Raw genomic sequence first — 144,179 nt, 5'->3', positions numbered from 1 at the left:
TTCATGCTTTAGGGGGAATCTGTTACACAACATTTTTCCACTATCCCTGTAATCCCCATCCACAATCCTGGAGGACCTCTACAGTGAACCCTGCATTCTTTCCCATCATGAATAAACTCCCAGTATGTCCCTCTTCATGAGCATAATAATTCCCCTTTGCATCATTTCCCAAGAATCTTCCTTTTATCCCAGTTTATAAGACCGACACTATTGACCAGTTTCCTACTTGTGCCGATTTGCAAAGATTAAAACTAGCCCTAGTGCCATAAGGAATGTCTAAGCCCTTTTCCAGTCGTGCTGATCCTTTTTTGGAAAGTTTTTTAAATATGGAGTCGAAGCTTCCAGCTCTAGAAGCTTTGTAATGGAAGTCTAGTAGATGATTGGGCTGGATGGAGCCGAGGAAGTCAATTTGGGCTCCTTTCCCCTATTAGGATGGAACAAACTCAAGAGATAATACCTTCTCCCATGATTAGAGGAACCATCTTCCATTTATCCAAGCTATATAAACCTCTCTTTTCCCAAGCTAAACTAGTTTTTGGAGTGATTTGAATGATCAACAAGACATCTATAGCTTGTAGCTTTCTAGTGTATGTTTGAGGGAGAATAGTGTGTTTTGGTTTGGTTTGAGACTAGAAAGAAGAGGCCTTAAAACGTCCATTTTTGAGGCTATCCATGAATTGCTCGCATAAGTGTGGGAACTCGGATATGTCGGAGGAGACAAGCAACGTCAAGGCACCAATTGTAATCTCTTTCTGATTTATATGAATATAACTATTGATTGATTTCCTACATGAAGTGTTATTTTACATCTTTATGGCTTAATGTTACTTGACCTGTTAAGTAGGCTGAATACAATATTGTATGCTTTCACGTTTGTTGTTGTTGTTTGTTTTCTTGTTTCAGGTATTCGAAGGAAGGAAACGGAAGATAGCTAGACTGAGGAAGCAGGATCATCACCAAGCGGAATAGTGTTCTAAGAGGTAGGCCCTCTTAATTGATTCTAGCTTAAGGAGATTTTCCATATATTGTTTGTTTGTAGCTATATCCACTCTCTCAAGCTAGAGGAATTGTTTGTGTTCGCACTGAGAATTTACTTGCATGAAAAGTACCTCCAAGGGCCCTCCTCATGCCAGTGAAATGTCCCATGGATCCATGGATAGTACACCTTCGTGTAGTGGTTCTTGCAAATACTATGGGGACCATACAGATTAAAGTCTTTGGTGACGAACTCAAACTTCAATATCTCCTTAGCTTCAGCATCTTCATATTTCAAGCTCTTAATCTCGTATAATCCGATCCATAAAGGAAGAACAGGCCATGGCACTTTCTTCTTCCTATGCAGTCCTATTGATAACCCTGTGGATAGGTGATATGAGACCTATTACATGACCAAATTATTTGTGGCATACCTTGGTAGAACATGCAGAGGCTTCTCTCTGCCAAACACTCTGATGAAAACGCCACTGGGTGAGGCATACCAATTTGTAATGTTAAGTATCTCCTCCATTTCTTCTCGGGACATGCAAAGTGGATCCTACTCAAAGATAAGATTATAGAACAGGATGAGGAAATAGTTAGTCAGCCTTGCCATTACTCCTTGGCAGCTGTAGATGGAAAGAAACTTACAATAAATGTTGATGATAGTCTCTTTCAGTGTTCATGTACAACTCATGTTAGGAAACTTTTGTTGGGCACAAATTGCATCCAATAAGTATGCAGACATTTAGAATCTCCCTTGCTCATCCTTGAGAATATTTCAGGCATTAGTCACATGGATTTTCAACTGGTGAGCCAACAAGTCCGATCAGTTAAATGGCCTTCCATCACTCACCAAATGGTCCAATAAAACTACCCAACCTTCAGGAAAGGTCCCTGTGCTCTCTTGACCATATATTCGGCATGAAAGGATGATCAAGAACTTGTAGGCCTTTCTGAGAGACTTTGTATTGTAAACATGATTGGGTGTATGTCTGAACTTTGATGACTCTTTCACCTAGCACTTGACTATATCTCTCGTGTTCACCTAGATATGGGTGGCATAGAAAATTGTTTCCATGCACCACGCCGACTAAGGTAAATGATACATCTGATGAAAGTTCTCCACCCTGAAGGTGGCAAGCTCTATCTTACTAGCACTTCTCAATGTCATAGTCTATATATTTGTGTGTGAGACAATCCAACTAATAATGTCTGCACATGGGAAGGTGGGGTACCTGCATGCAACCTTGTATAAGCCTGACCGCTAGATACTGATATATACCTACCGGTCCTCTAAGTCTTCCTTGAAGTCCTTTACAAAAGTATCCTTGATTTTCTTCCATGTCAACTTTGTGCACTTCTTAATGAACAACTAAGTGTCTGCATAAACTGGTATATTAAATGACGTCTACTCAATTGCTTTCCCAGTACTTCTCTTGATGGTTTCCTTTGATTCAACTCTCTTAGAGGCCATGTTAACTATGACTACTAGAGAGATGCTAAAAAACTATTGTACCTGGAGACAGAGAGGATACTCATGGCAGACCAATGTTAGCTTAACACCAAAAGAAACTCTAAGACAAGACCAAGCAACAAACCAGACTTATAATGGGAAAGACTGCATAATTTGTAGAAATTTTGAATAATATGACACTTATTCACAGAGATTATCCTGATTATACACTATTGCGGAATACATGCATAATACATAACCTGCTCTATGTTGATCATCAATTTAGCAGCATTAAGAACAATGAAACATCAATCGCATGCACACATTAACACAGTATGTAACCTGGGGAAAGCATACAGCTGAAAACCCCACACTATCTGTATATTATAATGATTGAGAACATGTAACAATACATAGTACAATACTCCTCACAAGTACTCAGTACTATCTCCCCCTGTTACACACAAACTAGCTCAGATCTGATGCCTCAAATCTCCTCCACTATTTGCCAGCCTCCACTGCGCAAACCTGCATGAGAATAATGATGAATGGCTGAAGCAAACTCGTCTTTTTCTTGGCTGAACCACGCAATCCTCATTGGCAATACTCAATCCATGCATGTGCAAAATCTCATGCACAACTATAGTCACAACTGATAGCAATCTCAACCTCTAACACCTGTCTCCACTTAACTGTCCATGCACTGAGTTAACTGATGTATTCTTTAGTTGCTTTATGAGTTAATAATTAGTGAATTAATTAACAATTAATTCACATCACTCATCACTAGTGTATTTGCAGTTAAACTAAATACAACTAGTTCAACCAAATCAAACTGAACACAACTCCATCAACTCCACAAAACCAACCACATGAGTTCTAACTGAAGTCCTGCATGCAATAGCTCAACTGACTCATAAGAAAAGCTTATTTCCTTCTGACAGCTACATGTGCCACATCTGTAGCTCAAACTGAAGTGCTCCAAGAGGATAAGATAATATTTATAGTCCAAATATTATTAAGAGCTAATAATATTCAACTATTCTATTTTTAGCCTGGCAGTCTAAAAATAGACTCCGCCCATATGTCTAAAAATAGAAGTCCATCTATTTTTAACATGACCAATCATCCACAAATAGCATCGTGTAACTCATAGACCATGATCCATGTCTAAAAATAAACATAGTCTAAAAATAGACTTTGCGCCAAAAATAGCCTGCAGACCCACTTAGTGAAGGCGACTCCTTTCCACTAAGCTCCATCATCTTGTTGCATTTTCAACACTCCCTCTCAACAAGATATGGATTATCAGCAACCCCTATCCTGCCTCGTTGGTATGTTCTGCATGCAACACATTTGCCCAGTCCACTTGCTCCAACAACACTTGGAACAAAAACACTCCCAACTGACCACTCTGTTGGGCTAGGAACATACTCTGATGATGAAGCTCTACCTGCTGCTGACAAGTGCTCCCTCTCTGATATCTATGCTACTGCAACATCTCCATGCATCTTGCACCATTGCACACCTTTTTGTGCCACCTAGCACTGTGCAAAACACTTGTGCCTCTCGCATTGCTGTAGCCTGCTAGCTATGCGCTGTCCTGGGATTCCCTACAATGTCGCTCTCTCTGCTGCTCCATCCGCATATGTCTGTACCCAATCAATTAGTTCCTGCTACTCCACATCGGGGCTCTCGTAGCAAGACCTCATCCAAGAGGTTGGGTACCTTAAGGATCCTGCCCCTCGTCCTTGGGATGATCACTCTATATCACCCCACCTCCTACCTGGAGGTATGGCTGCATGTGATCCCTCAGCCCACCTTGCTCGAAGTTTCCCCCTGCTGGAGGTCTCTGCATGAGTAGATGTCTCTACTTGATCTCCTCTTAGCTTCCCTTGTTGTGGCTTCTCCATAACCTCCTGAAGCTGCTGCACCAATCGTGGCTCCTCCACAATCATCTAATACTTCTTCTGGCTCTACAGGTTGAGAGGTAATATACTCTCCCTCTCAACCACCATGTCTCCATCAGTTACCTCGCTGCTCAAGGCTTTGCATGCATCTTGAACCTCAAGAGCATACAGGTTCTTGACCCATCAACCAATCTGCTTCACCTGTTTAGTGATGATGTGTCCAAGGAAAACCTTTCCCTTACTGAAGACTACATCATAGCCTCTGTCTTCCAGCATTGCAATTGACACCAAGTTTCTCTTCAGTCCTGGTACATACTTGACATCGGTCAAGGTAAGGTGAGCTCCATGCTCCCTCTGAAAAATAACCGTGCCTACACCTGAGACATTATACTTCTCATCATTACCCATCGCTATGAGTATCTGGAGATCTTTCTCCTCCAAAGTACTGAACAAACTCTTGTCACCAGTCATGTGGAAAGAATCTCCACTGTTAAGAAACCAACCACTTCCCACCATGGATGAAACCATGCATGCGAAGAGTGTGAAATCCAACTCAAACTGTGAAGCAAGTGCCTCACCTTCATATCCTTCCCCAAATCCCTTCTTGGATTTCTTCTTTGGGCAATTAGTAGCATAATGGCCCAACTCATGACAACGAAAGCATCTCACCTTCGACTTGTCAACCTTCTTCCCATCATTGGAAGAACTGGATTCAGAAAGAGAAACCTTCTCCTTCCCCTTCTTCGCCTTACTCGCTAAGGCACAATTCTCCTCATCATGCATGGATGAAGAACTGTCTTTGGTGCTCCGTCAAACAGTCACCCCCACACTTCTCAGCTCATCCCGACATTGGGTGAACCTCGTGAGATACTTGGGCATACTGTCTCCATTCTCACACTTAAAGTTTCTGAGTTTATCCTTGAGCGCCAACTTCCTCTAGTCGCTCTTGCTTTGGAATAGATCTATCAACGCTTTCCACATCAAGTATGGAGAAGCCTTTCCATGCAGGCTGGACACAATGTGATCCTTCACGCCCTCCAACAGAATCCTTCGACACTTTGCTGTCTTCTTTTGCCAAACCACAGCTTCAACAACATCAGTAGGCTTTGGGACCTCAGCCTCTATGAACTCCTTCAGCCCATTATCATCTAACACCGCCTCCATCCTGTCTTTCCATGCAATATAATTCGAGCTGCCCTCAAGAGCATACTCCAATCGCAATCCGTTGGAAGACATTGCAACTTTGACACCAAGAAAACATTGCTGCAAATTCGAATTCCACTAGCTCAAAACTCAACCGCTTTTGATCTAAAATTCATGAGAACAAAGTATTTCTCGTACAGAGATTGACTGTATGGGCTTTTACCGGATATCTCACCTTCCAAAGGAAGGATCAATCCAGAGGCTACCTGGCCCGATTACAGACTCTACCTGAAGAAATAAGATGTAAACACTTTCTGAATAATAGATCTGATGATCAACTCTGCTCTGATACCATGTAGAAATTTTGAATAATATGAAACTTATTCACAGAGATTATCCTGATTATACACTATTACGGAATACATGCATAATACATAACCTCCTCTACGTTGATCATCAAGTTTGCAGCATTAAAAACAATGAAACATCAATCGCATGCACACATTAACACAATATGTAACCCGAGGAAAGCATATAGCTGAAAAACCCACACTATCTGTATATAATAATGATTGAGAACATGTAACAATACATAGTATAATACTCCTCACAAGTACTCAGTACTATCTCCACTTGTTACACACAAACTAGCTCAGATCTGATGTCTCAAATCTCCTCCACTGTTTGCCAGCCTCCACTGCGCAATCCTACATGAGAATAATGATGAATGGCTGAAGCAAACTCGTCATTTTCTTGGCTGAACCACACAATCCTTATTGGCAATACTCAATCCATGCATGTGCAAAATCTCATGCACAACTATAGTCACAACTGATAGTAATCTCAACCTCTAACACCTGTCTCCACTGAACTGTCCATGCACTGAGTTAACTAATGTATTCTTTAGTTGCTTTATGAGTTAATAATTAGTGAATTAATTAACAATTAATTCACATCACTCATCACTAGTGTATTTGCAGTTAAACTAAATACAACTAGTTCAACCATGTCAAACTGAACACAACTCCATCAATTCCAGAATCAACTCCACCAAACTCAACCACATGAGTTCTAACTGAAGTCCTGCATGTAATAGCTCAATTGACTCATAAGAAAAGCGTATTTCCTTCTGACAGCTACATGTGCCACATCTGTAGCTCAAACTGAAGTGCTCCAAGAGGATAAGATAATGTTTATAGTCCAAATATTATTAAGAGCTAATAATATTCGACTGTTCTATTTTTAGCCTGGCAGTATAAAAATAGACTCCGCCCATATGTCTAAAAATAGAAGTTCATCTATTTTTACCAACATGACCAATCATACACAAATACCATCCTGCAACTCATAGACCATGATCCATATGTCTAAAAATAGTCTTTGCGCCAAAAATAGCCTGCGGGCCCACTTAGTGAAGGTGACTCCTTTCCACTAAGCTCCATCATCTTGTTGCATTTTCAACATAATTATGGCTCATAGAGGTCACTGGATGCCTGCTAGAACTACGCATTGCATAGTCCAAGCAATTAGTGGGGGAGGCTTGCTGATTGGAACTGTGAAATGCATAGTTCAATCTGGGCATAGGCCAGGAGAGACTATGCATTGTGCAGTCTCAGTTGCCAAGACTAGGAGGTTGGCTCCTAGAACTACGTAGTGCGCAGTTGGAACTAGGCCAGAGCAGCCTCTGCACAATTCCAGAAGCCAAGGAATAGGCCTTGAGCTCCCAAAATGCACAGTGCATGCAAGGGAAAGTGAGATCTGGGCAAGGGGAGCCCAGATCTGCCCAAGGGGAGTGTGAAATCGAGTAGATCTAAAGGATGGTGTGATGTTGAGTGCATATCTGACTAAGTGATGATGCATGAAACTGAAACAAGTGCAGGAATCAATCAAACTGAAGGAAAACAAAGCATGTGAGGAGAGTTGCTACAACAATGACCGTTAGGGAAAAAACGAGGTAATGCATGTGACGCTTGGGAAAGGCAATGGAAAACTTGAAACAACACTTCTACAAGCTAAAACAAGTTAAAACTCCAACATTCTTTCACAAAATAAGTGAAACAACACTCTCATAAGCTAAACAAGAAAACGCGACAAAAAAATTGGTAAAACACTAGAAAAGAAAAACTTACTTAGAAAAGTGATGACGAACGTACTGAATGTTCCTTGATCTCCTTGAGAATTCCAAAGCTCCAAGATCTAATGTGAAAATGAACTATGGTAGCGTCGATTAAAGATATTTGGTCGATTTAGGGTTTATGATGCGAAGGCCAAAAATCAAAGAAAAGGTGACACTTGGTGGCAGTTTCCAAAATAACTCAAGTGCGTCATTTGGACTGCTAAAAATATATCCCTATTTTTTAGGGATGCATTTTCTCTTTTCTCTTTTTTCTTTTTTGGGAAAATCTGCCATGCATTGTCAGAGAGATTGCACAGTTCTGGGAAGGATTGCGAAACTCACTAACTCATGCACTGAGCAATTTCTAGCAAAAGGTTTATGCGCAATTTCTAGGTTAAGTGGCTCTTAGGTGCCTCTCATGCTCTACGAAATTTCCCAACTGAAGACTGACTATCAAATAGCAATATGCAATTCTTAAGCTCAAGGCTCACTGTCAGCTTGGACTACGCAATTCTTGAGAGAAAGGTTGGTTTCCCTCAAGGATTGCACAAATCTCCAAGGAAAGCCCAGAATTGGATGAAAGCCAAGTCAAGAGGTCACCTTGTGGGTTAGGGAGTAAACCAAGTAAGAAAAAAAACCAAGATGCAAAATAGGAGGCTCAATCAAAGCACAAGTACCTGGATCAGTGCAAGATGGGATGCTGTGAATTAGAAGGGAGGCTCTGAAACGAAGCATGGGAAAAATTTTGGAGGGAGGTTGTAGCCTCTACAACATTGGCGACACACTGGTAGAACTCCAACTCTGTATATGGACATTGTCTCATGGAAAGAGAGTATAACTCCTCTGGAAGTATTATTTGATTCTTCAATTATCATAACTTCTTCATTATCTTGGGTTAAACATGTAGTCCCTACTATTATCTTTATTGACAACACACATACCAAGCCAAGTCAAACTAATTTGTTTCGATTGGGGATGAGGGTATATAAATGAACAAGTAATATGGACTGTCAGAGTTTTAGTTTCATCATTGGTGTTGCTCCGCTGCTAGTAGGCTTAAATAGTACCCCAAAGGAGTCACTTTAGAAACACAAGCATTTCTCTACTACCAGTGAGCCTGGAAAATAACCTGGCTAAGTTACTTGCCTCACCTTTCTGCGCAGGAAGCCTTTCTCTTCTTTCACCTTTTATTCAATTTTTCTTTTTTTTCATTTTTGAAAGAACTGTGCATAGGCACTTATTTATTTCATGAGGCGGAAGAGGGATCTCGACTTATTGAGAGTAGAAGAGGTTTTCCCTTCAGAGAAGGATATTTATATGTACCTATGACATAATTGTTAAGGTTTTTCCCCTCTCCTTACTCTACTTAATTGAGTTGACAAGGGTTAACCGAATATAGAAAACCAATTAGAGTAGGTGGTACTAGTTAAGAGTGAAAGCATCGTGATTCCACCATGACTCTCTCTGAAAGGAACATATTTTCCATCAATGTATCATCAAATATAAGAAATGCAAGATTCTCTTAAGGAGAGGGAATAAATAGATAACCAAATGTTGACAACTTTACAAGTTCCTATTGGATTTGACCCTACTTGTCTAAGAAACCAAACATGGTTTCATGTGGAAACTAACCTACGGGTGTGAAAGAAAATGAGCAAAGGAAAGAAGCAAGACAAAAGAAAAATAAAAAGCAAGCAAATCAAGAAATAAGCAAGAAAAGAAAACACTACTCCAATTCCTAAAACAAGAAGAGCATAGGCTAGCACACGTGAAGTGATATTTCCAAAGCAACCATTGATGCATTGGTTGGACCATGTAGGCGACAGCATGATTGACAAGAAAGATATACAGGAAAACCAGTAGACAAGAAAGATAAGACAATGTAAACCAATACATTCGAAGCTTTAATGCATCCATAGAAAAGACAAAACTGAAAGCACGTGCAGGGCATTCTGTGGATGTATCATGATGTCCTGTCACATTGCACGTGGAAAACAAGAATGTACACACCTTTGAACTTGAAAAACAAGAAAACAAAAGGAAAGAAGGAAAATTATGTTTCGCAACAGTTCTTGCTATGTATGCCTCCTCCAATGCATGAGCAATATGATTGTGTGATTCTGATGGAGGATGTGAAAACTGTGAAATAGATTGATTTTTAGTGTAAACAATAGAGTGATGAGGAGTCTAGTGAGATTCAACAGATTTTTGATCAAAAGTGGAACTAACCTCAAGGCTATGAGAACCTGACATAACCATCATCTCGAGCTTAAGTTCCTCCACAACTTGAGGAGTTTCCACTTCATCAGAAGATGGATCATCAAGACTGGTGGTTTAGAAAGATAGAAAGATCAACAACAGACAAATCAGAATCTTGATCGAATGGATGAATGAAGAGATCACGATAACCACAATCAGAAAACTCAAGATGATGGACAATGACATCCTCATGATCTGACGAATCATAAAGAGGGTATGATGAAAAATGAGAAGTTTCACCCTCTATGTTTTCGGAAATGTAAGATGAGAGATTTGGAGGATCCGGGAAGAGAGATTTTTCCTCTCTGCAATCGAATGAAGAATTGGCGTCCCACATGTTATACGAATGACAAAAAATAGAAAAATATGGAAATGAATTTTCACATGATGGAACAATAATAGAAGAATTGTGGAAGATGTTAGGATAAAGCAAAGGAGGTGTGGACAGAAGGAGGTCATCCTTCACCACAGGTTCTTGTTCAGTCTCCCACACATACTCATGGAAAATGAGAGTGTAGGTTGGTTGTTCAGCACCAACTCCATCCAGTACTTGATCCTCGTGAACACCACATGTGAAATCTAGAACAGATGAACACAACACACCAAAATCAGGAGGATCAAAGGAACCAAAGGACAGAGACCGATAAGATGAGACCACATGACAACCATCAGGCTTGCAGTCCAAATCTGCGCAGAAATCCTGAGTAGGTGGGGTAGGAGGAGATGGTGATAGATCGATAGGTGGATTCACAACTTCTCCCACCTCAACCTGCGGAGCTAGACCTGTTTGATGAGACAGGGATGGAGGGTCACTTGGGACAACAACCTTGTCTATCTCAAATTTAGAAGCTCTAACATCAAGGTATGTTTGGAGAGGCTCAAAAGAGTCTAACTTATGTGGATTCTCAAAAATATGAACAAGATACTGAAATATTTCCTCCAAAAATTTCCAGTCAACTTCATCTTCAGGAAATTAATAACAACAATGAAGAAAATGATTGTGAAAATGCTCAAGAGATTCGTTAGGTGATTTCCGCAATTTTAATTTTTTTTATTGAGTTCTTTATGTTCATAAAGAATGAAAGAAGGGCATAATTCTCTGAACATGTGATTGAAATAGTGTATAGAGGTTGCGAGAAATGTGTGACACCATTTATTTGCACTCCCTTCGAATGTGAAAGCGAACAATCCATAGGAAATGTCATCCGAGGGGACATCATGCATGTCACTGAAGCCAGCAAAGGCAACTGTGTGCCTAAACAGGGGTGTTTCATTATCGCCTTATATTTGGACAAGTCATCTATATTTCTCGTCGATGCTTCAAACTAAATAACGTGAGAGAAACATGTTAGGGTTATGATTTCAATATAAGTCATGAAATATGTGCAGAAATTAAAAATATGCTTCAAGATATCAACTTATCATATGGCCCTCCTTCTAGTGCCCGAAATGTTGACAGTGCTGGACCCACCAACATTCAGGGGATATCCTAGATAACAAGTCCCAACTAGACCTCGAATCGTTTTTAGTAGGAGTCCCAACAATGGGTGGTAATGTAATGCCTTGACTGTAGTAGCGCATAGAGATAAGTATGATAACTTTGGGTGAGAGAAAGTGTGTGACCTTGCGGAGAGTAAAGTGCGATGCATGGGGGTTCTAACACATGGAGGGGAAAAGGAAGTGTGCCTCTTAGAAGCCTATAATAGTACGCAGCTTGAAAGGAACACATGAGAAAAATGACATCGCAAGATAAAATGCGAAATAGTCCACAAATTAAAGTAATAGGTTAATCCAACAACACGCATTCAACAAGATTCATACAATTGCATACAAAGTATTTTATAAGAAAATGTGTAAGTTAAACAACATACATTGCTAAAGCAACTAGAATAGTCCAACTACAATAACAATATATGCATGAAAGCATGTTGGCTATGATATTATTATTAAAAGTGAAAGTTCCATCCATACATATACCATTGATGACCACTAGCCCCAATAATGGAATATTATAGTCAATAAAACCTCTTCTTCCAAAGAAGAATACTCGCTCTACATTGTGGAGAAGCCAAGTGTTTGGGCCTTCGTTTTGATTTTGCAAAGGTTTTGATTATTTTTGGCTGGCTAAAGAACGAGGAGGAAACAGGTGGCAACAACAGTTAGCTTGTGTAGGTTTTAACCCTGTACAGAAATTACCTACATACAAATTCTAAAAAACAAAAAATAAACAATGCGAGAGCATAACACATAAAACACATATACACAGAGATTTTCCCCTGGATCCCAAAATAGGGACTACCACCTTGATTTTTCATTATATTTCTTTCAATGTTACAATACATATTTATACATGCCGAAGCATCCAATACCATGGACCAAAAACCATCGCGTCCAAAACCATGGACCGAAAACCATAGGTAGGTTTGCCCAACTTAATATAGGGTCCAAAAAAAATTTTCCTGAGGCGCTGCCCTAGATCCTATAGAAGGGGGCTACCCGCCCCCCTCAAACCCCCCTATGACCCCCCGGTTCACTATGTAGGTTAGCCATGGAAAGAATATAACACAACCCAACATTCTCCCACTTGTTGTTTTCTTTCCACAGGGGGCCACAGGAGAGCTTAGTCATTTTTCTAGCCCTGAAATGCCCATTGTTTCTCTACACCAGGAGAACTTCTCCGAGCTCACAGATTTTGTCAATGCATCTGCAGTATTCTTCAAAGTGTCCACCTTTACCAGCAACACCTTTTGTCTTCTATCATAACCCTGACAAAGTGATACTGAACATCAATGTGCTTTGTCTTTGAATGATAAGTAGGGTTCTTTGCCAAGAAAATTGCACTTTGGCTGTCACAGTCTATCCTTATAGTTCCCTGTACTAACCTCATACTTGAACACAATCTTTGCAACCAAAATGCTTCCTTGCTTGCATGAGTGGTTGCCATGTATTCTGCCTCTGTAGTTGATAGTGCCACTATAGATTGTTTCTTACTCATCCAACTGACTGCACCTCCAAATAGGTTAAACACATACCCACTTGTAGATCTTCTCTGATCCAAATCTCCAGCCCAGTCTTCATCAACAAAGCCATGAATATCCAAAACTCTGTCCAATCCTGGTCTTCCTTGGTAGCACAAACCATAATCACTAGTGCCACGCAAATACCTGGAAACCCGCTTCACTGTTGTCCAATGCTCCTTCCTTAGTTTTGACATAAACTTGCTCAATACTCCCACTGCATGTGCAATGTATGGTCTAGTACATACCATTGCATACATCAGGTTACCAACTACACTTGCATATGGAACACGGGACATATCCTCTTCCTCTTCTTGTGTCTTGGGACATTGTTCAGCAAATAACTTTACACCTACAGGAATAGGAACCTTCAATGATTTACTATCCTGCATATTAAACCTCTGCAGTATTGTCTCAACATAATTCCTCTTGTTTAACCATAGGTTCCTCTTTGCCCGATCTCTTTTAATTTCCATGCCCAAAATATAGTTCGCAACACCAAGAACTTTCATGTCGAATTTGGAGGACAAGTGGGTCTTCAAATCCTGGATAATTTCTTTGTCATTTCCAACCAGCAACATATCATCCACATACAAGACCAGATAAATAACATGGTCACCAATTAATTTAAAATACACACAGCGATCTGCTTTGCTTTTGGTGAAGCCAAGTCCCCGTATAAATGTATCAAATTTCTGATACCACATCCTTGGTGATTGTTTTAACCCATACAGAGACTTCTTTAACTTGCATACTAGTTCTTTCTTACCCTTTACCGAAAAGCCTTTAGGTTGCTTCATGTAGATCTCCTCTTCTAGATCCCCGTGAAGAAATGTTGTCTTCACATCCATCTGTTCTATCTCAAAATCAAAAGAAGTAGCAACAGATAAAAGTAATATAATAGAAGTTACCTTGGCAATAGGAGAAAAAATATCACCAAAATCAATTCCTGGCACCTGGGAATAACCTTTTGCTACCAACCGAGCTTTGTATTTCTCCACCTTTCCTTCTGCATTTGTCTTCTTCTTGAACACCCATTTGCTGCCAATGGGTTTCCTTCCACCCGGCAACTCCACCAGATCCCAAGCCTCATTTTTGTGCAAAGATGCCATTTCATCAATCATGGCCTCTTTCCAGAGTTTTCCATCCTCTGAATCTACTGCTTCCTTCATAGTTCTAGGATCATCATCAGTAATAGATAAAGCAAAATTTGAACAGAAAGAAGATGGACTATACCTTTCTGGCTGCCTTCTTTCTCGAACTGATCTTCTTACACTCGGAGTTTGTGGCTCTTCATCTTTTGATTCCTCCTCTGTTGTAGAGTCTGATTCTTCCTCCTTTAGCTCAAACTCTATCTTCTTAGGTTCCTTTGGTTTGACTTCATATTTAATAACATCTTTCACCTCTCTGAACACCACATCTCAACTGTACACAACCTTCCTTATTGTTGGGTTCCAAAGCTTATAACCCTTTAAACCATCCTTATACCCAATAAATATGCACTTTTCAGATTTACTATCCAACTTGGTTCGTTTCTCCTTTGGAACATGTACATATGCATCACATCCAAATACCCTCAGATGTGAAAGAGAGGTTTCTTACCAGTCCATACCTCTTGTGGAGTTTTATCCTCTAACACTGATGAAGGTGATCTGTTGACCAGGTAACATGTTGTCTCCACTGCCTCTGCCCAGAATTCCTGTCCTAACTCAGCACCACTGAGCATGCTTCTTGCCCTTTCCATCAACGTCTTGTTCATTCTTTCTGCAACTCCATTTTGCTGAGGTGCATATGGAGTAGTCTTCTGCAGTGCTATGCCACACTTCTTACAGAATTCTTCAAATTCCTTATTGCAAAACTCTCCTCCGTTATCTGTCCTCAACACCTTTATCTTCTTCTCTGTCTGGTTTTCCACTAGAGCCTTAAATTCTTTAAACCTGTCAAAGACTTCATATTTCTTCTTAAGTAAATATATCCATGTATTCCTTGAGAAGTCATCTATAAATGATACATAGTACACAAACTTACCCAGTGATGGAACCTTCACAGGTCCAAACACATCACTGTGCACAAGCTCTAATATATGTTTCACCCTCTTACCACCAGAGGGGAAACTCACCCGATTCTGCTTCCCATATACACAATTTTCACAGAAATCAAAATCCAGAGAGCTATTACTCATACCTTCTACCATACCTTTACCATGAAGTATTCGAAGGCCCTTATCTCTAATATGTCCAAGCCTTTGATGCGACATCATGGTCTTCTCTCTAGAGACCACTAGATTTTCCGCTCCACTTTCAGGAACCACAGAACTGTTGCACCCATCAACAAAAGTTCTACCTTGCAGCTTGTATAGAGGTCCAGTCCGAACTCCCCGCATCAATACCAGTGCTCCCTGAACCATATTGTAGGTATCCTTCTCGAAAACTGTTTTTACACATGCATCATCCAGCTTGCTTACAGAAATAAGATTTCTGGCCAATGCAGGAATATGCAGAACACCCGGAAGTGTTCTAACCCTTCCACCTTGCAACTTCAACTTTACTTTTCCACGAAAAACGATTCTAGCCTTCCTATCATCCCCTAAGAAGACATCACCACCATCGTATTTATCATATTCGCAGAACCACTCTCTATGGGGAGTGAAGTGAAAGGATGCACCTGAGTTAATCAACCACGCCTCATGATCTACATGTGTACTTGAAGAAGCCAAGTACACATCCCCATCTTCATTTGAGGTGGTTTTCGTCTCTGTAGAAGAAGCATCATCATATCCCTTTCCTTTGTCAGGAGCTTTAGATTTACAGTCCCTTTTGTAGTGCCCTTCCTTTCCACATTTCTAGCATACCACCTTTATAGGTTTTCATGGAGATTTAGATCTCCCTCTAGATTTAGATCTCCCACTCGATGACTTTTTTACTTTTTTTTTTTTTTGGGACCCTTCTCATACAGAAAAGGCATCACCATTCTGGCTCTCCATATTTTTTCGTCTCATCTCCTCTGCCAGCAAGGATGAGACTATTTCATCAAACTGTAAGGCAGTTGCATTGCTACCTATTGCAATAACCAGACTATCCCATGAATCAGGTAGAGAACACAACAAACTGATGCACTTATCTTCATCTGAAGTTTTGATATCAACAGACGATAACTGACTTACCACAGTATTAAACGCATTCAAATGCTCTGTCACCGAGTCTCCATATTTCATCCTCAAGTTATACATCTTTTTCCGCAGGAACAATTTATTCACCAGAGACTTAGATTGGTACAAAGTCCCTAACTTGTCCCACAAATCCTTCGCCATAGCTTCCCTTGATACATTCAACAATATTGAATCTGAGACATACAATCATATTGTGCTCTTTGCCTTCCGATCCAACTTCTTCCATTCTTCATCTTTCACTCCTGTTGGTTTAGTACCCGGATCGACCGCGATCCACTGATCTTTATCCACCAACAGATCCTCCATCTTGAGTTTCCACAACTCAAAACTCTGACCATTAAATTTCTCGATCTCTATCTTTCCACTGCTCACCATCTTCTTTTACCACTAGAATCGATCTCGCAGATCTCCCACTGAACAGGGTCTACCAAAGGCCCAAGCGAAACCCCTCAGCAACAAAGGCATCCCCTTGAAGCCAAAACAGCTCTGATACCAAATGTAGGTTTTAACCCCATATAGAAATTACCTGCATACAAATTCTAAAACACAGAAAATAAACAATGCGAGAGCATAACACATAAAACACATATACATAGAGATTTTTCCCTGGATCCCAAAACCAGGACTACCAGCTTGATTTTTCATTATATTCCTTTTCAATGTTACAATACATATTTACACATGTCGAAGCATCTAATACCATGGACCGAAAACCATCGTGTCCAAAACTATGGACCGAAAACCATAGGTAGGTCCGGCCAACCTAATATAGGGTCCAAATTTTTTTTTCTCGAGGCGCTGCCCGCCCCCCTCAAACCCCCCTGTGACCCCCCCACTGCGCAATTGGTGCAATGAAGGGGGGGCTCCGCCCCCCCCTCTAACCCCCGGTTCGCTACGTAGGTTAGTCATGGAAAGAATATAACACAACCCAACAGCTTGCGGGGGGAGTCAGCTGGACAAAAAGGCAGGAATAGGCAGTTGCGGAAGGGTTGCCGCAAGGTGGCAGCGGAAGACAAAGGTAGTTGAGCGTACATGAAGGAGGAGGAGCAGCCGAGAGAAAGAACAACCGAGTAGGAACTGGAAGTCCAGGCAACAGGGACAAATATAAAAGGAGAAGGCCAGTAAGGAAGAGGGGTTGGTTTGTGAGGATATTAAGGTTGGTGTTGCGGAGAGGATAGCTGGATGCATCAGGCTAGTACCAGAATGTAGAAGATTAGCTGAGCAGGACCTTTGAGCTAGAGAATGAGCTTGTGAGTCTGTAAACAGGTATTCCTTATAATTACTTGCGGCGAATGCCAAGATGTCTTGTAATGTTTTACTGTTGAATTAATATAAAGGAAAGTCCAGACTAGTTGTGGAGCATAATGTGTATGAGTGTATATGATGTGGTGACCCACTTAAAATTTTGAAATGTCCTGTAAGATTCATGCATGTAGTAGTTTCTGTGTATTAGATGGTATGCTATTATCTTGACTATGTGTGTAATGTTATATATCTTTTACCTGTTGGTGCTTCCTTGACTCCATGACGAACCCTTCTTATTTCTGGTCGCGACATGCCTCGGGAGACTCCTTACCCCTTGGGTAAGGTGAAAATTTCGACGTTGTCCTAGACTACAACGAACCATTGTTGGCTCTCCGCGCTTGAACCCAGGGTATTTCCCCCTAATGACTCTTTCGTTCCAACAAATGGTTCCATTGCCAAGACCTGAAGTTACAAGAACTGGTTCAGAACATGGTTTCGGGGATATTCAAGAAAGGGATCATGGATTGGTGGAATCATAAAATAGATCAGTTTGTAGCAGAGCAAGCTATCCACAAGAATCAACTGATCGGCAAGGTGAGTGAAGGGATTTTATATGCTGATGGTACCAATGACCAATATGAGATATTCTGGTGCAAGTTTCTAGAAGACTTGTACAATTGGTTAAGAAGGCTGAAAGGGAAGAATCGGTCAGGGGGGTCAATGACAGTTCACCACAGTTGGACTCCCTTAGATCTCGTACTGCTTCAGCAGTTAGACAATGATCTGACTAGAGCAGTCGAATTTTGGGTAAAGACTACGGTGGAAGGATATATAGTCGAATTTTCCGCTGAGAGTTATCAATCCTTCTCAAAGGAAGATGTGATATTTGGATCTGGATTAAGAGGAAGATTGATGAGGGAAGTACCTTTGTGGATTAAGATGTTTATGGTAGAAGAAGGACTACTACCTTCACACACCGCAAAAACGATAGCGTAAAATCCTAGTACTAGGGGAAGGACCTGAGGGGGGAATGCTACCAGTTGGGGAATAGAGATGTTGTTGAAGGAATGGATGTGGAAGGGTTGAAGAAAGCTAGAGATGTTAGAACATAGAGGAGAGCACTGTTAGCTGATAAGTGGCAGGCAAGAGTGGTTCAGACTCTGAAGAAAAGAAATATGGGACCCCACCAAGTAGGAGTGGTGTCGGGAAAACCCCAAGACGAAGGGGGAGAGAAAGAAGATGAAGAACAGAGCAATATCGACAACATGAGGTATAGGAGCCAGGAGGATGAAAAGTGTCCTTCCTTATAGGTTGTGGGAGGGATAGTGCAGGAGAAAATGCTGAGTGGGTATGAAGAGGAGAGAGAAGAGGACATGGGCGACGTTATGAGAATATTATTTGCCAAAGGAGAAGCATCCATTAGGAGTCAACAACAATACCCCTGAGACATAGATTGCATCCCTCTCGACCTTCCCCTGGTACCTTACTACAATCCAGAGAAATTTGTTATTAAATTAGCCAAGGAAATACGGGTACATAGCGCACGTGAGAAATATAAGGCTAGTTTTAATATTGGAAGCAAGAAGGGAACCAGTAGTATTAGTAACTTGGGACTACAAGGATCCCAGCAGCCAGGGAAAAAATGGTTTGTGTTACTAGCTCATACCCAAGTAACCATGGTGAGATCTTTTACCAGATATCTAGAGTTTACGGGGAGGGGAAACGAAGACGTGGAACAACACTGGTATCTTTGTGATATGAAATGGGGCACTAAAGGCTTCTTGTCAAGCTTATAAGAACATCTCCCACTCCAAAGCTTATATATATTTCCAGGACCTTATGATTAACCAATTGTGGAATTAAAAAGTGCTTGAAATAGGTGTATGCTTTTGTTTGTTTTTAAACTGTTTATGTGCTTTAAGTTGATTTTCTTAAACTGATATAAAAACATATAACAGTGAAATAGTGCAGCAAATAAGAATCACACATAACAACAATATAATATGGAGTTTACCCAAACATTTTGGGCTACATCTCCTTGAGCTCTAGTCAACTCAACTAGGCTCTCTGGGATTATGGCATAAATTCTTTTACAAGCTCCACACTCAACTCCATTGGTTTACACAGAACCTATGGGTTTAGAATACCATCTTATCCCACTGGCTGTCCTTACTCTGCAGACAGATCTAGGCTTCTCTGGACTAGACTCCTTCAATCAGTGCTCTGAGCTATCTTGCTCTAGCTTGCACCAACTCCCTCAGAATTCTTTCAACCGTATCTGGAATGCCTTCTTCTATCTTTAGCACACTTTTGACACCAACAACAGCTTGATCATTTTGACCCTTTACTGTTCTGCAACTTCACTAAAGCATCATGGCTGTTTGAAGTCTACTTTGAGCTATTTGGCTCTGAGGCTCTGCCTCCAGCCTCTGGTGGCTATGCCTCTATCAAGCACTCTCGCTCTGTGGCTTTAGTGCTCTCAGCTTTTGCAACTCTGCTGTGCTCAAGCTCTCTGGCCCTCACTCTGGCTCTGGCTCTGGCTCTTGGCTATGGCTCTCGGCTTTGGCTCTAGCTCTAGCTCTGGCTCTTAGCTTTGGCTCTTGGCTCTTACGAGCTTCGCTCAGCCTTCGCGTGCCTCTGTAGTTCACTCGACCTCCAAGCAACTCTCAACAACCTTCCAGCGACCTCCAAAACTCTCTGCCCTGCCTCTCAATCATGTTCTCTGGCTTTTGTGAGGCATCCTTTGACTCTGCGGCTTCCACAGCTATTCCTCTCTATGCAATCATTCCTCTACCTCTGTGTTTCCTCTGCTCCCTGTGGCTCTGCATCTGACCCACTGGCTCTGTGGCTCTGTGGCTTTGTGCTTGGCCCTCTAGCACTCTAGCTCTGTGGCTCTGCGCGTTACAAACACATCATTATTACAAAACGCCTGCTTGCACAATGATCAGGGGCAGTTACAAAGGAATCGGGGCCTTCCTTCAGGCAAAAACCCAAAAATGAAACAAAGTTCCAATACACAGAGATATACCGGAATTACACTATTGGGCGCAAAAACCCGGATTTCAAAATCTATGAAATCACACTCATAATCCCTATCAGGTCCGTCTTTAATCGGCATATCGCATCGCATAGGCGGGAGGTCAAAAAAACCTCAATACAAGAGAATACATTGAAAATCCCGAATTCTTGGATTTCAAAACTTATGAAATCGGGTCTAAAATTCCACCGGGTCCGCACTTTATCACAAGTCGCAATCGCAATATGCATTGACCCTGGTATCGGGGGTTCCCTTTGACTATGCCGATCGTCGATCCGCCGATCTACCGATCACCGATATCACACATCGCATATCGCATCGGCGGAGTCTATGCCTCTGCTCTTCTGATCGCCCGATCACTAATATCGCAATCGCTAATCGCATATGTAAACGACCTGGGGTTTCGATATCGCTTGAAGCCTTTCTCCGATTGCGATATGTCGGAGATCGCTAATCGGGGATCCTTAAGGACTGCTACTCCACCCTTTAACATTACGATGTGATTTCCTTAAGGAACGCATATAAAGCCTTAAGTCCCCTTAAGTCCCATTTAATAAGAAAATGCCTCCTTTTCAAAGGACAATGGGCAATTTTCTTTTTACAATATCTCCTTCATCCGAAGTCCGTTTTAGCCCATTCAAATTGCATTAGATTTAGATTGAAAATATCTATGTAATGGTACCATTTCCAAGAGCATCCTTTGACTTTCATCCAACCTAGATTTACAAAGGGTTTGTGCCATTTAGCACCTTTTACCTCTTATATGAAGTCTTTTAGACTTAGAGGTTTATCCAAGATCCATTTTGGATCACGCCTTCCCACTAAAAAAACTTTTGGTCTCCAAAATATTGACATACTGATCTAACCAGTAAATGAGAGTAACAACACCTTCTTCTTTCAACCTCCATACACTTGCTTTGCATAGTGCCTCTGAACCAAAGCCTTTGACCACTTTCCTTCCTGGATGTGTTGGTCCTCCTGGGAAGAACTGTCTTCCTCCTTGACTTCCTGCAGAACTCCTGCTGAGAAGGTCACAGAAGGTAGTTTGAACTTCTCTTCCTTGATCATTGATCCAAGGTGGCCCAAACCAATGTGAAGTTACATTTGCTTCACAAGAACTTTCATTTGTACCTATTTGACATGCTGTCAAAAACAACTGTTAACAACAACAGAATTATAGACAACAACTGGTTGGCTTAAACTCCTGCTTCAAAAAAAGAAACAAATTTCACATCTTGTGAATTGCCTCAATGTCTTTACATCTGCATACAAATGATTGACTAGATAACAAGCCGATAAAACATGCCTTTAAAACAAATTACCCTTCAAGTCAAGCATGTCTTTACATCTTTTCTTTACATCAAAGCATGTAGAAGAAGAAACAATTGACCCTAAATTTCTTTTTCAAAGATGAAACACTTCATAATTATCTCCATCTTGGAGACCAAATCAACTTTTTCCAAGTCAATATTGCATTACATGCATGCCAAAGCAACCAACCCTTTAAGTTAATTACACATACATGTTTAAATACAAGGAAATCATTAACATCCCTGTGTTCATGCATATCATGCTTATGCATGCATGTCATCCTTCAACTTTCGCTTAAGCACACTGTACTTTCGAAGCTGAAATGAATATAGTGTTGCAGCAATAAAGTGAGTCTCCTACTCAACCTTTCCATTCACCTTCTTGGTAAAATCCTGCAAATTGCATCTCATTAACAAAAAAATGCAAATAGATGCATTATATCAATAGACATGCAATCTTAATTGGATAAGCACTCTAACCATTTCTTACCAATCCATTTCAAAGGTGCTTCCTTTGTCTGCACATTAGCATCAACATGTGAATTATTCGGAAACACATCATTCATGGAATCTTCCTTTCCATTCCTGCGATTTTCTCTTTCCACCTTCTTCAAGTTTCATGGAAACATTGTTGGATTCAAAGTCCAACATTTTGCAGCAAGATGTCCTTGCTTATGGCAGTAAGTGCAACACATGTGCATCCTCTCGACAACATGATTTGCCTTGTCCAATGGACCTTTGGCTTCTTGCTTCCTTTCCTTCAAAAGTTTCCTGTATGTGGCCATTCTCTTCCAACATCTAGAAACATTATGGTTAACCAAATCACAAAAGGAACACGCAATTATTTTCCCATACTTGTATGGAAATTTATCATGCTGAACATAATCAAAAGGAATATGGTTAGAACCAGATTTATACCTTTATTTTTCACCTTTATTGCCTTCATGAGGAGGCGAAATAAATGAAGAAGTAGCTCCCTTTGGAACATCATCAACTTCTTCAATGGTTTCAGAGTTTCCACAACACTCTGGTTCAAGTGTATGCTTATGAACACCTGCATCTTGCAAATGATGTTTCAAGCTATTGCATTCCCCATGAATACAATCTTTAGACTCTTGAGGTAGAAGACCTGAAATGAAACTCCTTCCTGGAACTGTTTCCATTGTCTTCATGTCAACTTTGGAACTTTCTATTGAAAATGGCAACAAGAAATGCTAAAAATAATAGTTTGGGTACTAGTGCTGGATTGAGCAATAGGGAATGAAAAATGGAAGTGCTAAAAATAACATTTTATTTTTAGCATTTCAAGATGGATTCCTATTTTAGTCAGTCCCTGGACTAAATATAGGAAGTAAAATTCGAATTTGATATTAACAACAGTTTGTAAATTAATTAATTAATTCATCTTGAGTTAATTAGTTAAGGAAAAACAAACTTGAAGTCTATGTGAGGACATGCAATAGTTTATCTATTAATTGAGGAATTTATCCATCAGTTAAAGAGATAAGGATGAGTTGTAATTAGTTGGCTTAGTTAACTGAGTCAAGTCCAGTTAGATTAATTTAACAGTTTGTTAAATTAATGAGAGTTCAATTAGTTAATGATTGCATGCATGTAACTACTGTATTTCAGATAATTGAGTATTCACTCATGGATAACTCATGCATGTCAGTTCAGACAGAGACCTAGTTGAGATCAGAGAAGGGACAATGTACTATCAGTTGGATGAATATTTTTCCTATAAAGGAAGCTCATCCATGATAAGGATTTATCTCCTTTAGGATTGCACAGTTAGATCAGAGGTTAGTGAGTGTGTGAAGAGGCCAATTCACACAAGTGGTTGCACTGGACCCCAATCAAAATTGCACAAAGAAATAGGAGGCTTGGAGGGCAGACCAGAGGTTAGAGAGAGGCCTTTGATTGTCTATGAGCAACAAAGGTATTGCAGAGAGAGCAGGATATCTTTTGAGCTCATTCGTTTTGTAATACTAGCTATATTTCCACTTGTATGATAATAGAGAGTTGGGGTTTTAGGCTGAGGCTTTCCTCGGGTTATATATTTTGTGTTATGTGTGATTGGTTCCTTCTTATCAGTTATATGTGTTCTTATTGATGTTGCTCATGTTCGATTAAGCTTCCGCTAAATTGTTTGTAGAAGTAGATCAAGTGTTTTGCTTTAGTATATTGCATTACCAGGTGATCTACAGGTGGGAATTTCTACATGGTATTGGAGCACAGGTGATCAAGGAAGAACAGTATAAAATAAGGGAGAAGTTGAAGTTTATGGTTTCTGAATATTGAATTGAGTTCTTATCACATCTATTTCACCGTTGGCGTTCAATGGTTTGAGACATGAATATGCCCTTGATGGCAGTTCGAATTATATAGACTAGAAGGATCCCATGGAGGTAGTATTAGAAGATAACGGTCTAAAGGACTTCATTGATCAAGAAGTCCAGAAGCCGATTGATGCTACTCAACTGGTGGAATGGAAAAAGTGTGTGGCTAGAGCAAGGAGAATCCTCCTAGAGTGAGTTCGAGATCAAATTATCTCGAGCCTCCATGGGAAGGAGACTCCATTTTTGATGTGGAAAACATTGAAAGATCTTTATGAGAATAGCAGTGATCAGAGGAAGCTGGCACTGAAGGACAAACTTCGAAAGATCAAGTGTGAAAATGGCGACATGATCTCTATGTATCTGAAAAAGCTCACCACATGTAGGGATGAGCTTGGAAGTGTAGGGATCGTGACAACTAATGATGACATGGTGAGCCTTGCACTCCTCGTTCTTCCTAAGAGCTGGCATAGCTACTAGGACTCAGTTAATGGAAGAGAGAAATTGCCAGATTGGGAGCGACTTTGGCCAGATTTGATGTAGGAGGAGATAAGAAGAAGCATCAGAGATGGTTCTTCATCCATGGAGGATGAAGAAAATTGTGCCTTAGTGAGTAAGGCAAAGAAGGGGAAGGAGAAGGTTTCTCTTTCCGAATCTAGTTCTTCCCATGGTGGGAAGAAGTTTGACAAATCGAAAGTGCGATGCTTTCGTTGTCATGAGGTGGGCTATTTTGCTACAAATTGTCCATAGAGGAAATGCAAGAAGGGATCCGGGGAAGGATTAGAAGGTGAGGCACTTGCTTCACAGTTTGAGTAGGATTTCACACTCTTTGCATGCATGGTTTCATCCATGGTGGGAAGTGGTTGGTTTCTTGACAATGGAGCTTCTTTCCACATGACCGACGACAAGAGTTTGTTCAGTACATTGGAGGAGAAAGATCTCTAGATACTCATAGCGATGGGTAATGATGAAAAGAATAGTGTCTCAAGTGTAGGCATGGTTATTTTTCAGAGGGAGCATGGAACTCGCCTTACCTTGACCGATGTCAAGTATGTACCAGGACTGAAAAGAAACTTGGTGCCAATCACGATGCTAGAAGACAGAGGCTATGATGTAGTCTTCAGTAAGGGAAAGGTTTTCCTTAGACACATCATCACTAGATAGGTGAAGCAGATCGGTTCATGGGTCAAGAACCAGTATGCTCTTGAGGTTCAAGATGCATGCAAAGCCTTGAGAAGCAAGGCCACTGATGGAGACTTGGTGCTTGAGAGGGAGAGTACATTACCTCTCAACATGTAGCGCAGAAGAAGGCTCAGACGATTATGGAGGAGCCACGATTGGTCCATCAGCTTCAGGAGGTTGTGGAGTAGCCACAACAGGGGAAGTTGAGTGGAGATTGAGTAGAGACATCTACTCATGCAGAGACCTCCAGTAGGGGGAAACTTCGAGCTAGGTGGGTTGAGGGATCACATGCAACTATACCTTCAGGTAGGAGGTGGGGTGATGTTGAGTGATCGTCCCAAGGAGGAGGGGTAGGATCCTTGAGGTACCCAACCTCATTGATTCGACTTTGCTACAGGAGCCTTGTTGAGGAGTAGCAGGACTGAGTGATTGGGTAGAGATAGATGCGGATGGAGTGGCAGAGAGAGCTATAGTGCAGGAGTCCCAAGACAGCGCAGAGCTAGCAGGCTGCAACAATGCGAGAGGCACAAGAGTGTTGCACCAGTGCAGGTTGGCATAGAGAGGTGTGCGGTGCGAGATGCATGGAGATGTTGCAGTAGCGCAGAGGTCAGAGAGGGAGCACTTGTCAGCAGTAGGTAAAGCTTCAGCGTTAGAGTATGTTTCTAGCCCAACAGAGAGGTCAGTTGGCAGTTTTTTTTGTTCCCAGAGTTGCTGGAGCAAACACACTTGGTAGAAGTGTTGCATGTAGAACATTCCGAAGGTACATGATTAGGTTCGAGAGGAAGCCTTTCTTGTTGATATGGATTGTTGAAAATGGAAACAAGAAATGCTAAAAATAGCAGTTTGGGTACCAGTCGTATTGTGCAACGAGGAATGAAAAATGGAAGTGATAAAAATAGCATTCTGTATTTAGCAGTTTAGGATGGATTCCTATTTTAGTTAGTCCCTGGACTAAAAATAGGAAGTAAAATTCGAATTTGATATTAACAGTAGTTTTTAAATTAATTAATTAATTCATCTTGAGTTACTTAGTTAAGGGAAAACAAACTTGAAGTCTATGTGAGGACATGCAACAATTTATCTATTAATTGAGGAATTTATCCATCAGTTAAAGAGATAAGGCTGAGTTGTAATATTGAGTTGTAATTAGTTGGCTCAGTTAACTGAGTCAAGTCTAGTTAGATTAATTTAACAGTTTGTTAAATTAATGAGAGTTCAGTTAGTTAATGCTTCCATGCATGTAACTATTGTATTTCAGATAACTGAGTATTCACTCATAGATAACTCATGCATGCCAGTTCAGACAGAGACCCAGTTGAGATCAGAGAAGGGAAAATGTACTATCAGTTGGATGAATATTTTTCCTATAAAGGAAGCTCATCCATGATAAGTATTTATCTCCTTCAGGATTGCGCAGTTAGATCAAAGGTTAGTGAGTGTGTGAAGAGGCCAATTCACACAAGTGGCTGCACTGGACCCCAATCGAAATTGTGCAAAGAAATAGGAGGTTTGGAGGGCAGACCAGAGGTTAGAGAGAGGCCTTTGACTGTCTATGAGAAACAAAGGTATTGCAGAGAGAGCATGATAGATTTTGAGCTGATTCTTTTTGTAATACTGGCTATATTTCCACTTGTATGATAATACAGAGTTGGGGTTGTAGGCTAAGGCTTTCCCCGGGTTATATATTCTGTGTTATGTGTGATTAATTCCTTTTTATCAGTTATATGTGTTCTTATTAATGTTTCTCATGTTCGATTAAGCTTCCAATAAATTGTTTGTAGAAGTAGATCAAGTGTTTTGCTTTACTATATTGCATTACTAGGTGATCTACAGGTAGGAATTTCTACACTTTCTCCATAATACTGTCCATAGCCAAGACCCAAATACTTAGGCCTTTCCTCAACCATTATTGGCTCAACAATACCCTGTGCATGTTTACCCAAGCCTTTTCCTTCATAGCCCATCCTGGACATTAACTTGGAACCTATGCCTTTGGTATGTTTTTCAAAAGAACCAATGTAAACATCCTTAGAGGAATTCAAAGACAAACAATAATTTTTTACCTCTTCTTCAAGTTGATACTTGACCAAGGCTTCTTTGGAAACAAGGAGCTACATCTCCAACTCATGCATCCTTTCCAAGTTCATATTTGCAATATGAAGTTGCCTCTCCATTTCCTGCAATTTGTCAGAAAGCAACTGCTTTTCTTCCTCCACGGAATTCAACTACTCTCTAAGTATGTTGCTCTTCCTTCCATCGTCATACATTTCTCTCACCATATCCATCATGGTGGACTAGTATTGCTTCATGTCTTCATCAAAGACTCTTGTGAAGAAAGAATAATTTGAGGACTCACTTGTAGAAGTAGTCATTATCAAAATGATCAAAAGAACTTCAACAAGATTAACAAAGAGCTTATTCAAGTAACCTTTTGCAACAAACCTCTTGTGCTTCAAGGATTGCTTTGAGGTCCTTTGGGATAAGAAGAATGTCTTCAGCCCTTCTTCCTTCTTGTCCTCTCCTGGACTTAGCTATCCGTAGCCTTCCCTTCACCTCCGCAAACTCATACAATAGTCAGTGTACAAACAAGCATACAATTAATTAGACAATCAATCCTTGACTTCCCAAACACCTTTCAGACAAGCATATAGATTGCTCTGTAATCAAGCATCTTGATCTGATATCACCTGTATCATGATGTAATCTGCTCTGGTATAACCAGTTTTGATATAACCTTCTTTGAAGGTGGGGTTAATCAATCTTAGGTTCTGATACCACCTAATTTGAAATGGGGCACTAAGGGCTTCTTGTCAAGATTACAAGAACCTCTCCCATTCCAAAGCTTATATATATTTCCAAGACCTTATGATTAACCAAGTGTGGAATTAAAAAGTGCTTGAAATAGGTGTATGCTTATGCTTGTTTTTAAACTGTTTATGTGCTTTAAGTTGATTTTCTTAAACTGATATAAAAACATATAACAGTGAAACAGTGCAGCAAATAAGCATCACACATAACAACAATATAATATGAAGTTCACCCATACCTCTTGGGCTACGTCTCCTTAAGCTCTAGTTAACTCAACTAGGCTTTCTGGGATTATGGCATAAATTCTTTTACAAGCTCCATGCTCAACTCCATTGGTTTACATAGAACCTATGGGTTTAGAATACCATATTATCCCACTGGCTGTCCTTACTCTGCAGACAGATCTAGGCTTCTCTGGACTAGACTCCTTCAATTAGCACTCTGATCTATATTGCTCTAGCTTGCACCAACTCCCTCAGAATTCTTTCAACTGTCTTTGGAATGCCTTCTTCTATCTTCAACATAATTTGGACACTAGCAACAACTTGATCATTTCGACCCTTTGCTGTTCTACAGCTTCACTACAGCATCATGGCTCTTTGAAGTCTGCTTTGAGCTCTTTGGCTCTGAGGCTCTACCTCTAGCCTCTGGTGGCTATGCCTCTGTCAAGCACTCTGGCTCTGCGGCTCTGGTGCTCTCAGCTTTTGCAACTCTATTGTGCTCAAGCTCTCCGGCCCTCACTCTGGCTCTCTCTCTGGCTCTTAGCTCTGGCTCTTGGCTCTGGCTCTGGCTCTGGCTCTGGCTCTTGCTCATAGCTTTGGCTCTTGGCTCTTACGAGCTTCTCTCGGCCTCTGCATGCCTCTGTAGTTCGCTCGACCTCCAAGCAACTCTCAGCAACCTTCCAGCGACCTCCAAAACTATCTGCCCTGCCTCTCAATCATGCTCTCTATATTTTGTGAGGCATCCTTTGACTCTATGGCTTTCACAACCATTCCTCTCTATGAAATCATTCCTCTACCTCTGCATTTCCTCTGCTCCCTGTGGCTCTACATCTGGCCCTCTGGCTCTTTGGCTCTGTGGCTGTGCGCTTGGCCCTCTGGCGCTCTGGCTCTATGGCTCTGTGCATTACAAACACATCATTATTACAAAACGCTCGCTTGCAGCGTGGCACAATGATCAGGGGTAGTTACAAAGGAATCGGGGCCTTCCTTCAAGTGAAAACCTGAAAATGGAACAAAGTTCCAATACACAGAGATATACGGGAATTACACTATCAGGCACAAAACCCTGGATTTCAAAATCTATGAAATCACGCTCATAATCCCTATTGGGTCTGCCTTTAATCGGCATATTGCATCGCATAGGCGGGAGGTCAAAAAACCTCAATACACAGGAATACATTGAAAATCCTGAATTCCCGGATTTCAAAACTTATGAAATCAGGTCTAAAATTCCATCGGGTTTGCGCTTTATCGCAAGTCGCAATTGCAATATGCATTGGACCTGGTATTGGGGGTTCCCTTTGACTATGCCAATTTCCAATCCGCCGATCTGCCGATCATTGATATCACACATCGCATATCGCATCGGTGGGGTCTATGCCTCTGCTCCTATGATTGCCTGATCGCCGATATCATAATCGCTAATCGCATATGTAAATGGCCTGGGATTCCGATATTGCTTGAAGCCTTTCTCCAATTGCGATATGTCGGATATTGCTAATCGGGGATCCTTAAGGATTGATACTCCGCCCTTTAACATTACGATGTGATTTCCTTAAGGAACCCATATAAAGCCTTAAGTCCCCTTAAGTCCCATTTAATAAGAAAATGTCTCCTTTTCAAAGGACAATGGGCAATTTTCTTTTTACAATATTTCCTTCATCCAAAGTTCATTTTAACCCATTCAAATTGCATTAGATTCAGACTGAAAAGATCTATGCAATGGGACTATTTCCAAAAGCATCCTTTGACTTTCATCTGACCCGAATTTACAAAGGGTTTGTGCCATTTAGCACCTTTTACCTCTTATATGAAGTCTTTTAGACTTAGAGGTTTATCCAAGATCCATTTTGGATCACTTTGTGAAGCTATTTGGAGAGCACACTAGACTCTAGACAACATTAGGATAGTGGAGTTCCAAACTACGCTAAGGGAGAGAGCTCTGTGTTGGTTATAAAATGGGCAAAGAAAAACCAAAATCCCATGATAGATGATATCAAGAGAGGATTCGTGCAGGAATTCAAAGTACCCCAGATAGATCAACAAGGGCTATTGGAACTGTGGGAGATCAAGCAGAAGGAGGGTGAAACAACTTGGGAACTCATGCAAAGGTTTAAGGATGTCATTGCTAAGCTGAGTTACACTCTAGACCTGAATCACCAATAGGACTGGTTTATCAAGGCACTCTTGCCCCTCACCAGAATGCCATTGACACAACAAAAAATCGGAACTCTCCAAGATGATTTGGAGAAAGCATCATGCATAGAGGCCATGGCTGGATATCCTCATGAATATCAGGGAGGGACGAGTTTGTAGGATCCGTCAATCATGGGCCTTCAGAATCAGATCACAACTTTAATGGAGAAACTGAAGGATCTTCAACCAGTGCGACCAGCCAGACCCAACGTATGGTGCACACACTGCATGGTGGAAGGACATGTCACGACAAAATGCCCAAGGTTGTGAGGAATTAATCATTTTTTTTTGGGGGGGGGGGGGGGGGGGGTTGTGGGGTTGTCAGGGACCCCACCAACCGCAGGAGTTGCGGCAGTAGGAGTGCAAGGAATTTTTCCGGGAAGGAATAGCTAGGACTATTGCAAAATCTGTAGAATGTATGGACATCTGCCATGGATGTGCCCGATACTGCAGAAGTACTCCAATGTCCCTAATAACAACTACTGTGAGTTCTGTGCATCTACAACACATCACACTGACTAGTGTCGAGCACTAGATGCTCTAGCATAATGACTAGATAGATTGACATTCAAGATTAATGATTCAAACCGGGGTGGATGAGGAGGAAATGGGAGAGGAGGAAGAATAGGAGGAAGAGGCCCCATAAGGTGTTACAACTACGACCAGGAAGGACACGTCGCCAGGGAATGCCCGCTCCTTAGGAGACCATGGTGCTCACAATGTAGGATTAATACTCATGCCATGGAGGATTGCCCGGAACTCATTGCAAAGTGGGAGGAAAGGACCAGACAGAGGGGGTATAACCTAGTTAATGCCGAACCTCATACTAATGATGGTCTTCCCACAACCAATATTAATATAGTCACAAGAGGAGGAAAGAAGACGGGGGAGGATCGTAGTACGGCGGACCCCCCTTGATTGTTAGAGTGGCATCTCCAAAAAAAGCATATCAGCCTGAGTGCCAAAAGCAGTGTTATCATGAAGAGACTAAGTTGTTCGAGGGGGTGATCGATATGAGGGAAGACCTGAGATAGAATGGCCATGTGTTTAATCATAACCAACATATAGAAGAATGGTTTAAATTATTCCTGAAGATTGTCGAAGATGAATACATGTTGAAGGAGTTGCGGAAAAGTTTAAAGGCTGCATTATCAATAGAGGAAGGGGAAGCAGAATGATGTTGTACTATGAAAACAACCCCCCCATTTATAAATAACAATAGCTAAGGTTAGAGTTATAAATGGGGACCCTTTTAAATTTTTAGGCTTAGGATAATAATACCTAACTCTAAGAAAATACCTAGCAAAACCTTTCAAAATGAATTAAGGATGAAATCCACATCGTAAATCGCAAATCGCACTTTTTCATGTGATTATCTTAAAACACCTTTTAAAAATTGTGATCTGTGATTAAATCTCCCACTGCGATAACCCAATAAACAGCACCTTGCCATTTCGCAATCACATTTCGCACTTCGTAAACTTCATAAGAAACTTAGATATGCCATTAGAATGACCATTAGTGATTTGCAAAATGCGATATTCACAATTGCATTTCGCTTTAAGCATCTGGTAGCACTATACTGTATCCATTTAAATATTGCGATGCATGATTAGGAGCAGTAAAACATGTGAAATAATTACGTTTTAAATATCAAAACAAATGAATTGACAGGTTAATAAATATTTAGCGGCTCGAGGAAGGATAATAATTTTCCAAGTTATGGGTAGTTAACATCGAGTATCTAATTAAACCTTTTTGATGATCCAAAGTGATTTCAGAGAAGCTTTCAGTCTTAATTACCTGATACTGTCCATGCTGATATATCTTGTCTATTTTAGGCAAGCTACAAAAGACATGTCACTAAGAAAGGTGATGCAGAAACAAAGCAAGCAGACCATTGTTGAATTTGAGTTTACAGAGATGGCTCCTATTTTCGTTGATACAGTTTGTGACGCTGCCGGAGGCACAACATCTTGGGAGGTCATATACAATAGGATTGAGGACGAACGTCCTAAAATCACTATCATGAGAGAAATAACTGACTCAACAAGGCCTTTAGGACTTCAATGCAGAGATGCTTCATGTTCTTTCCTTCATAGGATAGGAGCAAGAGCTAAAATCCTCCCATACACAGATATGATCAGGTGGGTGATCAAAAACCTTATCATTGAAGATAGGCAATTCAAGAATGGAGCTCATAGGGTCGTTCAGAGCAAAGGACTTGAAGAAAATGTACCACATACATGACCTGCAGGATATCTATGACAACAAATTTGTGTTTAACTTCGCAAAGAAGAACCTAGAACCCTTCAAGCTAATTCAGGGTTCGAGAGTGTTGGACAACAAATTCAAATATGAAAAATCGAGTATGTATGCTATAGCCTCTTTGGAAAACCCCTACAACTATGCAACAACTATGTTATGTAGATTATATGGGCTACCCAATAATACTAAGTTTTCCATAGAATGGATTCCTCTGATTGATGCCTATGTTAATTCCCACATCATGAATTGGCCCTCCATCCTATCTGATAACCTAGCCACCACCATTACCGAATATCAACAAAAGAAATCCTCCTCTTTAGATAACCTCCCTCTATTCTATTTTAGTGCCTACATTATGGATGCTATCTGTTTTTGCATGACATTTCCAACCATGGGTTGGAAATGGACCTTACAGGACCCCTACCCAATCCATCTCAGTCATAAAAAAATATGGGAATTGCATTACATACCTCACTTCTATAAGATATTTCATGTTGTTGTGTTGCCCCTACATCAAATAATTTTCAATAAGAAAGCCCCCAGGTTTTCCCAAGAAGCTGCAACAGACCTGTTTACTGTCGACAAATATTTCATTGAAGAATGGTTCACCTACCTCAGGGTTTTTGGTAACGCAACCAGCCCACATGTACTTCCTTTATATGTTTCTGATGAATTATCAGCAAGAGAGATCTCCTACGAGACCGTGGGAAAGGGCCTGACTAAAGTTCTCAAAGACGACAAGAAATCATTATGGCCCGCTTTCCCTGTCAAGTGCGGTTCTTTTGCTTTAGCAAATTTTGTTCATGATACTAAAGAGTCAACACATATGGAAGCCCTCAGGCTTCATACATTGCTTAAGAGGTAACTTGATCCAAACAAAGTAGCATATAATGTCACTACTGGAGTAAAGCTCAAGCCATACAACCATGAGGATAATTATTTTGAAGACTTCTTATAGTCAATTGTATCCTTCAAACAAGCATTCGAATGGGAAAAGGTGAATCTGAAACCTGAATATTTTCAAAGATTTTAGGAATTCAGAAATGAGAGGGTCCAAGTGATCCCAATGCATTTGTTAAAGCCTGAGGATAAGCCTACACCAAGTGTCACTGTTGATAGTGAAGGTCCTAGTTCTCGAGTAGACTCTCAGGTAAACACTGAGAAGACACCAGACACAGGGAAACCCCAAGACGTAGATAACATATCTAAGTCCAGCATGAAGTTAGCTGAGAAACAAGTAATGAGAACCCCAACTACAGAGATCAGTTTAGAGGTCAAAGGTAGTAGTTTGGAGCAGGAGTGGGATCAATTTAATCAGAAATTGCAAGGCACTCCCAAAGTGACAAATACCCAAGAAATAGTGGAATGTAAAACTCCTCTTCATAGTCATAAGGATACAAAACCCAAGTCTATCGACGAACAGTCCAAGATTATGGAGGAACAAGTGACAACATCCCAGCATACTGAAATTATCCCTTCTTTGCCCACATCAGAAATTGTTTTGAAAGTAATTGAAATACCTCCACTTAATGTGTTCTATAGCCCTATCCATAAGGCTGTAGTAAGAAGGCAGAGAAAAAGGAAAATGGTAGACACACCCAAATTCCCACCTGGAAACGAGCTGATGGACGTTGTTTGGAAGGACATTCCTTTCAATCCAGCCAAGAATTTGACTAGACTATCATAGTTCATAGGAGCATATGTATCGGCCACTATGGACAAGGCCACTGAAGTCTATACTTTGTTAAGGGAAAAAGAGGAGAGGATTTGAAAAGCTTGAACAATAGCTCGAAGTAGAGAAATAAAGCGTAATCAAGCAAGCAACTGAGCAGATCACACAATTACAACAAGACATGGAGGTCCTGAAAACAAGCCATGAAGTTGATATATCGGCCAAAAACATGCAACTCCAAGAAATGCAGCAAACCATGGAAAGATACAAGGATGTTCCCACTACTGAGGAGTTTATTAAAGAGGCACTATAATTAAATTCCCTTCTGGTGAAACAATGGGAGTATTTCTGCCAAAAGATGTCACACATTACTCCCTATTTGACTACTATCAACCCACAGACATATAAGGCAATTAACCAGAGAACTCAGTTTAACAATTTAAACACTAGAATATCTGAGTTCATCGAATGGTAGGAAACAGAAGATGGAAGGAAAGCCAATCTACCCGAGATTGAGGAAACTCATAAAGACATTCTCTTCATGGATTGGGATGCGAGAATCAAACAGTCCAAGCTAGCAGTCGCAAGGGCAGCCAGGGTATCAAAGAATATTATTAAGGCAGTGAATCATGTCCTGTTTGCCACCAATCTCATTAAAGAAGGCAATCTGAAAGAAATGCCTGATTTAAATGCTCTGTATAAAAGCTGGTAAGAAAAGGCGGGGAATCAAAGAGATACAATTAAAAAATTGACCAGGACTGACTGGGAGTCGTATTGGTAGTATCTTGTTAGGCCACACAGCTAGATTATGACTCTCAACTATTCCCTTCATACGACTCAATGGATGTTGCCACCTCTCACCAATGCGATTTTCTTAGGACAACACAGGACACATTTCAGGGCACCTCCTCAAATTCAACTCATGACAAATATATGCAATTTGAAGGACAAGATGGAAGACAAAAAGTCATCCTCTTAGTTCTATTCATTTAGCCTCTGTTTATTTTTGGAGTTAGTTACTAGTTAGGAGGAAGGTTGTTTGAAACCTCCTCAAATTTTGTATAATATATTTTTGTACATTAGTTAGAATAGTATTTATATCGTTCTCATGCATTTAGAGAAGGGTCTATAATTTTATCAAAAACATTTGCAAAGAATGCACTATTGTAATTTTGTGAATGCTTTGGTGAAATTATGGAACATGATCATTTCTTTTAGATATCAGACTACTTTCCTTTGCTGGTGCACTATTGTATTCTTGGGAGACAATTCGTTTTGAATAAAGAAGTTGGTCTATGTCATTTGTCAAATGAGCAGGACTTCATACATATGGTACTATTATCTTGTATGATTGATTATGATTACATTTAATTAGTGGAAAAAATTTACTTTCATGAATTGTATGTGAGATTTATTGTTTCTGTTAAGCGTTAATTGCACTTTTGTATGATGCCTAGTTGAAATTGTGATTTTCATATATAACTCATCATATATGTGATATATTTTATAAATTTCTTTGACTAACTATTTAGTCAAAGGAATTATCTTTATACGTTATCATCTCTGTTTAGTTGTGTTCAATCTTTATTATCACATGTTAAGAAAATATCTTTGTAGATCACATACCACACAAGAGTACCCGAGTTTATATTAGAATATGTTAGTTAGAGAATTGCATCATAGAATAGGTCATTTAGATCATCACTATTCTATTTCAAACACTCATGAGCCACCCACTCTCATCTTAAAACCCACACTGGGAAACTGGTCCCATTATGCCCAGTCGGAGCCATCACTTTAAACGGAAAAGGAGCTGTCTTAAGGTTTGAACCGAGTGGTTATCCCCCATGTTTCAGCAGCAGAATTCTAAGGCCACAACATTTTGGCGCTATAAGGAGGGAATTCGACTGCTGATGGCATATAAACCTAAATATTATTTGAAAAGCATTCATAAGAGTCAAAACCCCTCCACCATTTCTGCACCTTCCAGATCTTATTTAGAATCTCCTGATCAGAAGTTTGAAGTTGTAGAAACATCTCCCTCATCTCCTGAAGTAGTAAGGAAACCACCCTCTCTAGATTACACTCCCGAGTCTCCCGAAGTTCATTCTTTGATATAGAAATTGGAACAGATATCCATTTCTGCCGAGAAACCAGAGAAACCTGAAGTTTATGAAGAAAGTGTTACATCCTTATTACAACAAACTGGTGTATTAACTAGAATGCAAAGTGAAAGACTTGGGGTCACCCCTTTCGACTTCCCCATCCCTCCACGACATAGGAAAGTTACTTCATCAATATATGAATAAGAGACCAACAAGATCACATCACCTTTCCATCCATTCACTTCCCCATCCACTTCTACTCAATCCACAACTTCTCAACTATCCACTTCTCCAAATAGTACTACCATTAGTATTATTAACCCAGTAGTAAGTTTTTTGCCATCTATACCTACTTCTGGACTGACCTTCCCATCTTCTCAGTTTCCAACTCAAGTTATGGCCAATCAACCTTGGACAAATCCTGGTGTTGTCCTAGTTGCAAATCCAAATGCACTCCCAGCAAACCCAGAAAAATGGTTGCCTAAGTACAATCCTGACAATGCTCTCCCGGCCGAAGAACATCTAAATAATTTTATGTTATCCATGAATCTTAATGGGGTTTCACATGAAGATGTTGTAATCAGATTGTTTCCTTATACTTTCCAAGGATTTGCTGGGTCTTGGTATTTTTCCCTTCCATTGGGTTCAATTAGAGACTGGGATACTTTTCAAGAAGTATTTCTTGAAAAATTTGGTGATGATAGGACCATAACATCCTTGATCAATGATCTTTCTAATTTGAAAGCCAATCCAGATGAAAATATCAAATATTTCAACTCCAGATTTAACAAATTGCTAAATAAAATCCCAGTTGCCTCTAAACCTATTGTAGATGTACAAATAGAATGGTATATATCATCTCTTCCTTCTAATATTGCAATTTTTGTAGATAGATCCAATAAGGCTACCCTTGTAGAAAACATGAAAGAAGCCCTGTCTGTAGAAAGAAGAATCATAGCTTTGGAAAAGAGATCACAAACAGACAAAAGGAAGTCAAAGAAAGTAACATTTAAGGATGACTCTAAGAAGAAAGCTTCAAAGGACCCTTTCGATCTTGAAGGCCTTCAGAAAGTGTTAAAAACAATGTCTAATGAAATGGTCAAAATAAAAAAACAGGTCGCAGAATCCTCTGCTCCCAAGAAACCTTTTCGATCATTCAAAAGGAACCCTTCTTCTGCATCGCAACCCCCAAACACCATTTCAAATGCTGAGTCTGATCAAGAAGCAGAAGAAGATTCACCAAACAAAGAGGAAGCTGAAACAGAAGAAGAAATTGAATTAAATGGAATGTGGGATTTCATCCTCCCAATTGAAGAAGAGGCACAAGCAATGCCAGTGACTACAAGAAGTAAAAACTCTCCTGACATGTCTATCACAAATTAGAAACAAAAACTACTACTCCTGCAAAGGAGAAAACAATAGATAAGAAATCAAAGACTAGCCAAACCAATCCTATTCCTCCAGATTCACCAAATGCCTCAAAAACATTGGTAATCTCAGATATAGTGGAATACAATATAGTGGAAGACATGAAAAAGACTAGAGCTAACATCTCATTACATGAGCTCACTAAACTCAATCAGCAACAGAAAATTCTATTAAGAGAGTTGAAAGTAGTTCCAATATCTCCTCTACCATTTGTTGTAGTTATTCAAGCTACCTACGATATGGGAAAACCTCCCTCATCCTCAAACAAAGTAGATCCTTTAGATCTAGTTCTAATTGGCGATAGGTCTATTTCTCATGTTCCTCCATTTCTGCTCACTTATGAAATTTTCAACAGGAATGTTCATAACTTCCTTGTTGATTCAAGAGCCTCCTCAAATATAATGCCAAGAGTTGTGTGTACCAAATTGAACATTACACCTCAAAAATCTGCAGTACACATAGTTCAGTTAGATAGGACAAAAGTAGAGGTGCTTGGAGAGATAACATCAGTTTCAATTAGGCTTTCCTCTAATCCAAAAGTTTCACAAATAATTGATATTTTGGTGGCTGATATCCCTGAATTTTATGGTTTGATTCTCAGTAGGGATTGGTATGAAAAGTTGCACGGTTATTTCGCAACTGATTGGTCTCACATGTGGTTGCCACACAACGGTAAACCAAACCAAATCAGGGTAGACCGAGAGAAATTCATGAAATATACAGTCACTGACCTCGAGGGAAGCAACAAACCTATTTCCTTCACCAATAATATCATTGGAAATTACTCAGCCGAGTCATTTTTGGGATCCTTTAATGCTTAGAGGTCTCCCTTTTAAGATAACATTGTAGTTTATCAGATCAATTTTTTTTCACAAACAGATGCTTCCAAATGTCTAAATTTAGTAGATAAAGTTTCAAATAACTCTTTGTTTTGGACTTTCTATTTTGACTGTTCTAAATCTGAAGACGGTGGAGGCGCAGGATGCATTTTGATCAATTCGCAAGGAGAGAAAACCATGCTATCATGTAGACTTGAATTCCAGTTGAATTCCAGTTCACTAATAATATCGTTGAATATGAAGCACTGATCCAAGGATGTATAAAACCATCGATCTTAATGTAAAATACCTGCAAGTCTATGGTGATTATGAAATAATTGTGAAATAGGTGAGAATAAGAATTCATTGTGTCTCTGGGCACCTTAAACATTATCAATCGTTAGCCCAGAATTTGACCTCTCATTTTTTTGCTTTTAACATATCTTCAGTCCCTAGACTGCAAAATGCAAGTGCTGACTTACTTGCTAATGTGGCATCCAGGCTTATACCCTCAGAAGAATTTAGTCCAGATAGATTTTCAATAGAGTTAATATTTAGGCCATCTATTCTCGACAATGTAACAAACTAGAGAGTATTCAACAACGATGTGGATATAGCTAATTTCCTTACATTAGAAGGGTCGTATGAAGAACAGATCATAGATGAACATGAGCATGATCTATAAATCAAACATAATAATGATCAAAACCCAATCCCAAAGTATGTAGTTAATATGGAAGATCTCTATGATCTAAAGGATAGGTTCAATAAAATTACCAACTCCAAAACTCAAAGTTCTACTCTTAGATTTGAAGTAGTAAACCTAGGGTCAACTGAAAAACCTCAAAATGTCAACCTAGGTCTTGACCTATCATCTGAAGAAAGTATCATTCATTAGGTTGTTGAAAACATACAAAGGTTTCTTTGCCTGGGATTACCTAGATCTCAAGACCTACGATACCTCTATAATTCAACATACCATACCTATGACTTCGAATGAAAAGCGAGTTCAACAGAAGCTTCACAAAATTCACCCAAACCTTGAGAGTCAAATCAAATCTAAATTGAACAAGCTTCTGAAGGTTAAAATAATATTCCTTGTTAGACATTCTAAGTGGGTATCGAATATGGCACCCGTAAGGAAAAAGAATGGAAATATTAGGATTTGTATTGATTTTAGAAACTTGAATAAAGCTTGTCAAAAAGATATTTTTCCCTTGCCTACTATGGAACATATATTGCAATCAGTTGCAGGTTTTGAATTGATGTCTTTTCTAGATGGATTCTCAGGATATAATCAAATTCTTTTGCATCCATATGACAAATTAATGACAACATTCAGGACCAAGTGCGGAACATATGCCTATCAGAAGATGCCTTTCAGACTCACTAATGTTGGTGCCACATTTGAATGTGCTATGGAAATTGCCTTTAGAGGTCTAATTAATAAATTAGTTGTTATTTACTTGGATGACATCATAGTCTATTCTAAGGATAGGAATAATCATTTAAGCGACCTGAAGCACATTTTCGAAAGATGCAAGAAATATGGCATTTCCTTAAATCCAAAAAAACCTTATTTTGTTTTACTAGAAGGAAAACTCGGGTTTATAGTGTCCAAGCAAGGAATTTACATTGATCATGATAGGGTCCAAGAGATCGAAAAGATTTCCCTCCCACACAATAAAAAAAACATGCAATCATTCCTAGCCCAAATAAATTTTGTAGAAATATTTGTTCCAGATTTTTCACAAATTGTCCTACCCCTTCAAGAAATGATAAGAAAAACGCAGTTTTCAGATGGAACAAGGATGAAAGAGAGTCATTTGAGTTGATTAAGAAAGCCATTATTAATGCTCCTTCATTGACAATCCATGACTTTCTCAAACCTTTTGTATTATATACTTTTTCATCCGATAGATCATATGCAGTAGTTTTAGCACAACTGAATGATGAAAATATCGAGGTACCCATCTCTTTTTTCATTTCTAACTTGTAAGGAGCTGAATTAAATTATTCAATTGTCGAGAAACAAGCATTTTCTATTTTTAAAACTTTGAAACATTTCAGACCTTTTCTTCTTGAAGCCCATACAAAGATAGTTGTACCCTACTCTGCAGTAAGACAATTATTGATCCAAAGAGAAGTAGGGGAGAAAAGAGCTAATTGGGTGACTGCGCTTCACGAATATGATGTAGAAATCTGGCCAGCTGAAATTGTCAGGGGCCAAGGTTTTTGCAGGATGTTAACAGGAGCTTCCCAGGCACCACCAGAAGAAGATCAAGGTAATGAAGTGCAAATGTCAGAGGTAAGCCTTAGTGATACACAATCACAATATGCTGATTTGAAATTTTATCTAAGAAATGGATATGCTCTTATGCATATTAATTAAAAAACAAAGTGAGCTTTAAGATTGAAATCAAATCAGTATGAACTAGTCAATGATGTATTGTTTAGGAAAAATTATGATTCAATATTGCTAAGATGCTTGGAGAAACATGAAGCTGAAAAGGTCATGCAGGAATTACATGATGAACTAGCTGGAGGACATTTCGGGGGAAATACCAAATCTCACAAATCCTGCATGTAGGATATTATTGGCCAACAGTATTTAAATATGCACATGAATATGCAAGGAAGTGTAAAACTTGTCAAACCACAGCCAGAAGAGAAAGAAAGCCAACATTCCCTTTACAACCAGTTAACATCCAACAACCATTCGAACAATGGGGATTAGACATAATTGGTGAGATTGTTCCTAACTCTTCCAAACAACATAGGTACATCCTTACAACTACTGATTATTTTACAAAGTGGGTAGAAGTTGTCCCATTAAAGATAGCTAATACAGAAAGCATCACAGACTTCATTGATCAGTACATAATTACCAGGTTTGGCTTACCCTCAGCTTTAATGTTTGACAATGCATCTTACTTTTTTGGAAATACAATGGTAGAATTTGCTCTAAAGTGAGGTTTCAAGTTGAAATATTCAACCAATTATTATCTGCAAGGTAATGGATTAGCAGAATCAACAAACAAGAACCTCATCAGAATTATCAAAAGGACTATTGATCAAAATCACAGGAATTGACACAAAGCATTAACTTGTTCTATGGGCACACAGAATTACTCAGAAAGCCTCTATTAGTTCTTCTCCTTTTGCTTTAGTTAATGGAAAAGAGGTTGTTCTTCCTACAAACATAGCAATCCCTTCTCTTGCCTTAGTACAATTCATCGATGAAAACCCTTCTTCTTCTCTCCACGCTACACAGTTTCAGATTCTCAAGCTTGAAGAAGAACGGGAAAAGGCTAAAGCAACCCACTTCCACCATCAACAATTAGTCAAAGCTTCTTTTGACACAACTTTTACTAGTCAAAAAACTCTTGAAGTAGGTGACTTGGTTTTGAAATGGGACAAAGCACACAAGGAAAAAGGTATACATACCAAATTCCAAAGACTATGGCTTGGCCCTTTTCAAATCATTGAAAAAATTGGACAATCAACATTTCTTTTACAATATTTGTCAGGTAAGAAGAATTCTTTGCTTGTTAATGGGAAAATTTTGAAAAAATACTTTTCTTAGGAGATAACCTCTTCCAATTTTGTCACATATTGCTTTTTTAGGAAAATAACGGTTAACTAGTATTTGTTTTTGGCTTTTAAAAATAAAATCTTTGATAATACTTCAATTTTTCGCTTTTATAAGTAAGCAAGAGTTAAAAGAAATAAGTAGGGCATTTGAGTACTAAAGTAAACTTGATTTCTTTGGAAAAACTTGATCTTGCTTAAAACATTTATTCTATGAACAAACTCTTATCTTTATAGAGTATGAAGGTTTTGTTATCAGTTAAGAAAATAATATTTAACCTAGTAAGGACTTTCTGCAGATGAGTATCTTAAAAACTCTATCATTATCACCCAAAATGCTACAAAAGAACCAATGATTCACCCCATCTGTTAAAATTTTCTTGTTTCAGAGTGTAATTCTAAAATATATAAACTTAAAAGATAAAAAGTCTCATTGCGATCTTGTTTACCATGTTCATAGGGAAGTGATTAAACTAATATTACCAATACTACATATCAAACAGGGTAATAGCTAATGATCTCCTTGATCAGAAGACAAGGGGTCTCATCAACAGCCAGCTTGTTTAGTTTAGTTACAACCAGTGTATGGCATTGTCATTAGTAGGTTACCACGGCTAGACAATGTCTTTTAAGAAACCAAAAAAGAAAAATATTATATTCAAAAAGGAAAAAAGGGATAAGGTCCAAGTGAGATTCAAAGCAAGTGAATATCATTTTGAAATTTGAAAATTCATACAGATGGGATAATGAATCATTGTTGGTTAAAATATAACCTTGTTGAGGCTATGAATGCCTGCTGGCAGCAGAGGCTCTATCTGTGATAAATGAGTAAACACCAAAAAACTAATCTGCAGAAAACACCTGCTATATTACTTTAAATCTTATTATTGGCTGATGCGAACATTTATACTTTTATCATTACAAGAGTAAAGTAATTAAATAAGTAAAGTGAGCAAGTAATGATGATTCCAGAGAAATGTTGTTTACCTTATAACTCATGTAATCATTATTCTTATAACTCTAATTACTTTGAAAGTTTTTAGAAATTTCAGAAAACTACTCAGAGATAACTGGTTCTCCCAAGTGAATCGCTAATTGTTGTACTACGAAAACAACCCCCCATTTATAAAGAACAATAGCTAAGGTTAGAGTTATAAACAGGGACCCTTTTAAATTTTTAAGCTTAGGATAATAATACCTAAGTCTCAGAAAATACTTAGAAAAACCTTGCAAAACATACTAAGGATGAAATCCACATCGAAAATCGCAAATCACACTTTTCCGTGTGACTTTCATAAAACACCTTCAAACAATTGCGATTTGCGATTAAATCTCCTGCTGTGATAACCCAATAAATAACACCTTGTCATTTCACAATCGCATTTCGCACTTCATAAACTTTGCAAGAAACTTAGCTATGCCATTAGAATGACCATTAGCGATTTGCGAAATGCAATATTGCGATATTCACAATCGCATTTTGCTTTATGCATCTGGTAGCGCTATACTGTATCCATTTAAAGATTGCGATGTGCGATTAGGAGCGGTAAAACATGTGAAATAATTACATTTTAAATATCAAAACAAACAAATTGATAGGTTAATAAATATTTAGTGGCCCGAGGAAGGATAATCATTTTCCAAGTTATGGGTAGTTAACATCGAGTATATCATTAAACCTTTCTCACGATCCAAAGTCATTTCAGAGAAGCTTTTAGTCTTAATTACCTGATACTGTCTACGTTGATATATCTTGTCTATTTTAGGCAAGCTACAAAAGACATGTCACTAAGAAAGGTGATGCAGAAACAGAGCAAGCAGACCATTGTTGAATCTGAGTTTACAGAGATGGCTCCTATTTTCGCTGATACAGTTTGTGACACTGTGGAGGCGCAACAGCTTGGGAGGTCATATACAATAGGCTTGAGGATGAATGTCCTAAAATCATTGTCATGAGAGCAACAACTGACTCAACAAGGCCTTCAGGACTTCAATGCCAAGATGCTTCATGTTCTTTCCTTCATAGGATAGGAGCAAGAGCTAAAATCCTCCCATACACGGTTATGATCAGGTGGGTGATCGAAAACCTTATCATTGAAGATAATCAATTCAATAATTTAAGAATGGAGCTCATAGGGTCATTTAGAGCAGAGGACTTGAAGAAAATGTACCACATACCTAATCCTCAAGATATCTACAACAACGCATTTGTGTCTAACTTCACAAAGAAGAACCTAGACCCCTTCAAGCTGATTCAGGGTTGGAGAGTTGGACAACAAATTCAAATATGACAAATCGTGTATGTATGCTATATCCTCTTTGGCAAACCCCTACAACTATGTAGCAACTATGTTATGTAGATTATATGGGCTACCCAATAATACTAAGCTTTCCATAGAATGGATTCCTCTAATTGATGCATGTATTAATTCCCACATCATGAATTGGCCCTCCATCCTATCTAATAACCTAGCCACCACCATTATCGAATATTGACAAAAGAGAGCCTCCTCTTTAGATAACCTCCCTCCATTCTATTTTAGTGCCTACATTATGGATGCTATCTATTTTTGCATGACATTTCCAACCATTGGCTGGAAATGGACCTTACGAGACCCCTACCCAATCCATCTTAGTCATAAACAAATATGGGAATCACATTACATACCCCACTTCTATAAGATATTTCATGTTGTTGTGTTGCCCCTACATCAAATAATTTTCAATAAGAAATCCCCCAGGTTTTCCCAAGAAGCTGCAACAGACCTGTTTACTGTCGGCAAATATTTCATTAAAGAATGGTTCACCTACATTAGGGTTTTTGGTAGCATAGCTGATCCACATGTCCTTCCTTTATATGTTTCTGATAAATTATTAGCAAGAGAGATTTCCTACCAGACCATGGGAATGGGCCTGACTAAAGTTCTCAAAGATGGAAAGAAGTCATTATGGCCCTCTTTCCCTGTCAAGTGTGGTTCTTTTTCTTTATAAAATTTTGTTCATGCTACTAAATATTCAACACATATGGAAGCCCTCAGGGTTCATAGATTGCCTGAGAGGAAATTTGATCCAAACAAAGTAGCATATAATGTCACTACTGGAGTAAAGCTCAAGCCATACAACCATGAGGATAATTATTTTGTAGACTTCTTACAGTCAGTCGTATCCCTCTGTTGAGGGCCCCGAAATCGGGTCAACAACAAGGGGGATACCCACCCGGTCGGGAACCTGGTTGGCAGCTCCTTGCCCGTTTGGTGTAGCGGGTCCGACCGGGGATAATGGGACCAGCTTCCCAATCTAAAAGATGTGTGTGTGTGTGTAGATTTTGATGATGCTAATCTAGAGGTAATTTTAAGCTAATTTGATTCTAGACTCTAAACTGATTCTATGCTACTGTAATCTAACAAAAACAGCACATCTAATCTATACTAACCCGGGGTAAAATTCTTCTATTATGCGATCTAAAAAGATTTCATACAATAACTGGTAATAAAGATCATTCAGCTATCATAAGAATATAAATCAATTAAGATAAACCATTCTGCATAAGAAGTTAGGCAAAACAGTTGTGAACAACACATCGCATAATCAGTTATTCATATGTCAAGCATAAACAAATGACTCCACCGTACAAAAGTGCCAAATGGTAACCCACACATTCATACATTAACATATAAACAACTCAGCTGTATATCACTCTAAGAATATGAGCAGAAATTAATCAAGAGATAAAAGTACCATTTATGACTGATTTCACTCACAAACTTCAAGCAATAACGATTTATCTCTACTTACTTCTAACATCTACTAAGAGTACAAAAGTGCAACATCAGTAACAGACATTAAAATGCAAACATAAATAAATCTCGATCCATCCATTCATCAAAAACCCCCTCCGAGGGTGCAAAAGTGCATGTTCTAAGGACAAGTTTTTTGACAAATTTCCGGACCCTTCTCCAAATGCCATGAGAAGGGTTAAATACTACTAACTAACTAATCTTAATTACACAAATTTAGGAAACGGCTTCAAATGACCGCCCTTTTACTAAAACAAATTTATTTCTAAAAATTGAATCTAATTTCTAACCGTTTCTGTATCTGCTCCTTAGTGATGTAAGCAATGCAAGGTTCGCCTGGAAAGAGTCGGCTGGTTGTCTTTTTCTTTTGCTCGAGCGATAAAAGTAGAAATAACAAAAGCTGGCACCTCTTTCTGACAAACTAGAAGATATTTTCGAAAATCTTCCTCTGGCTGGGTGTATTTGCTGTGTGTATACTTAGTATAACCCAAATTTCTTTCAAACTGATTGTGCTGTTGCTATTTCAGTTTCCGGCCATGCGAATGACTCAATGAGTTAGGGATTTCGTTGCCTGGACAATCTTCCGTATTGAAAATTGCTTCCGTTCTTTGTTCCAGGCTTTTCTGGAGCATCCTCCCTCTTCAACGTTTTTCTTTTTGCTTTATCCAATCTGAGCTCCAGGATCTTTTGCAAACATGCTGCTTTTGTGCGCCTTTGACTCTGAGTCTTGGATAGTCTATTTTCATCAGTGTCTGTTAAGTGATACTCTGGAATCCGCGGCCCTACTGCATGCGGCATCCATCTGCGAAGGCATCTCCTCTCTCTTCTTCTAGTATTGGCGCTTTCCCCTTTTCCTTGGATTTTTCCTGCATATAGATTTATATTAGTTGCTGTCTTACAGTTCACGCAAAGGAAAAGAGAATTGACGAAAAGATTGACATGAAAGCTTTAAGTCCTAATGAATGCATAATCATGACACTCATAATGACTTGACTCTTCGAAAAACGCAACACGATCATCTTTGGATACTCAGGCATGCAATCATTAATTTTCCTTGAGGTGCGCATTCAATTTTGGGTTTACAGATCATGCCAAAGAAACTTTGCGATGAGTGGTTTTCTGCGATTCGCATCGCAGCAATTTGATAGTCTCATTCGTCGCAGATCGCAAGATCGCAGTTTGTAAGATCGCAGATCGCAGATCGCAATATCGCATTTTTCATTTGATCAATGTGTGCTGCTTATGCGACGTTGCGATATGCGACGCCGCATATCGGCCGTCGGCGATTCCTTAGATTTTCTTTTAAGGGCGCTTTCAAAATATGCGATGCGATGAATTTCGCATCGCTTCTTTGCAGCTTATTTACACACATAGGAAAACGCTTCACTCTCTCTTTGCGATGTGATATAGCTTTTAGGGAGTTAAATACAAAAAATTTTGATAAAAAAAATATTTTTAGGATTTTTGATAAGGGTCCCCCTTTGCTTGATGTTATTGCTAATACCAAACAAAGAGGGGGGTTGTTGGTGACCACAACAATGGCGATTCACTGTGAAGAACCAGTTATCTCTGCTTTTCTATTGACATTTCCACTTCCGAAACAGAAAATTTTTCATATGTCTAAATTTTGTTATGGACAGATAGAGTAGATTACCCCTTATCCTGTCAATAATACTTTGTCTCAACCTTTCTTTTATTCCAATTGTCTGCTTCCTCAGGCTTAGTTCTTGCATTCATACCTGACATTACTCGGTCCTTTTTAAAGATAAAATAAAGTCTTCTCTGCGTACTGGCTTTAAAATATGCTCATTTGTCGTAGGTAGAGCCTCTGCTGCCCGCAAGCGTCCATAGCCTCGACAGGGTTACCATGTTATCCAGCAATGATCCTTTTTCCTGCTTGAGGTTATTTACAACATTTCAGAGAAAAATCCTTTTTGACACTTTTTCCTTTTTTTACTCTCTAAAGAACAATGTCTTGGTTTGGTGGCCAAATTATGACACAGTCATTCACTTGATTTACACTTTTGCTGAACAAGCTGGCTCGTGATGAGACCCCTTGTCTTTTGATTGCAACAATCTTGAGTCGTTGCCCTGTTTTGATAGACAGTATTGACAAAGTCAGCAAGTTATAATATCTGTGATCATGATAAGCCAGCTCGTGATGAGACCTCTCATTCTTTGTGATATAGTGTTTTCTCGGATTGTTTCTCTGAATGTTGCGGTTTCCTTTAGCAGGGAGGAAGTCATTGTTTTTCCTTAAGAAAGCTCTGGACGACAATAATAGAGTTTGAAAACAACAGCTTTACAGAGAATATTTATTTTATTATTGATGATACCTTTCATTGTGCTGGCATAAAACAATTTTTTACCAAAGGTTGTTCTCACCAAAGTTTTTTGAGAAGTTGAAACTAATATCAAATCCAGGTTAAAGTTAACTCTATTTGTCAATAATAAAAGTTAGATTTTTCGAAAAGTTTTGCTATTTGTACAAGTGAAATCAAAATCTGATAGAGAGTTGGTGTGCTCTTTCATGAATCCTTTTCAATGATCATTTACAACCGGTTTTATTTATAAGAAAGAGAAAAACAAAATAAAAGAAACTAAAACTATCCTACAAAAATAGAAGAATGATCTTTTATGGAAAATACATTTTAAGAATCTGTCCATTCACAGGCAAAGAATCTCTTCTACCTTCCAAATCCTGCAACACAAACGTCGATGGGCTTATGACTTCTACAATCTGAAAAGGACCAAGCCACAGCTTCTGAAATTTCGTATGTTTGCCCTTTTCTTCATGAGCCTTATCCCATTTCAAAACTACATCTCCCATCTGAAAGTTCTTTCTGGTTATGATGGCTGAGTCAAAAGAGGATTTTATTAGCGCTTGGTGGTGAGCATGGGTTTTCTTAGCTTGTTCTCGGCGTTCTTCTAGTTTGATTATCTCCATTTGTCTCAATTGCAAAGAGGAAGTAGATACTTCATCGATGTGTTGTACTAAAGACAAAGAGGGAATGACTAAGTGAGTTGGAAGAACCACTTCTTTCCCATAAAATAAATTAAAAGGAGAAGTGTCGATGGAAGCTTTCTTCGTAATTCTATCTGCCCATAAAGCATTTACCAGCGCTTTGTGCCAATTCTTTTGGTTTTGGTCGACTGTTCTTTTGATAATCCTTATTAGGTTTTTGTTTGTTGATTCAGCCAGCCCATTACCTCGCGGATAGTAATTGGCAGAATATTTCAGTTTGAACCCTCTTTTTAGTGCAAACTCAGTCATTGCATTTCCAGAAAAGTATGATGCATTATCAAACATTAAGGCTGTTGGCAATCCAAACCTAGTGATGATAAATTGATCTATGAATTCAATAATGTTTTCAGAATTAACTGTCTTGAGAGGAACTGATTCTACCCATTTAGTAAAATAATCTGTTGCCGTGAGGATATACCTATGCTGCTTAGAAGAGTGAGGAACGATCTCACCTATTATGTCCAAGCCCCATTGGGTGAATGGTTGCTTGATGTTAACCGGCTGTAGTGGCATGGACGATTTCCTTTGTTTCCCTGCAGCAGTCTGGCAGATTTGGCATTTCCTTACGTAATTGTATGAGTCTTTGAACAGCGTGGGCCAATAATATCCTGCACGTAAGATCTTATGCGCAGTAGCTTCTCCAGCATAGTGTCCACCTGCTGGTCCATCGTGAAGTTCCTGCAAAACCTTTTCGGCTTCAGTTTTCTCAAGACACCTAAGAAGTACAGAATCGTAACTCCTTTTAAACAGAACATCATTTATGAGCTGGTATTGTTTAGCTTTCAACCTCAGAGCTATTTTCTTGGTGTGATCCAGGTGTGATGGAGCATACCCATTCTTAAGATAATAAATGGTGTCCGCATATAATGATTCTGCGTCGTTTAGGCTTACCTCATACGTGTGTACCTCTTCAGATGAGTTCTCAGGAATTTGCGACGCTCCAGCTAACATCTTGCAGAAGCCTTGACCTCTTACGATGTTTGCTGGTTTGATCTCAAGATCGTATTCTTGTAAAGCGGTAATCCAATTTTCTCTCTTTTCGCCCACGTCCTTCTGTACCAAAAGGTTTCTTACCGCTGGAAACGGTACTACGACTTTGGTATGGGCTTTAAGTAAGAAAGGTCTGAAATATTTGATCGCTTTGAAAACGGCATATGCCTGTTTCTCCACGTCTGAATAATTGAGTTCAGCACCTTGTAAGTTCGAGCTAAAGAATGCGATTGGAGCTTCCGCCTTCTCTTGATTTACTTGAGTTAAAATCGCGGCATAAGATTTCTCTGAGGCAAAAGTGTATAAGATGAAAGATTCTGAAAAATTTGGGGTAGCTAAAGATGGAGCGTTGATGATAGCTTGTTTGATCAAGTTGAATGCTTCGTGCTCATCTTGACCCCATTTAAAATTTGAATTCTTTTTTATCATATTTTGTAAAGGAGAAATAATACGTGAAAAATCCGGGACAAACCTTTTTACAAAATTGATCTGTCCAAGGAAAGATTGCATGGCCTTTTTGTTATGGCGTATGGATATTTCGAAAATTTCTTTGATTCTTTCAGGTTCAATGTGAATACCAGATTTCGACACTATGAATCCAAGCAATTTCCCTTCACTTAATGCGAAAAAAGATTTCTTTGGGTTAAGTGAAATCCCATACCTTAAGCATCTTTGAAAGATTTGTTTCAAATCTTTGAGATGGTCGCTTCGCTTCTTGGAGTACACTGTTATATCATCCAGGTAAATCACTACCGATTTATTGACTAAACCTTTAAACGTGATGTCCATGGCTCTCTGAAAGGTAGCGCCGGCATTGATCAGACCAAATGGCATCTTCCGATATGCGTATGTGCCCCATTTGGTTCGGAATGTGGTTTTCAACTGATCATCGGGATGTACCAGCACTTGATTGTATCCTGAAAATCCATCCAGGAAAGACATTAATTCAGAGCCCGCTACTGCCTATAGTATTTGCTCCATAGGTGGGAGGGGAAAATTATGTTTCTGACAGGCTTTGTTGAGGTTCCGGAAATCAATACAGATTCTAATATCTCCGTTTTTCTTTCTAACGGGCACCATATTGGATACCCATTTGGAGTGTCTGATGGGGAAAATTATTCTGGCTCTCAACAATTTATTTAGCTCAGTCTTTATCTGATTTTCTAAGTTGGGGTGGATTTTTCTGAGCTTCTGCTGGACAGGTTTTTCATTGTCAGTCATAGGGATAGTGTGTTGAATGATAGAAGTGTTGTATGTTTTCAGCTCATCGTAATTCCATGCAAAAACGTTTTTGTATTGTCTCAGAAGATGGATATATGCTGATTTTTCTTCAGGGGCTAGGCCGTGGCCTAGATTAACGTTTTGCGGCTTCTGATCAGTTCCTAGGTTCACTAATTCATAATTCAGAGTTGAACTGTAGAGTTTAGAATTGGCAGACCTTTTAAACTGACTTTTCAAATCATATAAATCTTTTAACTTAACCACCGATTTAGGTATAGCATTATCAGTGCTATTTTGCTGAATTTGGTGATCATGATGGTCTTCGTCAATTATTTGATTTGAGTAGGAGCCTTCGGAAGTGAGGAAATTTACAATGTCTGGATCGTCGTTGAATACTCTCCAGTTGGTGATGTTGTCAGGGATGGATGGTCTAAAGATTAATTCTATTGAAAACCTATCGGGACTAAAATCTTCGGAGGGAATAAGTCTAGAGGCTACGTTAGCTAACAGGTCTGCGCTCGCATTTTGGAGTCTTGGGATTGACGAAATATTGAATGCTATGAAATGTGAAGTCAGATCTTGAACTAAAGATTGATAGTGCTTTAAATGACTTGACAGGCAATGTATGGTGTTACGTACCTGTTTGACGACAATTTCAGAATCTCCAAAGACTTGAAGATACTTGACATTCAACCCGATTGCTTTATATAGGCCTTGCACCAAGGCTTCGTATTCTGCTGTATTGTTTGTGCAATCGAACTCAAGTCTGCATGTAAGCATGATCTTGTTCCCGTCTGGGTTAATCAGAACGCATCCTGCTCCTGCTCCCTCGTTAGATTTAGAGCCATCAAAATATAATTTCCAAAATAAAGACGTATTTACAGAGTTATCTAAAAAATTAAAACACTTTGAATCATCAGTTTGGGAAAAAATTTCAACTTGGGACACAACTGAATTTTCTAAGTAAGGTGAGGTGTGAGCATTGAAATTGCCGAGGAAAGAATCTACCGAGTAATTGCCTATGATACTACTGTTGTATGCTATTGCTTCGTTCTCTCCTTCCAATTCTGTCACTATGTACTTTTGGTGCAACTCTCGTTCAACCTTTATTTGATTGGGTTTACTGTTGTAGGGTAACCACATGTGCGACCAGTCGGTTGAGAAATATCCGTGGAGTTTTTCGGACCAATCCCTGCTAAGAATTAAACCATAGAATTCAGGGATATCAGCTACTAGAATGTCGATAACCTGACATACTTTCGGGTTAGACGACAGTCTTATGGTCACCTGGTTAAGTTCACCAATCACTTCGACTTGAGATCGATCAAGTTGAACTATGCGCACTGCGGATTTCTGAGGCTGAACATTCAATTTGGCACATATTGATCTGGGTAGAATATTCGTTGAAGCACCAGAATCAACCAAGCAATTGTGCACGTTTTTATTGAAAATTTCATAAGTGAGAAGAAAAGGAGGAGTATGGGATCTTTACCTTCCTCCAATCAAAGCAATGTCATTCGGATCAATCTTATTGATCATGTTGGTTGGAGGTATTCCCATGTTGTGGGAAGCTACAACTGTAGGTAAAGATGTAGTAGGCACAGCATGTAATTCTTTCATCACTATTTTCTGTTGATGTTTCAATTTGCTCAATTCGTAAAGAGTGATATTAGCCCTAGTCTTTTTCATGTCATCGATAATGTTATACTCCATTTCATCCGACACTATCAGTGTTCTTGATGGAGGTGATTGATCTGATTGGATTGGGCTAAATTGGGTCGCTCTAGCAGTTGTTTTCTTTGTCGTGACCTTATATTTTGTTGTAGGGCTTGCGCCCTTCCGTTTAGGGGTAGTTTGGGGAGGATCAAGTTGATTTTTGCTTCGTGTGCTAACCGGAAATGCTTCTTGATCCTCTTCTTGTGGGAGGATGAAATCCCACATTCCTTGTAGTTCCACAACTTCTTCATCATCGGTCTGCCCTTCAGTGGTATTCTCTTCTTCTTCTTCTTCTTCAGATTCAACGTTTGAGACAACATTGGGTGGTTTCACCTCCATGGGAGGATTTCTTTTAAAAGATCTGTAGGGCTTTTTTGAAGAAGTTTCTGCTACTTGTTTTCTTATATCAATCATCTCATTGGACATGACCTTTAACAACTTTTGTAATCCTTCCATATCGAAAGGATGTTTCGTTTGCTTCTTCTTGGTGTCTTCTTTGAAAGAGATTTTCTTAGATTTGCGTTCTTCTATTACAGATCTCTTTTCTAGGGAAACTACGCGTTTTTCTACTGCTAACGCCTCAGTTAAGTTTTCAACTAAGGTCGTCTTGTTTTCCCTATCTATGAAGATAGCCAAGTTTGATGGTAAGGCCGTGATGTACCATTCACATCTTACTTCCTCGCTGGGTTGAGAAGCAGCGGGAATTTTGTTGAGGATCTTATTGAACCATAAATTGAAATCTTTAATGGGTTCTCTAGCCTCAGCTTTAAGATTAGATAGGTCATTGATCAATGTCGTTGTTGATCTGTCATCGCAAAACTTGGTGAGGAATTGACTTTGAAAAATGTCCCAACTTGTGATGGACCCGGAAGGTAACGAAAAGTACCATGACCCGGCTGTTCCTTGCATTGTGTAAGGAAAAAGTCGGACGACAGCATCTTTGTTAGTAACTCCGTTGAGATTAACAGAAAGCATGAAATTATTGATATGCTCTTCAGTTAGCATGCCTGTTTCTGGATTGAATTTAGGTAGTCATTTCTCAGGATGGGCCGGTATTGGGCTCAGGGGTGGAGGCATTAAAACCGCCCTAGGATTGTTCCATGGAGACTGGGCCATCGTAGAGCTGCTAGTTAATAAAAGTGCAGAAGATAATCCCTGATGCTGAGAAGATGAAGATATTATGATCTTTGATGATTGAAGAGGAAGGGTTGTGGAAGATGGATGAGTGATTTGGGATGAGGATGTGGGTGGTTGACTTCGTGGTGAGGGTGTTGAAATGGACGAAGTAGATGAAAGAGTCTCACGGTCAGACTCTGGTGGTGCTTTCCTTGCTCTTTTCCTAGAAGGGAGAGGGAGTTCACTTGGTTGAATACCAATTTTTTCACTCTTCAATCTGGTCAGAGGATGAGCAGGATTGTACTGCGAAGTCACGCTGCTGTTATATTTATCAGACCTATGAGAAAAAATAGAGAATCCCTGGAGTTTACAAATCAAAGTTTGAATTTCAGGGGGTTCAATAATTAGTTGGTCTGATATATTAGAGTAGGTAGCAGCGGTGGATACTCGAGCGACTTCTAACTCCAGGTTTAACCGTACTGGAGAAGTCGGGGGAGTTGATGAGGGTGATTTACTCTCAGAATGGCATTTAGATTTTGACTTAGTTGCCATTCATAGTTCGTGCCCTCCTTCTAGCGCCAAATATGTTGAGGGCCCTGAAATCGGGTCAAAAACAAGGGGGATACCCACCCGGTCGGGAACCTGGTTGGCGGCTCCTTGCCCGTTTGGTGTAGCGGGTCCGACTGGGGATAATGGGACCAGCTTCCGAATCTAAAAGATATGTGTGTGTGTGTGTAGATTTTGATGATGCTAATCTAGAGGTAATTTTAAGCTAATTTAATTCTAGACTCTAAACTGACTCTATGCTACTGTAATCTAACAAAAACAACACATCTAATCTATACTAACCCGGGGTAAAATTCTTCTATTATGCGATCTAAAAAGATTTCATACAGTAACTGGTAATAAAGATCATTCAGCTATCATAAGAATATAAATCAATTAAGATAAACCATTCTGCATAAGAAGTTAGGCAAAACAGTTGTGAACAACATATCGCATAATCAGTTATTCATATGTCAAGCATAAACAAATGACTCCACCATACAAAAGTGCCAAATGGTAACCCACACATTCATACATTAACATATAAACAACTCAGCTGTATATCACTCTAAGAATATGAGCAGAAATTAATCAAGAGATAAAAGTACCATTTATGACTGATTTCACTCACAAACTTCAAGCAATAACGATTTATCTCTACTTACTTATAACATCTACTAAGAGTACAGAAGTGCAACATCAGTAGCAGACATTAAAATTCAAACATAAATAAATCTCGATCCATCCATTCATCAAAAACCCCTCCGAGGGTGCAAAAGTGCATGTTCTAAGGACAAGTTTTTTGACAAATTTCCGGACCCTTCTCCAAATGCCATGAGAAGGGTTAAATACTACTAACTAACTAATCTTAATTACACAAATTTAGGAAACGGCTTCAAATGACCGCCCTTTTACTAAAACAAATTTATTTCTAAAAATTGAATCTAATTTCTAACCATTTCTGTATCTGCTCCTTAGTGCTGTAAGTAATGCAAGGTTCGCCTAGAAAGAGTCGGCTGGTTGTCTTTTTCTTTTGCTCGAGCGATAAAAGTAGAAATAACAAAAGCTGGAACCTCTTTCTGACAAACTAGAAGATATTTTCGAAAATCTTCCTCTGGCTGGGTGTATTTGCTGTGTGTATACTTAGTATAACCCAGATTTCTTTCAAACTGATTGTGCTGTTGCTATTTCGGTTTCCGGCCGTGTGAATGACTCAATGAGTTAGGGATTTCATTGCCTGGACAATCTTTCGTATTGAAAATTTCTTCCATTCTTTGTTCTAGGCTTTTCTGGAGCGTCCTCCGTCTTTAGCGTTTTTCTTTTTGCTTTATCCAATTTGAGCTCCAGGATCTTTTGCAAACATGTTGCTTTTGTGCGCCTTTGATTTTGAGTCTTGGATAGTGTATTTTCATCAGTGTTTGTTAAGTGATACTCTGGAATCCACAGCCCTGCTGCATGCGGCATCCATCTGTGAAGGCATCTCCTCTCTGTTCTTCTAGTATTGGCGCTTTCCCCTTTTCCTTGGATGTTTCCTGCATATAGATTTATATTAGTTGCTGTCTTACAGTTCACGCAAAGGAAAAGAGAATTGATGAAAATATTGACATGAAAGCTTTAAGTCCTAATGAATGCATAATCATGACACTCATAATGACTTGACTCTTTGAAAAATGCAACACGATCATCTTTAGATACTCAGGCGTGCAATCATTAATTTTCCTTGAGGTGCACATTCAATTTTGGGTTTTCAGATCATGCCGAAGAAACTTTGCGATGAGTGGTTTTCTGCGATTCGCATCGCAGCAATTTGATAGTCTCATTCGTCGCAGATCGTAGATCGCAAGATCGCAGTTTGTAAGATCGCAGATCGCAGATTGCAATATCGCATTTTTCATTTGATCAATGTGCGCTGCTTATGCGACGTCGCATATCGGTCGTCGGCGATTCCCTAGATTTTCTTTTAAGGGCGCTTTCAAAATATGAGATGCGATGAATTTCGCATCGCTTCTTTGCAGCTTATTTACGCGCATAGGAAAATGCTTCACTCTCTCTTTGCGATGCGATATAGCTTTTAGGGAGTTAAATACAAAAAATTTTGATAAAAAAAATATTTTTAGGATTTTTGATAAGGGTCCCCCTTTGCTTGATGTTATTGCTAATACCAAACAAAGAGGGGGGTTGTTGGTGACCACAACACCTTGAAACAAGCATTCGAATGGGTAAAGGCGAATTTGAAATCTAAAGATTTTCAAAGCTTTAAGGAATTCATAAATGAGAGGCTCCAAGTGATCCCAATGCATTTGTTAAAGCCTGAGGATAAGCCTACACCAAGTGTCACTGTTGATAATGAAGGTCCTACTTCTTGAGTAGACTCTCAGGTAAACACTGAGAAGACACCAGACACAGGGAAACCCCAAGACGCAGATAACACAACTGAGTCCAGCAGGAAGTCAACTGAGAAACAAGTAATGAGCACCCCAACTACAGAGATCAGTTTAGAGGTCAAAGGCAGTAATTTGGATCAGGAGTGGGATCAGTTTAATCAGAAATTTCAAGGCACTCCCAAAGCGACAAATACCCAAGAAACAATGGAATGTAAAACTCCTATGCATATTCATAAGGATACAGAACCCAAGTCTATCGGCGAACAATCCAAGATTATGAAGGAACAAGCAACAACGTTCCATCATACTGAAATTATCCCTGCTCTACCCATATCAGAAATTGTTCTGAAAGTGACTAAAATACCTCCACTTGATGTGTTATATAGCCCTCTCCACAAGGCTGTAGTAACAAGGCAGAGAAAAAGGAAAAGGGTATACACACCCGAATTCCCACCTGGAAATGAGTCGATGGACATTGTTTGGAAGGGCATTCCTTTCAATCCAATCGAGAATTTGACTAGACTATCACAGTCCACATGAGCATACACATCGGCCACTATGGAAAAGGCTACTGAAGTCTCTACTTTGTTAAGGGAAAAAGAGGAGAGGATTGCACAACTCGAACAATAGCTCGAAGCAGAGAAAGAAAGTGTAAATAGGCAAGCGGCTGAGCAGCTCACACAATTACAGCAAGATATGGAGGTCCTGAAAATAAGCCATGAAGCCGATATATCAGCCAAAAACATGCAACTCCAAGAAATGCAGCAAGCCATGGAAAGATACAAGGATGTTCCCACTACTAAGGAGTTTATTAAAGAGGCACTGGAATTAAATTCCCTTCTAGTGAAACATGAAGAGTATTTTTTCCAAAAGATGTCACACATTACTCCCTATCTAACTACTAGCAACCAGCTGACAGATAAGGCAATTGACTAGAGAACCGATTTTAACGATTTAAACACCAGAATCTCTGAGTTCATCGAATGTCAGGAAACAGAAGATGAAAGGAAAGCCAATCTACTCGAGATTGAGGAAACTCATAAAGACATTCTCTTCACGGATTGGGATGCGAGAATCAAACAAGCCAAGCTAGTAGTCGCAAGGGCAGCAGGGTATCAAAGAATATCATTAAGGAAGTGAATCACATCTTGTTTTCCACCAATCTCATTAAATAAGGAAATCTGCAAGAAATGCCTGATTTAAATGCTATTTATAAAAGCTGGCAAGAAAAGGTGGGGACTCAAAGAGAGACAATTAAAAAATTGACCAGGACCGACTGGGAGTCGTATTGGCAGTACCTTGTTAAGCCACATAGCCAGATTATGACTCTCAACTGTTCCCTTCATACGACTCAACGGATGCTGCCACCTCTCACCGATGCAATTTTCACAGGATAGCTCAAGACACATTTTAGGGCACCTCCTCAAATTCAACCAATGACCGATATATGTGATTTGAAGGAAAAGCTGGCAGATAGAAAGTCATCGTCTTAGTTCTGTTCATTTAGCCTTTGTTTGTTTTTGGAGTTAGTTACCTAGTTAGGAGGAAGGTTGTTTGAAACCTCCTCAAATTTTGTATAATCTATTTTTGCACATTAGTTAGAATAGTATTTATACCCTTCTCATGCATTTAGAGAAGGGTCCATAATTTTATCAAAAACATTTGCAAAGAATGCACTATTGTAAGTTTGTGAATGCTTTGGTGAAATTATGGAACATGATCATTTATTTTAGATATCAGACTACTTTCCTTTGTTGATGCACTATTGTATTCTTGGGAGACAATTTGATTTGAAGAAAGAAGTTGGTCTATGTCATTTTTCAAATGAGCAGGACTTCACACATATGGTACTATTATCTTGTATGATTGATTCTGTTTACATTTAATTAGTGGCAAAACTTTACTTTCATGAATTGTATGTGAGATTTATTGTTTCTGTTAAGCGTTAATTGCACTTTTGTATGATGCCTAGCTGAAATTGTGATTTTCATATATAACTCATCATATATGCGATATATTTTATAAATTTCTTTGACTAACTATTTAGTCAAAGGAATTATCTTTATACGTTATCATCTCTGTTTAGTTGTGTTCAATCTTTATTATCACATGTTAAGCAGATATCTTTGTAGATCGCATACCACATAGGAATACCCAGATTTATATTATAATAATTTAGTTAGAGAATTGCATCATAGAATAGGTCATTTAGATTATCATTTTTCTATTGCAAACACTTATGAACCACCCACTCTCATCTTAAAACCCACACTGGGAAACTGGTCCCATTACCCCCAGTTGGAGCCATCACTTTAAATGGAAAAGGAACTATCTTAAGGTCTAGACCCGGTGGTTATCCCCCATGTTTTGGCAGCAGAATTCTAAGGCTGCAACAAACAGTCACCTGCCAACTTACCAGAAAATCATTCCAAAAGAGTGAGATGAAACAAGAAGAGAAGGGGAAATGAATTATGAATTAATGCTCAGGTTGCGGGATTCCAAATCAGGGACACGATGCTAGACCTGGGATCAGATGTAAACATCCTGCCTAGGAAAACATGGGAGGAAATGGGGAAGACACAACTGAAATACTCACCGATTCAGCTAAGAAAACATGGAAGTAGATGTGGCGGGGGTGAAGGTGCACACTAAATTTGAGGTGATCGACATAATGGGAGATAAGGACCCATACCCAGCGCTCCTTGGGATCGATTGGGCCTATGAAAACTATGTTGTCATCAACCTAAAGAAAGAGCTGATGATTTTCGAAGCAGAAGGAATGAGGGTGATCCAACCCTTGGACCCTTATCAAGGACCCAAGTTCACAGAACTAGTAGATGATAGGGATGAACCAGGAATGCTAGACCAGTTAGTTATACACACTAACAACGAGAAAGATGGAAGATTACATAAATCCTACTGTAGGAGGATCCGTCAGTTGGAGAAGTATTCAAAGCTCAGAGATCGGTTCAGAAGCTGCATGGGATGCATGGCAACAAGGCGGGTATGAACTAAACACTAGATGTTGTGCAATGATAAGCCGAGTAAATTGGATAGGAACAAAGATAAGCGACTATCCCAAGTACTATGACATTGAACCGGTGGACATATTCTTGAACAGGGTAGACAGAGAAATGAGGGAAGATCAAAAGATTCCCTTTCTTGATATCACTCTCATGGCAACGCCGAAAAGATGGTGGAGAACACACCACAACGCACTGAGAGTCTGGGCGAACATCAAGCAAGCCATGAAGGAAATATTTGCCCAGGATGAAGACTAGCCATGGGATAAGGCGAGATACAAAGGGAATTCAAGTCTCGAGAGGCACATCGAGGCCTGCATAAAAGATTGGAAAAGCCAGGGAATACCAAAGGATCTGTGGGTACACGTATTCATACATACCCTGGGAACTATTCCCCGAGCTTGGTAAGTATAGGAGGAACTTTGTCGACAAACAACAGATTGGGATGTTTTGGAGGCACAGTTTGTTAGCAGCTTTTCATTCAGAGGTAACGATGAATGCATGACTGAGACACTCCAGGCGATCAAAAGGGTTTTGTTTTCCCTAGGACAATTAGTTGAAGGATGTCCTGATGAAAGTTTTCTGTAGTGTCTATATGACATGGATTCTACAGAATATGTGACTTGCGACAAAGTGGATGTAGAACCAGAAGAGGATGGGTTAGACAGATTGAGACACCTGACCTTCGAGGAAACATAAGGAGAGAGAGACATCCAGGAGAGTCCCTCAAGAGAAGGTGCTCACCTTCTACTAATGAAGCTGAGAAAACAAAATGTTGGGACAGAGGATAATTCGTAGGAGATTACTGGGATGAATAGACCACAAAAGAAATTTTTGACCTATTACAAGAATACCAGGACTTGTTTCCAGCTTCAGTAGCAGAGCTGAAGGGGATAAAAGGAGACATAGGGGAGATGAAGATTGTTCTAAGGCCGGATGCCCATCCGATAAAGAACATACCATATAGATTGAAACCAAGGGTGAAGGATAGGTTAAGAAGGAAATAGATAAAATGTTGGAAGTAGGGATTATATTTACGGTACATGAAGTGGAGTGGATAAGTCCAATAGTCATACAAAACAAGAAGGATGCGACCGAAATCAGAGTATGTATTGATTATAGAAGTCTCAATAATGCATGTGTGCATGACCCATTCCCGACACCTTTCAGTGATGAGGTCCTGGAAAATGTGGCGGGGAATGAAGAATATTCATTTATAGACATATTATCAGGCTACCATCAATTTCAAATAGCTGAGGAGGATAAAAGGAAAACAAAATTCACTACTGAGTGGGGGTCATATGCATACAACATAATGCCATTTGGATTAACGAATGCACCAACGGTCTTCTCAAAGATTGTCATTGCTGCATTCCAAGACTATATTGACAGGTTTCTAGAGGTGTACATGGATGACTAAACAATACATAACCTACTGAAGAAACACACTAGCTTATTAAGGGTTATGTTTGAAAGGTGCCGACAATGGAAAATTTACTTAAATCTCAAGAAATGTATTTTCGTGGTCCCATTTGGAACACTATTAGGCCATATCATCTGCAAGGATGGAGTATGCGTAGACCCAGTGAAGGTTGTGACAATTGTCAATATGTAACTACCGCGCATGAAGCAACTGAGGTCAACCCTGGGCCATACGGGGTACTACTGACGCTTCATCAGGAATTATGCGTCAATCGCAACCCCAATGGAAAAGTTACTGAGGAAGAGTTTGTTTGGACTGAGGATTGTCAAACAACACTGAATATATTGAAAGAAAGATTGGTAAGCACCCTGATCCTTGTCTATCTAGATTGGAACAAAATGTTCCATGTGCACATTGATGCATTAGGGATAGTGCTAGGAGCAGTCTTAGCGCAACCAGGGGAGAGAAATATGGACCACCCATTATATTACGCCAGCAGAAAGTTATCAACTACCAAAAGAACTACACAACAATTGAGAGAGAAGCCTTAGCCATGGTTTATTCTCTCCAAAAGTTCAGGCATTACTTGTTGGGCACGCCATTCAAATTCTTTACAGACCATTCCGCACTAAAATACTTGGTAAACAAACCAGTACTGGAAGGTAGAATATGTCGATGGTTGTTGTTGTTCCAGGAATTTACTTTCGAGGTGGTCATAAAACCCGACAGACTGAATGTGGGGCCAAACCACTTGTCACAACTGGAGACAAGGGAGAATGAGGGAGCAGTGGATGATCGATTGCCCGACGTCGACTTATTCAAAATAGAGGTAGTCCTGGATCACCTAGAAGAGATCACCACATTATTAACAACAGGCCATTGCCCAGAAGGATATACGGCAGCACAAAAGCGACACTTAATAGTAAGGGTAGCAGACTACCAACTGATCGCAGGAAACCTCTACAAAATGGGCTTAGATCAAGTATTGAGGCAGTGCATCCTTCAACATGAAAGAAAAGATGTATTATGGGAATGTCATGCGGGAGTCGTAGGAGGCCATGTGGGAGGTAAAGCCACCACAAGGAAGATACTACAAGCAGGACTATGGTGGCCAACCATTCATAAAGATTCTAAAGAATTTGCTAAGAGCTGTGATGTCTGTCAAAGGGTTGGAAAGCCTTCCCGATGGGATGAGCTGCCTTTAAATCCCATTCACACAGTGAAAATATTTGAGAAATGGGCAATAGATTTCATTGGACCCATTACACCACTGGCAAGGCATTCACGCGCAAGATACATAATAACCGCAACGGAATACCTCACCAGGTGGGCAGAAGCAGCACTCGTCAAGGACTGTGTTATCACTCAGGTTGTCCTTTTGATCAGCGCAAAAAGATACTGCCGAGGTAACCACAGACCAGTCTTTGGGTTACAGGTTCTAGCCCACCTGCAATCAGAGAGGGCTCTCTCTTTCTGATTTAGCTTTGTTGAAGATGATTTTAGGCTAGCTATTGAGTTCAAGGGGGTTTTGTTTAAGTTTTGGTGGGAAGGATGATACTTTCAGGTAAAGAGGTAGGGATAGCATGAAAGTTTTAGAACCATTGGGCGTGGAGTCAAGGAGTAGGACTGCTGGTGCGTTTTCTTGGTCGCCAGAAGGAAAATGGAGCAAGCTAGCTATATATGAAACAATTATTTAAGGTAAAAGAGATGGATTAAAGGCTAAGGAATGAGGGGCAATTAAGAATCTCTCATTCAGATTAGCAGAAAGAAAACAAATGAGCCCTATCTAGGAGCAGTTAAGAATTCCTAGATAACAGTCATTCATATGTGAAAAAGATCAAACATGAGCCACAAAGGAATTCATGTTTATGCCTAAATCGAGAAGAAAACATTAAAAAGCCACAGAAACTGAGCATAGAGTGCAGCTAAGCAAATTCTAAACCAATCCTTTGTTCTGCAACTTGAGCTTATATGAAATTAAAATAACAGAGGTATGAAGCACTTATTGATTCATACTGCAGCACAAGAATTCCACATTCAATTCTTTAGACCATTAGACACAGAGCAGACAGTCATTTCTCCAAAGCTTTTCAGCAATCTTTGATTAAGTAAAACATCTCAGATATCCCGTGCGAGTCTCTCCTCTAGATTATCAACCAACCAACCCTTAAAACAATCTAGAGGGTGGTATAAATAGGGAAAAAAATATCCAAAATTGTCTATTACAACTTGACCTAAACAGGTATGAAAGAAAATGATTACTTTAACCTAATCCTATCCAGAAATAAATGCAAGAAAATATCTTTGAGCTGCGCTGAGGGCAGCCGTATCAAAACTGAGTTAATGTGTTGTCCTTGGTGGCTTGGTGTAGTGTTTCTGCAATAACTGTGCTTTGGGCTTTGATCCATTGCTGTTCGGTGGCTTTAAATGCTTTAACTGTGATTTGAGAGCTTTAATGGGCTTACACCGCTTTATTTGACTTTGTTGGAGGCCATTCAATGCTAAGATGCCTTGGGAAATGAAGATTTTGATTAAAACATCCAATTGATACTCTTTGCCGCTCCATCTTTCCTCTGATACTCTTTCGCAGTTGAATCGGGTCGTTTCTCTCTTTCGCTGTGTATGAAATTGTCAAATCAATAGTTAATGGCCGCTGTTCGGCCTTCTGTTTCTTTAAAAACTGCGTTTTCCCCTTTCTAAATGCTTCGCGAAGAAAAACGGGTCATTCTGTGCCTTTCGGGCTTCCTGGGGGCTGCGCGATGAGGGTCTTTCCACTTTGGCCCATTTCCCGTAGCCATGCGCGATTAGCGCTAGGCGCTAATGAAAAACTGCCTCAGAATTTGAATCCAGGCTTCCTAAGCACGATTTTCGCCTTCACGCCTTTTTTGTTGATGACGTCAGCATGACATCAGCGGGTGGGACCCAGTACGGCGGTGACGTGGCAGGGTGACGTCAGCATGTATGGCAGGTGATGTGGCGGTACACGGTGGTAGTGACGTGGCAATGGTGAGTTGGCAGTATGGTGGCAGGAGGCCGACGCATGCAGATGACGCGGTAGGATGACATCACTGGGCGGAGGACGTGGCGCTGACGTCACCCAGGGGAGGGCGGTTTGGCGATTTCGGGAGCACCGCCTTTGCGCTGAAGCGGTTTGGGAGGAGGGGGCTCCGCCACACCTAGGAGGGTGACGCGTGGCAGGAGTACGACGGTAAAACCGCCGAACTCCCGGACGCTAACCCTCGGGCTGTTGGCGCGAGAAAACACCCGCTCACCGTAGATCTTGGGTGGGCCAGATCTAACGGTCGACGGGATAGGTAAGGTGACGGAAGGTTAGGGCGGGGACCCGCTTGCTATATTTAATTTTTTGTATGGCGGGGGGGTTTAAAACCTTAGGAAAGTGGGTTTTCGCGGGTTTTGTGTGCCGGGGTAGATATTTAGAGGCAAAAATTTAGAATAAAGGCGGAAAAATAGGTTTTTCAGGGTTAGGATTTAGGGGAACTGGTTGTTATTCTGACCAGATGTCAGAGTAACTCCAGGACACGCATGGGCTAATTAACAGCCCCAGATGGACTGTTATTTCCCAAAACTTATACAATAGGGCTATAGTGCTAGGGATGGGGAATATGTACATAGGGAATTTTATACATAGTGTTAGTAGTGGAAGTGGGGATAGATAGGGAGCTATATAATAGAATTAGTAGTTAATATGGAGGTGACCAGAAAGCGCTAAGTATGTGACCTTAGGCTATTTTGGGGGAAAAGTGACTCATAGAGTGAAACAACAGGACTCCTAAGCAAAGAGGACCTTTACTCAGGCAAATATAATGGAAAATGATGAAACTAAGAGGAATCAAGCAGATCTTGACCTCTTCAGGGAAGTTAGTGAGTGATTTGGGGATAAGGGAGAATGGGGAAGTTAGAGATATCCATCTTGAGCTCCTCCAGATGAAAATTGCCTTCAACTTGTGATCTGAATAAATATGACATTTGACAACATGAAATGGATCACAAGCCATGATTCTGCAACCACACAGCTACCTACCCAGCCTACCTTCCTAACATTTTTTCTTCTTTTTGGGTGGGTGCACTTAGACTTGCAGACCCTGCTTTACAATTTTTCTTTTGACTGCCCTCCTATCTAAGTCTACCCTTATTTCTGCCAAGGGCCTAGATTAAGCAGTTAGGCTCCTTTGATTCTCTACCTATCTACAAACCTGCCAAGATTAAGCTGTTTGGTCAGATATCAATTCTCTATATTCTAAAACAAGAAATTGAAACCTAAGGGGGCCAAGATTAAACTGTTTGGTCCTCCCTTTTATAGAACATTCTTAAAAAATGGTTAAGTCATCAAAATTGGAATACAGCAGTGGCACTTGGACTCGCACACTTTCATGGCCTTTTCTTTGGCCTCTTTTGGAAATATGGAACCTTGCAGCATGAAAGATGACATATTTTGCATGTAAAAATGTCAATCATGAAATATGAACACCTGTTGCAACAGGAGGCTAACAGTGGCTCCACTTGGGGATGGCTTTTCCTTGTGAAAAGCCAAGAACAGCAGGTCAGACTGCCTTGATCTTCTGTTGTTGCTGTAGACTGGAAACACTTCTTTGTGCTGACTGTCAGATACTTGAAACTTTGGAATAAGAACAACACTTTCCCTCAACTGAATTTTTATGAACTGTATAGCATTGCCTGCTTTCTTCTGCGTGCTTGATATTATATAGAATGTTGCCTGAGCATTGCCTTTGAAAAACATAGACCAAAACTGATGTATTTCCTTTAGGCTTGGTCTAGAAACAGTTGCTGATGTGAAACTTAAGACTGCAAGACTACAAACAACTTCTTTTTGCCATGAATTGCTGTGATGTGACAGTGCTACTCTTGCTATTTTGTTGAGATTAGTGCAGAGACAGAGCTTTTTAAAATTGGAATACTTGCATTGGCTGTGTCTTCACAAGATTTACTGCTGCTCCTCTAACATTCGGAAAAATAAAATGAAGTGTTGATATATACAAATATTACTGTACAAAAGATATATATAAAGCTACATTGTATCCCTTAAAAGGGATCATGGTAGTGTTTCAGCATACAACCATTAACAGGGCCTTCTTCAGCAGTGCTGCCCTCTATAGATTTGAGAAAATATGTGTTATTTCCCTGAATAGCAGAAATAACGAATGGCCCTTTCCATAAAAAATCAAACTTGGCATGTTTGCCCTTGTCTTCTCTTCGTGAATCCCACCTTAGAACTTTGTCACCAATGTAGAAATCCTCAGCCTTAACTCTCTTATCAAACATCTTTTTGAGCTTCTCTTGCAAAGTTTGAGCTCTGTCATAGACCTGTTCTCTGGTTTGCTGAAGATGAATGGTCTGATTGATTCTTCGTTGGATGTCATTTGGTTCAGCCTGAATCTCCTGTAACAATCTGATAGTAGGGATGCCCAAGGATGAAGGAAATCTGGCCTCCATGCCATATACTAGCTCATAAGGGCTCATCCCAATAGATCTCTTTGTTGAAAGTCTATCTGCCCATAGGGCATTCACCAGCTTTTTGTGCCAGTTCTTCTTGTTTTCTTCTAGCACTTTCTTTATGATGTTGATGAGGGTTTTGTTGGATGATTCGGCCAAGCCATTACCTTGAGGGTAATAAGCTGTAGAGTGGCCCAAGGTAATATGAAATTGGTGGCAAAAATTGATCATCTTCTTGGATTTAAAAGCAGCGGCGTTATCAGTAATGATCTTTTCAGGGCAGCCAAATCTAGAAAGGATGTTGCACTCAAGGAATTGGATAATGATGGTGTCATTGGCCTGCCTACACGGGATGGCTTCAACCCACTTAGTGAAATAGTCGATGGCTGTTAAAATCCACTTGTGCTGGCCTGAGGAAGAGGGATGGATTTCTCCAATGAAGTCAAGACCCCATTGTTGAAAAGGCTTTTTGGTTGAGATGGGTTTAAGGGGCAAGGGCAACAGCTTTCTTTTGCCCTCAAAGATTTGGCATTTGTGACATGAAATGGCAAACTTATTTACATCTGCAAAAAGAGAGGGCCAATAGAAACCAGCCCTTAAAATTTTATCAGCAGTGGACTTCCAATATAGATGTCCTCCACAGTCACCTGCATGGAATTCTTTCATGACTTTGTCAGTTTCACTCATGGTTAAACAATTAAGCAATATACCTTCATGATTTCTCCAAAATAATGCACCATCTATGACACAAAACTTTAAAGCCTTCATTTTCAAAAATCTTTTCTTGGTTCTGGACAATCCTGGGGGAGCAAACAGGTTTAACAGTACAAAACATATATCAGCATACCATGGGGATTGCAAAAAGGTTTCACTGATCTGTGGAGTCGCCAGCTCCTGTTCATTGTCCAGTTGGTTAATGTCCAAGGCTTGAAAGTTTGTTTCGGACATCAGTTTGGCTAAACCTTGTCCCTTTATCAGTTTGGTTGGTTTTATTTCTATGTCATACTCAAGGATGTTTGCAATCCACTTGCCTCTTTTTCCTTCTAATCCCTCTTGGGTTAGTATGTCTTTTACAACAGCACTTGGGACATAGGCAATCACATGTGAATATAAAATGTACACTCTGAAATCCTTGATGGCCTTGACAAGGGCGTAGGCCTGCTTTTCCATGATTGGGTATTTCAAAGGGGCATCTCTTAAGGCTCGGCTGAAAAATGCAATTGGCTTTTCAGCTCCCTGTTCATCCTTTTGCAAAAGGACAACAGCTATAGTATGATCAGATGCAAAAGAAAATATGATAAAATCTTTGTCAAACTGCGGGCTGGTGAGGACAGGGGTTTGGGTTAAGGCAGATTTGATGCTCTCAAAGGCTTGCTTGGTCTCAAGAGACCATTTTACCTTGGCATCCTTTTTTAACATGTTGCTTAACAGTCTTATCAGCTCGGCTAGATTTGGGATAAATCTCCTTAGGAAATTGATCTTTCCAAGGAAAGCTTGCAGCTCCTTGATGTTTCTTGGATATGGGATTTGGAGGATGGCTTGAATTCTTTCAGGATCAATTCTAATCCCATCCTTTGATATGATGTGGCCAAGTAATTTGCCTTCTTCAAGGCCAAAAAGAGACTTCTTGGGATTCAAGGAAATGCCATATTTCCTACATGTCATGAATATTTGCCTCAAATGTTTTAGGTGCTCCTGATCAGATTTAGAAAATGGAGTCAAGTCGTCAAGGTAGACCACTAGGAAATCATGTATTTCCTTGGCAAATGCAATATCCATTGCTCTTTGAAAGGTAGCACCAACGTTTTTAAGTCTGAATGGCATCTTTACATACTTAAATGTTCCCCACGGTGTGGTAAAGGTTGTCTTGTCTTGGTCATCCGGGTGAACAAGTATTTGATTGAAACCTGAAAAGCCATCTAGCAAAGAGATTCTAGATGACCCCACTACTCTTTGTAGGATGTGGTCCATCTTGGGCAAGGGATAGTGGTCTTTTAGGGAGACTTGGTTTAAATTTCTCAAATCTACACAAAGTCTAATCTCACCTGTCTTTTTTCTTGTGGGAACAAGATTGGACACCCATTCAGAAAATCTGATGGGTGCTATTATACCTACTTCAAACATTCTCTTTACTTCCTTCTCAATCATGGGAAGAAGCATAGGGTTGATTCTCCTTAGTTTCTGTTTGAAGGGTTTCTGGTTTGGTTTTAAGGGAATGGTGTGTTGGATTACTGAGGTGTCATAGGACTTCAAGTCCTCATAACTCCAAGCAAATACATCTTGGAATTCTTTAAATAAATCAATATACTTGGGCTTTTGATCAGGTGGCAAATTTTTGGACAGTTTGATCATTTTTGGCTTCTCTGCTGTCCCAATGTTGTGTTCCTCTATATCAGAATTCAATGGTTGCATTTTTGGTTTTTTAGGAACATCATTTGCATCAAACATGTCTTCTAACGGAGTTAGGCCAATAGGCAAAAAGTTATCCTTTAAGTCAATGATCTCTGCCTCTGTTTTGGCAATTTCCTCCAAATGCATCTGTTTCAGCTCTTCTATGTTTGTATTGTCAAAAACAGTTGGGTTTAGGATTTGTTTGGCTGTTACAGTTGTTACAGCCTGTTGATTTTCATTTGTTTGCTGTTGTTCATCCGTCATAGCATCCATGTCAATGTTAATATTTGAAAACTCATGCTCAAGAGTAAGGAAATTGTTAATCTGGGCATCATTCTCAAATACTTGCCAATCTTTAACGTTATTTGGGATAGCAGGCCTATGTTTTATCTCAGCAGTAAAGTAGTGGTTTGGCTCAAAGGGAAGCTTGCATGTACTAGCAAAAGTGGCTAGGCTGTGTGCATGAATGTTATGATCTCTTGAGATTTTGGCAAGCTTGGATTCAGTGAATGCATTGAGTATATTAGTGGCAGCAGTCCTATAGGCCCTCATTCTATTGTCATTAGTAACAAAGTTACCTTTCATCTGTTGTATGATTAAATCAGAGTCACCTAGAATAGACACTTTTGCAGCTCTTAGAGCTTTGAGCAGTTTAAGGCCTAGAAGCAAAGCCTCATACTCTGCCATGTTGTTTGTGCATTTGAAATTTAGTCTGTAGGCATGGCCTTCTGCATGTCTGTTATGTGTGTTGTGAATCCATACACCTACCCCTGCTCCTAATTTGTTAACAGAGCCGTCAAACTCTAAATACCATGTGATTTCTTGCTTGTGGTTAGTACTAAGAGTTTCAGCGATTTCAGGATTGGGCAGATTTGAAATTTCTATTTGGGGAGGTTCTTCTTGTAAGTTGGTTGCCTTAATTGTTTTGACAGTTTTATTAGTATGGGCCACCGATTCTTCATTGATGTGTATGTCTTGTTCTAGAGCCAGTGGCTCATCATCAGTGGGAGGACCTGTTTCATCATTAAAAAAAATAAAAGAATCCATATCGGAATGGATTGAGTAAATGGGAAAATTTTCAGGCTTGCTCTCACTACTTACCACATATTTCATGAGTGTTTCTCTGTATAGTCTCTTTGGTTGCCCAAAGACTGAAATAGTGGCATAGCAGAGGTCTAATTGAAGGGATCCTTGGAGCTTTGCTCCCCATGATCTTGATAGGAGCATACCGTACTTTGGTTGGATGTCAGCCACCACCACATCCATGAGGATGGTCTTGTTGGGATATTGGACGAAGGAGACACACAAGTCTTTGATGAGGCCTAAACATTTGACTTGACTCGAGTCAAATGAGAATAAATCTTTGTAGGGCCTTGTGATATAAAGGTTCAGCTTTTCCATAACTGCTTTGGGCATAAGATTGTGCGATGCTCCTGAGTCAAACATAGCGTTGTGCAAAACTTTGTCATGTATATGCAAACTGACATAAAAGGGTGAAATAGGTCCATATGTTGAATTTCCATTAACTTTTGGACCAAACAGAAGTTCAGGGGTATCATCTAAAACATTTACATCATCCTTGTTCTCTGGGATTTGAAGTGATCTTTGAATTTGTTGCCTATACACATCATGTTTGGCAAGTTTTGAGAGGGGGATGGATATCTTAAGTTTTCCAATCTTCGCCTATAAATTAAATGGCCTTTCCAATGGAGTCTTGGTGTTGATAATGGGAGTTTTTTTTTCTTCATTTGAATTGTCAGCGATTTTCTCTTGTTTATCAGCGTTATGGGAATTGATTGCTTGCGGTTTTTCTGTTTTAGGAGAGCTTTTTGGAACACTGGTCGAATTTTGCTCAGAGGAAGAAGGTGGCAGAGGCTGATCAATAGAAGGCTGCATTTTTGTTATGTCTTCTACAGTCACTTGATGCGGGTTTGGGACAGGTATATCAGCTGGTTCTGTTATAACAGCCTTGCCTTTAATCTTGTTGGGCTGTTTGCCATCCTTTGGTTTGCTAGGTTCAGAAATATCAATGGTCCTAGTTCTCAGCTTATATTGTTTGTGTACTTCATACACAGCAGTATCATAACCTTGTTTAAAATCAAAAGACTCACCAGACTTAGTCTGAAATTGACTATAGTCATGCTCATCTTGGTCTTCTTGGCTCAGGAAAGTTTGATGCTCACCCTTTAGATCCATCAGATTCATGTGAGTGTCTTCTATGGGTTCACTAGAAGTGGATGCCTCAGCATAGTTTTCTTGGAAAGGGGGTCTTATGTCATGGTCTGGGCTTGACCTACCAGCATTTGTGTTCTGCGTTTTCCTAAAGTTTGGGTTCCTTATGGTATTGGACTATTGTCCTTCCCATGATGATTTCCTCTCAACACTCTCTACTTTGTCTCCCAGCCTTTGCATGCCACTGATAATAGCATCAAGCTTTTGCTCTAAGGCTGAGGGTTCTTCCTTGAAGGTGGTTCTTCTTTCCATTCTAGCTCTGTTTCTTTTGGCAATTAGGTTGGCCTCTACGCTAACAGCAACATTTTGCATGTCTGCAAGGGTTTGAGGGGCTCTTTCCTTTAACTGGTATGCCATATCCGGGTCGAATCCATCAGGGAATTTATACAAGGCAAGGTCAGGTGGTGGTCTTAAGTTCTGTGGTATTGCATTATAGACATTATTGAACCTTGCACAGTACTCCAAAACAGTCTCTTGAGGACCTCTTTTAATTGTATCATATTCAGCTAGTATGTGCAAGGGGTGTTTCTTTTTCTCCCATCTGTTGGTAAAGGATTGGTAAAGCTCATTCTAAGTGGTTATAGAATTTGCAGCAAGTGATCTGAACCAGGTTCTTACATCACCTGTTAAACTTTGAACAAAAATTTTCATTCTTACGCTGTCATCATCTATCTCGTAGTTCTAAAAATAGTCTTGCATCTTCTTGGTATGCTGTAGGGCTCTGCAAGGACCGGTACTATCAAAATATGTGATTTTAGTTTGGTAATCTTGTGGCAAAGCCCCGGGATTAGCAGGTAGTTGCAGGGGTGCATATCTATTGGCCATATTCACAAGGATAAGTGGAACAATAGGAACAACAGGGACAATTGGAACAACTGTGACAACAGTAGTGGTAATAGGAGTATGTGCAGTGAATGAAGGTGTGGAAGGAGTGCTTTGAGATGTGGATGATGAACAAGGGGAAATAGGGGTTGAATGAAATAAAACCTTGACAGGAGTTGGAACACAGCTAGGGTGAATTGCTTCAGGGCTATTATCAGCAAAATCTTCTTGTCTTTCTTGCTTCCTAAGGATCTTTGGGATTAAGTTCGTATTTTCAAAAGCAGCTGGGGGATTTGGGTCTGTATTTGACCTAGTATAGCCTTTTGGGAGCCAGATTCTGAATTTGTTTTGGTATTTTGTGTGAATGTTTTTAGAATTAGCAAGGAACTGATCCGATTTTCGAATAGCTGTGTATAGTTTAAAACTAGCATGAAGATTGACTGAAGCAACTTTTATTTACTTCTGTTAATGCAAAGCAAAAACAGTTTCGAAGGCTTCCTCGCTGATATTCAGGCTTCATCTGTAGTTTTAAGGAATATACAACAATTAGAAAATCGATTTATCCCCAGTGGATTTTTCCAACCTATTTTATGAAATTGACTGAGGATGTTCCCCAGTGGAGTCGCCATTATGTTATCACTCAGGTTGTCCTTTTGATCAGCGCAAAAGGATACGGCTGAGGTAACCACAGACCAGTCTTTGGACTGCAGGTTCTAGCCCACCTGCAATCAGAGAGGGATCTCTCTTTCTGATTTAGCTTTGTTGAAGATGATTTTAGGCTGGCTATTGAGTTCAAGGGGGTTTTGTTTAAGTTTTGGTGGGAAGGATGATACTTTCAGGTAAAGCGGCAGGGATAGCATGAAAGTTTTAGAACCATTGGGCGTGGAGTCAAGGAGTAGGACTGCTGGTGCGTTTTATTGGTCACCAGAAGGAAAATGGAGCAAGCTAGCTGTATATGAAACAATTATTTAAGGTAAAAGAGATGGATTAAAGGCTAAGGAATGAGGGGCAATTAAGAATCTCTCATTCAGATTAGCAGAAAGAAAACAAATGAGCCCTATCTAGGAGCAGTTAAGAATTCCTAGATAACAGTCATTCATATGTGAAAAAGATCAAACATGAGCCACAAAGGAATTCATGTTTATGCCTAAATCGAGAAGAAAACATTAAAAAGCCATAGAAACTGAGCATAGAGTGCAGCTAAGAAAATTCTAAACCAATCCTTCGTTCTGCAACTTGAGCTTATATGAAATTGAAATAACAGAGGTAAGAAGCACTTATTGATTCATACTGCAGCACAAGAATTCCACATTCAATTCTTCAGACCATTAGACACAGAGCAGACAGTCATTTCTCCAAAGCTTTTCAGCAATCTTTGATTAAGTAAAACATCTCAGATATCCCGTGCGAGTCTCTCCTCTAGATTATCAACCAACCAACCCTTAAAACAATCTAGAGGGTGGTATAAATAGGGAAAAAATATCCAAAATTGTCTATTACAACTTGACCTAAACAGGTCTGAAAGAAAATGATTACTTTAACCTAATCCTATCCAGAAATAAATGCAAGAAAATATCTTTGAGCTGCGCTGAGGGCAGCCGTATCAAAACTGAGTTAATGTGTTGTCCTTGGTGGCTTGGTGCAGTGTTTCTGCAATAACTGTGCTTTGGGCTTTGATCCATTGCTGTTCGACGGCTTTAAATGCTTTAACTGTGATTTGAGAGCTTTAATGGGCTTACACCGCTTTATTTGACTTTGTTGGAGGCCATTCAATGCTAAGCTGCCTTGGGAAATGAAGATTTTGATTAAAACATCCAACTGATACTCTTTGCCGCTCCATCTTTCCTCTGATACTCTTTTGCAGTTGAATCGGGCCGTTTCTCTCTTTCGCTGTGTATGAAATTGTCAAATCAATAGTTAATGGCCACTGTTCGGCCCTCTGTTGCTTTAAAAACTGCGTTTTCCCCTTTCTAAATGCTTTGCGAAGAAAAACGGGTCATTCTGCACCTTTCGGGCTTGCTGGGGGCTGCGCGATGAGGGTCTTTCCACTTTGGCCCATTTCCCGTAGCCATGCACGATTAGCGCTAGGCGCTAATCGCGCATGAAAAACTGCCTCAGAATTTGAATCCGGGCTTCTTAAGCACGATTTTCGCCTTCGCGCCTTTTTTGCTGATGACATCAGCATGATATCAGCATGATGTCAGTGGGTGGGACCTAGTACGGCGGTGACGTGGCAGGGTGACGTCAGTAGGGTGAGGTCAACATGTACGGTGGGTGACGTGGCGGTACACGGTGGTGGTGACGTGGCAACGGTGAGTTGGCAGTATGGTGGCAGGAGGGCGACGCAGGAAAATGACACGGTAGGATGACGTCACTAGGCGGAGGACGTGGCACTGACGTCACCCAGGGGAGGGCGGTTTGGAGGTTCGGGCGCACCGCCTTTGCACTGAAGCGGTTTGGGAGGAGGGGGCTCCGCCACACCTGGGAGGGTGACGTGTGGCCGGAGTACGACGGTAGAACCGCCGAACTCCTGGACGCTAACCCTCGGGCTGTTGGCGCGAGAAAACACTCGCCCACCGTAGATCTTGGGCGGGCCAGATCTAACGGTTGACGGGACAGGTAAGGTGACGGAAGGTTAGGGTGGGGACCCGCCCGCTATATTTAATTTTTTGTATGGCGGGGGGGGGGGGTTTAAAACCTTAGGAAAGTGGGTTTTTGTGGGTTTTGCGCGCCGGGGTAGATATTTAGAGGCAAAACTTTAGAATAAAGGCGGAAAAATAGGTTTTTCAGGGTTAGGATTTAGGGGAACTGGTTGTTATTCTGACCAGATGTTAGAGTAACTCCAGGACACGGATGGGCTAATTAACAGCCCCAGATGGACTGTTATTTCCTAGAACTTATACAATAGGGCTATAGTGCCGGGGATGGGGAATATGTACATAGGAGAATTTTATACATAGTGTTAGTAGGGGAAGGGGGGATATATAGGGAGCTATATAATAGAATTAGTAGTTAATATGGAGGTGACCAGAAAGCGCTAAGTATGTGACCTTAGGCTATTTTGGGGGAAAAGTGACTCATAGAGTGAAACAACAGGACTCCTAAGCAAAGAGGACCTTTACTCAGGCAAATATAATGGAAAATGATGAGACTAAGAGGAATCAAGCAGATCTTGACCTCTTCAGGGAAGTTAGTGAGTGATTTGGGGATAAGGGAGAATGGGGAAGTTAGAGATATCCATCTTGAGCTCCTCCAGATGAAAACTGCCTTCAACTTGTGATCTGAATAAATATGACATTTGACAACATGAAATGGATCACAAGCCATGATTCTGCAACCACACAGCTACCTACCCAGCCTACCTTCCTAACATTTTTTCTTCTTTTTGGGTGGGTGCACTTAGACTTGCAGACCCTGCTTTACAATTTTTCTTTTGACTGCCCTCCTATCTAAGTCTACCCTTATTTCTGCCAAGGGCCCAGATTAAGCAGTTGGGCTCCTTTGATTCTCTACCTATCTACAAATCTGCCAAGATTAAGCTGTTTGGTCAGATATCAATTCTCTATATTCTAAAACAAGAAATTGAAACCTAGGGGGGCCAAGATTAAACTGTTTGGCCCTCCCTTTTATAGAACATTCTTCAAAAATGGTTAAGTCATCAAAATTGGAATACAGTAGTGGCACTTGCACTGGCACACTTTCATGGCCTTTTCTTTGGCCTCTTTTAGAAATATGGAACCTTGCAGCATGAAAGATGACATATTTGGCATGTAAAAATGTCAATCATGAAATATGAACACCTATTGCAACAGGAGGCTAACAGACTGTACAATAGACATAGTCTCAAGGTTTATTTTTGAGAACATAATCTCGAGGTTTGGATGCCCGAGGAGTCTCGCAAGCGACCAAGGAACACATTTTGTAAATGAAACTATTATGGTTCTTCTGAATAATTTCATGATTCAGCATAACAAAAGTAGTCCATATCATCCATAGGCCAATGATGCTGTTGAAGCATTCAACAAAATCTTGGAGGAAGCTTAACAAAGATTATATCGGCCAACATGGATGGCTAGGATGAAAGAATACCTGCAACTCTATGGGTGTATAGAATGACAGTGAAGAGACTTCATAAACAAACTCTGTTTCAGCTAGTATATGGAAGAGAAGTAGTGGTGCCAGCAGAATTCATAATACCAAGCATGTTCATATCTGAAGCAATGGGAATGATGGACAATATGGCATTGAGAGAGAGACTGAGTCAGCTAATGGAACTTGACGAATTCCGTTCTTGGTTGAGTTTCATCAATCAGTGGAGCAGAGAAGGTAGAAAGCTTGGCATGATAGGCATATCAGGAAGAAGACATTTGAAGTTGGGGATCAAGTACTACTATATGACAGCAAGTTCTAGAAATTCCCAGGGAAACTGCAGATGCACTGGCTGGGCCCGTTCATACTTACAGAAATCAGAGATTATGGAACAGTAAGATTGGTGCAACTATACGGAGTCATGCTGCACGGATGGGTAAATGACGCATGCCTGAAGCCCTTCCACAAGATATCAACCACAAATTCAAGATAAAAGAGGGTCTCGGAAACGAGCCCGCAAGTAGGTAGGAGGTAATAAGAGTTAGTCAGTTATTTTAAGCAACTAGTTAGAGTCATTCTTTTATCATAGAAATAAGCGGAATTTCAATAAGGTTGCAGCAACAATATCATCATGCCGCAACCCATTTGTGGTCAGGGGGGGAAGTAGAATTGGTAGTCACATATTTAGTTACAGTTCGTAAGTTACAAGAAGGCAGGCACTTTTTCCAGTCTTTATGATCACACGTTGTACCCGTCCTTTCCACCGTACCAGTAGTCATTTCCATAATAAGTAACCAATAATGCAACTGTCAAAGTAGGAGCCGCAAAATATTTTCCTGTTAAGCACAAGTTTAGTTAACAAATAACCCCATCACAACAAAATAAATATGCCATGTAGCCCACTCTGTCCTTTCCTAGTCCACGTCATGATTGTGAGGTCCAGGTCAGCCGATGATAGCAAAGTATGGATAGAACATATGGGAAAAGTTTCTGGAGTAATTAGTTGCTAAGGTCCAGTCAGGAAACGTCGTGTCAAGCCCAACTGCTTAACTCATAGGATAATGAAGGAAATTACAGAGTTTCAATTGCAGATAATAGAAGAATTCCAGACCTGCTTTGAAGAACAACTACAGAAACACAGAAGTGAGAAACCTCAGGTGAATATTGTTTACCAGAGATGAAGGGAGATGGTGAAGGGAATTGTATCAGTCCCACAAGATTTGTTAGACGAATGAATTGAGCTGGTCAACAATTTGTATGGGAAATATGATAAGGCGATTCTGGTCGACAACGACCTTACAGATTACTTCCAGTTCCCAACTCTGAAGAGGGAGGTTTATGCAGAAGACATCTAGAGGGACAATGACACCAAGACCTCCAGAGTCAAGGATGATTTCAAAGGATTACAGAGGTCGACCTTACTCAATTTGAGAAGCTTACCTATTTTCGGCACTCAATTCGCCACAATGCAATGTACTAAACTCCTGGAAAGCAGAATGCACGGGGGATCATTGTGGCTTGACAAAGAGTACCCCATTCATGTAGATGATATTCATTGTCTAATAGGGTTGTCAACAGGAGGGAACGCAGTCAGCACAACATTTCAGGTAGGTGCTAAAAGAGCCAAGAAGCAGAACAAAGATAACTACTATGCAAGATATGAGACTGAGTGGGGTGGAAGAGGAGAAAATCTTGATATGATAAACAAGGTCGACATCAGATTTTCCTGCTACATCATAGCAGGAAAAACCATGAGACATTTTTCGAGAAATGAATGCACACTGGATGCAATTTCAGTTGCAGAACATTGCTGCCAAGGAGAGGTACTTAATTGGTCTGCTTTTGTTCTTAACGAACTTTTTGAAGCATGTGAAGATGTGTATAGGCGGAGTACCAATTTTCTATTTGGGTACATTTTGATGTCTTTGGAAATGTGGAAATGGAGGCCACCAAAAGTAAGGGAAATGGTGACTATTGTCGAAGGACAAGTGATAGAACTCCATTATGAACCATGGAGAGTGTCGGAGGATCCCAACATGAAAGAGATAAATGAGACAACTTTCAAGGATTGGTATGAATTGATGCTAACCACAATAAGGTCGACGCAAAGGATACCAAAGACTCTGCTGGATGAATTTTCAGAAGAAGTCTAGTTCAGAGCCTCACATGTGCACACCTATCATAGACCACGGTGCGTCTGCATGGAGACATTTAAGATGAGGCCACAGAGATTCGTTCTGACGGCAATGACACTACATACCGAGGTGGGATCATGGCCGAGAGTGAACTGCGAAATCACAGACGGGAAAATACAACTGTTTGTTTGGGGCCTTGAAGCAGTAGGTGTAAGGGGGAGATGTAGTTGAAAGCAACAGAAAAAGGCTAGCTGAAGATGTCCTCCAACCGATGGTGCTTCAGATGAAGGAGAAAATGTTCGAGCTGAGGCGAACAATTGCAAGTTTTGAAGGAAAATCAAGTGAGAGAAATGATCACGTCCAATTTCAAGGTTCCACTATGTTCTCAGCCATCATCACAACCCAAATGGCCATGAAAATCTCCATTGGAGTAGCCCACCCTCCATCTCAGCCAATAGTCCCCAAGCCAAAGAAGGAAACAATTGTTTGCAGTCTGACCGTTAAAAAGTTAAAAACTGCTCCACCACCTCCAGTTGTCGACCTTACCGATGAGGTTGAGCACTCATTTTCCACATCCCCCATATCGAAGAGTTTCCTACCACCACCTCTACCACCTTACATCAGTCACTAGATTCCTCCCCGCACATAGCCTCCACCTTCGTGACCCTGTCAGAAACCCTCCTGTTCGGCCTATTAGCACTCCAGGAAACTCTCCTAGGTTGCAGCTCAGAGATGCTTGGTAACATATAATCTTCAATATTGTTCTCAGAACTATTGGAATGGATGATAGTTTGGATCAATTCAGATAACCATTTCAGATCTATTCTCACTCAAGACATGCATAAACACCCTCAGCAATACAAGACTTTAGACCACTAATGCTCAATAGTTTATAGATTCAATGGATAGATGGAGAATACTGAATGTACCAGCGAATGCATACATAAACATATATGAATGGATAGCTACGAGAAGTAAATGGAACTTGCAAATCTAATTTATTAATGTAGAGATAAGATGATAGTTATCTGGCATTAGACACAGTAGAAACATGAATAACCTATTCAAGTGCAAGCATAGAACAACAGAGAAAATGAGAATTGAACATATAACGGAAAAAGAAGCTTATATTAGTGGAATGAAAATGAGAAGCTAAAGGAGTAGAGTTTCCGCAGTCTCCAAAAGTTGAACCCCTGTTATATTTAGTTTTCAGCCCTTTATAGGCCTTTTACAATGCTCCTGAGTTCTCAAAGGCTCAAAGTCTTAACCTGTCTAATCTGTCTTGTTAACTGATTGATTCCCTGAATAGGCAAGCATGGCTCGGAGGTTTTCTCCTTTTGACAGAGTAATAACCACCTTCAGGTAGTTTGATGTGCTGTTTGGGATCTCTCTCATGCCAGAGATGCCCCATGATGTTTGTTTTGATGAGCTGCGCTATGGCCTTTGATGTTTTTGTTTGTTTTGGACAGCTGCGCGTGCTGTGTTGTGTTGTGCTGCTTCTCGACCTATTTGTCGGTTTGGGGATGAGCTGCGTGTGCTGTGTCCCTTTCAAATGTTTAGAAAACGCATGCCTTCTGTTAACACAGAACAATGCTGCCATATTGTGGTCTTCTACTGAAAACAATGATTGTTTCTGTTTTGAACAGAAAATGCTGCAACATTGAGAAAACCCGCCCATCTCTATCCTTTTCGGACTTCAAAAGTCCTCAAAAATGGTTTATTCCTCTATCGGGTCCGCCCTTTGGGTCATTGTCGCCTATCGCAGACAGCATGGTCCCTTTGTTCCCTTTGTATTTTGAAATACTTGAAAAACACGAGAAATACATGAAAATTGGCCTTTGGCGGACTTCAACTATTATATATTTCACTTCCCGGACCCTTTCGAGTTCGGGCTTCATTGCAATCGGCATTGCCAAGCTTCCCTTTGTATTTCGTTATATAACAAAAATACATGAAAATCATTAAAAACGGCCTTCCTGTAGACTTGAACTATTATGCAATATTGCTTAGAACCCCGTCGGGTCCGGTTATAGGGTCGCACCCATATATATGTAAAGGCCCCACCCCATGGTTAGCGCCGATAGCGATATAGTGATGCGACTTGTCGCAATCACATATCGCCCAAGCCAGAGGTCTTTTATATAACGCGGCGTATGTCCTCGTCGATTGCGATCTTGCGACGTGATGTGGGCTGTCGATTTGCGCACGTGATTGAAGATCCACATTTAATTGCTAATCGTAATCGCAATGCCCATACTGCAATCGTCGATACCTCCACCAATGCGACCCACCAATCCGATAATCGGAGATCGCTGATCGGTGATGTCTTGCATCGATTACCACTGCCCACTGATAAGATCCGCCAATTGCAATTTGCAGCTTAGATCTGGGCCATTAATCGGCTAGATCTAATGGCTGTTGTGCGTTTGGATTGTTAAGCCTACGATACGTGGTTTTTTTACTGATTTTTCAGTGTTTTAGCCTCTCGATAGTGTATTTCCACCCTTCCAAGGGCTCTCCTCTTGCGCTTATTTCGATCTTTGGATGATCTTTAAGCATCTTTTTAAGACTTCAAGAGCATAAATGGATCCACTGACATGATTTTAAGCAAATTTGGAGACTTTGGGGCATATTTGGATCCATTTTTGGGCCATTTTCCAACAAGGATAACACTGGCTCCTTCTGGGGATGAAATCCTCCCTGTGAGGTTTCAAGAACTATAGAACAATGCCTTTTCTGTAAAAAACAAGATCAAATCTTCCTCCTAGTGTTGCATTGGACATGGAGTCTATTTAGCATGAAATAAAAACTTGAAAAAACATATTTACAATACCAAGGCTTGAAATCCTTAACTAAAATAAAGTTTGAAGAACAACGCATTGATTGGGCCCATTGATTGGGCCATCAAAAACACCTCCTCCTTCCTTTAATGAATCCCTTTTGAGAAAACAGTCACCAAACTAAAAATTGACCCTTTTTACCTTTCTATCAAAGGTTTCTTTCTCTTGGTCAATGTGTATATCAGCAAAATCATCAAATACTTGCAAAAGCCTATTGATTTGATCATCTACTTCAAAAACTTTCCAGCATTTGATATTATCAGGCAGAGATGGTCTATATTTCACCTCATCTCTGAATGTTTTCAGCCTTGTATGTTTTGCTTGAAAGGTTTTGTTCACCTGAAAAGTTAATATAAAAGATGAATCAATGAATTCCTGTGTGGGGGACATAAGGACTTCCCAGATCTGTTGGCCTTCTTCCTCTATGATCTGGCAAACTGGTTTTTTAAGATGCGTGGAGGCCAACTGAGATTCTTCAATATGAAGAAAACAAGCTCCAAAATCAATTTCAACAACATAGATGGGATGATTAGTGGGATTGCTTTCATCACTGATGCTACAAGCCAACTGAGCCTCTCTGTACAACCTCCTGCTTTCACCTCCAAAAACTGGGACAGTAGCATAGGATAGATCATTTTACAATGTTCCACCTAATCTCTTGATCCAGCCCCTGGAAAGCAACATGCCAAACTTGGGGGGTACATCTGCTACCACAATATCCATCATCATGCTTTTCATGGGTAGTTGAGACAAAGTGATGGCTAGATCCTTGATTAATCCAAAACATTTCACTTTTCTAGAGTCAAAGGAAAATAGGTCATGATAAGGCTTGGTAATGTCAAGACCCAATTTATCCATGATAGCCTTGGGCATTAGATTATGGCTGGCTCTAGTGTCCAGAAGGAAATTGTGAAGGATTTTATCATAAATAAATAGAGAAATATAGAATGATGGGAGTTGTCTTCACAATTTTCAATCATTGGGCTGAGAATAACAACTGGTTGGTCATCTTGAAGATTTACATAGTCAGTGGAGGCTTGGATGGCTTTAGGCTCAAGAGCCTCAAGGATAGACGTCTTTAAGGACTCATTCTCCACTAGTTCAATCATAGGCATAGGTATTCTTAGCTTCTGAATTTCTGATTGAAAACTGAAAGAAGAAGGGGACTTGTCAAGGCCTTTTACCTCTATGGCTGGAGCTTTGAGGATGATAGGATCAAGTGCTGGTTGCTTCTACTTATTAGCTTGTTGTTTTGCAGGGAAAACAACTTTATGAATAGGAGTTTCCTTGACATTATTCATCTTTGACCTCAGATTATATTTGTGCTGATCTTCAATTTGTAGAACAGCTTCACCATCCCATTCTTGGCTGATCTGGTCATTTAATAATGACTTTTCATAGGCAGCTAAGGTCAAAAAAGGGGCACTGCCTTTGTCTTCCATACAATGGATCTCATCATCTTCTTCAAACTGCTCTTCTTCCATGACTGCATTTTGGAAAGGGGTCTTCACCCTTTGATATTCATTGGCATCTTTGTTCCTTTGCAAAATCTGCAACTGGTCATTTGCTCTTCTATATGGATTTGGATTTAGAGGAGCAAAGGTGTTAGGAAATCTTCCTTTCCCAGGGTGCTGCTCAACCTTTAATTTGGAGATTTCAGAGGCTAATGACTCTATCATCTTGGTCATTTTATCTATCTTGGGATCTGAAGATGATGAAGACTCGCCCCTCTGTCTTCTTCTATCAACATTTCCCTTGAGCTTCTCTGCAGCCATGATGTTTGATTCCACTTCCAAGGCTGCATCCTGCATGTCAGCCAAAGTAGCACATCGCCTCTCCCTCAATAGTAGGCAGAAGTCAGAATCAAAAGCACTAGCATAGGTGAGTTTAGCAGAGGTAGTAGTGGGTTTTACTTCAGCTGGTATCTTGTTGTACATATGGTTAAACCTCTTATTAAAATCAGACAACAACTCATCGTTTTCCCTATTTAAGTTCCAAACTCAGTGTGGTAGTAGAGGAGATCCTTCTTATCACCCCAATGCTTTAGGAATGCATCATCTAAAGCCTCAATATCTGCTATAGATCTTGGGGTCAGTTCTCTGAACCATTTTCTAGCCTCTCCATCTAGGCTTTGGACAAAGACTCTCATCCACACGTCATCTTCACTAATGTCCAGGTTATCAGCATAGCTATAGAATGACTCAAGATTTTCTTCAGCTGTAACACCTTCAGTCCCAGTGAACTTAGGCCTATATTTATGATATTCTCCAGTGGGTAGTATCAGAGGTCCATACCTAGCAACTATGATTTTTTCCATTTTGGTGGGTGCTTGTGGTCCTGCCATAGCTATGGTGGCTATAAGAGTACTAGCAGTCTGAATGATAGAGGGCTGAGGAGTGACTGACAAGACTAAAGGAGTATGATGGATAGGAGGTGAGGTTTCCTTTGGGCTTACAACAAAAGGAGAACCTAAAGAATAAGGAGCTTTATGAATCTTTGAGAGTTTTTCTTCACTGCTAGTATTAGATGATATACTCTCAACATGTATTTGTTCTATTGCAGGATTTTCTTGAAGAGATATAGAATATTATTTAGGTTTACCTAAACCTGATGCTCCTTTCTGCAATACCTTTCTTTCTTTGATGATTTTTTCATTATCAGGCACTAGATCAGCTTGTAGCTTTTGAAGATTTCTTCGAGTATGCCTCACAAATAGAGCCAGAACTATGAAGTGGAGACACCAAGAGGTTCGGCCTTCAGTAGAGTCACCAGATAGATGATTACAACCAAAAAAGTGCCCAGACTTTGTCCATCATCAAAGCTGGATCTATGTCGTTTCCCAGGGAAGCTGAGTTTCAGTTTCCTCTCCCTGGCAGTGACGCCAATTATGTTAGCACTCCAGGAAACTCTCCTAGGTTGCAGCTCAAAGATGCTTGGTAACATATAATCTTCAATATTGTTCTCAAAACTATTGGAATGGATGATAGTTTGGATCAAGTCAGATAACCATTTCAGCTCTATTCTCACTCAAGACATGGATAAACACCCTTAGCAATACAAGGCTTTAGACCACTAATGCTCAATAGTTTATAAATTTAATGGATAGATGGAGAATACTGATTGTACCAATAGATGCATACATAAACATATATGAATGGCTAGCTACAAGAAGTAAATGGAACTTGCAAATCTAATTTATCAACGCAGAGATAAGATGACAGTTATCTAGCATTAGACACAGCAGAAACATGAATAACCTATTCAAGTGCAAGCATAGAACAACAAAGAAAATGAGAATTGAACGTATAACAGCAAAAGAAGCTTATATTAGTGGAATGAAAATGAGAAGCTAAAGGAGTAGAGTTTCCACAGTCTCCAAAATTTGAACCCTTGTTACATTTAGTTTTCAGCCCTTTATAGGCCTTTTACAATGCTCCTGAGCTCTCAAAGGCTCAGAGTCTTAATTTGTCTGATCTGTCTTGTTAACTGATTGATTCCCTGAATAGGCAAGCATGGCTCAAAGGTTTTCTCCTTCTGACAGAGGAATAACCACCTTTAGGTAGTTTGATGCGTTGTCTGGTAGCTCTCTCATACCAGAGATGCCCCATGATGTTTGCTTTGATGAGCTATGCTGTGGCCTTTGATGTTTCTGTTTGTTTTGGACAGCTGTGCATGCTGTGTTGCACTATGCTACTTCTCGTCCTCTTTTTCAGTTTGGGGATGAGCTGCGCGTGCTGTGGCCCTTTCTAATGTTTAGCAAATGCATGCCTTCTGTTAACACAGGACAACGCTGCCATATTGTGGAATTTTGCTGAAAACAATGACTGTTTCTGTTTTGAACAGAAAATGCTACAACAATGAGAAATCTCACCCATCTTTATCCTTTTCAGACATCAAAAGTCCTAAAAAATGGTTTATTCCTCTATCGGGTCCACCCTTTGGGTTGCTGTCACCTATCACAGACGGCTTGGTCCCTTTGTTCCCTTTGTATTTTGAAATACTTGAAAAACACGGGAAATACATGAAAATTGGCCTTTGGCGGACTTCAACTATTATATATTTCACTTCCTGAACCCTTTCAGGTTCGAGCTTCATCGTAATCGGTGCCGCCAAGCTTCCCTTTGTATTTCGTTATATAACGAAAATACATGAAAATACATTAAAAACGGCCTTCCTGTGGACTTGAAATATTATGCAATATTGCTTAGAACCCCGTCGGGTCTGGTTATCAGGTCGCACCCATATATATGTAAAGGCCCCGCCCCATGGTTAGCACCGATAGCGATATAGTGATGTAACTTGTTGCAATCGCATATCGCCCAAGCCAAAGGTCTTTTATATAACGCGGCGTATGTCCCTGCCGATTGCGATCGTGCGACCCGATGTGGGCCGTCGATCTGCATGCACGATCGACGGTCCACGTTTAATTGCTGATCGCAATCGTAATGCACATACTACAATTGTCGATACCTCCACTGATGCGACCCGCCGATCCCATCATCGGAGATTGCTGATCGGCGATGTCTTGCGCCAATTGCCACTACCCTCCGATCAGATCCGCCGATTGCGATTTTCCGCTTAGATTTGGGCCATTGATTGGCCAGATCTAATGACTACTGTGCGTTTGGACTGTTAAGCCTGGGATACGTGGTTTTTTCACTGATTTTTTAGTGTTTTAGCCTCTCGATAGTGTATTTCTACCCTTCCAAGGGCTCTCCTCTTGTGCTTATTTCGATCTTTGGATGATCTTTAAGTAGCTTTTAAAGACTTCAAGAGCATATATGGATCCATTGGCATGAGTTTAAGCAAATTTGGAGACTTTGGGGCATATTTGGATCCATTTTTGGGCCATTTGCCAATAAGGCTAACACGACTGATGACGAACAACTGTGGAAACAGAAGTTGAGTCAGCAGGGTAGGAAAAGGGCACCACTTCTGCCAGCGGTACACAACCAACATCACTTGCATCACTACTGCTTGGGTCGGACCCACCACAAGGGGGAAGCCCAAACACTGTTCTACAGGGAGAAAGGGTTGAGCCGTACCGGCCACTTTTTCCTATAAATCTCACAGTGGTCCCAAACCCTAGCATTGTCCCCCCCACTCCACAGTTCACTCTGTAGTCACAACAAGTTCATTCGCTCACCTCCCACTCTGAAAAATCCATCGCCAGTGGCCTACCCATACAACAACATTTCCTTGAGCCCAACACAATGCAAGCTGACACACTACAGCACTAGTCATCAGTGCAACTATTCACATTCATACAACAAGCAACTCACAAGGCCAAAAAGATCCATGGGGATCTAGCCAAGGAGCATGAGCAGCAGACAAAGAAATTGCAGGAGGTAACAAAAGAACGTGGTCACCTGAGGTGAGAAAATATAGATTTACAAGCCTAGGTTGACCAAGTCACATAGATATTCTGGTCATTATGGCCAACAATCATTGATGGAAACACAGAGGTGCCATCAGACATCACAACTTGCACACTGGTAAACTATTGCGACCACATCTAGGCGGCATGCTCGAATCTAGTAGCCACTAATGCCAACATGAGAAGGAAGTTGGAGACGGTAAGATAAACACTGCCGGACCCAGTAGAGATATACACAAGGACTATCGAGGGTAAAATCACTGAAGTGGAAACAAAGAAGCAAGCACTATCTGATGCCCTCGTGGACAGCTACACCTTGATGAACATAGTCCATGATTGGCCAGGAAGCCTGACATTGAAAAATCACTTGGTCTACCCAATGAGAGAGAGAATACAAACATTATTCGCTAGCACAAATGACTGCACAGACCTTGCCCACCTGCAGCAGATTAATGACCAGATCGACGCAATCCAGGCCCAAGTTGATCAAATTGAGAAAGAATCAACAAAAACGAAGAAGGTCATTAGAGACCTGTAGCCACTGATCCGTATGTAGGTTCTAACTCTAAAAGAGGTTTGTGACTCAAGCAACAATGGGACAACCTGCAAAGCCAACGGCCAATAGAGTTAACGTCAAATATGACCGAAGAATTCACTCAACGCGCTGACACAATCCTCGTCAGATGGGAAACTTCCATTCATAGGTACAGAGAATTTAGGCAGCAAACCACAACAACTGTTCCAGAGTTGGAGCCTTTGTTTGAAATGGGGGAGCCTCAGAAGGAGGAAAGTGCAATGGGAGCAGATGCCACCCTGCAAGTGTTGGCCAAAGCGAAGGAAGCACTAGCCCAATAGTCAACATAACTAGTGCAGCCACCAACCACAGAACCCATGGAAATACCAGCAGGGCCGACCGAGGTCAAAATGAATTGAATCAGGGACGAGTCAAAGAATTGTGGTCAGGGCCTGTTGGGGCCTTCGTTTTGATTTTGCAAAGGTTTTGATTATTTTTGGCTGGCCAAAGAACGAGGAGGAAACAGGTGGCAACAACGGTTAGCTTGCGGGGGGTTCAGCTGGACAGCAAGGCAGGAACATGTAGTTGCGGAAGGGTTGCGACAAGGTGGTAGTGGAAGACAAAGGTAGTCGAGCAGACAGGAAGGAGGAGGAGAAACCAAGGGAAAGAACAACTGAGTAGGAACTGGCAGTCTAGGCGGTAGGGAGAAATATAAAAGGAGAAGGCCAGTAAGGAAGAGGGGTTGGTTGGTGAGGCTGTTGAGGTTGGTGTTGCAGAGAGGATAGATGGTTGCGATAGGATGGTTCCAGAATGCAGAGGATTAGATGAGCAGGATCTTTGATCTAGAGAACGAGTTCATGAGTCTATAAACAGGTATTCCTTATAATTACTTGTGGCGAATGCCAAGATGTCTTGTAATGTTTTATTGTTGAATTAATAGAATTAATATAAAGGAAAGTCCAGGCTGGTTGCAGAGCATAATGTGTATGAGTGTACATGATGTGGTGACCCACTTAAAATTTTGAAATGTCCTAAAAGATTCATTCATATAGTAGTTTCTGTGTATTAGATGGTATGTTGTTATCTTGACTATGTGTGTAATGTTATATATCTTTTATCAGTTGGTGCTTCGGTTGGTGCTTCCTTGACTCCATGATGAACCCTTCTTATTTTTGGTCACGACATGCCTCGGGTGAGACTCCTTACCCCTTGGGTAAGGTGAAAATGTTGGCGTTGTCCTAGACTACAACGAACCATTGTTGGCTCTCTTCGCTTGAATCCATGGTCTTTTCCCCCTGATGACTCTTTCATGCCAACACTAAGGTGCATCACAATACTCCCAATCCTTTTCTAAGGCTAAGCCTAGCTAAAAGCTTGGCTCCCAAAATCCCTATCTATGATTTATGAGGTTCTATTTATAACAAAGGGTGGGGTGACCCTTGACATTCCCCTTTGTGACACTTTGACTACCCTCATGACTCTTCAACTTCTTTAAAAATAACTCATTGCATAACATCACTACCTTTCACATTCCACTAATGACACTTGGAATTTCACTTACGACATATTTACATATAATATTACATTTTCTAGATGTACCCATGTAAGAGAAAATAGGCTAGAGACAACCTAGCAAGACACAACACTATGACTCCGAAGTTTGGGGAAATACCAACTCAACAACCTCCACTTGGTGCTTCTTGGTCACATATTGATGCCAAGCTTGGCATTGTGTGATGATGTCCCCAAACTTCTTGATGGAGTCTTTCTGATAGTGAACTCTTGCCTCCATAGAATTTGAGTATATGGTCTTGGAACCTGTGTCCAATTCGTCCTGAAGCATGTGCAGCATGGTGTTGACCATGACAGGACCACCAATATACTTTTTCATATTATGTGCGCTCAACTCCAAGTCATCCCTGGTGGCTTATCGCCTTAACTGCTCCATGTACCCATCAATCCCTAGTCAGACTTGGTTCTTGGGTATAGCCTTGGTGTGGGAACTGATTGACAGGATCCTATGCATTCTCACCATGACATATAAACTCTTGTACAACCGTGCATATGAGGCCTATATGCTGCTGATGAATGGGGCAAGATGCTCATAGTTCTGGAACAACATCCGATCTTTTCTTTCTCCAGCTTTACATGTGGCTTCATCTTCTTTGGCATGTGAAGTGGGGCCCCTTTGTACCGCACTATCCACTCTTGTACATGGGCAATGGTAGCATGTATGTTCCTGAGAATTTGAACAAACTCTTTCTCCATTGTCATAAGCCATGCACACAGAAAAACTACTTTATACATGGTGACAAATCTGTCGTAGAGCTTCCACATGTTAGTCTCAAGTGTTGATACTTTAGCAAGTATCGTTTCCCTCATCTCTGTTAAACACACATGGACAGCAAAGACAATATGAAAGATAAAACATGCAATACATTTTTTTATTAACATGAGATATACATTTATAGTACAATACGTGACTCTTGGGTTTCAGATCCCAAGGTCTCTTGGACTGCTTTGGTCTATTCGGCTTCCACACTAACCCATTTAGGATTAGGTGTCCAACATTCCCCCCCTTAATCTAGAGGGTTATGTATGAGTCCAAGAAGAGAGCTGTAATACAAAATGTGCAAAAAATGCATGGCAGCACTAGGCTGAATGTGCTCTATGAAATGTTGGTATAAAGGGAAATGGTTTAAGGATGACCACCAACACTGGAACGCTTAGTGCAGTTCCCGGAACTCTTCCAAAACTGGCAAGAAACTGAAGTTTTCTGCTAGAGGAAGTGATCCTATTGTTTTAAAGAGGGAAACCTTCAACCATAAAAGGGAGGTCTCACCCCACATAAAAGGTAAAACTTCAACCTGAAAAGGGAAGTCTCAACCTGTGATGGTTTAAGGATAACCAACAACTCTGGAATGCTTAATGCAATTCCTGGAACTCTTCCAAAACTGGCTAGAAGCTGGTGTCTTCTGCTAGAGGAAGTGTTCTCAATTTTGTTCCCGGAACTCTTCCAAAACTGGCAAGAAGCTGAAGTCTTCTGCTAGAGGAAGTGTCCCAGATTTCCAACTGAAGGCATGTTCAGGCATCTTTGTCTCTGGCTACAACTCTGAAACTGTGTGGCAGGTTGTGGCTCAGGCTCGCTTGATGTGACTTTGAAGCTTGTAGATGACCATCATTTCCCCCCCTGTCAGATACAAGGTGAGATGATGGAGAAAAATCAACTGCAAGACTGTTCAATATTCTGGAACAAGTTCTGACATGTGTTTGGAATATCTTCTTGGCTGTTGATGCCCATTGCCAAGAAGCGATCCATCCAAGATGAATCTTTGTTCTTGCAGAACGTTTGTTTTTGAAGCATCTGTGTGAAGAATGGCTGGTTTTATGACAATGCTTACATGGATGAAGATCAAAACAATGATCTTTCAAATGGCCAACTCGGTCACAGTGTTGGCATTTCACTATCTGTTGTTGTTGTTGTTGTGGAAGAGGGGCAGAGTCTGGAACAGCTGAAGCTGAACTGTCATGAGGAGCAGGTGAACTGTCATGAATGAATCCAGCACTCTGAAACTGAATGGGCTTGGCATAGTCTGGAATATGAAAGGACAAGTCCTTGTCATATCCAAGACCAGTTTTGTGCTTGTTGTGGACAAGCTATTCCCAAGGTCTAATGATGGGCTTGGGAAGTGCAGACTGAGTTTCTGCATCTGCATGTACAACTGCTGCTTTATTGGGCACTGGATATGAATGAACTGTACCATTATTAACATGCTGCTGATGGGTGGTTGTCTCAATGTTCTGAACAGAAACAGGTTCAGAATGGTGTCTATTTTGATGTAGTTCTTCTTGTTGTAGCTGTGATTCAAGCTGCAAAAAATCGATCTTTTCCTGTGCATTTTGTAGACATGTCTGAATTTCTGAGAGAGATCCTTTGTTGATTTGTAATGTGTCATCAACAGTAGATAATATCAGAGTTTTAAGGAACTGTAATACTTCACTGGTTCTGGCCATTTTTTCTTCAATGTCTGATTTACACCTTAAAAAACTGATCACAACTACTACTCAATGCAGAAAAGTAATATCTACTCACAGTACACAACAATATCCTTTATAAATGTCAGCAAATGATCAGTGTGCAATATAAAGGATTACAATCAGCTCACCAAAATCTTTATGCAGCAGTGGAATCAAGGAATCAATGCACTATAATGAGTTTTAACTACAATGCCACAATTGGGGCAGCAGCAACTGCAAACTTATTTAAAACAACAGCTTCAACGTATTTCAGGCAGCATCATAACGTATTCAGGCAGCTTTAATCACAGTTTTTGATGCATTCAATACAGCTCCAGGTCAGCACACAAATAAATCAATGAGCGATATACAAAATGGGCAGAGAAAAACTGATTTCTTTCTCTGCAATACTTACTGAACTTGTGGTAACTTAGAAGAAGAGCATCGATATTATACTACACAGAGAAGCTTTTCAAAATATCAAATCTGAAAGTCTGTCCGTAGTACCGTTGCAGATAGAAACATGAACTTTGTCATTCCCTTGGACTTGAATAATAAAATGCCAAATGTTGTAGAAGTGTTAATCAATAGTGGAAGATAAATCAAGACATTCAACTTTGCTTTTGCATAGATTGTTTTCCAGCGGCATAACTAAAATCCAGAAGAAATATATGTTTCCATATGTGGCTATACCAAAACTTCAGCTAGAGATAAATCACTTCGTGACTTCCTTCTCTCCAAAGTCTCCATGCAGAAACCTGAACCAGTTTATGTATAAGCTCAATGTCTAAAATTGTCAATGCACAGGCCCGAAGACACCAAGAGTAATGAAGACACTCAATGACATATAGCTACACACTCAATCTCTTATACAGCCAACAAAGCTGGCTATAAATGAACAACTTAGCAAAGAATCCCCAGTTTCTATTAGACTCAAAACAGGGAATATTCTATAGTTCAAACAAAAAAAAAAACTTCTCCCAACTCATTTGGCTAAAGCCATGCGCATCATTATTACTATCGGATGCACACCAAATTTCACGACTCGACCGAATTAAAACCCCAGTTCGCTCAGAAATTTTCGTGGGTTTTATTTTGAATCTGCCAATCGATTATGAATCGCTAAAACCTTCTCAAAGTTCTTCCCTTCAAATTTCATTTCCCTCTCGAAGCTCTTGGGGATCAACTGAGAATGGCTGCTTCTGCTTCGGGATTTTGTGCTCGGGATGTGCTTATGTTATTGACGAGAGCCTTCCATGGGACCATTTTGTACAGGCAAAAGAATAACGTAATTGAACAAGGAAGGCACAAATTCTTGTCCCTTATCTTTATGATATCCACACCAAAACCTGTGCTGAGCTTCACCCTTCCAAATACATCAACAAAATGAAAAGGTAACTAATTTTAATCCTTCCGAATACCTCAACAAAATGAAAGGGAACTAATTTTAATGACACTCTGGTATACAACGCTCTTTCTTTCTTTCTAGTTTAATCTACCACCAGATCCGATTTGGTGATTCCGGCGACGGTTCTTGAGGGCAAGACAAGGGTTTGTACAAGCCTAAAACAATGGATATGGACTGGATGAATGCCCCTCACTCCATGGGGACAACAATTATCGGAGTGACCTACAATGGAGGAGTGGTGCTCGGAGCTGATTCGCGGACAAGCACAGGAATGTATGTGGCAAATCGAGCTTCAGATAAGATTACTCAACTCACAGATAATGTTTATCTCTGCCGCTCAGGGTCAGCTGCAGATTCGCAGGTGGTCTCTGATTATGTGCGTTATTTCCTTCACCAACACATAATACAACTTGGGCAACCTGCCAAAATATCCTTCATCTGCCCAGATGAAAAACCTCCAGGTGAGCTCTGTCACACAGCTGATCAGTGATAGCACAACGTATAGGAGAACCTGGAACTGGTACACTACATCTCTGATGCACGCTAGTCAACAAACTGGTCAGGCAAAATGATACCTTGTCCAACAAAAATAAAGAGGAGTTTCGTTCCCCTTGTTCACAACAGAACTCGTGAAAAAATCCAGGGATTTTCGTGCTCTATTTCATTCTCAGGAAAATCGATCTATCTTCTTGATGGTCTCCATACAAATTGTAGAACAATTCAACACTGAAATTAGAACCTGGAATGACAGGAGCGAAATGACAATCCTTGCTGGTATGAAACCCTAAATCTGAAGACAAGAATCGGCCTCAAACTGAAGGATCGAATTCCCCACCATATTAGTCGACCTTCTCTGAATATGACCTTCTTGGAGGCTCCTGCGTGGAGGCACCACTGCTTGAAACTGTCAATTACTGCTCCTCGAAACGTAAAAAACTCTTTTCTTGAAATCCAAACATCAGTAGTTTGGAGTTCATTCGCAGAACCAACGGATCTACAGACTCATGTTTGTGGTGCTTTCCATTAAAACTAAATACCAGAAATCATGAAGAAGGTCTAGCGACACCGTGCTTTTGATGAGATTTCACGTCGGGTTCACCAAATGAAAAACAGGTGAACGAGCCCGTAGTCTGCAAATTAGAGCGGCTAGAGAAGTTATTGACAACTATAGAAGACAAGATGCTGGCTTGACAGGTCTGGAGAAATGCAAAGGCGTTATGCTAGAGTAGGAAAATGACAGAGATGCCAGAAAGAGCACTTGCTTAACCAATGGACTAGTATGCACAAAAATGAAACAATCAATTGGGCATATGTTTCATCAATTGGCCATCACTTATGTGGAACCCTTTTGAGTTACATGATAGAAGAATGAATAGAGTATAGTAGTCTCGGCGGTTTCCGGAGTTGCAGAGTTGCGTGAGCGAGAACGGTGGAACAAAATCCGCTGAGGGGAGTGCGACAGCAATAAATGAGGACAATGGTAGCATATGGCAGAGGTGAGCAGCGACTGTGGAGGGTCAGGTCGGAATGTAACGAATAGCTCTGAGCAGGTAAGGGGCGTTACAAACGCTCAATGCACCAGGGTTTGCCCGAATATCAAAACAGTCAAAAACTAATAGCCATGGCAAATACGTTCGTTCAATACGCCGGTGTTCTACAGAACAATTTATCAAGATATACGCCCGTGTTCAGCATTTACTTAAAAACGCATATGTCAGAGTGCGCAGTCTAGACAAAACGCACAGTCTTGGCAGAAAAACGCATATATGTGCATGAATTTCGATTAGGCACAACAGAGAGATAATCCAAGGAATCGACAGAGTAAAAGCATCAAATTTCTGACTGTCAGTGAATTAATGGAGTGTTATGGACAGTGAACAGAAATGTCATAACTGATATGCACATAGAGGCCACAAAACAAATGGCTCAAATTGGAGCAGGACCAGCAATCGCCTGCTCTGATACCATGTTAAACACACATGGACAGCAAAGACAATATGAAAGATAAAACATGCAATACATTTTTTATTAACATGAGATATACATTTATAGTACAATACGTGACTCTTGGGTTTCAGATCCCAAGGTCTCTTGGACTGCTTTGGTCTATTCGGCTTCCACACTAACCCATTTAGGATTAGGTGTCCAACAATCTCCCCCATTGATCCAAACTTAAACAGGAACACAACGAATTACATAAATATAGAGATGCAACAAAAATATCACTTCCTTTCATTAATATCATATACTAAAATATGCTTACAAACATAATGGAAATAAAACTAGCTCGAGCGATCGTAGCTTAACTTTGAGAAGAGATGTGTGTTGGGTGCAATATTTGAGGATATTTTAGGCATCCTTTTCCCCATTTTTGGCCATTTTACCTCATTGAACCTACAATTTACCTAGTACAATGTTACTCCCTCTGATAAAGAAGTAACCTTTTTCTTTGACGTTTATTATGCTATTTTCTACTAGGTATTGAACGAAATAATGCTTTCTTTGGGATGACTAATCAGGGTCTATTTGGAAGAGTTATTTTGAATGTTTTTCTTTCAGGCGTTGCCATAACTACCGATGGCCATGGGTGAATAGATGTTTCTCTTACATGATGTGAGTTGTTGTTACTTGCTCTTAGACCCTGGGTTTTCCATTTCCTGTTGTTACACCACGAAGCTATTGTTACACTACGAATTGTCAGGATTGTAACTGCCATTTCAAAGACAATTGTCAAGGGCCGCATAAAGTAATTCCACGTGGACAGTTAAGAATATATGAGCAATTAGAATTGCATATAAAGAAGAGTGGTGTAACCATAACAAATCTTTATTAAAAGTAGTTTGTAACAATTTCTATCTTTTTGTTATTTATGTTAGCTTAATCAACATGAGAATCACAAATCCTCATTACTGTTTCGTTTCCCTAATTTTGGGGCTTTGTAAAGAATTTACAAAATATCTTAGTATCGTGAGAAGGGGACTATTATCACTTAAGAATTCTAATGCCAAAATTTCTCACATTAGTTTGATAGTAAAGGTCGGTGCTATTCTAAGTTTGATTTTTGTTTTCCTCAGAGTCCGAGTCTTAGGAGTCTTGAGTCAACTATGCATTCTCCTTCATCACCGGTCATTCTCATTCATCACCGGTCTCATAACCATGTGTCAGTTTTGTTCAAAAGTTACTATGTGCCACAAAGCCCTTTAGGTGATTTCCTAGCGCATGTAGTCATTTTGAAGTGTTTTCGCAGCGCATAAATCCTTTTAGCAGTTTCGCAGCGCAACATGTCTTAGGTGATTTCATAACACATAATTCAAAATTTACACTGACTGCGCTACGAAATTGGAGATTTGTGCAATCCGCAGCAAATCTTTCCTAACTGTCAAATCTGTCAAGTTCAGTTATGGTTGCATCATTCATTTTCAGCTTATACACTCCACATATCATGTCCAACCGCTTATCTCCATCATTATAGCCACTAGGTACATTGGTACACACAGATTGCAAGTTCCAAGAGAGGCCAGGTATTCACAGTCTTAATGATGATTGTATTCGTTACATGAGGAACAAGGCTGCAAGTTTTCAATTTGAATCCATAGTTATCAAGCGAGGCAGTTCTCAAGCGAGGCAGTTATCAAGCGAGGCAGCCATTCAAGAGAGGAAGAAATTGAAGTTTAAGCAGCGCTAGCATTTCAAACCTCCATTACACTGAACCTTCATGGAGGGATCGACAGAAAGAAAAGACCACAGACCAGGTAGGTACTTAAGAAATGAACCTGAAGGTGTAGACATTATCTTGAAACACAAAGAAGTTGAGCATGCATTCAAGCAGGTTGGATGTTGGAATTTTTGTGAGAAACTACAGGGAGGTCATGCACAAACCACCAAGGAATTTGCTTTGAATTTCTCAGGGCTGAATTCAAAGGTTGGGATGCTCGAATTGCAAGTTTCACCAGAGGTAATATCCACAGTTACTGAGATTCCAAGGGGACAAGAAACTTGGTTGGAATTGGCAAACTTTGAAATTGCTAGATTGAAGAGGGCCTCCAGGAAATTTGCAGTTAAGGAGGCTTATTTTAACCAAATGCAAGCTCGGTGGGAGGACCAAACATTTCAAATACTCGAGCTGGTTAATTTTAATGTTCAATTCCGTAGTTGGACTGCTCCTGCAATAAAGGAAGCTCAATTTATCAGAAAGGTAAATACAAACCTCAGATCTGGGATCAAAGTCATGAAGAAACAAATTGAAGACTTAAAGGTACAGTTAAGCCAGCAGAAAGAATTTCCTTAAGGCAGTCACACATCAAGTAAGGTTTTGTTTCAGATTTTGATGGTCTTCCTTGTTATAATCCTACTTGAAGAATCATACCTTTCCATTCAGTTTTGAAAAGCTATGGAGCAATTGAAAAGGATGTTTAAATATCAAGAGGCTCAAAATAGAAAAATTTTGGTTGAAACTGTGTTTTTTGGAATTACACAGCAGTTTTGTAGCACGCTACGAAACTGTTGAAGATGATGACTAACGCATAGCAGTTTCGTAGCGCGCTACGAAACTGCTGAAGCTACACAATCTAATCTTAGTCAACTGATTTTGAAATACAAGTGGAAATTTTTTAAAAAGGGAATATCTTCAAGGGATCATCTAAAAGTATCAACTTTCAACAAGGTCAAAACAGGTGGAGGAAACATGTATTCGAATCCAACTCTAAACTTTTTGTCATAAAGTGATCACATTTACTACAGTCCAAGATATGTCAGACAGCTTGGAGGAGCTTTTGCCTTCACACATGAAAGAGGTTGACAACACATCAAGGACGTGGCATTCTGATATATTTAGGGTAATCAAAGATGAAGGGCATGGTTCATTGGATTCGAACATTTTTTAGGAAAACCAAAGGCCGATAAACAGGGGTAGTTTCCTATGTTTCAGGGGCAATGGAGAAGATGTGACATTGAGGACCATTATGGAGCTTTGAACATCCACCACAGCCAAACTAAAAAAAACCACTTGTCAAAGAACGAGAATGATTGTAATTAAGGCTATTATTAGCATAATATGAAGTTAGACTCCTATTTGATTTAGATCTCTAGAAAGTCTAGTAGCAGTTTGTTACATTTAATAGGCAATTAAGATTTGAATAGCTTTCATTAGAAGTAGATTTCGAGTTCCCCTCATGCTTGAGGAGGAATCTCAGTTAGGTAGAAGAGCTCTATATATAGGAGAAAGAGCAATGTAAAGAGGGTTGGAAATTTATGAAAAAAAGCTCTGATATTTGGCTTATGTAAAGACTCTGTTTTTTTTGGTAATACAGTACTGGCTTATGCTTCTCAAGAATCATAGAGAGTTCAATGTATGAGTTTCTTTTGTTTTCTTTTCATGTTATCTATAGTGTTATGAGTATTTGATTACTTAGAAATCGCTTACAGTGTTCTAATTTCCTTCATATACTCATAAACTGCCTTCTATGTGTTTGATGTGCTCTACATATGTTGAAATCTGAATGCCTTGACTTTTATGCAAAGCCAACCCTACTGTTAATACTGAATCATATATGACTCCATAAGCCCAATGGATACTTGTTAGTTGCGTTTCCACCATTTTCATTTTTATTTGTTTCACAAGAGTTAGCCATCTTGATCATAATCAAAAACCTTTAATCCTTTGAGCAATCCCTCTCAGGCTAAGGAGGCTAAGCCTTAGCTAAAATATTGGTTTGAAACAGTTACTTGAAGTCTTCCTGGTCTGCAGCCTTCCAGGGCCTAATTTTGAGATAACATTTTGGTGTGTCTGTCGGGAGTCTGAAGATTATTCATTCCCGAAATCAAGAGACTGAACTTCTGAAGGTAGGAGGAGCTCAGAAGGTTTTTCAATGCTGCAATCTACCTTGGTGACTCCATACGTTTTCAAAGTTTAAAAGGTGGCTTCAAGAGGGAGATATACAAGGAGCAATCCTGACCCAGATCCACCTATTCCTGTGGACAATCCAAACACCATTTCAAGGAGCAGACAAAGATTTACTGAAACACTAGGTACTCCATATTTTTCAAAATCTTTGCTCTCTGAATTTTCAAGAAGTCCTGAGGACAAAATTGTTGATGATAAGATTCATGAGGTTTTGTTGAGGTCTGAAAATGAAGAAGAAGTTATTGGAATTATTCTAGATTTACAAAAAAGAGGTATTGATACTTTATCCTTAGTGTCACAAAAAGATAAGGAGGAATTTTGGGAGGTTGTTACTTCTGAATTGTTGTTAGAAGAGGAAGATTTAAATAAACTCAAAGAGCTTGATCCTTTTGAAGTCTTACTCAAATCTAAAACTGGTCTAACTCTTCCAAATTGGAGTACATTTGTCAGTGGTTTGCAAAGTCCAAATAGTCCTTTTCATATCAGCACTTTATCCTCTGCCTCTGCTAGTCCTAGTAGCTCTCAGACACTAGGAAATCCACCTCATATCAGTTCTGGTTCCTCTGTGCCCACAGTACCTGTCATCACTACTCCTCCATTAATTATGGTTGTACCTGCTAGGTATGCTCCACTAGCCCTCCCTGCTGTTTTACATGACCTTCCCAGCAAATATGCTGCTAGAATTCCAACATGGGGTGGGGATGAAAATATCACAGCAGAAGAACATGTAGACAGATTCAATGATTTTGTGGACAGAGAGGAAGTTGATGATGAGGATGTGAAGCTTAGATTGTTTGCACAAACCTTCATTGGAGAGGTTAGAAAATGGTTTAAGGCTCTTACAGCTAGAAGCATTCACAGTTGGGCAGAGTTTGAAGATAGTTTTCTAAGGAAATGGGGAAATAGAACTAACCCTGTCCAAGCTCTTACTGAATACAATAATCTTAGAAGAGCTCCTGATGAAACTGTCCAAAACTTCTCCAAGAGGTTTAATAAAATATATAATTATATTCCAGCCCATTTGAAACCTCCTGGGGCCTTGGCACAACTGAGATATGCCAAAGAATTTGATTATGATTTCTCCCTGTTACTTAGAGAAAGGGATTCTGCTACTCTTGCTGACATGCAAAACGATGCAATTAAAGTGGAAGTAAACATGATTGCTGCTAAGAAATTGAAGATGGAAAAAGATAAACTAAAAGAAGAAGAGAAACCTTCCACTTCAGCTCCAGAAGATAAGTTTGAATCAATGATGAAGACCATGGAAAAAATAATGGATCGGTTGGCTCTTTGGAATACCTCTGCTCCCCCAGCACAGCAGGAACCTCAATTTAGGAATCCTCAGTTTAGAAGATCTCAAAATCAGCAAAGGCCAAGAGAAAAAAGAAATCAACAGCCAGATCCTCCAGTAAGACCTCCTTTCCAGCAAAATTTGGTGGATGAAGAAGATGAACCTGAAATTCCTAAGGAGTCCATCCATTTTCTAGATGAAGAAGTGTCAGGGATTTTCTTGACTAAGGAAGAACATGATGAGTCCAGTATGACCAAACCAGGAGAAGAGCCTTCAGACTATTTAAAGGGCTATCAGCATGCTATCTTTGAGATGCAAAAGCAGTACAATCCCACGAATAGAAACGTGCCCATTACAACAAGCAAAGCACATCCCAAGAAGGATGCCTCAAAGTCTGTTGAAGAAAAGAAGGATAACTCAAATGTTGCTGAAGGTAAAGATGATTCTCCACCTAGAAAAAAGGATATTCAAGCTCCATCACCTACTAAAGAAATTGAGAAGACTGTTTTTATTTTTAACCTTGAGAATGAGATTGCAAAAATCAAGATATCAGTCCCCTTTAGTGAAATCCTCAAGGTAGATAAATACAGAAGTAAGATCATTGAAATGCTCAATTCACAACTAGGAGTATCTGATGTCTTAAATGTACAAGAAGATAATCCTGTTATTTACATGGGTCCAAGTCTTGAAGATGAACAGAATGAAGAGTTTCCTCCTTTCTACATAAGCATTAGCATTCATGATATGACTTTACATAATGCTATGTTAGATTCCGGGGCATCTCATAATCTTATGCCCAAGGTGATCATGGAAAGACTGGGGTTAGAGGTAACTAGACCATATAAGGATTTATTTTCCTTTGATTCAAAAAGAGTTCAATGCATTGGTTTGATTAAAGATGTTGTTGTGGGTCTCACACAAATTCCAGCGAAAACAATTGTCATGGACATTGTTGTGGCTGACATTCCACCTAAGTTTGGGATGCTTCTTTCAAGATCGTGGGCAGCAAAAATTAAGGGCACGATGCAGATGGACCTTACCTATGCTATTATCCCTATTTTTGGTGAACAAAGGAGGCTGTATTGGGAGACCAGAATGGCTTATATGGTAAGAAGCAAAGATAAACCTCAAACCTTTCCTATTTATTCATTTGACACTGGTCTCGGATCAGCTATCCTTTTCAATGAGTCAGTTGGAGAAGAATCAGAGGATAAACTTTCAGGAAACCAGTGCCAAGGAGATCAGCAAAAAGATGAAAATGAGACAACAGGTTGGTGGTCATTATATTTTGATGGATCAATAGGAAGAGAGGGGGTAGGAGCTGGAATTTGGATCACAAGTCCTGACAAAGAAAGTAAGTTTCTCTCCTACAAGCTAAATTTTGATTGCACTAACAATATGGCCGAGTATGAATCTCTGATTTTGGGTTTAGAAGCTTTGTTAAAATTGAAAGCTAGAAACATTGCTGTTTGTGGAGATTCTGAATTGGTAATAAAACAAGTGGAAGGTGCTTACCAAACCAAGGATGTAAGGATGAGGGCATATAGAAACTTAGTGTTGGATATGTTAGAAAAATTTCAGGCTCATACTTTTAGTATCAAAACCAGAGATCAAAACTCTATTGCAGACTCTCTTGCTGTTTCTGCCAGCCTTTTTATTATTCCTATACAATCTTCTGAAAAATATGAGGTGGAGGTTCATCACAGACCAGTTATACCAGATAACATCATTAATTGGCAGGTCTTTGAGGATGATCAACAGGTGAGGAATTTCATTGAGTTAAAGGAAGAATCTCAGAACACTTAAATGGATCAGCAAAATATGTTTGTGGAATTAAAGGAAAAGTTTGAAGTCTTACAATTAAAAAACAACTTAATTCCAAAAGGTCTCATTCCCCTTGAGAAATTGTTTGATCAAAACGATGTATTCAAAGCAACAAAATTACAAGCTGATGAAGAAAAGGTATAAAGTTGCAATTTAGGAGATTCAGTTGTGCCTAAGATGGTCAAGATTTTGAAATTTCTTTCAGCTGATATGAAGACTAAATATGTTGAGATGATGAAAAGGTTCATTGATGTTTTTGCATGGAGCTATGCTGACTTGAAACAATATGATTCCTCAATTATATAGCATACCATTCCTATTAAGGAGAATGAAAAGCCTTTCAAGCAGAAGTTAAGAAGAATTAATCCTCTTCTTATGCCATTGATTGAAAAGGAAGTGAAAAAACGTTTTGATGCTAAGATTATTGTTCCAATCAGATTCTAAAATTGGCTTGCTAATTTGGTCCCAGTTAGGAAAAAAAATTGAGAGATCAGGATTTGTATAGACTTCAGAAATCTGAATAAAGCTTCATTGAAAGATAATTATCCTCTTCCAAAGATGGATCTGATTTTGCAAAACATTGTTGGTTCACAAAGGATGTCTATGCTTGATGGTTTCTCAGGGTACAATCAGATCCTTGTTCATCCAGATGATCAAGAGAAAACAGCCTTCACAACGCCATGGGGAACTATGTACGCCAAGATGCCTTTTGGTCTCATGAATGTAGGAGCCACTTTCCAGAGAGCAATGGATATTGCTTTTGCTGAAGAAAAGGACAAATCAGTAGTGGTTTATCTTGATGACATCACAGTTTTTTCAAAGAGAGAAGAAGATCATTTGAAGCACCTTGAAAGAGTTTTGCTGAAATGTAGAAGGTTTGGTATTTCTCTTAATCCAACTAAAAGTATTTTTGCTTTAACCTCTGGCAAACTTCTTGGTCATGTCATTTCTAAAGAAGGAATTAGAATTGATCCTAATAGAGTTAGTGCAATTCAAAAGTTAGATCTGCCAAGAAGTAGGAAAGAAATTCAATCCTTCCTTGGAAAAGTCAACTTTGTTAGAAGATTCATTCCTAACTTTGCTAAAGTTGTTAAGAATATAACAAAGATGTTGAAAAAGGGAGTGGACTCTAAGTGGACAGCTGAAGCAAAGAAATCATTTGAGGAGATCAAGAAGGCACTCACACAAGCACCAGTACTTATCAGCCCTGATTTTACCAAAGAATTCCTTATTTTTACATTTGCTTCTGAGGATACAATTGCTGGAGTTCTGCTGCAAAAGGGAAGTCAAGGTATTGAACAACCTATTTCTTTCTTTAGCAAGACATTAGCAAATGTTGAACTAAAGTATAATATCCTAGAGAAGCAAGCCTATGCCTTGGTGAAAGCAATAAAGGATTTCAGGATCTATGTTTTGCATTCTCACATTGTTGCCTATGTTCCAAATGCTGTTATAAAGGATATTCTAACACAGGCTGATCCAGATGGAAAAAGGGGCAAGTGGATAGCAAAATTGTTAGAGTATGACATTGAGATTAAACCCACGAAGTTGGTAAAGGGTCAAGGCTTAGCCAAGCTACTGACACAATCAAATTTGGACTGTCTTGATATTAACTTAAGTACAGAGATCTCATAAATTTCTGAAAATGAAGAGGAGTTGGTCCAAATAAATGAAAACTTCTTGGTTTCAGAATGGTACAGGGATGTAGCATTTGTTTTGCAGCATAATAAAGCCCCTGCTAATATTTCAAAATCCAAAGCCCGATTTGTCAAGCTGAAATCTTTAAGATATTTTGTGTATGACCAAAACTTGTTTTGGAAATATGCAGGAGAGATATTGTTAAATTGTCTCCTTGAAGAAGAAGCTGATAAAGTAATTGATGAATTTCATAAGGGAGATTGTGGAGGACATCACTATTGGAAAGCTACTGCAAACAAGATCTTGAGGGCTGGATATTTTTGGCCAACTATGTTCAAAGATATCTACAAAAAGGTAGCTACATGTCATGAATGTTAAGTGTTTGAAGGAAAAAGGAAGCTTGTGCCATTGCCTTTGGTTCCTATATATGTTGAAGCGTCCTTCCAGCAATGGGGATTGGATTTTATAGGGGAAATTCATCCTCCTTCATCAGGTTAGCATCGCTAGATTCTCACAGCCAGTGATTACTTTACCAAATGGATAGAAGCAATCCCAACAAGGCAAGAAAATGGTTCAGTGATTATCTCTTTCTTAGAAAATAATATATTATCAAGATTTGGTTGCCCAATGAAGATTATAACTGACAATGCTCAAGCTTTCAAGTCCAAGAAGATGATTAATTTTTTCCATCAGTATCACATTTATCTTGGACACTCTACTGCTTATTATCCGCAAGGAAATGGCCTTGTTGAATCATCAAATAAAAGCCTTGTGAGGATCATAAAGAAGCTGCTGCAGGAAAATAAGAAAGCTTGGCATTTGAAATTGAAATATGCTTTGTGGGCTGACCGGATTTGTACAAAGAGATCCATTGGGACATCGCCATATGAGTTAGTATACGGTGTTGAAGCCATATTTCCAACATCCCTTGGAGTACCTGTAATGAAGCTGATTCAAGGATTAGAGGAGGAACCAAACGCTGTACAAAGAAGGATCAACCAACTGATAGCCTTGCAGGAGAAAAGAAATGAGGTGTATGATAGTCATCAACAAAGTCAGAACAGAATCAAGAGAACATTTGATAAGAAGATCAAAGAGGTTACTTTTCAGATCCATGATAGAGTGTTGAAATGGGAAGCTAAAATTGAAGAAAAAGGTAAGCATGGTAAATTTGAAAATTTGTGGAAAGGGCCATATCAAATTTCTGCTTTTCATGGAAACAACACTTACATTCTGCAAGAGATTGATGGAAAACCATATGCTGGAGGACCTGTCAATGGCAGGTTCCTAAAGCATTATTATTGATCAAAATTCTGCCAGTTTCTCACAACATTGTATATACCCGTTTTATCAGTTTTTCTTTTGTTGCAAATAATGACAAGCTGAACAGAAAGCTTAAGCTCGAGGTGAAGGCCCAAGAAGCTGGAAAGAGATGCTCGTCAAGCAAATCTATGTTTATCATTAATGGATAAAGCACTGGACCTGCGAGTTCTTAGTGTACTACAGGAGCACACTATCCCAAGTGGAGCCACTGTTATCACTTAAGAATTCTAATGCCAAAATTTCTCACATTAGTTTGATGGTAAAGGTCGGTGCTATTCTAAGTTTTATTTTTGTTTTCCTTAGAGTCCGAGTCTTAGGAGTCTTGAGTCAACTATGCATTCTCATTCATCACCGGTCTCATAGACATGTGTTAGTTTTGTTCAAAAGTTACTATGTGCCACAAAGCCCTTTAGGTGATTTCATAGCGCATGTAGTCATTTTGAAGTGTTTTTGCAGTGCATAAATCCTTTTAGCAGTTTCGCAGCGCAACATGTCTTAGGTGATTTCGTAACTCATAATTCAAATTTTACACTGACTGCGCTACGAAATCGGAGATTCGTGAAATCCGCAACGAATCTTTCCTAACTGTCAAATCTGTCAAGTTCAGTTATGGTTGCATCATTCATTGTCAGCTTATACACTCCACATATCATGTCCAACCACTTATCTCCATCATTACAGCCGCTAGGTACATTGGTACACACAGATTGCAAGTTCCAAGAGAGGCTAGGTATTCACAGTCTTAATGATGATTGTATTCGTTGCATGAGGAACAAGACTGCAAGTTTTCAATTTGAATCCATAGTTATCAAGCGAGGCAGTTATCAAGTGAGGCAGAAATTGAAGTTTAAGCAGCGCTAGCATTTCAAACCTCCATTACACTGAACCTTCATGGAGGGATCGGCAGAAAGAAAAGACCACAGATCAAGCAGGTGCTTAAGAAATGAACCTGAAGGTGTAGACATTATCTTGAAACACAAAGAATTTTAGCATGCATTCAAGTAGGTTGGATGTTGGAATTTTTGTGAGAAACTACAAGGAGGTCATGCACAAACCACCAAGGAATTTGCTTTGAATTTCTTAGGGCTGAATTAAAAGGTTGGGATGCTCGAATTGCAAGTTTCACCAGAGGTATTATCCACAGTTACTGAGATTCCAAGGGGACAAGAAACTTGGTTTAAGAATTTCAAATTTGATATGACTCCCTGCAAGGAGTTTCTGAAGCCATAATACATTGACTCAGATTTAAACAAGTCTGTGCCTAGAAATTATGTCAAAGACTCATATGCCAATCTACTTACCTATATATAAAGGTACCTTACCTGTGAAGGGAGATATAATAAGGTGTATTCATACCATTTCAAGCTTCTGCTACATTTTACAGGAAAGATATCCATTGATTTACCTTTTTACTTATTTCGTAGCTTAAGCAAAATGTGTGATAAGGTGTAGCTAAGAAAAGAAGCCTGCGAGACTTCATTGTTTCACCACGGTTTAATTAAGTTGATTGTTCTGCATGAACTCCAGAGAGTAGGTAGGGACTGGCCCACATTCATATTCATGTCTGGTTTCAAGAACGAGACTGGACTCAGTCCTCAAGCTGCAAAAGATCTTCCAACAACAACTGGCCATCAGGCAGAAACAAGATCCAGGAGTTTTTCAAAGTTGAAGGCTAGGAAACAAGTAAGAGAATTCACCAAGCCACTGACTATCTAGGATATACCCTAGCAGTCTCCTAAAGAGAAAGCTCAGGTCAAAGAAGCTGCACATGAATCAAGCACAGCTGAAAGAATTCAAAGAAGAAGGACTAGGAGCCAGGCAGGTAAACAGAAAGGCAAATCAGTGATTATTGAAGAAAGCCCTGTTTCAAAGGGAGACTTAAATGACTTATTGCAAGCCATTAACATTGAAGAATCTCCACTATTTCAAGCAGATTTGATAGAGTAAGGAAAAGACAAGGCTAAGAGAGTCAAAGCCTCGAAAAAACTCAAGTTTGATGATCAGGTTGATCAATTTGTCTTTAAGCCCAGGAGACCCATAACGAGGAATTTTGAACAGGTACAGGAGGTACTGCCAAGAGCAAATGAAAGAGGGGAGGTAACACAACCTCATGAAGGAAAGGATAAAGGCAAAGCAGTTACTATTCAAGAAGAAGATAGTGTGGAAGAGTTGAAAAGGAGGTTGGAATTGGCAAACTTTGAAATTGCTAGATTGAAGAGGGCCTCTAGGAAATTTGCAGTTAAGGAGGCTTATTTTAACCAAATGCAAGCTCGGTGGGAGGACCAAACATTTCAAATACCCGAGCTGGTTAATTTTAATGTTCAATTCTGTAGTTGGATTTTTCCTGCAATAAAGGAAGCTCAATTTATCAGAAAGGTCAATACAAACCTCAGATTTGGGATCAAAGTCACGAAGAAACAAATTGAAGACTTAAAGATACAGTTAATCCAACAGAAAGAATTTCCTTAAGGCAGTCACACATCAAGTAAGGTTTTGTTTCAGATTTTGATGGTCTTCCTTGTTATAATCCTACTTGAAGAATCATACCTTTCCATTCAGTTTTTAAAAGCTATGGAGCAATTGAAAAGGATGTTTAAATATCAAGAGGCTCAGAATAGCAAAATTTTGGTTGAAACTGTGTTTTTTGGAATTACACAGCAGTTTCATAGCACGCTACGAAACTACTGAAGATGATGACTAATGCACAGCAGTTTCGTAGCGCGCTACGAAACTGCTGAAGATGATGACTAATGCATAGCAGTTTCGTAGCGCACTATGAAACTGCTGAAGCTACACAATCTAATCTTAGTCAACCGATTTTGAAATACAAGTGGAAATTTTTTAAAAAGGGAATATCTTCAAGGGATCATCTAAAGGTATCAACTTTCAACAAGGTCAAGACAGGTGGAGGAAACATGTATTCGAATCCAACTCTAAACGTTTTGTCATAAAGTGATCACATTTACTACAGTCCAAGATATGTCAGATAGCTTGGAGGAGCTTTTGCCTTCACACATGAAAGAGGTTAACAGCACATCAAGGACGTGGCATTCTAATATATTTAGGATAATCAAAGATGAAGGGCATGGTTCATTGGATTCGAACATTTTTGAGGAAAACCAAAGGCCGATAAACAGGGGTAGTTTCCTATGTTTCAAGGGCAATGGAGAAGATGTGACATTGAGGACCATTATGGAGCTTTAAACATCCACCACAGCCAAACTAAAAAACACCACTTGTCAAAGAACGAGAATGATTGTAATTAAGGCTATTATTAGCATAATATGGAGTTAGACTCCTATTTGATTTAGATCTCTAGAAAGTCTAGTAGCAGTTTGTTACATTTAATAGGCAATTAAGATTTGAATAGCTTTCATTAGAAGTAGATTTCGAGTTCCCCTCATGCTTGAGGAGGAATCCTAGTTAGGTAGAAGAGCTCTATATATAGGAGAAAGAGAAATGTAAAGAGTGTTGGAAATTTATGAAAAAAAGCTCTGATATTTGGCTTATGTAAAGACTCTGTTTTTTTTGGTAATACAGTACTGGCTTATGCTTCTCAAGAATCATAGAGAGTTCAATGTATGAGTTTCTTTTGTTGTCTTTTCATGTTATCTACAGTGTTATGAGTATTTGATTACTTAGAAATCGCTTACAGTGTTCTAATTTCCTTCATATACTCATAAACTGCCTTCTATGTGTTTGGTGTGCTCTACATATGTTGAAATCTGAATGCCTTGACTTTTATGCAAAGCCAACCCTACTGTTAATACTGAATCATATATGACTCCATAAGCCCAATGGATACTTGTTAGTTGTGTTTCCACCATTTTCATTTTTATTTGTTTCACAAGAGTTAGCCATCTTGATCATAATCAAAAACCTTTAATCCTTTGAGAGAGCCCTCTCAGGCTAAGGAGGCTAAGCCTTAGCTAAAAGATTGGTTTGAAATAGTTACTTGAAGTCTTCCTGGTCTGCAGCCTTCCAGGGCCTGATTTTGAGATAACAGGGACGATGGACAATAGAGATAAGATATGACATTTTGATCTTGTACTCTTCAACTATTTCAATAGAAGCATATATCTTTGATGTTGCTGCAATTTTTGTGTTGAATTCTTAACTAGTTTTTGTTTTACTCCTGCACCCTGCACCCTTCTAGGGAGGAAGGGCCCTCCTCTTTAACAGGGATCACAATGTTGATAAGGTATTTATTTTTATGTGTTAGCGTATATTTCTTATTATTTTTGCACACATTTTACTGTGGGATAGACACACTTCTGCTTTCAAATTTATTGTGTGCTGTTACACAAGTTAATAAATTCCATGCTATGCAATTGTTGTTATATCTTTAGATGATAGTGTATGGCACACTTATCTTTATTCTGAAGATTTTATGAAGTGTGGATTCTTTCCTTGCCGAGTGTTTTTCATTCTTGTAGTGTGGTTTTTAATTCCTCCAAGCGTGTATTTCCATTATGCACGAGTGCTTTAATTCCTACAAGTGTGTTCAACGACATCTTTTCTATTTTACCTGGTTGTTACATGTATCGATACAAATAGTGCAGACACCTTTGAAATAAAAAGACCTACTGTGGTTGATAATTAATTATTGTGGTTTAGTTACTTTAGGAGCGATAAAATATCACAAACATTTTGGTGCCATTGCTGGGGAGGGTTGGCAACAATATAGTCATCCAACACTTTCTTTTGAATTTCCTTTTGATAGAGTGTCTCTAATTTTACAAGCACTGGCGGTAAGACGAAAGGTATGAACCTATGAATCTCTCTAACATACCTGAGTGGGCTCACCACTGTAATAATTAGGATGCTTACGATGCAGTTGGTCAACACTTTCTTTTGAATTTTCTTTTGATAGAGTGTCTCTAATTTTATATGCACTGGGCAATAAGACGAGAGGTAAGAACCTACACATCACTCTAACATACCTGAGCGGGATCACCACTATAATATTTAGGACACTTAGGGTGTGAAAATAATTACACATAGGGTCCATGTGTAGAATGTATGAGTGAAGAAGAAGAAAAAAGTAGGAACCCTAATAAACCTACAGGCAAAAGGGGTCGAAAAAAGAACAAGAAAAATATTGATCAAGGGAGAGTAACATTTATCCAAGAATTGATCTCAAAAGCAGAAAGAGAGAATTCAACACCACATAGGGATGTGAGAAAAATGGGCCCACAGAAATCTACTACTTCTACATCAAAATTAGGACTATCTGGTTCCTTTGTTTTAGGACCCCATTTTCCTCAAACTAACCTACAAACTCCCAAATTTGTAAACTCAACTCAGGAACAATAAGGAGAAACTAGTGGTTGGGATTTTGTATTAGAAGGATAAGGGGAAACCAGCGGGAAATAATAAGGACCAAGATCAGAAGAACATTCTTTCACTTTCCAATACCTAGACTCAGGTAGTGCAATAAAACAACTAGCCCCAGAACAATCTAAGAAATTATCACAAGAATCCCTATCTACAAAACATTTGGCTGAACAATCTTTAGAAGGATACTCACCAGAACAAGAATCATGAGAATTTCTAATGGGGGACAACAACAACAATAACGAGATAGATGCCACTATTACCACTTTTGAATTTCCAATAAGTGATATAAGGGGAGAAGCATCGATGAACAATATCCCTTTATCAACCCTTCCATCTTTCCTAGGGTTGATTGTAGAAGATACTGATACTTTTTTGTTTGAGTTTGATGTTCTGTGTAGGAGTTATGACTACACTTCAGATGCTCAGAAGCTAAAACTATTTCCTGCCACTCTGAAAGGAGCAACATTAAGATGGTTTATGGGACTAGGTTCTGCCACTATCCGAACATGGGGAGATATGAAGACTACATTTCTAGAAAAATAACAGGACTATTTATGAGCCAGAGATCTAAGAGAGGATATATTAATAATGACACAAAAGGAAGAATATAACTTGGAAGATTACGTGGAATGGTTCCATTATAATCTACAAAGATCCAAACATAGTGATCTAGATCCAGAGATTTTCAAAATAATATTGATTCGAGGGATGAGAGATGATTTCCTTGACATGTTGAACCTGTTAGGAAAAGGAGATATATCTTAGGAGCCATATGATGCTATAATAAATTTTTTCTTAAGGTGTTCATGAGGATCATCACGAGGGATAATAATGGCTCAAGATGCCTCTATTAAAATATAGAAATCCGCAAATGGAGGTGTGACCAGAGTTGAGATTGGAAACCTATTTAAGAATCTCAAGACTGATGTTCTTAGTACCTTATCTGCTCAAGTGAGGACATCACAAGTGAAAAGGATACAATATGAAGCTGATAAGGCATTGGCTGTGTTCTTCCAAAAATTTAAAGAGAAACATTCACTGAAGGAATGCGGAGTCGACAACATTAACGTGTGCAATCTTTGTGACTTGGAGCATTCTACATGCTACTATCCAGAGTTCCCAAGACTGAAGGAAACACTCAAGGAATTAGGCAAGGAGGCTCTATCTTCTTACTTTATTGGGTCTAGGAAGCCTTGGCAACCACAACCACCAGGTATGTCTCAAGATTTTTCTTTCAATCCGTGGAATAATGTATATAATACTCAACAATTTCCATGGAAGTATCCCACTCCCCCTCCAGCTCAATTTCCTTCACCATGGAACCAATGGTCTCCTTCTCCACCTTTTCAGTATCCTCCATCTCAGTCGTACTCTTGGCCTCAGAATTGGAGGGGAAACTCTTTAGGCCTAGTCCCTCCTTCATTACCAGTGCAACAACAATTACAACTTCCACCTCTCTCATCATCTACTACCACTCCTCCCATACATCCCCAATTACCTGTACAGTCTAACCCTAACCCAAATAATAAGGCATCTCAGAATATAGAAGCCCCACTTCTTTCCAGACTTACTACATTACCCTTGTTGAATGCAACGAGATCCACCTTCGATCAGGAAAAGTAGTAAACTCAAAAACCTCCCCTGTTATTACTGAAGAGGAATGTGAATCACCTAGGGATGATCCTATGGATTTTGATGGAACTACTACACCTATAACAACTGATTCAAATAATGTTGACACATCTGTAACAACCAATCCAAATTCTATAGTGACAAAGGATCCTCCATATTCGCAAAGATTAGCTAAAACTAGGATGATTCCATAACCCAAATCTGATTTTCTCAGGGAGTTGAAAAATCTTCACATAAGGATTCCCTTACTGGAAGCAATTAAGGATGTCCCCATCTATGCGAAAATAGTAAGAGACCTATGTGTTAAGAAAAATGGAAGGAAGCCCAAAGATCTTGGTACCATCCATGTGATGGGAAAATTGTTATAACTAATGACTGGTCAACCTCTTTTGGCTAAGTACAATGTCCCAGGGAATCCTACAGTCACTATTTATATTGATGAGAAGCCCATTCCGAACACATTAGTTGATTTAGGGGCAACAACCAATGTAATTAATAAGGAAATATTTACCACTTTAGCATTACACGGGCTGAGACAAACACTTACAGTGATAGAACTAGCATATGGGTCATGTGTTAAACCTGAAGGAGTGGTATAGGACGTAGTCATCAGAGTAAATTCCTGGAGGTACCCAACATACACTCTTATTTTTCAAACCAAATCAAATCTTGGGGGACATCCTCTGATATTAGGAAGGCCTTGGTTGGCCACGGTGGATGCATTCATAGGTTGTAGGTTAGGCTTCATGATGATTTCAGATGGATAAGCCACAAAAAAACCTCAACCTCTATCCTCCTGCAAAACTAGGTAACGATTTGGAAAATTCCTTATGGGTTGAATTTGAACCTAAATCAGATCATTCCCATCCAGTCCTCACTCTTGGAAAAGCCCAATATTTTAATAATGAAATATAGGATGACATTATTAGTGGCTTTATCAGTAATTCCCTTGTTTTTACTTCTATTGAGGATTTAGGGGTAGAAGATACCATGGAATACTTGAGTCTAGAACATATGAAAACTACCACTAATCTCAAGATAAAATCAATTGAAATAGAGCCAGGAAAAAATATAAATATTAATCCTAATTTGACTCCTGAATAGAACATGATGTTGTTACAATTGTTGCAAAGACATAAAAATGAATTTTTATGGGATTACACACACATGAAATAAATTTACCCCAGCCTGTGTACCCACCACATCTATTTGAAAGGGGAATAAAATCTAGTTAGGTAGCCACAACGACGCATGAACCCAACACTTAAAGAAGTAGTGAAAGAAGGATTGCAAAAACTTATAAATGCCAACTTCATTTATCCCATCACTAACAACTGATGGGTATCTCCACTTGTTATTGTTCCTAAAAAGAATGGCAAGTGGAGAGTCTGTGTAGATTACAAATAACTTAACAAAGCCACTCAAAAGAACCATTTTCCTTTGCCATTTATAGATCAGGTCCTTGAAACCTTATTTGGAAAAAAGTTCTTTTCATTTCTAGATGGGTTTAGTGGTTATAATCAAATACAGATTTCCCCAGAGGATGAGGATAAAACCACATTTACTTGCCCTTTTGGGACTTTTTCATACAAAGTTCTCCTTTTTGGACTTTGTAATGTGTCAACAACCTTCCAGAGTGAAATATTCGGGATATTTACGGATTTTCTAAATGACTGTTTAGAAGTATTCATGGATGCCTTTAGACCTTATGGTGACGTTTTTGAAACAACATTAGCCAATATCGAAAAAGTGCTAGAGAGATGTGAGAAAATTAATGTTGCTTTAAGCACTGAAAAATGTCACATGATGATGAATGAAGGAATTATGCTTGGGAATTATATCTTTGCTGAAGGAATAGAAGTAGAACCTGCTAATATAGAAGTAATTCTGCAAATTCCAGCACCCAAAACATAGAAAGAGGTACATAGTGTTTTGGGACATGTAGGGTATTACAGGAGGTTTATAGATTTTTTTTCAAAAATTTCATCCCTATTATTTTCTTTTCTTAATAAATATGTGGAATTTGTTTGGATAGGGAAATGTGAACGTGCCTTTACAGAGTTAAAGTAGTGTGTATTAGTAGCCCCTGTTTTGCAAAGACCGAACTAGGATGTTCTGTTTCACATAGCAACAGATGCATATGATACTGTTGTAGGAGTTGTGTTAGGTCAACTAGAAGACAAGAAGCCATATGCCATCTACTACATCAAAAAGAATCTGACTACAGCAAAGTTAAATTATACAATTACAAAAAGGAGTTTCTTACAGCAGTGCATGCCATTAATAAATTTAGGCACTACATTAAAGGTTATCAAATATTTGTGCACACTGACCACTCTGCCATTTGTTTCTTAATGAATAAACCTGTTACTAATGGTAGGGTTACACGTTGGTTGCTGCTATTACAAGAATTTGATATAAAAATCTTAGACAAACCTGGAAAAGATAATGTAGTGGATGATTTTCTTTTTAGGCTAACTGTTAATAGTGATTGCATGCCTGTCGAGGATTCTTTTCCAGTTGAATATATTTTTTCTAGTTCAACTCACTCACTGTCGTATGTATACATAGCTAACTACCTTGCTGCAGGGATATTTCCACAACATCTGTCCTCAAATGAAAAGAAGAATATTGTTCAGTACAGTGCAAGATACTCTGGGTAGAAGGATATCTCTACTATGTAGGTTTTAACCTGTACAAAAATTACCTATAAACAAATTCTTAAAATTAGAAAATAAACAATGGTGAGAACATAAAACATATATACACAAAGATTTCCCCTCGATCCCAAAACCGGGGCAACCAAATTGATTTTTCAATATATTCCTTTCAATGTTACAATACACATATATACATGTTAAAGCATCCATAAACCCCAATCCATTAACCCTAGATTAGAACATAACCATAGTTCCCTTTGTTCGGATCTACAAAATACCATGGACAAAAAACTATCATGCCAAAAACCATGTGCGAAATCCATGCACAAAACCATAGGTAGGTCCGACCACCTAATATAGGGTCCAAATTGTTTTTCCTGGGGCGTTGCTTTGGACCCTGTGCAGGGGGGCTACCACCACCCCTGCATACCCCCCCGATAGGGGGGTCATCCCTCGCCCCCCCCTTGTGACCCCCGATAGTGCCCCGCGCATGGGGTAGTTATGGAAAGAATATAACACAACCCAACATTCTCCCACTTGTTGTTTTCTTTCACATGAGAGCTTAGTCATTGATCCAGCCCTGTAACGCCCATTGTTTCTCTACACCAAGAGAACTTATCAGTGCTCACAGAATTTTTCAATGCATCTGCAGTATTCTTTAAAGTGTCCACCTTTACCAACAACACCTTTTTTTCCTCAACCATATCCCTCACAAAGTGATACTGAACATAAATGTGCTTTGTCTTTGAATGATAAGCAGGGTTCTTTGCAAAGAAAATTGCACTTTGGCTATCACAGTCTATCCTTATAGCTCACTGTACTAACCCCATACTTTAACACAATCTTTGCAACCAAATTGCTTCCTTTCTTGCATGGGTGGCTGCCATGTATTCTTCCTCTATAGTTGAAAGTGCCACTACAGACTGTCTCGTACTTATCCAACTGACTGCACCTCCAAATAGGTTAAACACATACCCACTTATAGATATTCTTTGATCCAGTTCTCTAGCCAAGTCTACATCAACAAAGCCATGGATGTCCAAAACTTTGTCCAATTCTAGTCTTCCTTGGTAGCACAAACCATAATCACTAGTGCCACGCAAATACCTGAAAACCCGCTTCACTAATGTCCAATGATCCTTCCCTCGTTTTGACATAAACCTACTCAATACTACCACTACATGTGCAATGTCTGGTCTAGTATAGACCATTTCGTACATCAAGCTACCGACTGCACTTGCATATGGAACATGGGACATGTCCTCTTCATCTTCTTGTGTCTTGGGACACTTTTCAGTAGATAAATTTACACCTAAAGGAATAGTAACCTTCACCAGTTTACTGTCCTAGATATTAAACCTCTGTAGTATTGTCTCGACATACTTCCTCTGGTTTAACCAAAGCTTCCTCTTTGCTCGATCTCATTTAATTTCCATGCCCAAAATATAATTTGTAGCACCAAGATCTTTCATGTCGAATTTGGAGGACAACTGGGTCTTCAAATCATGTATAATTTCTTTGTCATTTTGATCCACAACATATGATCCAAATACAAGACTAGTTAAATAACACGACTAGCAATTAATTTAAAATACACAGTGATCTGCTTTGCTTATGGTGAAGCCAATTCCCCATATAAATGTATCAAATTTTTGACACCACATCCTTGGTGATTGGTTTAACCCATACACAAACTTTTTTAACTTGCATACCAATTCTTTCTTACCCTTCACTACAAAGCTTTCAGGTTGCTTTATGTAGATCTCTTCTTCCAGATCCCTGTGAAGAAATGTTGTCTTCACATCTATCTAGTCTACCTCAAAATCAAAAGCAACAACAACAGATAAAAGTAATCTAATAGAAGCTACCTTGGAAACAAGAGAAAAAATATCACCAAAATCAATTCCCAGCACCTGGGAATAAACTTTTGCTACCAAGCAAGATTTGTATTTCTCCACCTTGCCTTATGCATTCATCTTCTTCTTAAACAACCATTTTCTGCCAATGGGTTTCCTTCCAACCGACAAATCTACTAGATCCTAAGCCTCATTTTTGTGCAAAGATGCCATTTCATCAACCATTACCTCTTTCTAGAGTTCTCCATCCTCTAAATCTACTGCTTCCCTCACAGTTCTGGGATCACCATCAATAATAGATAAAGAAAATTTTTCACAAAAAACAGATGGACTATACCTTTCTAGATGCCTTCTTTCTCAAACTAAACTTCTCACAACTAGAGTTTGTGGCTCTTCATCTTCTGATTCCTCTTCTATTGTAGAGTCTGATTCTTCCTCCTTTATCTCAAACTCTATCTTCTCAGGTTTCTTTCGTAGGACTTCATGTTTAATAACATCTTTCACCTCTCTAAACACCACATCTTAAATATACACAACCTTCCTTGTTTCTAGGTTCCAAATATTATAACCTTTTAAACCATCCTTATACCCAATAAGGATGCACCTTTTATATTTACTATCCAACTTGGTTGTTTTCTCCTTTGGAACATGTGCATATGCATCACATCGAAATACCCTTAGATGTGAAAGAGAGGGTTTCTTACTAGTCCATACCTCTTGTGGAGTCTTATCCTCCAATGCTAATGAAGGTGATCTGTTGACTTGGTAACATGCAGTATCCACCGCCTCTACCCATAATTCCTGTCCTAAATCGGCACCGCTGAGCATGCTTCTTGCCTTTTCCATCAACGTCCTATTCATTATTCTGTAACTCCATTTTTCTCAGGCGTGTGTGGAGTAGTCTTTTGTTGTGCTATACCACACTCCTTACACAACTCTTCAAATTCGTTCTTGCAAATCTATCCACCGTTATCTATCCTCAACAACTTTATCTTTTTCTCTATCTAGTTTTCCACTAGAGCCTTAAATTCTTTGAACTTGTCAAAGACTTTAGATTTCTTCCCAAGGAAATATATCCATGTATTTCTTGAGAAGTCATCTATAAATGATACCTAGTACACAGAGTTACCCAGTGATGGAACTGACACAGGTCCAATCACATCACTGTGCACAAGCTCTAATATCTGTTTCGCCCTTTTAGCAACAGAGGGGAAGCTCACCTGATTTTGCTTCCCATATACACAATTTTCACATAAATAAAAATACAGAGAGAAATTAGACATACCTTCTATCATACCATTTACATGAAGTATTTGAAGGCCCTTCTCTCCAATATGTCCAAGCCTATGATGCCATAGCATGGTATTTTCTCCAGTGATCACTAGATTTTCTGCTCCACTTTCAGGAACCATGGAACTATTGCACCCATCAATAACAGTGCTACCTTGAAGCTTGTATAGAGTTCCAATCCGAACTCCCTGTGTCAATACCAGTGCTCCCCGAACCATCTTGCAGGTATCTTTCTCGAACATTGTTTTTACACCTGCATCATCCATCTTTCTTACAAAAATCAGATTTCTAGCCAATGGAGGAATATGCAAAACATCGGGAAGTGTTCTAATCCTTCCACCTTGCAACTTCAACTTGACTTTTCTGAAACCAACAATTCTAGCTTTCCTATCATCCCCCAAGAAGACATCACCACTCCCTATGGGGAGTGAAGTGAAAGGATGCACTTGAGTCAATCAACCATGCCTCATGATCTACATGTGTAGTCAAAGAAGAAGCCAAGTACACATGCCCACCTTCATCTAAGGTGGTTTTTGCCTCTACAGAAGGAGCATCATCAAACCCCTTTCCTTTCTTAGGAGCTTTAGATTTACAGTCCATTTTTGAAGTGCCCTTCCTTTCCGCATTTCTAGCACACCTTTACAAGTTTTCCTGGAGATTTGAATCTCCCTCTAGATTTAGATCTCCCACTCGAGGAATTAATTTTGTTTCTATTTTGGGATCGTCCTCGTACAGAAAAGTCATCACCATTCTGACTCTCCATATTTTTCCATCTCATCTCCTCCAACAACAAGGATGAGACTATTTCATTAAACTGCAAAGCAGTTGCATTACTACCTATTGCAACAACCAGACTATCCCACAAATGTGGTAGAGAACACAAAAAAATGATGCACTTATCTTCATCTAAAATTTTAGTATCAATAGATAATAATTGGCTTACCATAGTATTAAAGGCATTCATATGCTCTGTCACTGAGTCTCCATCTTTCGTCCTTAGGTTATACAATTTTTTCCATAGGAACAGTTTATTCTCTAGAGACTTAGATTGGTACAAAGTCCCTAACTTGTCCCACAAAGCCTTCGCCACAGCTTCCCTTGATACATTCAACAATACTTAATCTAAGACACACAATCATATTATGCTCTTTGCCTTCTGATCCAAATTCGCCTAGTCTTCAGCTAGCATTATTGTTGGTTTAGTACCCGGATCTACTGCGATCCACTGATCTTTATCCACCAACAGATCCTCCATCTTGAGTTTCCAAAATCAAAACTCTGACCTTTAAATTTCTCTATCTTTCCACTGCTCGCCATATTCTTTCACCATAAGAATTGATCCCGCAGATCTCCCACTGAATAGGGTCTACCATAGGCCCGAGCAAAACCCCTCAGCAGCAAAGGCGTCCTCTTGAAGGCAAAACAAATCTGATACCAAATGTAGGTTTTAATCTCGTACATAAATTACCTGCAAACAAATTCTTAAAAGTAGAAAATAAACAATGGCGAGAACATCAAACATAGTTTCCCTTAGATCCCAAAACCGAGACTACTAGATTGATTTTTCATTATATTCCTTTCAATGTTACAATACATATATATACATGTTGAAGCATCCATAAACCCTAATCCATTAACCCTGGATTAGAACATAACCGTAGTTCCCTTGACCGGATCTACAAAATACCATGGACATAAAACCATCATGCCCAAAATTATGTGTGAAATCCATGCACAAAACCATAGGTAGGTTCGTCCACCTAATATAGGGTCCAAAAAGATTTTCCTGGGGCATTGTCGCAGACCCCATGCATGGGGGCTATCACTCCCCTGCATAGCCCTCGATAGGGGGGCAACTATCCCCCCTGTGACCCCCCAGCAACGCCCCACATAAAGTTATATGGGCGGCTACCGGTCCCCCTGTGACCCCCCCACACACGTGGTAGTCATGGAAATAATATAACACAACCCAACATACGGGCCAAATCATTAGATCAAGAATTATGTGAGAGAGGATGAAATTTTTGACATCCTTAAAGTTATGGAAAATTTTAGGGGCTAATGTTCGCCCAGTGGGCTAATTTTCCATGATTTTTCCACAAAAACGATTCGCCAATTTCCAATTTTATAAAAGACAATTCGCCCAAATTTTAGAATATAAAATTATTTTACCTTAAAAATCGCCAACATTATATAGAGACTATATATAAAATAATTATAAATTTGATTAATTTTACAAATATATCAATAAACATTTATAATTTGCATATTAGGGATTAGTGAGATTCGCCAATGTTTTAAACTTCAAGAAAATTTTCCATCCTTAAAATTTTCCTTGCTTAAAGTTTGCCATGAGGAACCTTGCATAGGACACTTTGCTGACAAAAGGATAGGGCATAAAGTGCTTTCAACATGATATTATTGACCTCGCATATTCTAGGATGCAAAGAAATTTGTGGAGGGATGTGAAAATTGTTAGAGAATGGGTCAACCACTCCAGTTAGATGAAATGTTGTTACAACCTCAAATAATCTTGGAACCATTTGAGAAGTGGGCCTTAGACTTTGTAGGACCAATTAATCCTTCATCTCAGTAGAAGTCCTACATTCTAGTCTATACAGATTATGTCACAAAATGGGTTGAAGCAAAGGCACTAACCAGGGAAACTGAACATGTTGTTTCAGATTTCTTATTTGAAGACATTTTTGTTTGTTTTGGAGTGCCTCGAGAAATAGTGACAGATGGAGGACCACAATTCACATCTCATTTGATCTAAAGGTTAGTTGAGAAATTCAAGATCTATCACAAAATTACCTCACCATATCATCCACAGGAAAATGGTCAAGTGGAGAGCACTAATAAGGTTATTGAAGGAATTCTCACTAAGATTGTAGCCAACCACTAGAGGAACTAGGCTGATAAAATTATAGAAGCACTGTGGGCATACATAACTACATGGATAAATACTACTGGATTTTCACCATACGAATTAGTGTATGGTAAAAACCCATTATTTCCCATTGAGTTCGAAATAAAAACACTCAGAACATCATTGCAAGTGAACCTGGATTTGACTACAACTCAGAAACATTGGTTGAACCAATTAAATGAAATAGATGAGAAGAAATTGGCTACCATCCAACAAACAGACATCATCCAACGGCAGAGGGCTAAGTGGCATGACAAGTTTATAAAAAAGAAGATGTTTCAGAAAGGTGACTGGGCTCTACTATATGATTCATGATTCAAAGACTTTAAGGGGAAGCTCTGCACCAGATGGCTAGGTCCTTATGAGGTAGATACAGTCTTTGACAATGGGACTGTGAGATTAATTACCATAGACAGTGCCAAAGTGCCATTGCTTGCCAATGGGCATTGTCTTCGGTTATATCATAAACCAAACTCAAAGGATTCATTTGTCAACATTGTCTCAGGAGCTAATCTTCAAGTTATAAGGGCAAGGGAAAATTATCCTGTGTTGTCAAATTATTAAATTCCAATAAGTGTAGTAGTTGGAAACCAACTTTTGTTGGTAGTTGATACACAAAAAAATAATAATAAAAAGAAAAAAAGAAAAAAATAAGATATATATATATATATATATATATATATATATATATATATATATATAAAATAAAAATTAAATAAATAAATCTGCCTGTGAAAACCTCTTGTGGGGCGTGGGTAGATAGTTGTACCAGCTGAAAACCACTTTGTGGCAGCTGATACACATTTTCCTTTTAATAAATTTTGTAACAACATGACATCTATGACATATGTGTAACAACATGCTTGTTACAAGCCCATTTTTATTCATTTCATTGTATTATTCTAAGAATTATTTTGTAGGCACAAATTTTAATTCCCTCAAAGGAATACATTGTTGTAATAAAGTCTTGTTGCAAATTTATACGACCATCATGGAGAAATTTGTTTGCTGCTTGTTGTAGTGGCTACAATCACCCTCCAAAATTTTGGCGCGCATGCAAATTTTAGAGGCTACCTTGGATCCTGCAATTGATCATTCCTTGGTCACTTTTTGGTAAGTTGATGATCTCAAGATCCCCTCCTTGATCTTAAGAGTTGTTAATGTTCTCATCTTTATGCACCATGTATCATCCTTGGGCATAGAGGTTGTTGTTTCTCATGCAAAGGGAATGATGTTTTGCTTCAAGGGAAATCTTGTGCATATGAGTTGTTTTCATTACATAGACATGTTTCACACTCACTTCACACACTCTTATCATGAAGGTTGTTTCATCAAGAAGAGAAATTTTTATAAATTATGGATGGTCTACGTTGTATAACTAAGTGTTCGTGTGTGATCATAGTCGATTCCTATCACTGTTTACATCTATTTCATTGATCTCACACTTAGCCAATTTCCCAAGCAACCTAGCCTCATCCAACTTCCTAGAACTCTGCACTTTGCTTCTACAACCCTTAAGTTTTTTTCCTTGCCTGCTAGAACTACATAGTGCGCAGAGACCCTAACCTCCCTTGGCATCCAAAACTGCGTAGTGGTTTCCTCCAGTTTCCTTCCCCAGACGAAATTCTCTGTCTTCAGAAACTTCGCAGTGTTGTCCCTCAGCTTCCCAACCAACACTACTCTCTAGAAATGTGAAGAGAAGTCAAATAGCCAGTCTTTCTCTCAGAAATTTCGTAGAGCAAGCATACCAGCCTTGCTCTGGAAAACTGTGTAGATCATCCAGACAACAGTTACTATCCGCTGAAATTGCGCAGATCTGTCTCTCAGTGATTATAGGAAAATATGACATGCCAGATCACTCTCAAGGGGTAGAGGAGAAGGAACAAGAAACCAGGTTATTGCAAAAGATCAGGACCGCATGCAAACTTTGTTGGATGTATGATAATCTTAAGGGTGAGTATGGTAAATAAAGAACACCTTTCGAAGTACATCCCTTAGTTGAGTTTGCAGGAATTGTTGTCATTGTCATATCATCCTGTCTTCAGTAACATTCATGTGTGAAAACACAAAAAGTCATTTCATGTGTTTCCTCTACATGTCTTGCTCCCTCTTCGCTTGTTTAACCAACTGTCATATTCGACATATTGATTATTATGTCATGCTTGTGACCTTGTTCTAGTGATGTTGAAGGTTTGTCTTTGTGTATGAGTTGTGTTCTCTATGTAAAATCTATTGCACTCACACATGAAGTTGTAAACAATGTCACGCAAGTGTCGTCACGGCTGTTCGATGATCTATCTCAAGTGTCGCACTTGTCACTCTTAAACTTTAGACAGGCAGACTGAGACATGTTGTCTTGTTGGTTTGAGGTTGTCGAGTCATGTTGAGTGTGTGTTCGCAAGGTTATGTAGACATGAGTTCACTCGCTCACACACTTAGCCATTTTTCTGAATATTTGTTGACCAGACCACCCTCCATCAGCTGGACCTCCACTGAGTTTCATTGTGCAGTCTCAACCCTCAGTGACCAAGCATTGTTGCCCAGAACTACGCAAAGATTGAAGCTGCCCTCCAGGAAGTGTCCACTACACAATTATGGAATCAACCTAACTGAATATCACCCAAAACAACGAAGAGGCTACCCAAGAAGCCATCTGAGTTGGCGATCCCCGCAAGATTGTCCATCAAGTCTCCTACTGGTCAACCAAGTATTTTGACTTGACCAGTGACTTAGGGTTACACTCATCTCCAAAATTGTGCAGAATTTGTCTAGCCTACTTTCCTGCACTGCTCGAAGAAACTACACAAACCTGAGGGACATGCACCCTCTGCTTGTCACTGCACTGTCCTGGGAAATTGCATAGTTTTTCCAGGCAGTCCCCCTGCTGGCATGCTCTCCACTCCTCCTGAAAACTGTGCAGTTTTCATTGACAGTCCACCTGCTGCCCGACACCCCACTCAACCCAGAAACTGCATAGTAATGTCCTGCTTGACTACCTCCTAGAACTGCGTAATTATGATCAACAAACTCCTATAGCTTGTTCTTGACCTCCCCTAGAAAACTATAGAGTTTTCACTACCAATGCCTCTTGCTACCCGCATTTCCTTCCTCGAAAAAACTACACAATTCTGCCTCCCAGCTAAGCCATATCCCGCAGGTGTCATGACTTCCCCACACTGCTCAACCCAGCTTCTGCACAGTTTTTCTTGATAGTGTCCCAGAGCCTCTCATCCCAGCCTAACATGTGCTCTGTGCAGGTTCAGATCCTTGTCCTCTCTCCTGGTCACCTGCACCGGGAAACGAAAGAATGCATCATGGTAGACCAAGGGATTTATGGATTTGATGTCATCTCATCATGAGTGATTGCAGAAACAGGTACATGGATGAGACATGACGTGACGATGAATAGGATGAACAAGGAGCACATGATAGAAGACTTTCTCGCAGTTGGATGAACACACGCAACATACCGAGTAGAAAGCGAAAGAGACACATGCAAATGCATGAACCATCAAGTGAACACCAAGACCATTGAAGAATCCTCACACTTTGCCATGCGGAGGGGAAGCTATGGTACACCATGAGCACACTCATCACTCACCAGGACAACAACTCAACACACAAAAAATAGCCAACATGTGCATACCTGCAGTGTCATGTCGAGTTGTGTCATGAATCACCTCATCCACATCACTACTTTGGGTCATACTTCAATAATAAATGTGATGTAATGTGGAAGTCCAAGAGACCCACATATGAATTCAAAGAGTCATGTAATTTGAACAGTCGCGAGGGATGTCAAACATTAACAAGGGTTAGTTTCATCCTTGGCTATATATACCCCCTTATTTGTATGACAAAAGACTTTTCACCTTCGCTCCTCCCACATAGCCTTGAGAGTCTGTAATATTTTCATTGAGGAGCGAGCAGTGGCTTCAACACTCCACTACTAGGGTTAGTGATGTATGGTGTATGAATGTGTCTTGGAACTTTCACTTAAATTAGAAACCTGTCACAGGCCAGCACGTTTTCGCACATGTATTGTATTCATTTGTAAGACTATTCTTTGGATGCTTGTAATGCATGTTGCTTTAACTTGTACTAAGATAGCTAAACTATTTTGGTTGTTTTAGTGCATGCACTGTTGGAAATGTGTTGTATCAGTTGTTATCGTTGTCTTACTTGTGTGGACTACTCCGCCAGAAGCTGCGTAGATCCTATTTTGTGGTGTGACTCTACTTGAGTTGAGACTACTCCCTTTTGACTTGAGACTCACTCTCACTCTCCCCCTATATAGTGAAAGAACTTTGACACAAGTGACACTAAGCACTCTCCAGGAACATGAGCCTTGTTGTTTGAGGACTAAGTATACCACTCTCATGTGCTGACAAGCAAGAGCTAAGGCATATATTTAAGATAATGGAAACAGGGCCATCATACTGGATGGGATTCCTACACCAAACGGTGTGAGGACTAGTTGGGACTTCATACCAAGGAGATCCCTTGAATTTTGGCCGATCCAACACTGTCAACATTTCTATTGCTAGAAGGAGGTCTAGATGACAAGCTGAGCCTGTTGCATCTGGTTCAAATCTCTTAGCAAAATAGATCATACACAAATCATGCTCCCGGGGTGTTTCTCCCATTTCTCCCTTAATCAACTATCACTCCCTGATGAGCTTCTTGATTACTTGTCCTTGTAAAATTTTGATGGTGAGGATGGAACGTTTGTAACCAAGTACATTTCTACTTTTCTTCATTTATGAAAATCTAATGAAATTGATAATGAAGAGCTTGTTTTCTTACTTTTCTTCCTCACCCAAGAAGGTCATGCTAATCGATGGTGTCATACCTTGCCACCTGCTTCCATCCATTCCCTTCTTACTATCCTCATGGAGCTCCATCAAGCCTTCGATAAGTATAACCACCAAGATGTTTATGAAACAATCTCTCGTTTAAGAATGAAGCCTGGAAAATCAGTTGAGGACTTTGCTACCCACTTCCTTCACCTTTGTCATGAAATTCCTGAACAATTTTTGGACCTTGAATTCATGAGCCAAGAGTTGAAATGCTTGGTTCATGTTTCCCAACACAGTGAACCTCCTCATTTCCCATCTTCCTTGACTCTTGCGGATCATGAGGCCCCTCAATTTGCAGAGGAGGAGCCCAACAACTCATTTCTTACTTGTCCTCTTGCCTTACCAGTCTTGAAGTGGGTTCCCCCTCATAGAAATTGCAAAGTTGATAAATCTATGCAGAGGGTGACCCCTCATAGCGGTCGCAAAGCTAAGAAATCTGCGCAAAGGGTTCCCCCTCACAATGGTCGCAAAGCTGAGAAATCTGCGCAACATGTTCTCAACCCATCTTCTCAGTTGTCTCCCACTCCAATGGAGAAAATTCCAGAATGGCTCAGAAAGCCTATGGCGAAGATTCATTCCTCCATTACGCAAGAGGATATCACCTTTCATAACCTAAGTCTTGAGTCTGATGTATGTCTCTGTCATCCTCCATCATCTACAAGCCATGACTCCTTATACCATGAATCGCTTGATCAATCTACTTCTCCAGCTAGATGTGCGCATTCTTTTGATTCTCAAGCTGCTGGCTCAAATTGTGGTCATGTGCAAGACAGTCTCATTACTTAGGTGGAGCAGTAGAAAGGTGAAGACACAATCAATTCCTCCTTTATGCTTCAAAATGGTTCACATCAAGACAATGTGCTTCCATTCTTGAATGATTCTCAATTTGGTGAAACATCATGCACAATTAATTATTTTGATCAACATCTAGTCTTGGGCTGTCATCACTCCCATGATTTTGTATGTTTTGATGAATGCCCAAGCACATCATGTGATCTGTTGTTCTCTCATGTACACTCTAACTCAGATCTGGAATGTGCACTGGTCAAAGAAGACATCCATATCGAAACTTCCTCTTCACCCAACTTGCCTGTGTGTCCTACCATTCACAACGCATCAACATGCATTGAAGATACTCCATGTTCTCTTGTTTCTTCATCTGATGAGTTATATCCTTGATCGACAAAAGGCAGTGAGGCTGCCTGTGATGGAAATATTCTCAACACACAGGAATCTTCCCACTCGTCATCATCTTGTATGTTGCATGAAGACACCTCGTCAATTCAACTTGCGAAAGCTAAAAAGTTTGATGAAGCCTGTGACAGAGATGGCTTCCATCCTAAGAGAAGTTTTGAAATCAGCAACAACAAAAATCCTCAAGCCATGCATCATCTAGTTCACATGTCAAAATGCAATTTTTTAATTTTGGAAAGTTCTGGGATGTGCCAGGGAGTTGAGGCACTTCAACATCTGTTGATGGTTATGTCAGGACCTCACGACTCTGGGAAGCCCCTCAAATCGAATTAGATCTAGTTTCTCACTCACAATTTGTCTATTTGCATTGTTTCACTCGACATGGACCCCTGTGTAAAAAATGTTTACTATTCCAGGTGTGATATTTCAAAATTTAAAATTTTCACCAATGACTGAATCCACGAGTTTGTTACAACATATCCATCTTCATGAACTTCTCTTACATCCAATTCGGTTTGGGAGTGTCTGTCTCTCATGCAATCATGGAATTTTCAAGTTGATTATCTCAAAGACTGTCTTTTTTCGGAATCATACTTATCGGATGTTCTCTCTCATGATCAGCTCCTTGGTCTTCTTGCGAATCTTGCACTTCAAATCTGCCCGCTCATCACACCAGCAATCTCCTTGTGTGATGATGAGCGCACAAGCTATCACACAAATCAAGTTCCTCTCATTTCACCACACCCCAACTGGTTTCACACATTCACAGTGCTGAAATCCTTTCTACATTCCTATAATGACCATAATGTCTGCACAATTTTTCACCAGTTGCAGGTGGGTGTTTTATCATATCTAGCACACAACGAACTTGTTTCCATCATTCAGAGCATTCACAAGATTGTTCAAAATTTTCTTTGTTCATGTCAAACTAGGAATCTAGCATCTCGACCAACTCGTATGATCTTTCTTCTATCTAGGGTGAATGTCATGCAGTTTATCATTTTCCCAATGGTACATTCAATAACAGTCGCTTCGCACACTATGATCCTCACCGTGTAACATTTTTCTCCTCAGATTTCTGTCAAGCAAGTGAGGCACTTCAACCTGCGCTGATGGCTATGGAAGGTCCTCACTGTCTTGATATGACCGATGAGAATGATCTAATCTATCTATATGTACCATATTCCTGTTGTGATTCCCTGTCATGAATTAGAAATCCATCTTTTCAAAGATCATGAGTCTTACAAAACATCCATCATGAATTTTATAATCCAATCGGTGAATGGATAGAACAATATTACTTGGCGAGCCATGTTGTAAGTAACAATATTTAGTCCTTCATCGCGCTCGCTAAGAAGCTTGGTGTATATGAACACACACTCGCAAGACGCTTCCGAGGTTTTTTGAAAAATGGTAGTCATCAAAATGGTGAGCATGTGTGTTGGGTGGTTGTGACATCTTTCTACCCACAGGCAAGACCTTCTCTCTCATGTGTAAAATTGTCAAGTTTTTGTATTTTCTGTTGCACACTACTTTTTATCTATTTTAATCACTTGTATCATTGTGGTTGTAGGTTGGGTACACCTACGGTGGATTCACTAGAAATTTCATTTCATGTAACCCCAACTGTTTAGCGTAGGAGTAGGAGTAGTGTTTTCTTTCTTGATTTTCTTTGCTTTCTGGTTTGCATGTTTGTTTGCTTGCTAACTTGGTTTGGTTTGCTTGATTTCTTACTGTGCTTACTTGTTTTTCTTTCGCTTTACTTTTGATTTTTACTTTTTTTCTTTCTTTGCTTACTTGTATCCATAGGTCAGCCTCACATGAAACTATGTTTGGCTCTCGAGACAAGTTGGGCAAATCTAAGAGGACTTGTACAACTATCAACATCTGGTTATCTATTGTCCTCTCTCTTTATGAAGATCTTGTTGTCTTCAGTCGATGATACCTTGATGGAAAGTACATTCTGTTCAGAGTGAGTCTTTGTGAAAACACAATGCTTGCACTATTAACTAGTAACATACTTCTCTGAAGGAACAACCTCTTATTCTCTCAATAATTCGGGATCCCTCTTCCGCCTATGAAATAAATAAGTGCCTATGCACAGTTCTTTGAAAATGAAAAAATGAAAAAAATAAAATAAGGTGAAAGAAGAGAAAGGATTCCTTCGCAGAGAGGTGATACAAGTAACTCTGCCGAGGTAATGACTAGACTCACTGGTAGCAGAGTGATGCTTGTGTTCCCGCCTGACCCCACCGAGGTACTGTCCAGGCCTGCTGGTAGTGGAGCAACACCAAATATGAAAATTAAGTGCATCAATATACCCCTTGTCCCCAGTCGAAACAACTAAGTTGACTTGGCTTGGGATGTGTGCTGACCAATCAAGATAATGGTAGAGACTACATCTTTCACACAAGCTATTGTGGAAGCCATCATGATCAAAGAATCAAACCATACTTCCGAAAGGGTTAGACTTGATTTTCATGAAACAAGGTACATACAAAGAGCCAGAGTTCTACGAGTGTGTCACCAATATCGTAGCGGCTACAACCACCCTCCAAAATTTTGGCTCACATGTAAATTTCAGAGCCTACCTTGGATCCTACGAATTATCATTCCTTGGTCACTTGTTGGTAAGATGATGATCTCAAGCTCCCCTCCTTGATCTTAAGAGTTGTTCATGTTCTCATGTTTATGCAGCATGTGTCATCTTTGGGCATAGAGGTTGTTATTTTTCATGCAAATGGAATGTTGTTTTGATTCAAGGGAAATATTCTGTGTATGAGTTTTTTTCATTACATAGACATGTTTCAAACTCACTTCATGCACTCTTGTCGTGAAGGTTGTTGCATCAAGTAGAGTATGTTTTATAAATTTTGGATGGTCTATATTGTATCACTAAGTGTTCGTGTGTGATCATAGTTGATTCCTATCACCGTTTACATTTGTTTCACTAATCCCACACTTAGACAATTTCCTGAGCAACCTAGCCTCATCCAACTTCCCATAATTGTGCATTTTGCTTTTGCAAACCTTCAGTTTTTTTCCTTGCCTGCTGGAACTATGTAGTGTATAGAGACCCCATCCTCCCTTGGCATCCAAAACTACGCAGTGGTTTCCTCCAGTGTCCTTCCTCAATAGAAACCCACTGTCTTCATAAACTACACAGTGTTGTCCCTTCACTGCCCAACCAACACTGCTCTCTAGAAATGCACAGAGAAGTCAGACAACTAGCCTTGCTCTCAGAAATTGTGTAGAGTGTTATCTCAAAATCAGGCCCTGATAGGCTGCTGGTCAGGTTGACTCTAAGTAACTATTTCAAACCTACTTTTGGCTGAGGCTTAGCCTCCTCAACCTGAGAGGGCTCTCTCAAAGATTAAAGATTTCGATAAAGATTAGAGGGCTAAATCTATGAAACAAGTGAAAAATATGAATGGTTGAACATGATCAGTAAACATCCATTGGGCTTATGGAGTCAACAACACCTCAAAATAACAATGAACTCAACCTTACATGGAAGTCAGGGCATTCAGCATTTAAACATTCAGAACATAAACTCATATGGGACCACACAGTTTATAAATGTATACAGGAAGTCAGAGCACATTCAGTGAATTTTGAGTGATTATACATCCATACCACTGTAAGAATTAAGAAAAGGGCAACATCACATATTCTGAACATAACAAATCCTTCATGAATCCTGAGAAGTAAAGTCAAGCATGTATTACTGAAAATGAGTCTTTACATAAGCCAAATACAAGCTTTTCATAAAATTTCCAACCCTTTGCTAATTCGACCTCTTGCTCTATATAAAGCATTTACAATTAGGATTCCATCATCCCTCATCAAGAGAATTCGAATTTGCCATCAGTGACACCTATTCTAACCATAAAACAAACCATTAATTAGAACTAGCTGTTAACTAGGAGTGCTAGTGACCTAATACAACTAGGAGTGTAACTCCTTATTATGATTACAACAATCTTATATAAACATTTAAAACATTATTTGACACCTAAAACTCCATGAAGTCGAATTTGATGAAGCCTCCCACGTGGTCACCCAACTGCTGATGACAAAACCCTAGAAATTAGGGAACATGTTTCCCTGTTTTTAGGTTTAGATCCTTGAAAATTGGCACGTGGGACAGAGCCTTTATCTCTTCATCCATGACACATTTTACAAAACTGAAGGAGGTTTTTGTAGCCCATGTTGTCGAGAACAAAAACCTCTCCTGGTGTTTTAAAACATTCCTCCAGCTGTCCAGAAACTGTCCTTGAAAAACACATGGCAAACAGGAAAAATCCGTTTTCTGAACGTAGGGTCTCAATGAAAGCTTAGTATCTCCCAACTGAAAACACTTATGAATAAAGTGAGATAGGTTATTGTATCTGGAGAGTTTATGAAGAAAAACCTCCCTCAGAATTCCAAAATACATCTTCTTGTAACCGGAAACGGATCTTGAAAAAGACTGCTAAAACGTGAAGACAAAGCTTGACTTTCAGTAGTTTCGTAGCGCAAGTTTAACCATAAATTTCTCCCACCTCAGAATGGAATTGAAGAAACTGAAAGAGGTTTATGTAGGGCAGCATGTTAGGAAGAAAAGCCTCTTTCAGTTTGAAAAATTAAGTTCTCGGCTGCTCAGGAAAGCTTTTGGAAGTTAACTAGTAAAAACAGTTTTTCTGCTAAAACAGGCTGCTACAGGGGTTTCGTAGCGCGCTACGAAAACACTGATTTCATAGCTAGTTTTAAAATTTCTCCAAAATGAAGTGAGATATGAATTCTAAACACATGGTGAGGCTTCTAGGACATGGAATGAGGCTGTCAAACTTTATTTGAAGATGGACATGAGACTCTAACCCTATGACTTAGACTCTAAAACATAAAAATGACTTCACCATGACTTGACCATGACTGATACAAGAATTGAGAAACCATGTAAGTTGTCCAAATTTTTTAAGGAAGTTTTACAGTGATAACAGTGGCTCCACTAGGGATAGTGTGCCCTTGTGGTACATTAAGAACCTGTAGCTCCAGTGCCGCTATCCATCCTCTAGAAGAAAACTTTGAACTTCTGCCCAATTTGCTCCTCAAGCCTTGAATGATTTTTTGTAAGAAGAATTCAAACTGTACCTACTGAAATAGATGCTCAGTCAACCTACCCTGAGCTTATTTGCACATTCCTACCTACCCTATCAGCTGCATTCTCCAATTGTAGCTCAAGGAACATGAAACTTCCAATGAAGCCAATCATCAATCTGATCTGAAACTTGGATCTCCTTACTGTGCTTGAAGCATAAATAAACCAGATACTGAAATAACCAAGGAAGCATGAGGTGTAACTGTTCTTCAAGATGAACATATAATTGGAAGCCTGAACAGTAAATATTTTCCATGTAGTCAGCTATAGGGTCAAAAAACACATGGTTAGTTTGATGATTCTCATAACATTCTATATCTTCAAACAACTGATCCTCAGCCACACCAAATTTATTTGATATGCTATCCAACTGCCTTTCTAAATGATGCCCACAAACAATGTAATTTTCTTCATTATAAAGATCATTCTTTGATGCAAGCTGCTGCAAGGAATCACAAAAATGAACAACCTTTTCTTCTGCCTGAGGATTATAAGAAATTTCTTCCAGTATTTCTTCTTGGCGTTTGCAATCAATTTCATATTCTTTATGATCAAAAGACTGACAAATCTACTGCATCTTTTCATTCATCTCAGAGGATGTAATATGATTTTCATAAGTAAACCCCTGCTGATCTTCATGTTGCATTTCATGAGATGTTATACTTTCTTCTTGGTGCTGAAATGCATTGTTATGAAGAGGCTCTAAAATTTCTTCATCCATAAATTCATCATCATCATAACAATCCTCCAAGTACTGAATAAGACTTAAAGAATGTCTACAGCAATCTTTGAGCAACAATAAGGAAGGATGACATTCTTTATACATGTCATAGAACACATCATGGAAATCAGCAAGAGAATATAATGAACCATTTTCCAAACGTTTATTCCAAGACCATGCTTTTCCTTCTAAAGTGGTCATAAACATCCTCATGAGACAATCCTCAGGAAAGTGAACCTTAAGACTGCGTACATGCATATGAAACCTAACCAAATGAAGAGCAGCATTGTCTTTCTTTTCATCATTGAATATCAGAAGATCCTCTAACCAATCAACCTTTGGCATAGGATTTGGAAAACCAGGGATATGAGACTGATTCATAGGAGCATACCTGGCATTCATTCTTGCAGTGGAACTCATCTTGAAACTTCATCAAGCTACTGTTCTTCTAGCAGTGGAGTCACCTTCCAATTTCTTATTCGATGTGTGGAGTCGCCAAGGTAGTTTTGCAGCCTCAAATAGATGTCTGAGCTCCTGCTACCTTCAGAAGTTCAGCTTCTTGATTTCGGGAATGAATAGACTTCAGGCTCCCGGCAGACGCACCAAAATGTTATCTCAAAATCAGGCCCTGATAGGCTGCTGGTCAGGTTGACTCTAAGTAACTATTTCAAACCTACTTTTGGCTGAGGCTTAGCCTCCTCAACCTGAGAGGGCTCTCTCAAAGGTTAATGATTTTGATAAAGATTAGAGGGCTAACTCTATGAAACAAGTGAAAAATATGAATGGTTGAACATGATCAGTAAACATCCATTGGGCTTATGGAGTCAACAACACCTCAATATAACAATGAACTCAACCTTACATGGAAGTCAGGGCATTCAGCATTTAAACATTCAGAACATAAACTCATATGGGACCACACAGTTTATAAATGTATACAGGAAGTCAGAGCACATTCAGTGAATTCTGAGTGATTATACATCCATACCACTGTAAGAATTAAGAAAAGGGCAACATCACATATTCTGAACATAACAAATCCTTCATGAATCCTGAGAAGTAAAGTCAAGCATGTATTACTGAAAATGAGTCTTTACATAAGCCAAATACAAGCTTTTCATAAAATTTCCAACCCTTTGCTAATTCGACCTCTTGCTCTATATAAATCATTTACAATTAGGATTCCATCATCCCTCATCAAGAGAATTCGAATTTGCCATCAGTGACACCTATTCTAACCATAAAACAAACCATTAATTAGAACTAGCTGTTAACTAGGAGTGCTAGTGACCTAATACAACTAGGAGTGTAACTCCTTATTATGATTACAACAATCTTATATAAACATTTAAAACATTATTTAACACCTAAAACTCCATGAAGTCGACTTTGATGAAGCCTCCCACGTGGTCACCCAACTGCTGATGACAAAACCCTAGAAATTAGGGAACATGTTTCCCTGTTTTTAGGTTTAGATCCTTGAACATTGGCACGTGGGACAGAGCCTTTATCTCTTCATCCATGACACATTTTACGAAACTGAAGGAGGTTTTTGTAGCCCATGTTGTCGAGAACAAAAACCTCTCCTGGTGTTTTAAAACATTCCTCCAGCTGTCCAGAAACTGTCCTTGAAAAACATGTGGCAAACAGGAAAAATTCGTTTTCTGAACGTAGGGTCTCAATGAAAGCTTAGTATCTCCCAATTGAAAACACTTATGAATAAAGTGAGATAGGTTATTGTATCTGGAGAGTTTATGAAGAGAAACCTCCCTCATAATTCCAAAATACATCTTCTTGTAACCGGAAACGGATCTTGAAAAAGACTGCTAAAACGAGAAGACAAAGCTTGACTTTCAGCAGTTTCGTAGCGCAAGTTTAACCATAAATTTCTCCCACCTCAGAATGGAATTGAAGAAAATGAAAGAGGTTTATGTAGTGCAGCATGTTAGGAAGAAACACCTCTTTCATTTTGCAAAATTAAGTTCTCGGCTGCTCAGGAAATCTTTTGGAAGTTAACTAGTAAAAACAGTTTTTCTGCTAAAACAGGCTGCTACAGGGGTTTCGTAGCGCGCTACGAAAACACTGATTTCATAGCTAGTTTTAAAATTTCTCCAAAATGATGTGAGATATGACTTCTAAACACATGGTGAGGCTTCTAGGACATGGAATGAGGCTGTCAAACTTTATTTGAAGATGGACATGAGACTCTAACCCTATGACTTAGACTTTAAAACATAAAAATGACTTCACCATGACTTGACCATGACTGATACAAGAATTGAGAAACCATGTAAGTTTTCCAAATTTTTTAAGGAAGTTTTACAGTGATAACATAGAGTAGGCATTCCAACCTTTCTCTTGAAAAATGTGCAGATCATCCTGACAGTAGTTACTGTCTGCTGAAATTACGCAGATCTAGCTGTCAATGATTACAGGAAAATATGACATGCTAGATCACTCTCAAGGAGTTGAGGAGAAGGAATAAGAAACCAGGTTATGGCAAAAGAATAGGACCACATGCAAACTCTGGCGGATGCATTATCATTTTTAGGGTGAGTAAGCTAGGTAAATAACACCTTTCGAAGTACATCCCTTAGTTGAGTTTGCAGGACTGATTGTCATTGTCATATCATCTTCTCTTCAGTAACATGCATGTATGCAAACACAAAAGGTCGTCTCATGTGTTTCCTCTACATGTCTTGCTCCCTTTTCACTTGTTTGATCAACTATGATCTTCAGCATATTGATTGCTATGTCATGCTTGTGACCTTTTTTTGGTGATGTTGAAGGTTTGTATTTATGTGTATGAGTTGTGTTCAGTATGTAAAAATCTATCGCACTCACACACGAAGTTGTAAACAATGTCGCGCAAGTGTCATCAAGGTCTTTCGATGATCTATGTCAATTATCACATTTGTCACTCTCAACATCAGACAATCACACTAGGACATGTTGTCATTTTGGTTTTAGGTGTCTTGTCATTGAGTCATGTTGAGTGTGTGTTCGCAAGGTCATGTATACACGAGTTCACTCGCTCACACACTTAGCTATTTTTCAGAAGATCTATCGATTGGACCAGCCTCCATTAGCTAGACCTCCACTGAGCTGCACTACGCAGTCTCAACCCTTAGTGACCAAGCACTATTTCCCAAAACTGCACAGAGCTTGAGGCTACCCTCCAAGTAGTCTACATTGCACAATTTTGGAATCAACCTGACTGACTGTCACCCAGAACAATGAAGAGGTTTCCCAAGAATCCATCTCAGTCTGCGATCCCTGCAAGCCTGTCCATCAAGCCTCCTGCTGGTCAACCAGAGAATTTGACTTGAGTAGTGACCCAGGGCTGCACTCATCTCCAAAACTACGGATAAGCTTTCCTGCTTACCTTCCTGCACTACCTGAAGAAACTGCATAGACATGAGGGATATGCACCCACTACCTATCACTGCACTGTCCCGAGAAATTTCGCAGTTTTGTCAGGAAATCCCCCTGCTAGCCTCCTCTCCACTCCTCCTAAAAATTACGTAGTTTTCATTGACAGTCCACCTGCTGCTCAACACCCTACTTAGCCCAGAAACTGCATAGTCATGTCCTGCTTGACTGCCTCCTAGAACTGTGTAGTTTTGACTAGTAGGCTCCCGCAGCTCGATCGCGACCTCCCCTAGAAAACTACGCAGTTTTCACTGCCAGTGCCTCCTGCTTCCCGCACTGCCTTCCTCGGAAAAATTGCACAATTCTTCCTCCTAGATGAGCCATATCTTGCATATGTCACTGCTACCCCAAGCTGCTCAATCCAACCTCCCAGTGACCTCTACGCAATTTTTCCTAATAGTGTCCCAGAGCCTTGAATCCCAACCTGACATGTGCTCTGTGTTGTTTCAGAGCCTTTTCCTCTCTCCTGGTCACCTGCACCAGGAAATGAAAGAAATTGCATCATGGTAGACCAGGGGATTTCTATATTTGATGTCATCTCGTAATGAGTGATTGAAAAAATAGGTACGTGGATGAGACATGACGCGACGATAAACAAGATTAACAAGGAGCGCATGCTAGAGGACTTGCTCATGATTGGACGAACACACGACACATAGCAAGTATCAAGCGAAAGAGACACATGAACATGCATGAACCATCAAGTGAACACCAAGACCATGGAATATTCTGCACACTTTTCCATGCGGAGGTGAACCTATGGTACGACACAAGCACACTCATCACTCAAAAACATAGCAACTCGACATGAACATCACAACCAACATATGCATACCTTAGGTGTCAGGTCGAGTTTTGTCATGAATCGCCTTTCCCTTCCTCTGCTGTGGAATGATGTTTCCCTGTTCATTATCAAGTACATTACATGTGAGGGGTGCTCAATAATAGTTTTAAACTATCATTTTCCTTTGCTGAGCCATCTTTGGCATGGGAAACTGGCTAATCTTCCCTATTTTTTGTTGGAGAATTTGAAACACATGGCTACCTCGGTAAAGATAGCTTCACATTTAGAGAGCTGCATTACCAATCACGGCCTCATAAAACTGATCGTAGTGGAAGATATAGAGCTACAAGGAAGAAATTGGGAAGATTTTATCAGTGAAGGAACATAAACCGCACGACAGAGACAAGTTGAAACCCCTACAAATGCTCTAGGGGAAGCTGATATAGCTAAGGAGCAGGGAAAGTCTTCAGGAATTAGAGTTAAGAATAGGTCACTTGGAAAACTGTGGGTGGCACAATATTGAAGAAAAGGGTTAATTTTGGTACTCAACCAAAACCCTCGCCACCATCCAAGAAGAAACCAGGCAAACAAAAAGAACTTAAGGGGAAGCAAGAAGAGACAAAGAAGCAGAAGAAGAAGAAAATAACCAAGCAAGAAGACACTTATTCATCAAGTAAGAATGAAACTCAAACTTTGTTGCTTAAAATTAAGAAGCTAGAAGCATAAAATAAGAAATTAAAGCAGCAATTAGGAGGAAGAAAAATGAAAACAAAGGTTCCAGGTCTCGATCCATTGGTTGGGGCTGTTTATAAGTTGGGATCAGAAACCACACAGGGGCCTTTATGTATAGCATGTGTTGAGGGTTTGGCAACAACAAGATATAAGATTTGGGCTGCAGACACCATCTCAAAAGAAACCCAAACATAACCATGGGAGGCTGACACACAAGAACCCATTGACGATGCTATTGACACACAATAAATAGCAGTTGAAACGAAGCACCCCATGGATTTTAACATGGAAACTGATACACAAGAACATGTCAACGATTTTGCTGATACAAAAGAACCAACAGTTGAGACAAAGGTTTTTAAGGAAGAAAAATGAGAGTTGTTCCACAAGAACCTGTCAACAAAGCTGCTGATACACAAGGACCAACAACTAAGGCAAAGCAACTCAAAACATGAGATGTTGTTACACCCTCTACTACTATTGCACATGAGACAACACAGAACCCTAAAGCAAGGTGGAATTCATAAAGAATTCTGTTGATATCAGAATTGGAGAATTGGAAGCAAATGGAACTTTCCCTGAAAAAGGGAGTGATTTATTTGGAAGAACATCAGAAGGCTATTCATACCCTTAAGGATCATTGGGTTGAAGAATTGCTGACGGAAGAGATGATAAAGTGGGAAACAAGGAAAGTTGAGAAGGAAAAGGAAGAACATAGAGAACAACTACAACAAGAGGTCAAGAAGATGATTGAAGAGAAAGGTAAAATGTATAAGTTAGACATAATCCTTTTAGGTTGCAAGAAGCCATCTCTATCCTACCTGGTCTTCTTGTGGGAATTTTTTTTATCTTTTCCAGTAGAGAGCCATCCATGAGAACATATCCTACAGGAGCTTTTCCACTAAAAATTTTGTATTTTGCTCATGTGAATTCGATGAACAAATTCTATTATGTGAACTCTTCATGCATGATATATTTGTTGAGAATTCTAGTTTGCAGATGCCTGCAAACCTTTCCCCCGTACATTGGAGATTTGCAAGTACGACATTTTATATCTTTTATGAGAAATCAAATTGATTGGCACCTCGCCATAAAATAATTTTCTATGAATGAATAAAAGGAAACCCTGAAGATAAGACCAGAGCATGGTATGACCACTGATACGAGGTGTCAATTCAACAAGTTTCTTAGTAAACCTGACATGGTAGAACAATAGACCCTCTATAGGAGAAGGATTGTTGGGTTTTGCCTTAATATTTATGAAAAATTGAAAAGTAAAGCATTAGTTGGAAGTCTGAAACAATGGGAAGCTTGCAATGAAGCACTAAAAGCAGGGGATCCCTTTGGGTACCCCAATTTCATGATAGTTTTTACTCGAGTCCCTAAATATGTATGAATTGTCAAAATGATGGGAGATTTCTGGATGCGGCTCAAATTCAAGTTTCCTCTAATTTGGCTTTTGATTTAGAAATACCAGCCCCACTTCCACCTAAGAAAGTATGATGAACATTCCTGGACACATTAGCTCGTCTACCCAGGGGTATAGGAAAGATGATGAAGACACTGTTGGCCTCTATGATTTCACAAAACTACATCAGCAACATGCCAATGTCACCATAGATGAGGACCCTGAACATTCTAAAGAATTTGCATGAGGACATGCAATGGCTTTAGTTGGGGGGAGATGTTGGGTGCAATATTTGAGGATATTTCAGTCATCCTTTTCCCCATTTTTGGCCATTTTCCCTAATTGAACCTACAATTTCACTCCCTCTGATAAAGAAGCAACCTTTTTCTTTGACGTATTATTATGCTATTTTCTACTAAGTATTAAACGAAACAATGCTTTCTTTGGGATGACTAATCAACGTATCTTTAGAAGAGTTCTTTTGATTGTTTTTCTTCTAGGTGTTTCCATAACTATTGATGGCCATGGGTGAATAGCTATCGTTGTTACCTATTGTTACATGGTGTGAGTTGTTGTTACTTGCTGTTACACCCTGGGTTTTCCATTTCCTGTTGTTACACCACGAAGTTGTTGTTACACAATGAATTGTCATGGTTGTAGCCGCCATTTTCAAAGATAATTATCAAGGACTGCATAAAGTAATTCCATGCGGACATTTAGGAAGATCTGAGGAGTTACAATTGCGTCTAAAAAATAGTGGTGTAACCATAAGAAATCTTTATTAAAAGAAGTTTGTAACAATTTCTATCTTTTTATTATTTATGTTAGCTTAATCAACATGAGAATCACAGATTCTCATGACTGATTCGTTTCCCTAATTTTGGGGCTTTGTAAAGACTTTATAAAAGGGCTTAGTCTCATGAAAATGGGATGACAGAAAGCAGAGATAATACCGACATTTTGATCTTGTACACTTCAACTATTTTAATACAAGCATATATCAAGTGATGCTACTACAATTTCTGTGTTGAATTCTTAACTAGTTTTTGGTTTACTCGTGCACCCTACTAGGGAGGAAGGGCCCTCCTCTTTAGTAGGGATTGCAATGTTGATAAGGTATTTGTTTTTATGTGTTGGTTTGGATTTCTTATTGCTGTTGCACACATTTTATTGTGGGATATATACACTTTTGCTTTCAGATTTATTGTGTGTTGTTACATAGGTTAATCAATTCTATGATATTCAATTGTTGTTATATATTTAGCTGATAGTGTATGGCATGCCTATCTTTATTCTAAATATTTTATGAAGTGTGGATTCTTTCCTTGCCGAGTGTGTTTCATTCTTGTAGTGTGCCTTTTAATTCTTGAAAGCATGTATTTCCATTCTACAAGAGTGCTTTAATTTCTACAAGTGTGTTCAACGACATCTTTTCTATTTTACGTGGCTGTTACATGTATCGCCAAAAATAGTGTAGATGCCTTCGAAATAAAAATACCTACACTGGTTGATAATTAATGATTGTGGTTTAGGTACTTTAGGAGTGATAAAATCTCACAAACAATGTGGCGGCTACATGCCTCTAAATTGTGCTATAATGAGGCTCAAGGGCCTATTTATTATTGAACAACAAGGGAAAACCCTAAACAACCAAAACCCTAACCCTAGGAGATGGAACAACAAGCATTTGTGGGCTCCGTTGGGGTTAGTTGGGTAGCCAACTTCCTTGGGTCGTAACTTGGTCATAGTATATCTGTTTGGCGCGTATGATACCTTGTTGGAAAGATCTCTCTAAGTACTACATGATTTGTAGTAGTCCTTTTCATATGGCCATGAGCCTACTACAGACCTCAAAAAATGCTGTTTAGGGGGTCTAAATTTCTCTGGAAGTTCAGGACTCGAAAAATTGCTAAAAATAGTAAACACTGCAATAAACAAGGAAACAAATGAAACCAACTGGAGATATAAGTGGAATAGGTGGGTAGCCACCAATATCCACCTGATCAATCCTCCCTCCTTAAAGCAATGGTCCCCATTGCGTGCAGAGCCTCCATGAGGTGAGGAAATTTTTGCTGAATCTAGTCCCTAGTGAACCACTTGCCCTGGTGAAGGAGTTGGCTTGCTTTGACAAATCGATATAGCTGGATCCTTTTTTGGTGAGTGTTATCTGCATGTCCAAGATATGATTAGTTGTGGCCTCTTCCATGTAGTTTGGGTTTAATTCTGTTGGTGTGAGTTGTTCTGCAATGTCGAATGTGTCCAATAATGGTAGAAAGTATGGCCAAAGGCGGTCTACATTGAACACTGGGTGCAAACCAAGGAAGGGTGGAATGATGAGCTTGAAGGAATTTTTGTGATGGTGTATGGCCCATATCATAGACGACGAAGCTTGAGGTGGGGTACAACGAGGTGCTCCTTCTGCAAATGTAGCCAAATTTTGTCGCCCACCTAGAACTTGTGCAGCACCCGATGTTGATCATGGCGCTGCTTGTACCTAGCATTAGATCTATCTAATATATCATGGACCTGCTAGCGGATGTGTTGAATGTGCTCAATGAAGTTGTTAGCCTTTTCTTCTTCAGAATGGATGTGAGCCAAATCTTCCCAAGTGGATGCAAATGGTATGGCCACATCAATGGGATATAATGGCTAAAATCCTAGCCCTACTTGAAAGGGGTTGTGGCCTATTGGGCTATGAAGAGTTGTGTTGTAGCTGTGATGGACATAGGGGAGGCTTTCATCCCATGTGCATGGATGCTTCTAGTTGTACATGCATAGAATTTTCACAATCATCCTATTGATGACCTTTGTTTGGCCATCAGTTTGGGGATGACTCAGATGCACTATTAGTAATTTCTGCCACAAAAATCTACTCATGGTAGGCCTTTTCGGCAGAGGTAACAGGGGCATAAGATGAAATCATAAAGTGGATTCAAGGATAAAGGACCAAGTTTCTTTGAAATTCCATTACATCGACATTCAAGGCACCATCAAAATGGAGGGACGCGGTCAATGAAGAAATGACCTGTGAAGCAAGTCGGTTAAGATTTGTGTATGTGGGACGTTCAATGTCCAAAGAACGATGAAAAATATCATAAATTTCTTCATTTTCGAGGATAATGAACACATAGGTGTGTTCGGAAATAGAGTGCATAGAGATAATGATGTTTTATGGTTCAACTACTGAATTTGAGACCTGTGGTGATTGATACACAGTGAATCCAAGTCTGGATTTTTTGCAGTAGTCCACTGAAAGATGTTCTAGTAGAAGAGAACCAAGACCAGAACCAGTTCCTCCACCAATTGCGTTGAAGACGAGGAATCCTTGAAGACTTGTGTAGTTTTCGGCTAGCTTCTGAATACAGTGGACGTAGAGGTCCGCAATTTCCTTGCCAATGGTCTAATTACCACGTGAAAATTTGTTGCTCACATCTTCCTTGCCATTGATAAGATGTACAAGATGGAAAATTTGCTAAAAATAGTAAATAATGAAATAAACAAGGAAATATATGTAACTGATTAGAGATTTAGTTGGAATAGATGGGTTTCCACCAATATCCACCTAGATCACCCATTGTGGAAACTGTACTCTGCTCTCTGAGTTGTTTTGCCTCCTACTTAGAAGCCTGTAAGTTATTTGCCATTTGTTCATTCTCGAACAATAAGAACTTAGCATTTGAGTTTGTGGATCATACATAGGCCAATATGACATCGGTGAGGGCAGCTGGATGCTTTCTAATGTCTGGCACTATCACCCTTTCCTTCATGAATGAAGGTGATGCATGATCATTCGGAAAGTGCTTCCTCTGTGAATGTACAATCCTCTTCTACAACTCATTAAATGATTGAATATACACATCCATGACCAGATAATCATCAAGGAGAACAACCTCTTCTTTCTCGCTCAGGATTGGTTCTGACACTGGAGATGGTGGAGACTAAGTGGAGAGCTCTAGTGCTCATGACATAAGGTTGACGTCTTCATTCTATGGCTCTTGCTCCAACTTCATGTATGTCACTTCAATCAGTTGCTCAATCTACTGAGAAAGCTCCCATTCCTGCATCTATTCACTGTCTTCCTCAACTACTTGTTGTTTGCTACATCATTGCACCTTTCCTTTCTTCTTCCTCCTATTTATGCTTCTCTTCTCTTTCTCTCCTTCTCAACTCTTGCTCTTATTTCAACTTATTCTCCATTTCATGTAACTTTAGTTCTTCTTCCTGCAACGTTTTCTTTTCTCTCTTCCTCGCTCTACTCTCTTTATTCACTGCTCCCTCTTTGCCTCCACTGCCAAAGTTGATTTCTCCATGATAGGATCTTCCCTCATCTTGCAACTTTTCTTTGCCTCTGCGTTCTCGACAATCTTCCTCTTGCCCTTGTCCTATGTTGGATTACTACTTATTGCTGTTGTTGTTGTTGCTTCCTACGTTGATGCTTCCTACATAGTAGCCTTCCAAGTTAAGGATATATTGACCGGATCGTGGAGCTTGGAGTCATTGTAATAGTACCTCCAAGGGTCCTCCTCATGCCAGTGAAATGTCTCGTGGATCCATGGATAGTGCACCTTCGCACAGTGGTTCTTGCAAATACTATGGGGATCATATGGATTAAAGTCTTTGGTGTTGAATTGAAACTTCAATATATCCTTAGCTTAGACATCTGCATCTTTTAAGCTCTTAATTTTGTATAACACAATCCACAAAGGAAGAGAGGGCCATGACACTTTCTTCTTCCTATGCAGTCCTGATGATAACCCCATGGAGAGGTGATACGAGACCTCTTGCATGACCAACTTGTCTGTGGTATACCTTGGTAGGAAATGTGGAGGCTTATGTCCACCAAACACTCTGACGAAGGTGCCACTGGGTGAGGCATACCAACTTACAATATTAAGTATCGCCTCCATTGCTTCTCGGGAGATGAAAGGTAGATCCTTCTCAAAGATAAGCGTATACAATGGGATGATGAAATGGTCATCCAGCCTTGCCATTACTCCTCAGTAGTTGTAGTCAGAAAGTAACTTGCAATACATGTTGACAACAATCTCTTTCGGTGTCCATGTCCAACTCATGCTAGGAAAAAAATTGATGGGCATATATTGCATCCAGTAAGTATGTAGATATGTAGAATCTCGCTTGCTCATCCTTGGGAAAATTTCTAGCATTAGCCACATAGATTTTCAACTGACAAGCCAACAAGTCTGACCAGTTGAATGGCCTTCCATCAATCACCAAATGGTCCAATACAACTACCCAACCTTCAAGAAAGGTCTTTGTGCTCTCTTGACCATATATTCGGCATGCAAAGATGATCAAGAACCGGTAGGCCTTCTTGGGAGACTTTGTCTTGTAAACATGAGTGGGTGTCTGTCTGACATTTGATGGCTCTTTCACAAAACGCTTGACTATATCTCTCATGTTCAC

The sequence above is a fragment of the Pinus tabuliformis genome, chromosome Q (assembly GCF_031772625.1).
Source record: "Pinus tabuliformis cultivar Carrire ecotype Pingquan chromosome Q, CPIR1, whole genome shotgun sequence".
Taxonomy (NCBI): domain Eukaryota; kingdom Viridiplantae; phylum Streptophyta; class Pinopsida; order Pinales; family Pinaceae; genus Pinus; species Pinus tabuliformis.
This window is presented reverse-complemented; position numbering follows the sequence as displayed.